We start from the raw sequence: 141,579 nt of genomic DNA, 5'->3' as shown, positions 1-141,579 counted from the left end.
GGTCACACCATGTTTAATTATCAATAAAGTTAACTTAAGACTACAGATGAATTAGAATAAGATGCACCCACAACGTAGTTACAATCATATTACAAAAAAAAGTATCTACCTTAAATACAGTATACAAACGACATATACGCATACATATTACTATTCTGCCACATGAGCTTGGTTTATGAGAACATCAGTGCAACGACAGCAGAGTGACAAAGCAATGCGTGTGTGTGTGTGAGAGAGAGAGAGAGAGAGAAAGGAGGGTATTTATTGAGTGCTCTCCATCACACCCTCTTGCCTCAGTTAGGCGGCATCCAACATTAAAGACTCTCTCCTTTTGGTATGTGCCTTCTTTGTGTTACTACCATCAGGGAGGATGTACAGGACCCTGAAGACCCATACACAGCATTTTAAAAATAGCTTTTCCCCCTCTAAGTGGTCTGTGAACCCTATCTCATCATTCATCTTTTGCTCTATTTATTTTGTAATATGGTAATTTTACCTCTTATATTGACTGTACTACTGCTACAAAACATCAAATTTCATGATATACCAATCATAATAAACCTGATTCTGAATATTTAACAGGGATTGGTATGTGTATTTGAATGAGCAAGACATATTGAATTGAATTGACTTTATTTCTTACATCCTTCACATACATACATGAGCAGTAAAAATCTTTATATTACGTCTCTGTCTAAATGTGCAATCATAGTAATTTATAATAAATAACAGTCAATTAACATAGAATACACTCAAATCGACATGAGTTAATCAGTCCAATGGCCTGGTGGAAGAAGCTGTCCTGGAGCCTGTTGGTTCTGGCTTTTATGCTGTGGTACCGTTTCCCAGATGGTAGCAGCTGGAATAGATTGTGGTTGGGGTGACTCGGGTTGAGTAGGTTCCTCAATAATCCTACGGGATTTTGCATTGGGGTGTGGAATTAAAACAATCAAGTGGGGTTAGTATAAACAGTATGATAGTTGGCATAGATGCTGTGGGCTGAAGGGCCTTTTTCAAAACTGTATAATTCTATGACTATGAGAATATTACAATAACAATCTTTCTAGTGATTCTTTCACCAGCTGGGGCAAACTGTAATATATTATCATTTGGCAAAAGTACATATATGAGCCTGAACATTGAAAATTGATGGTTGAGCTTTGCAATCTAGGCCAATGCTTATATACAATTCCCTGCAATAAACATTAAAAAAACAATTGACCATAAAGGCCCTTGTTAGCTCTTTACTCATCCACAGCTATCAAATTGTCTATCAAGAATAAAACAAACAGCTGGAAATATCCTACAGGCCAGGCAGCATCAATAGAGAGAACAATATCCCTTAGCTGCTAATACTGCAGGGAAAATAATCCAAGTTTGACCAATCTCCCCATAAAGCTAAAACTCTCTAATCCTGATCAACCCCTTCTGAACTCTGTTTAAAGCCTCCATAACCTTCCTATGAAGGGGTGAGCAAGATTTCACGTAATACTCAAATGCAGCTGCAACATGACTTAATACTCAACACTCTTACCAATGAAGTCAAGCATACATTAGCTTTTTTTTAATACCCAATATACTCATGTTCCCATTTTCCGGGATGTATGGACTTGGACCCTAGATCCCATCAGTGCTGCTAAGGATCCTATCATTTCCTGTATACCTTCCCCTTACTTACACTTGACCCCCAAAGGGCAACATCTGGCAATTGCCCAAATTGTCTGAGACCCACTGAGCTGAATGGCAGAAAGGTGTTGTATCTGTCAAAGTGTGGGCAAGTAAATTGATGGTTGCAGAGCTGCATCGGTTCCTGTTCCCGCAACTGTGGAAAATTAGAATGTCAGTATCGGGCTGTCCCTTCCTAACTCCCACCTTTGAAATTTAAAAGCACCTAGCAATTGGCCTTTTTTAAAGCTCACTCCGTCATATGGTCCACTTCTGTTTTCAGATAGGTATAAAGGGTCATGTCCAATACTTAGCAATATCACTTGGACGGCAATCTAATCAGTTTGTTGGGCTAACTACAAACATGGCGTCAAGATTCAAACAAAACTATATGTGCTAACATGACTCTGACAGAAAATGCACATCCTTTAAAGTCCCCAAATACTCTTTCTGTGAGCTGACGGGCGTCGTTGCAGGAAAGCTCGCCGGCGGTTTGCTTCGGTAATGGCGAGTCTGTTCTCTGTGAGGAAACTGAAGGACGGGGACAAGTGAGCGCTCAGGCGGGGAACTCAGCGATTCGCGCCACAGAACTTTCGAGAACGGGGGAAGAAGCCATGTGCCAAACGGCCGGCCAGGTAGGCGTATCCTCCCTCCCTCTGGAAAGTTCTCTTGCCCGCCCCTCACGATCACACGCCCCGGAGTTCCAGCGCTGTTGGTTCAGCAGACGCTCGGCGCAGCCAAACCGCCTCTCGACCGAATCTCCGCCGCTCACCCTGCCCGGACTCCAACATGACTGCGGGAGAAGAGAAGACCGAGCAGCAGATCCCCATCGAGGGCGAGGATATCACCCCCAAGAAAGATGGAGGAGTTCTGAAGGTAGGGGCAGCGCATTGCTCGGAGAGGGCAGGGGCACGAGGGCCTTAGAACCATTAACAACCCTTTGTTTATAAAACAACGTGTGTCAGGATGTGCTTCTAGGCCAACATTTACTGGGGGCATATGTAATTCCGTCTGAACAATGAGCTGTAGTAAAGGGCGATTGCCAGGTGTGTGTGTTTCAAATGCAGGGGCTCGGAGGTGCCTGACACTGACAATCATTGGTTTCGCATTTTCCGCGGCGGGATTTGGTCTGGGGCCTGCTGGGTTAGGTGCCGAGGTGCGGCCAAGCACTGGCCGGTGATGGGTCGCCCGCCGGCCGGCCGGCCGGCCGGGTCTGCCTGCTGCAGCGGCGGACCCGCAGAGCGCACGCTGCGGAGTGAGGCTCGTCCAGAACCTTCCACGCCCTCCCTATCGCTTCCTCCTCTGTCCGAAAGGGCGACCCGTACTCGCCAGACCTGGGACTGAAAAAAGGATTTCTCGGGATAAATAACCAATAAGCCATGGACAGTAAATAAAATTGGTTAACGTTCCGGAATTACATGCGCCACCGAGTTTACGGACGGTTGGAGGAGGAAAGGGATAGCAATAGTCACAGTTTGCTAATTTCGCAACCCTTTTGTAAAGCGTCTCTGTACTGTGTTATCTTAAAAAAGATAATAACCCCTTTTGATTAAGAAGAAAAAAATGTAGGAATACTCAACAGTTTGGGAAGCTTTTGAGAGGAACAGAATTGGCGTTTGAAGTCATTTATTAATAAATTATTTATCTTGATGTTGTAGTTTTGTACTTTAAGCTGTAAGATTGTTTATCCAAGAAAATGTACAAATAAAATGAATGGTTTATTACCCTGGGTACTGGGTATTTCCAATGTTCAGTTTAGATAAAGCATTTTGAGTTATATTCCAGGCTAAACTTCATTGCACCCAAACCATCACTCACAGAGTCATAGAAAAGTACAGCACAGAAACAGGCCCTTTGCCATGTCTAGTCTGTGCTGAACCATTTAAACTGTCTTCCCATCAACCTTGACACAGATCATAGCTGGTCTTACCCCTACTCTCCATGCACCAATCCAAACTTCTTTTAAACATTGAAATTGAGCTCAAATGCAGCACTTGCGCTGACAGCTCGTTCCATACTCTCCACCCTCTTAGTGAAGTTTCCCCTCATGTTTCCTTTAAACTTTTCACCTTTCAACCTTAACCCATAATCTTTGGTTATAGTCCCACCCTACCTCTGGCTAAAAAAAGCCTGCCTGCAGTTATCCTATCTATACCCCTCATAATTTTATATACCTCAATCAAATTTCCCCTCAATCTTCTGTGTTTCAAGGAATAAAGTCCTAACCAATTCAATCTTATAACTCAGGTCCTCCAATCCTGGCAGCATCCTTGTAAATTTTCTCTGTATTCTTTCACCCTTACCTACATCTTTACTGTAGATGGGTGACCAAAACTGCACCCAATACTTCAAGTTAGGCCTTACCAGTGTCTCATACAGCTTCAACATAATATCCCGTCTCATGTACACGTTACTTTGATTTATGAAGGCTGATGTGCCAAGAGCTTTCTTAACACTATTTAATAACGCCACTTTCAATGAATCATGGACCCATTTTCCCAGGTCCCTTGTTTCTATCACACTCCTCAGTGCCCTGTCATTCATTGTGTAAAATCTACCCTGATCATTCTGACTGAAGTGCAACACTTATCTGCATTAAATTCCATGTACCATTTTTCCTGTGGTAAGCTCTGCTTGTCTTCCTCGCTGTTCAATACATTCTTGGTGTCATCTGCAAATTTGCTGATCCATTTTATCCAGATCACTGTTATAGATGACAAACAACAACGAGCCCGGCTCTAATCCCTGCGGCATCCCACTAGTCACAGGCCTCCAGTCAGAGAGGCAACCAGCTACTACCACTCTCTGGCTTATCACACAAAGCTAACGTCTAATCCAATTTATTACCTCATCTTGAATGCCAAGCGATTGTGTCTTGATCAATTTTCCGTGAGGGACCTTGTCAAGTGACTGCTAAAGTCCAGGTAGTCAACATCCACCTGCTTTGCCTTCGTCAACATTCCTGGTAACTTCCTCAAAGAACTATAAGATTAATTAGACATGACCTATATATTGGTTATCCCTCTTTAAATTGGGATATGGGCTCTTAATTCCCTAAATGGTTCCTGAAGTCTGCCATGACAGTCTGGAAAATGCCCTCCAAGGATGCTCTAGCACAGAATTTGCCTTCTCTGACCAAGATTTCCAGATAACTACCTATTTAAATTGCACTCAGGCTCACTGCCGTTAATCCAACATGAAAACAATATTGTCTATGTAATTCTTTTATTGGGGAAAGTAGAATAAGATTTTTTAAATAAAAGTTACTGACTGATTCGATAACTATTTTTCAGTTTCTTATTTTAAATTTAGACATTTTTATTGTATTTATCACTTGTTAACTTAAACACCATTCGTAATCTTGAAGACCTTTATCAGATCATTTCCAGATTTCCCCCCTCACAACCAACAATAATCTAATTCTTCTCAGCAATAGTAAAGGAATAGAAATGAGATAGCTGGTCCACATGTACAGATGTCTGTAAGCCAGGCATTCAGGATCTGGAAGCAGCCTGTATATGCTTGAACTCTGATTCGAGAGCTACTCAAAACATTGCATTTGTGACCTTATGTAGTTCTGGGCAGAACAAAGTTCTGCAATCTTTATATTCTTATCTCCTTGCAATAGAAGCCATTGTACCATTTGAATTGATGTTATTACTTGTATTTTTCATATACGTGGGTAAAAATCTTTACATTACGTCTCCATCTAATTGTGCAATTATGGTCATTTATAATGTTATATACAACAGGAGAGTCAATATAACATTGAAATACAGTTGCATCAGCATGAATTAAGCAGTCTGATGGCTTGGTGGAAGAAGCCATTTCTGGAGACTGTTGGTCCTGGTTTCTATGCTTGTGGTACTGTTTCTCAGATAGTAGCAGCTGGAATAGTTTGTAGTTGGGGTGTCTGGGCTCCCCAATGATCCTTTGGGCCCTTTTTACACACCTGTCTTTGTAAATGTCCTGAATAGTGGGAAGTTCACATCAACAGATAAGCTGGGTTGTCCACACCTCTCTCTGCAGAGTCCTGCAATTGAGGGAAGTACAGTTCCCATACCGGGCAGTGATGCAGCCAGTCAGGATGCTCTCAATTGTGCCCCTATAGAAAGTTCTTAGGATTTAGGGGGCCATACCAAACTTCTTCAACTGTTTGCGGTGAAAGAGGTGCTGTTGTGCTTTTTTCACCACACAGTCAGTATGTACAGACCACATGAGATCCTCGGTGATGTTCACCCTCTCAGCCCCAGATCCACTGATGTCAAGAGGGGTTAGTTAGCCTGTCTCCATTCCTCCTGTAGTCCCCAGCCAGCTCCTTTGTTTTTGTGACATTGAGGGAGAGGTTGTTTTCTTGACACCACTGTGTCAAGGTGATGACTGCTTCTCTGTAGGCTGCCTCATTATTATTTGAGATTAGGCCAATCAGTGTAGTGTTATCAGCAAATTTAATAAGCAGATTGGAACTGTGAGTGGTGACAGTCATGGGTATACAGAGAGTAAAGGAGGGCGCTAAGTACACAGCCCTGAGGGACACCTGTGTAGAGGAGCAGAGATGAGGGAGTCCACTCTTACCACCTGCTGGTGATCTGACAGCTACACAAGGTAGGGTGAAGGCCAACATCTCTGAGCTTCTTGTTGAGCCTGGAGGGAATTACGATGTTGAATACTGTGGTCAAAGAACAGCATTCTCACATATAGCACCCCTCCAGATGTGTAAGAACAGTGTGTAGAGCTGTGGCTTTTGCGTCATCTGTCTATTTGCTTGCTATACCCACGTGTCAACTTATACATTTTGTGATCCACCACATTCAGATTCCTCCATAAATTTGCTACTTTTTGATTTTTTAAAAAAACTGTTTCTACTCTTTCTACAAAATAAATAGCTTGTTGCCACCGTTTTGCTCACTGACTTCACGTATGCAGACTTTTTCTGGAGTCCCCAAATTTCATTTTCCTGAAGTTTTGTATTCAAACCTGGTTTTGTATTCTGTCCTTATTTATAGCTTGTAAATAATTAGTAGATCAGTACTGATTTTTATGATGTTCACTTATAATAGTAATGTCCTAAAAAAATCTGAGTGGCAGGGTAGAGATATGTCTCTATCAAAGGAGTTGTAAGGCACTCCTTCCCTCTGCTAGTCTGCAGGTCACCCTTGGCAAGGTGTAGCACCTTCGGTCACATGAAGCCATTGGAGCAAGTGGTAGATGGTCATATGAGCAGCTGGTGCATATGGCAATTCTTGGTTATACGACCACTGATGCCAGGCAGACAATCTCTGAAGACTATTGATAATGGCTGGGGTCACCCATCTTCTAAAGACACTGTCCAGAGAAGACAATGGCAAACCACTTCAGTTGATAATTTGCCAAGAACAATCATTTGTCATGGGACATGATCATCTACATAATATGGCACAGCACATGATGATGATCCTAAAAAATGTTTTGTTCATTCCTTTGTTCCCCCCACCCCCTTAACCAATCATTTGATGTCCCAAAGGTTGGAGGTGTTGTGGATAGTGTGGAGGGCTGTCAGAGGTTACAACGAGACATTGATAGGATGCAAAACTGGGCTGAGAAGTGGCAGATGGAGTTCAACCCAGATAAGTGTGAAGTGATTCATTTTGGTGGGTCAAATATATTGGCAGAATATAGTATTAATGGTAAGACTCTTGACATTGTGGAGGATCAGAGGGATCTTGGGGTCCGAGTCCATAGGATGCTCAAAGCAGCTGCGCAGGTTGGCTCTATGGTTAAGAATGCATATGGTGTATTAGCCTTTAGGAGCCGAGAGGTAATGTTGCAGCTATATAGGACCCTGGTCAGACCTTGGAGTACCGTGCTCAGTTCTGGTCACCTCACTAAAGGAAGTTTGTGGAAGCCATGGAAAGGGTGCAGAGGAGATTTACAAGGATGTTGCCTGGATTGGGGAGCATGCCTTATGAGAATAGGTTGAGTGAATTTGGCCTTTTTTCCTTGGAGCGAAGGAGGATGAGAGGTGTCCTGATAGAGGTGTACAAGATGATGAGATGCATTGATCATGTGGATGGTCAGAGGCTTTTTCTCAGGGCTGAAATGGTTGCCACAAGGTGCTGGGGAGTAGGTACAGAGGGCATGTCAGGGGTAAGTTTTTACTCAGAGTGGTGGGTGCATGGAATGGGCTGCTAGCAACGGTGGTGGAGGCGGATACGATAAGGTCTTTTAAGGGATTTTTAGATAGGTACATGGAGCTTAGTAAAATAGAGGGCTATAGGTAAGCCTAGTAATTTCTATGGTAGGGACATGTTCGGCAGAACTTTGTGGGCTGAAGGGCCTGTATTGTGCTGTAGGTTTTCTATGTTTCTCCATGCTGGTAGATTAGCTCAACCCAAAAGCTATTTCATATCCAGAATAAATGGGCAAAAATTACGGTTGAAATATTACAATAAGTTCGTTTGTACATGATTGATTCTTTCACTTTTTGACATTGTTTCATGAAATCATTTATCCCCAGGACTGAGGATTTCAATCAACATGAGTTAAGGCAATCTTAACCAAGTCCATCACTCATATCATCTTCTAACTTGTCATTATTTAGTAGTCCTCTAGTGTGGGGAAGTAATACAGTTAAAAGTTTTGATTAGGGCGTATTGTGTAAACTTAGAGAGTCTTGCTGCTTGACCAATCTCACGCTCTCTATGGGGAAACGGGAAGGTCTTCTGAAGTTAGAACTGCAGGTGAATGTATTTCATCATTTATAATTGGGGTGGAGAATTATGGAAATGACAGGAAAATTAAATATCTCCGAAGTGATACAGTTTTTAAAAAGCTGACAAACTCATCTAGGCCATACTTTACAATTTTTTTCAAAATACTATTTTCTGAAGATTTCCATGCTTTGACAATTTCAATCAAGGTGATGTCCTCCAACCACTTTCTGCTACAATTTGTGAAAGTTATTAATTGAGCAGAATTAGAAATTCATAAAATTGTCAGATTTTTTTTTTAAATCATGTCCTAATAAAGTGTACTCTATTAAATTCAAACTTTTAACAATTTAATCTTTTGCTCTAAAAGTTGAAACTATGTTCTACCAATAATCTTTCCCTTCTTCTCACAGCTAGTGAAAAGGGAGGGCAAAGGGGATGGTACCCCAATGACGGGAGATAAGGTATATGTCCACTATACAGGTGTACTCTTGGATGGAACTAAGTTTGATTCCAGTAGAGACCGGGATGAATATTTCACATTTGATCTTGGAAAAGGTAAGAACATTTGATACAAGTATTGCTTGTATTTTCTTAAATTTAAAACAACAACTGAAATGCCTCAGGCCCACTTACTGAAAACTTGTTTGGATAACCATTGAAAGTAAGAATCAGAGTTACCTGATGTTTGGTGAACATCTTTTCAGTTTTTTGTGGAAGATGGGTAACAAACATTTAGCTTCACTGCATGATGGGTTGTGCTTTGGTCTTGAAATAAATTTTAATGTTGTTTGTGTTTAGTTTTAAGCTACAACTTAGTCAGTTCTTGATCCAAATAGAATTTAGTAGCAAAAGATACATACAGGATGCAGCAGCCCCAGCTGGTTACAGAATTAGAAGGTAGAGTTGCAAGAAAAAGTTTTTGAATCCTTTGCAATTACCTGGCTTTCTGCATTAATTACTTATAAAATGTGGTCTGATTTTCATCAAATTCGCAGCAATAGACAAGCACAATCTCCCTAAACTAATATCACACCAACCATTGTATTTATCATCTATACTGAGTACACCATTTAAACAGTGACAGTCTAGGTTCAAAGAAGTATGTGAACCTCTGGGATAAAGCCTTCTACAAAATCTATTTGGAGTCCTGTGTTCTAATCAATGAGATGAGATTGGAGGTGTGGTTTGTAGCGATATTCTGATAGAGCCTGTTATTCTCAAGAAAGATTTGTTTATGTGCACCGTGCCTCTGTCAAAACAATTTTCAGTGGACCTTAGAAGAATTGTAGAGATGCATGAAGCTGGAAAAGGCTACAAAGGCATTTCTAAAGATTTGAGTGTTCAGTCCACAGTAAAAAATTGTTTACAAATGGAGGAAGTACAGTCCTATTGCTACTCTCCCTAGGAATGGGCATCCTGCAAAGATCACTCCGAGCATAACTGGAGGAGGTGAAAAAGAACACAAGGGTGACAGCAAAAGACCTGCAGAAATCTCTAGAACTTGCTCAAGTCTCTGTTCGTGAGTCCATTATAAGAAAAACACTGAAGAAAAATAATAGTGTTCATGGTAGGACAAAATGGAGGAAACCGGTGCTCTCCAAAAAAATTGCTGAAGTTGAACTTTTTGGCAGAAATATATACTATTGTGTTTGAAGGAAAAGGGCACTGTACACAAACATGAAAACCTCATCCCAACTGTGAAGCATGGTGGAAAGAGCATCATGGTTTGGGGTTGCTTTGCTGCCTCAGGGCCTGGAGGGTTTGCAATTGTTGAGGGAACAATGAATTCAAAATTGATTCAAGACATTTTACAGGAAAATGTCCATCACCTGAAGCTTAATAGAAGTTTGATGAATCAACAGTTCAAATGATCTGAAACACAAGAGTAAATCAACAATAGAATGGTTTGAAAAGAAGAAAATCTGTGTTTTGGAATGGCTAAACCAGAGTCCAGACCAAGGGTAGGTAACCTACGGCCTGTGAGCAAGTATTGGGATAATATGCTTCTCTGGCCCGCGAGTGATTTTCTCTCTCTCTCTCTCCCCCCCCCCCCCCCCCACTTAATTCTGAGTGTTTCACACGACCACATTGATGGACATGCATGGCATCTTATTGCACCTGCCCCAGGTTCCGTATTGTTCCAAACCAAATACTGGTATATACAAATGACAGGAAGGCAGACTGCCTTATTAATATGTATCAGGTACTCTCTGTGCACGCACAGGTTTTTGGATGGGATCATTCAAATTTGTAAACAGAAACAGTGTCACTGTGTTTTAACAAGAAATCCACGCTGAATATCCAGATACTTACATGTGCTACGATACTTGTTGAATAACTCGTGTTTTGAAATAAAATCAAAGGAAAAAAAAATGTTTGTTTTGCTGATTTTCACTTGCATGGAAATAATTTGAAGCTGTTTGCTACTCCATTTGATGTGGAAGTGGACACTACATCAGACATTTTTTCAAATGGGATTGATTGAGATGCAGTGTGACGACATATTGAGATCGAATATTGACACCCAATATTGAGAAACTTTCAAGGAACAAACAGCATCAAGTTTCACATTGATCTATCGACTGCATTAAAATTTTTTATTATACTTTTACCACCATTCAATGCATCATGTTCATACGTTTTATGTTTGAAGATTCTTTTGTGTCCTTTTAATAGATGCAAAAAAATGCCTTGATTGAAATAAATTACAACTAAACTGAGTTCTTTGATTACTAATTGGCATCCTTGGTTAAACACAAATGATTGTCTAGCATGCGTTATTCATTAGTTTAAGGCAAAACATAACTAGATGTATTTAAATGGATAATTCCCATATTTCAAGTTTTTTTTATGGCATTTATCTGGCCCACCATCTGCTCATTAGTACACGATCCGGCCCACAGAGGCAAAAAGGTAATTTGGGTTAAGGTCCAGACCTTAAACCTAAATGAGATGCTGTGGCATGACCTGAAGAGGGCTGTTCATCAAGGTATCCCAGATATACTGATGAACTGAAACAGTTTTGTATGGAGGAATGGTCCAAAATTTCTCCTCGCCATTGTGCAAGTCTGATCAAGAGCTACAGGAAACATTTGGTGGAGGTTATTACTGCTAAAGGAGTTCCTGCCAGTAAATAAATACAAGGGTTCCCATACTTCTCCAGCCTGGACTGTGAATGATATAACAATGTGCTCAATAAAGACATGAAAAGTACAATTGTTTATTATTAGTTTAGGCAGATTGTTTTTGTCTATTGTGACAGATGAAGATCAGACCACATTTTATGAGTAATTAATGCAGAAAACAAAGGGTTCACAAGCTTTTTTCTTGCAACTATCAGTCCTTCTGGGTATTCTGCACTGTCTTTTGTGGGCCAGTTTAAAGGGATATATGTTGCTGACAAATTGATCTACTAATAGTACCAGACACAGACAGCTTTGCAGTTCTTGGGCCATAGATGGACTGAGCACTTTCTGAACTTGTCATTCACATTGAATACAAAAAATAACCCAATGCCATTGTTATTCTGCAGTCTGTAGGTATAATTCATGCAGGATAAACTCGGATTGTCCCATTGAGCACCAAAGTGTGGTGTAGCATAGATTATGTGTTGAAATTTACTTGTGCCATATAGTGACCTACCTTGAGTATACTTCAAATCGTAATAGTATTATCAATGATATTTAAAGTAATTATATTTCAATTTTTCTGCAATGTCTTCTCACTCCAGAATTGAGACAGATATTTCCTCTTCTCCAGTTCTCCTTTGTTTTCCATGTGAGTCTGGTATCTACAAGGATATCTGTTGGCAGTCTATCTGAGCCATGTTCACGGCACTAAAAAGTGCCCACTATGCCAGCATTTACAATAGAAATTTAATTGGCCAAAGTTTGTTGGCTTCGGAGCTATAGCTCTTCACCATTCGAACTGTAATAAATCTAATCCTTATATGCATGAACTGTGTGCCCAGGATTCACTGACAAATGATGGAGCCCAAATCTGTTGCAATGCACTGCTGCTGGATTCCCCATGAAGTCCTATAGTACACCTAGTATTTAAAGGTCTCTGAATGTCAGGGACACTTTTAAAAACTGGTAAATTCATTGCCTACTTTAATAGAAGGTAAAGCTGGACATGCCTACCTTCATCAATAATGTGGTGGAGAAACTCACTACATTTGAGTTTCTAGGCCAGCTTGTGAGTGGTATGGTTGTATTAGAATAGGTAAGTGTTTGATGATCAATATGGACATGTTGGACTGATGGATCTGTTTCTATGCTGTATCATTACAGATTGAAGCTAATAATTCAAGTAATTCATGCCTCCACAGATAAGGTAGAATAACAACTTTTGTTCTGTTTGACTAGGTGAAGTTATTAAAGCATGGGATATTGCTGTGGCCACCATGAAGATTGGTGAAGTCTGTCAAATCATCTGCAAACCAGAATATGCCTATGGCTCTGCAGGCAGCCCACCAAAAATTCAACCAAATGCCACTCTTGTATTTGAGGTGCGTTTTCATTTCAACCATTGTTCTCGCCTTTTCATCACAAATGATATCTGAATGTTCGTACCATGAATTTATAAATTTCAGGCATCTTGAACGGCATAATAGCGTAATTGAAATATGATTAGCTGATGAACTGCATCAAATCACCACATGACCTGGCTTGCACTAACAGGATATTATTGTGTGAAGCAGTGATTGTGTAAGATTAAATAACTGCTCTGTTGAAGTCAAAATGCACTTGATTGAGAAAATAAAGGGTGTGTGAAGTAATAATCATTGCATGAATTGTTAAAGCATGAGGTTGGCCAGGAATCATATTTTAAAAATATTTTCTTTATTATTCTTGATTTAAGATTGAACTTTTTGAAATCAAAGCAGAAGATTTAACAGAGGATGAAGATGGCGGAATCACTCGGCAAATCAGAAAGAAGGGAGAAAGTTATTCTAAACCAAATGAAGGAGCCTCGGTTGAGGGTAAAATGCTATATTTTACCCCCATAATATATAACTGACATCTCTTGGTAATTTATCTGAGCACTGCTGTGAAAAGCTAGCATGCAGTAAGGATGGTCCTTGTCGGGTAGTGAAAGAAAAATAATGTTCCATACAAGAAAATGTTGCATCCCTTTTTCCTTCTGAAAAATCACACATTCAAATGATTCTTTTCTGAAAGAGTAAGTTTACTTGGCCAAGAATTTATATTTAATGTGAGGAGTGGTATATAGCAGAAGCACTAGGACCAAGCAAATGAAAATGTTTTATTTTTGTGTGGGGCAAATCAATCTTCATTAGTTTCTGATTTTGTTCCCTTAATGGAACAAAATGGAATGAAATTGGTGTCTTATTAGTTATATTTAGGTTACATTGAAAAGCTTGTTGCTGGGTATTATGCAAAAATGTGGACTGAGGAAATTCAATATATGCCTTTGAAAGGATTGGATTTTGTTTGCAGAAGGTTTTTTAGTTACTGGGGTAGCTTTAAAGAAGATTCATGTTACATAAACATGGCTAAGTTTGGTATCAGAAGGAATAAAAGCAAATTGAGGAAATATTCGACAGTTCAGGCAACTTTCAACAGAGAGGGAAACAGTTAACCAAGTTGACCTTCCATCAGAACTGAAGGACGAGGCTAGGGTTTCATTATTGTCACGTACCCCGTGACAGGTTAAAGAACCAGCAGAAATGGAAAACGCATCGGAGTCTGGTATTGCTATTAACTAATAGTGTTTATTAGTAACTACGCAATACAGTACTATAAATGTAGATATCTTAAACAGATTGGCAATGATATATATATACACACACACACACACACACACACACAAGTGTGGAAATAGGAATAAAACTAGGCTCTTTCAAACCTAGGAGTGAATGGATATAGTCTTACGATGATGAGGAGAGTTCAGTTCAGTTCGAGGTAGTTAGTTGAATAACATTGGAGAGAGAGAGAGGTGAGCTGATGCCGTCGATCTTCCCGTTGTCTTCCAAAGTCCTGTTGTTGTCACTGACTATGACCATAACACGTGTGACTATTATTCAGTGATGGAATTATTACCCAGGCAGGGTGGACACACAAATAATTCCCCACCAGTCACACCATTTTACACTGCGAGAGCCACTGATCCATTTCCCTGAATCGATCCTCCAAAAAAACCCACCTTCCTGTGGGTGCAACAAAACTTGTTCAGTGTCTTCCAGTACATCTTTCTTTTTCTTTAGAACTCCATATTTCTCCATTGTATTTCTAATTCCACTTGGGGATTTCTTGAATTTTATTGTCATCTGTCACAGCACAAATTTACCTTGGCTGATTGCTCTCACTTTATAAATACTGTGACTTCTAGTTAATTGGGCCAACCACTTATTTGGACAATTCTTAAAGAACAAAAACAAATTGAAAACAGCCAGGATCCTTAGTTTATTATGCCTCTTAAGTGGGACAGGAGAATTTTGTGGAACAGTTTCTAACTCGCATAACATACACAAAATACTGGAGTTCTGGTATCATCTATGGAAATAAATGAACAGTTGACATTTTGGGCTGAGAACCTTATTCAGGACTGGAAGGGAAGTAGGAAGACACCAGAATAAAAGGTGAGGGGAGGGGAAGGAGGACTAGCTAGAAGGTGATGAGGTGAAGTCAGATGGGTAGGAAGGATGAAGGACTGGAGAAGAAGGAATCTGATAGGAGAGTGGATCATAGGAGAAAGAGAAGTATCAGGAGGTCATGGGCAGATGAGAAGACTGGGGAATAGAAGAAGAGGGAGGGGAAAATTACCAGAAGAAATTGATGTTCATGCCATCAGGTTGTAGGCCACCAAGACTGAATGTGAAATGTTGCTCCTCCACCCTGAGAGTGGCCTCATCATGGCAAAAGAGGACATGTCAGAACAAGAATGAAGGTAGGAACTTAAGTGATTGGCCAAAAGGATATTCTGCTTTTGGCAGATGAAGCGGAGATATTTGCCAAAGTGATTCCTCCAGTTTACTTTGGGTCTCACCAATGTAGAAGAGACTGCATTGGGAGTACTGGATACAATACACCCCACCATACTGTTGGAACAGTTCTACTCTTGACCTGAGATGTCCAGGCCTAGTAGTATGAGTAGTCGTCACAAACTAGTCTTCCTTCGTTACAGCGGATAACCTTGACTTCTGTGCTTTATCATGCCCATTGCTGTCTATGAAGTGTTGTTGAACCGTCTTGACCATTGATCTTACTGTTGATCTCATCTGCCTGATCTGCTGGAGATGCTTCACATGCTGGGGCAGGCAAATCTCTATTTCTCTGGGACATTATGCCCACTGGCTACCCTCACCTGATTTAGCCAACCCGTTCAAGTGGTGTACCAGGGTGTGGCATGCCAACAGCTACTTGGAGCAATGGGTGAGAGCTGAGTGTTCTTTGGGGACCAGAGGTGAGTGAGTTGCCCCAGAATGAACAAGACAAGCTCCTTAACTAGAGGTATTACCCCCTCCCTTGTCACCCCACACACGACAGCTTTCACTGGATTCCTTAGTCAATAACAAGAACTGATACAGTTTTATAGTAGCATTGATAGTGTTTTAATTTGTTCTGTACTTCATTTAAATTCATAATTTGTTACTTTATTAGTAGTTTGTCCTTTTTGTACGTTTTTAACAATTTCCATGAAACTTTGGCTAATTGGGGCAGCCACTTAATTGGGCCTGGTGTATCCAAATTAACCAGAATCCAATGTACTCTAAATTAATGGACTTATGGAACTTAATCTATGCCTTGGCTATCAATCCTTTTGGTAGGATCAACTTTTCTACATAAAGTATGTCTATCTACATATTTGATGACTCTGAAGTTTATCAAATTGTCCCTCAACATTTCTTGCTCTAAGAAGAGCAGTCCTCTCTTTTATCTATTCTATCTATGTATTTTAGGGACATTGCCTTTAATTTTTGTATGCATCGTCCCTTGGGTCCTTGCACGTTGCCTTAATTAAAATCAATGTTTAGTATTTTCATACATCGAGGCATTTCATTCACTGGTCTCTTCAGTAACTTTAAGATGGAAAGCTCAATTTTAAGTTTTCATTCTTTACAACTGATTTGAGTTCCTTTAATGGCCTTTTCTTTCTCTTTTCATGATTCTGGAGGTTGGTTGCTTGCATTTACCAAATTGCCTATTTAATTTTGCTGACAGTATCACTTGTGTTTTCAGATCATTGTCATTGCACGAGCAACATTTTTTATTATTTTGGCAGTTAATGCTACTAATAGTTCCAATATTAGAAGTACTGAATCTTTATGTTTTTAAAATTCGTTATTCATTTATTTACAACTTGAAGGTAAAAAGTTCAGCTATTCATTTTCTCTGTGATCTCAGGCTACAGCTACGAATGTATGTTTGCTCAGAGTTGAAAATTTTTTTTAAATAAATTTATTTTTGCATATTCTTTCTTTCAGTCCATTTGGAAGGCAAATATCAGGGTACTGTCTTTGACAGTCGTGATGTATCATTTATTATTGGAGAAGGTGAAGAAGTTGATATTCCTGCAGGGATTGAGAAGGCATTGCTGGAAATGGAAAAAGGAGAAGAAGCGATTATATCATTAAAGCCAAAGTAAGATTAAGACCATAAGATACAGGAGCAGAAGCAGGCCATTTAATGGGCGGTTTCAATTCTTTCAGTCATCTCTGCTCCCCTGCCTTCTCCTCATACCCTTTGATGACCTGGCTTATCAAGAACCTATCTCTGCCTTAAATGCATCCAATGACTTGGCCTCCACAGCTACTCGTGGCAACAAATTCACAGATTTACAATCCCCTGGCTAAAGTAATTTCTCCGCATCTCTGTTCTAAATGGACGTCCTTTAATTCCGAAGTCGTGGTCTCTAGTCCTCGATTATCCTGCCGTGGGAAATAACTTAGCCATAATCTAATCTGTTCAGGCTTTTTAACATTTGAAATGTTTCTATGAGATCACACTTCGTTCTCCTCAACTCCAGGGATCATAGCCCAAGAGCTGCCAGACATTCCTTATACAGTAAACCTTTCATTCCTGGAATCATTCTCATGAATCTTCTCTAAACCCTTTTCAATGTCAGTATATCCTTTCAAAAATAAGGAGCCCAAAACTACACACAATACTCCAAGTGTGGTCTCACGAGTGCCTTGTGAGCCTCAACATCACACCCTTGCTCTTACATTCTATACCTCTAGAAATGAATGCCAACATTGCATTCGCCCTCTTCACCACTAACTCAACCTGCAAGTTAACCTTTATGGTATCCTGCACAAGGATTCCCAAGTTCCTTTGCATCTCTGCATTTTGAATTTTCTCCCCATCTAAATAATAGTTTGCCCATTTACTTCTTCCACCAAAGTGCATGACCATATACTTTACAACATTGTATTTCATTTGCCAACTTTTTGCCAATTCCCCTAAATTATCTAAGGCTCTCTGCTTCCTCAACACTACCTGCTCCTCCACTATCTTTGTATCATTGGCAAACTTAGCCACAAACCCATTAATACCATAGTCCAGATCATTGACATACATCGTAAAAAGCAGTGGTCCCAACACTGACCCCTGTGGAATTCCATCAGTAACTGACAGCCAGCTAGAACAGGATCTTGTTATTCCCACTCCCTGTTTTCTGCCAATGCTCTGCCCATGCTAGTAACTCCCCTGTAATTCCATGGACTCTCATCTTGCTAAACAGTCTCATGTGCAGCAGTACCTTGTCAAAGGCCTTCTGAAAACCCAAGTGCACCACACCCACTGCATCTGCTTTGTCTACTCTGCTTGTAATTTCCTCAAAAAATTGCAGTAGATTAGGCAGGATTTTCTTTTCAGGAAACCATGCTGGCTTTGGCCTATCTTGTCATGTGCCTCCGGGTACTCCATAATCTCATCCCTAACAATCGATTCCAACAACTTCCCAGCCACTGATGTCAGGATAATGGGTCTATAATTTCCTTTCTGCTGCCTCCTACCCTTCTTAAATAGTGGAGTAACATTTGTTTAGATTTCATGGTCCTGAAGACCTTTTTATTTAATAGTTCTTCCCAAATTATTGTATCACAAAACCTAGATGAAGGGCCAAGATTATTGGCTTCTCAAGATTTGAAAAGATAGAATGATTATGTAAATTGATAAATAATTAGGTGTTTTTTTCAAGTATAGGTATTAAGTCCCTGATTCACAACAGTGAGAATTCTGAAAAGGTGCCATCTTGACCAGAAATAAGCAACAAATAAAAAGTGGTTCTTGCTAGACCTGGAAGATGCCTTTGAAATAAATTTCTTTTTTTTTTCTGAGAAAGAGTTGCAATCACATAATACAATTATTATATCACACAAAAAATGGAAATTGTGTGCACTGCTAGGACCCAATTGAAAACCTGCTTAATTGAGACTAAAATTATTACCATCATGCCAATAAGTGAATGTAGAGTCCACTGGATTATATCCTCTGAGTATAATTGAAGGAGTTGGTAGTTATATGAAAATTAAGTAATCATTCAAATTGGAAAAAAAAATCTATGTGTATAAATTAACATGTTACAGCATTTGATAATTGTTTTGAGTACTTCCCTGATGTTGTATTGTTCATACAGGTATGGATTTGGAGAAGCAGGGAAACCAAAATTTCACATTCCATCAAATGCATGCTTAGTATATGAAGTTGTGTTGAAGAACTTTGAAAAGGTAAGATTAATGCTTGTACAACAACAAATGTATTGGCAGCTCTAAGTAGAGATCCTGTCACTGTTAATGACATTGATATTTTCTAGATTGTTTTATGAATTATAGTCGAAAGTTTTTATTCTGAAGCAAGGTCAAGTAGATCTTTGAAGCTTTTAACCTGTACTATAGTGACATTGTGTCTCACATTTTGTTTTAATGAGATTTTAAACCTAAAGTGAAACATTCTGGGGTTGGCTGGTAGAATTCAAGATTCTGTCACTTGTAACAAATTAGGGATGCGCTGCCAGTTGTGTTCTTGCCTAAAGTTAAAGTCTGAATACGTATGAGGAGGATGGATAACCAGCAGAGGAAGAGGATAAATTTAAGTACAATTAATTCTGGTTAATTGGGCCATTGGTACCCCTAAAGAACAAAAACTAATCATAAAAATAGCTGGGATTCCCTTCATTTATTTGAGACACTATGCCACTTAATTAGGCTAGGAGACTGGTGCCGAATTTTCTCTAGCATCAGTCATATTCACTTGTGTGGCTGCTAAACACTACACTGTGTTTAGAGCAGTTTTTAAATAGCATCAGTTACGTGTGTTGGAGTTCAAAGAGCAGTGATTTTAGTAACCAGTAGTTGGCGAGAAATAAGCAGTAAAACAATCTGAAATTTTGAAATCACTGCAATTTCAAGCATTAAGGCTTAAGAGTTGCAAGAAATAGCTGAGAGCGAAAATGAAACAATTTCACTACTTCAAGTTAGGAACAATGAAGAATTTGAAGTATCAACAATCAACTTGAATGCTAAAATGAAAATGAAGATTTGGAGAAACAATTATCAAGTGCATTGTATGAAGACAGTCCATTATCTGTGCTGATATGTTCACAGTCAATCAAAAGAACACGACGATTAATTCCTCCTTCAATAACTATTAGGAACTATAGTTTTATAGTACCGTAGTAGTATTGATAGTATTGTAGCAGTGTGCTACACGCAGCGCTAAAATTACGACACGGAGTTGGTAACTGCAGTCGAAGGAAAAAACTTTATTCGAAAACTTCAGCCTCACTTTTAAGCCTCCCTCAACCGGCCCCCCATGGCGCAGAGGCTCCAAAGCTCTGTGCTCGCAAACCCCCGTAGGCTATCTAATTGTGAGTCGGTTCGGATGCGCCAGGAAATGGGTCGCCACATAACCCCCCCCCCCCCCAGAACCGGCGATACACCCCCCAATGTCCAGAGTCTGGGCCAGAACCTGCTTGGGAGGTCGGCCTCTGCGCCGAGGCGCCGGAAACTCGGCCGGTTGCGCCAGGTCCACATGGGCCGGTTTGAGGCGGTCCACCGTGAAAACCTCCTCTTTCCCCCCAACGTCCAGCACAAACGTGGACCCGTTGTTCCGGAGCACCATAAACGGCCCCTCGTATGGCCGCTGCAGCGGCGGCCGATGCCCGCCCCTTCGTACAAACACAAACTTACAGTTCTGTAGGTCTTTGGGTATGCAGGTCGGGTGCCGCCCGTGCTGTGAAGTGGGTATGGGGGCCAGGTTACCGAGCTTCTCGCGTAGTCTGCCCAGGACTGCTGCGGGTTCTTCCTCTTGCCCCCTTGGGGCTGGTAGGAACTCCCCGGGGACGACCGGGGGCGCGCCGTATACCAACTCAGCCGACGAGGCGTGCAGGTCATCCTTGGGCGCTGTGCGGATGCCGAGTAGGACCCAGGGAAGCTCGTCCGCCCAGTTGCCAACCCCTCACCTCGGCTCCATCACGCTGTCCGACAACGACTTCACCAGGGTCCTGGTGGAGTTCCCATCGGTTCTGGCACCGCAGTTCACAGCGAACGTCTGAAAGGTCTCGGCGTGGACCAGTCTCTTCCTGGGCAGGTCGACCAGTAGGCTGTGAGCCCACAAAAAATCCGCACCCAGAAGCGGTTGGGCTACGGCGGCCAGTGTGAAGTCCCACGTGAACAGGCTGGAGCCGAACTGTAGCTGCACCTGACGGGTGCCATAGGTCCTTACAGTGCTGCCATTCACGGCCCTCAGGGGGGGACCCGGTGCCCTGCTGCGGGTGTCGTAACTCGTCGGAGTTAAAACGCTGATCTCAGCCCCAGTATCGACCAAAAACCGGCGTCCCGACCTTCTATCCCACACATACAGGAGGCTATCCCGATGGCCAGCCGCCGTAGCCATCAGCGGCGGCTGGCCCTGGCGTTTCCCGGGAACTTGCAGGGCGGGCGACAACGGCGGGCTTCTGCGCCCCACCGCTGGTGGTAGAAGCACCAGTGTTCATTGGGCCGGGGGTTGGCGGGCTCTGCGGCCGGGCCTGGACTGGTTTGCTGCCGGGAGCGTGGCTGGGAGATCTGTGCGATGGACGCCCCGCTCACCTTTTTGGCGTTCCACAGCAAGTCCGCCCGGGCTGCCACCTTCCGGGGGTCACTGAAATCCGCGACAGATAGCAGCAGGCGTATGTCCTCGGGCAGCTGCTCCAGGAATGCCTGCTCAAACATGAGGCATGTGTGTCCGTCGGCCAGAGACAACATCTCATTCATTAAAGCCGATGGAGGTCTGTCGCCCAAGCCATCCAGGTGCAGTAAACGGGCAGCCGGCTCGCGCCGTGAGAGTCCGAAAGTCCTGAGGAGCAGGGCTTTGAATTCCGTGTACTTGCCGTCTGCCGGGGGCGCCTGTACGAACTCCACGACCTGGGCCGCTGTGTCCTGGTCGAGGGAGCTCACCACGTAGTAGTAGCGGGTGTCTTCTGAGGTGATCTGGCGAACGTGGAATTGGGCTTCGGCTTGCTGGAACCATAGGTCCGGGCGCTGGGTCCAGAAACCCGGCAGTTTCAACGAAACCGCATGAGCAGAGGCGGCGTCGGTCATTTCTGGTCCAAAAATCGTTTGGACCGTCAGGGTCACCAATTGTAGCGGTGTGCTACACGCAGCGCTAAAATTACGACACGGAGTCGGTAACTGCAGTCGAAGGAAAAAACTTTATTCGAAAACTTCAGCCTCACTTTTAAGCCTCCCTCAACCGGCCCCCTATGGCGCAGAGGCTCCAAAGCTCTGTGCTCGCAAACCCCCGTAGGCTATCTAATTGTGAGTCGGTTCGGATGCGCCAGGAAATGGGTCGCCACAGTATACTAATTTGTTCTGTAGTTCATTTTGATGCATAATTTGTTACTTAGTTAAACAGTAGTTTGTGTTTTTATATAACTTTTTAGCTATTTCCAAAAATATTCGCCTAATTGGTACAGCCACTTAATTGGGCCAAAATGTACTGGTCTTGATGTGTCCCAATTAATGAGAGTCCACTGTATGTTTTTCAGTATAGCTGTTCTCTCAAGATTAGTTGTTCTCTAGTCTCACTTTTTGACATTTCTTCAGGCAAAGGAATCTTGGGAAATGAACATAGATGAGAAGCTGGAGCAGGCTGCCATTGTCAAGGAAAAGGGAACTGCAAATTTCAAGGTAACAACATTGGATCTAAAAACTGGATACTGTATCCTGCTTGTGATAAAGTGTCCATGCACCTTGGTTTACAAAATAGAATCGGAAAGTATCATCTAATCAACAATAGGTATTTTTTCTTCGGCCATTAGTGTTTAGGTGTGCATTTTATAATTTCTGAACTCTGTTTATCATACAAAGACCTGAAATTGATGATGAGTGATTTTGAGTGACCTATAATAATCACCCCTCAGACCTTCTATATACTGTTTTTTTTTGTTATTTAAAAGTGGTTTGAGGGGAAAAATGTGAAGAGATTAAATAAAATTGCTTTTCTATTAAATCTATTTTAGAGAGAGACCAGCTGACTGAAATGAATTTAGTTAACAAGCAGTTTTCCCATAAATTGTGGTAAAGATGACCGAAGTAACTAATTTCCAGAGGTGAGGTGAGAATGACTTCCTTTGACATCAAGATAGCAATTAACTCTCCCAAATCTTGAGGCTATGTTCCCTAGTTCTAGTCTCACCCTCCAGTGGAAACAACTTTCCTGCCTCTATCTTATCTGTCCCTTTCATAATTGTATATGCTTCTACAAGATCTCCTCTTATTCTTCTGAATTCCAGCAAGTACAGTCTCAGGCGAGTCAATCTCTCCTGGTAGTCTTAACCCCTTCATTCTGGAATCAACCTGGTGAACCTCCTGCACTGCCTCCAAAGCCAGTATATCCATCCTCAAGTAAGGAGACCAGAACTGCATGCAGTACTCCAGATGCGGTCTCACCAATACCCCATACAATTGCAGCATAGCCTTCCTGCTCTTAAATTCAATCTCTCTAGCGAAGAAGGCCAACATTCCATTTGCCTTCTTGATAGCCTGCTGCACCTGAAAATCAACTTTTTGCAATTAATGCACAAGCACTCCCAAGTCCTTCTGCACTGCAGCATGCTGCAATCTGTTACCATTTGGATAAGTCTGCTCTTCCATTTTTCCTTCAAAAGTGAATGACATTTTCCATCTGCCAGACTTGCCCACTCACTGAACTATCTAAATCTGTCTGTAGACTCGCCATATCCTCTGCACATCTTCAAAAGGAAGTGTCTAACCATCCATCCTTAACACTTAATAGTAAAACTACTTCACTCCCTACCTTCAATGTCACTGAATTCATCACTGTTGCCCAAATACTGTGTTTGCAAGAACAAGTTAGAGAATAGGTATCTGGTGGGAAAGTCACCTTCTGAATCTCCCAAGTCTTTTCCATCATTACAAGATGCACGTCTGATGTGCGTTGAAACATTTTCTAATTGACTGGATGAGCATTCAAGAAGCTTGGCGTCATCCACAACAAAGCAGCCAGCTGGTACCTCTTACATAGCTCAAACACTTGTATCCTCTGACAATGTATATTATCACCTAAATGCAATGCACTTGCACATCTATACTACCCAGTGACTTTCAAACCTGCAGCCTCTAACACCAAAGACAACAGTTGCAGTCACATGGAAACAATACCAAATAAAAATGTTCAAGTATTTATTTGTGTTAAAAGCACTTGGAAGAAAATAGCAATGATGTGCACTAAGCAGTATAAAATCATTCTGGAAAATAGGACACAAAACAAATTACGCTGTTTGGACTAAACATTCAAATTATTTATCAAAGTGTAAAAAGTATTTAGTACCAATCCAACCCTCTGCCTCTGAGTCTTGCCAGAGTTATTTTGAATTAAACCATTAAAAATCAATTCATTGAATAAATTTATTCCCTTTTGTTAAGAAAAAGTGATAGTTAAATGTAACTTAGATATTCTATTGTAAAGTAGAAAGCAAAATTGAGGGGAAATATTGGCATTCGTAAAACATATTTAAATAACTTGCTTCTCCAAACAAAACAATGGTTACACTGGAATTTTTTAAATTAATATTTTACATAAGGAATTCCATTGTGAAATTTAGATGTAATGAAGTATTGTTACTGCAGGAAGCAACATTGCAGATCAGAATGGGTAGAGTATACATATACAAAGTTTTTTGTAGGCTTGCTCCTGGCAGTGGACAAAGGGTCATGTAACAGGAAATTGAGCCCTTCAGCCTGACACATCATGCCTGTCTTTTGTCCATGTTCTCTAATCCTATTTGTCTACTTTAGAGCCATATCCAGTCATGTCTGTTTATTTAAGTGTATGTCTAAACATCTCAGGTGTTTAAATGTATCTGATTCCACTGCCATGACCACTTTGCTAGAGTATTCCAGATATCAACCACTCCCTTTGTAAAAAGAAAACAAATTTACCCCTCGTATCAAGTCAAGTCACTTTTTTTGTCATTTCGACCATAACTGCTGGTACAGTGCATAGTAAAAATGAGACAACGTTTTTCAGGACCATGGTGTTACATGACACAAATCAAAAACTAGACTGAACTACGTTAAAAAAAAACAACACAGGGAGAGCTACATTAGACTACAGACCTACACAGGACCTCATAAAGTGCACAAAAACAGTGCTAGCATTACAATAAATAGTAAACAAAGACAAAGTATTCCCTTTGGGACAAGTTCCTCATATCTTAAACCTATGCCCTTTTGATTTTCATCCACCAACCATGGGGGGAAAGATTTAGATGGTGTATATATATATCTCTCTGATAATTTTAAGTGCACCAGGTAACCTCTCAACCTGCTTTACTGCAGGAAAACAAGCCCAGTCTTTTCCAATAAAGTCCTCCTTTCCAGACAGGATTTTGGTGAATCTCCTTTGCACTGTCTCCAGTGCAATCACATCCATCCTATAATGTGACTGGAATGGCACAGCAGTCCAAATGTGATCTAGCTGGTGTTTGTAAAGTTGAAAAGAATGTTTTTACTCTTGTATTCTATGCCTCTACCTCTGAAAGTAATCATACCATATGCCTTTTTCAGCAACCTCAACCTCTGTGGCTTGGACCCAAAAAAGTCTCTTGTTTATTAACATCCGTTACTGCCCTACCATTTGACTTTCTCACTTGCTGAGATTACATTGCATCTGCCAATGTTCTACCCAATTTTTAATTTGATTTATATCTTGCCGTAGCCTTAGAAAATCATCTTTGATATCTACAACACCAATCAAGTTCATGTATTCCACAAATTTACTAATCAGATCTCCTACATTCATATCCAATATAAATTGTACTTTGGATATGTGTACCAGAGTCATATGTGATTTCATAATAGCAAGGGTGACTGTAACTGTAGGGAACCAAGTATTTGTTGACTGGGTCAAGTTTGTTTTCAGTCATTTGATACTTTCCCATTGAGTTGATTGACTCACATTGAATTGTCTTATGTATAGTGATAGAAAAGTTTTAGGCAGATGTAAAACAATTCTGTAAAGCAAAGGTGCTTTCAGAATAATGAAATGTAAAGTTTCTAAATATCAAAATAATTACTATAAAAAGCAGTAAACAGCAATAAAACTAAATCAAATTGATATTTATTGCAATCACCCTTTTCCTTTAAAATTGCATTAATACTCTTAGGTACAGTGTTGTGCAGTTTTTATAAGAAAATTGGTTGGTAGGTTGTTCCAAGTATCTTGGAGAACTTGCCTGCCACAGTTCTGCGGACTTTGGCTGTCTCGCTTGCATCTGCTTCTCCAGGTAATCCCAGACAGCCTCGATGATGAGATCAGGGCTTTGTGGAGGCTATACCATCTGAAACCATATATAAAAGAAAAGTCCTAGGGTGCCTAAGACTTCTGCACAGTACTGTACATGGATCTCTCAAATGCAATGGATATTTCCTTCATGTAGACACACTACTGTTTCCCTAGCTGTTTAAAATAGTTATTCAAAGACCACCACTGTTTTTAATGTGATGATTTGAAAGAACTGAAGAACGTGGGTATGGATGTGGAGTCAAACATGAGTGAAAGTAGATAAGGTTCAGAGAGGAGATAGTACATTGGATTTTTCAAAGAAAGTCGGACTGATTCATGACATTCATTACTGATAACTATCTTTTTATTCCAAATTATTATTCCATATTGAATCAGTTGCTGTGGTGGATTTGTTGCTGGTGATAGTTTATTGCTAATGATTGGGTGATCTTCAATTCAGTTTGCAACAGTCGCAATAGAGAGTGGTGGTGGAGAATTCCATGTCAGGAGAAATAAAGCAAACTGAGCATTACTGTGAGACTGGAAGAATCAGAGGTGATCTGAGGGTGGGTGAGAGTTTGATACTTCCTGTGGCTGGGATGCGTAGTAATAGCAAACAAAAAGTACATCTACCATTTAGAATGCACATGAGAAATAATTTATTTGGGGATTTCTATTTGAATTCTCTATTCAAAAGACAGAAGGCTCAGCTTCTAAACGTATTCCATACAAAAAAACTGGTAGAACTTTAAGATATTAAGGGAATCAAAAAGACTGAACCTGATGCACGAAACTGGTACTGAATTTCTTTTTTAAATCAGTTTTTATCTAATTAAATTAATTTTCTTAATTGAGACTGTGACTTCTGGTCTTGGGTTCCCCACTTTAGAAAATATCCTCTCTATGGTCACATGAGAGGTCTGCTGCTATTGTGTTGTTTTATATTATTAAGTATTGGACGTTGGTACACCCATCCTACCAATTTTAAGTGTATTATGCTATCTGTTACAGAGTGAATAGTATTGTTTCTGATGTGCAAAGGACCTTGGGAGTCCTAGCACAGGATACCCTAAACGTTAACTCAGGGGTCACCAACCTTTTTTGCACTGCAGACTGGTTTAATATTGACAATATTCTTGCAGACCGGCCGACGGTTTGGTGGGGGTGGTGTTAATCACAACCGGAATATAGGTGATAAGTCAATTGTAAGTGGCTAATAGACTCAATTTTATTTCTAAAAGATTTTATCTAATGAATTTAATATTGAAACACACAGCGCATAATTTCCTCGCGTGAATATAGTGATAAGTCAGTTATGTCATTTATATGTCAATAGCATCATAACATTTTAAGTAATGTTTGGATATTAAACACACAGCATGCATTTTCCTCGTATGAACGTATAATAGCCTTGGCCAGGTGCAGCTGGTCGTGGGTAGGGTGAGAGGACAAGGGCCTGAGGTCCCTGTGCCGGGGCCGCGATGGTCACAGTCCGGAGAGAGCGACTGACTGAGTGAGGAGTGTGACAGGGCACGTGCCCACCTTCCTTGTAGGTAGGTAGGATCTATTGCCCAACAAAAGTTTGGCTCAAGGGATGACTTTCAGTAGATCGCAGCGAGGTAGCTGCTCTGCTGCTTACAAAACCCTGAGCCCGAATTAGGTCGTCTGCAAATATTTTAGCACCGGGTTCCCCACGAACATTCGGTGCGGTAAACAGGTTTAGAGGTGGTGCCCATCTGTCCACGCTCCAGACCAGTAGCAACAGCATTTCAGGCCAGCCGCACAAAGCAGCCAGTTACCCAAGACCAACCAGTGATCCCTGGCGTGAGAGTATCACTACCTTTAGGCGACTGATTACCTTGCATGCGTTCAAGTTCGACAGTGGGCATGACAGGGAATGAGGAAAGGTGCAGCTGGCTCACATTGTTTCATATCACCAAATCATATTGTTTCCTCGCAGCCTATTAACACATGTTTTGCAGCCCAGTGGTTGGGGACCAGTGGGTTAACTTGTAGGTTGAGTCAGTAGTAAGGAAGACAAATGCAATACTTATACTTTATTGTCACCAAACAATTGATACTAGAGCATACAATCATCACAGTGATATTTGTTTCTGTGCTTCGCGCTCCCTGAAGTACAAATCAAAAGTAAATATAATAAAAATTTAAATTATAAATCATAATTAGAAAAGGGAAAGTAAGGTAGTGCAAGTCGGGTCCAGATATTTGGAAGGTACGGCCCAGATCCTGGTCAGGATCTGTTCAGCAGTCTTATCACAGTTGGAAAGAAGCTGTTCCCAAATCTGGCCGTACAAATCTTCATGCTCCTGAACCTTCTCCCAGAGGGAAGTGGGACAAAAAGTGTGTTGGCTGGGTGGGTCTTGTCCTTGATTATCCTGGCAGCACTGCTCCAACAGCGTGTGGGGTAAAGTGAGTCCAAGGATGGAAGATTGGTTTGTGTGATGTGCTGGGCTAGGTTCACGATCTTCTGCAGCTTCTTCCGATCTTGGACAGGACAACTTCCATACCAGGTTGTGATGCACCCTGGAAGAATGCTTTCTACTGTGCGCCTATAAAAATGAGTGAGGGTTTTAGAGGACAGGCCAAATTTCTTAAGCTTTCTCAGGAAGTAAAGGCGCTGGTGGGCTTTCTTGGCAGTGGACTCTGCTTGGTTAGACCAAGTCAGGTCATTTGTGATATTCACTCTGAGGAACTTAAAACTTTTGACCTGTTCCACCTGTGCACCACCGATGTAGATGGGGTTGTGCGGTCCGCTAACCCTTCTGAAGTCAACAACCAATTCCTTCATCTTGCTGACATTGATGGATAGGTTGTTGTCTTCACACCATGCCATCAGGTTTTTAATTTCCTCTCTGTACTCAGACTCATCGTTACCCAAGATACGGCCTACAATTGTGGTGTCATCAGCAAACTTATATATTGAGTTTGATGGAAACTTGGCTACACAATCATGGGTGTACAGTGAGTACAGCAGGAGGCTGAGTACACAGCCTTGTGTGGCACCGGTGTGCAGAGTGATTGTAGAAGAGAGCTTGTCCCCTATTTTTACAGCCTGGGTCCTGTCTGTGAGGAAGTTGAAGATCCAGCTGCAGATCTGAGTGCTAAGACCCAGGTTCCGGAGCTTAGGAATCAGTTTATTTGGAATGATGGTATTAAAGGCAGAGCTGTAGTCAATGAAAAGGAGCCTTACATAGCATTCATTTCAAGAGGGCGAAAGAATAAAGGCAATGCTGAGCTAATAATGCTGAGGTTTTATAAGGCATTGATCAGCACTTGGAATATGATGAGCAGTTTTGGGCTCCTTATCTGAGAAAGAATATGCTAGCGTTGGAGAGGAGGTTCGCAAGAATTATCCTGGGAATTCAAGGGTTAATGTATGAGGAGCATTTCATGGTTCTGGGCCTGTATTTATTGAAGGTTAGAAGAATGGAGTAGGGGGAATCTTATTGAAAACTATTGAATATTGAGAGGCCTAGGTAGAGTGAACATGGAGAGGATGTGTCCTATAATGGGGAGAGTAGGACCAGAGGGCACAGCCTCAGAATAGAAGGACATTCCCATTCCTTATTCCCAATAGAAAGAAATGTCCAGAGGAATTTCTTTAGCCAGAATGTGGTGAATCTGTGGAAATTCATTGCCATAGACAGCTTGGAAGCCAGATCATTGGGCATATTTAAAGTAGAAGTTGATAGGTTCTTGAAGGGTGTCAAAGATTACATGGAGATGGAAGGGAAATGGAGTTGAGGGGGATAACAAATCAGCCACGAGGAAACGGCGGAATAGAATCGATGGTCTCAGTGGCCTAATTCTGCTCCCATGCCTTATGGTCTTCTAAACCATGCATTTGCAAGCATCAAAATTTGTAAAATGAGTGCAAGTAAAAGCTTGGAAAATGTGATTTCATTGTGATGGCATACATTCAAGGATGCAAGATATTGACATGAGTGTTGCCAACCTCCTTTGTTGTTAGAACATACAAAATGATTCTTCTGACGTACTATGGTATCAGTAGAGTTGGGAATCTCCATGGTCTGAGTATTTTTTTCAATATAACGTTTGCCATCTAAGTAATAAATACTGTGAATTCTGAAGTTGGCATTTTGCAAGAGTTGTCTTTTGGAAGAAAGATCTTAAAGCTGAGTATCTAGGAGACAGTTGAAACCTTCACAGTCACAATTGTATAGGAAAATGTTTATAAGAAACATTCATTAGTGAAATCAGTGTGTGATTCTAAATCTATAAAATGCAAATGAAGTAAATAAAATAGACTGGTTTCTTTTTGGTGTTAATATGTACCTTGAACGTTAGTCGTTAATTTTCCACTTTTAATGTTACATGTTCTTTCTGTTACCAGTGTGGCAAGTACAAGCAGGCTACCATACATTACAAGAAAATTGTATCTTGGTTGGAACACGAAACTGGACTGTCTGAGGAATTATTAAAGCAATCCAATGCACTGAGGCTAGCAGCACATCTTAACCTTGCTATGTGCTACATCAAAATGGATGAGAGTTTACAAGCTGTAGAGAATTGTGAAAAGGTGTGTAATACTCCTAATGGAAACTAGCAACCCTTCAAAATAAATCAAAGATGTAATTGGTAGATTAACTGGCCTTTGCAAATTGCCCCTGGCGTTGATGGGCAGAAGGTAATTGGGGGCTGTGGGAGTTAATGGAGTATATAGTATTAATATAAATGCTTCATGTTTGGTGTGAATATTGGCCCTACTTCCATGCTGTATGACTTTAAAATGGTGGGATAGAGAGCCATGTATCCAGAATGCAGAATGAGTAGGAACATTAAATTTCAAAGATATTGACTGGGCAAAATCGGCTTCAATGAGACAAATTTGAATACTTAATTATTCAGTGAAGTTCACAAAGAAAAGTGGATCTATAATACAAAGGACATTAGAATGTCAGAAAAGTAAGCAGAAGTACTAATGGCATCCTGGACTTGATATATAGAAACCTTTGTTAGAAGGATTGACAGGCATGCAGCAGTTTAACAGGGCTTCAGTAATTGTGAGTTACTTCGGCACCATTACTCAGAATATGCAGTTGCAGGAAAAAAGTTGAACCTTTTGCAATTGCCAGGTTTTCTGCATTAATTACTCAAAGTGTGGTCTGATCGTCATCCAAGTCAGAATAATACACCAACACAATCTGCCTAAACTAATAACACACAACTGATTGTACTACTTCTCATCGACACGGAGTATACCATGTAAACAACCACAGTCTGGGTTTCAAAAAGTATGTGAACCTCTGAGGTAATGCCTTCTACAAAAGCTGTTCGGAGCTAGGTGTTCCAATCAATGAAATGAGATTGGAGGTGTGGGTTGTAGGTGTGCCATACCCTTTAGAAAAGACACATAGTCAGTTTACTGACAGAGCTGCTCTTAAGAAAGATTTGTTTTTATGCATCATGCCTCAATCAAAACAACTGTCAGAGGACCTTAGAAGAATTATAGAAATGCATGAAGCTGAAAAAGGCTACAAAAGCACTTTTAAAGACCCGAGTGTTCATCAGTCCACAGTAAGAGAAATTGTCTACAAATGGAAGAAATTCAGTACTGTTGCTACTCTCCCTAGGAGTGGGCAACCTACAAAGATCACACCAAGAGCATGAGGTGCCGTGCTGAAGGAAGAGAAAAAAAGAACCCATGGGTAACAGAAAAGGACCTGCAGAAATATCTAGAACCTGATAAAGTTTTTGATAATTTGTCCACTATAAGAAAAACACAAGAATGGTGTTATGGAAGGGCACCACTGAGGAAACCGCTGCTCTCCAAAAGAAACATTGCTGCATGTCTTGAGTGCAAAAGACCACATGGCTGTTCCACAACACTTCTGGAATAATGTTCTATGGAGTAAATCAACAACAGAATTGTTTAAAAAGAAGAAAATTTATGGTTTGGAATGGCCAAGTCAGAGTCCAAACCTTAACCCAATTGAGAAGCTGCGGCATGACCTGAAGAGGGCTGTTCTTGCAAGGTATCCCAGAAATATTGATGAATCAAAGCAGTTTTATGTTCAAACAGTTTCCTCAATGGTCCACAATTCCTCCTCACTGTTGTGCAAGTCTGATCAGTGGCTACAGGAAATGTTTGGTGGAGGTTATTACTGCTAAAGAAGTTTCTACAATACAAAGGTGCACATACTACTTCTAGCCTGGACTGTGAATGATTAAACAATGTGTTCAATAAAGACATAAGTACAATTGTTAGTGTGTTATTAGTTCAGGCAGATTGTATTTGTATTATTGTGACTTAGATGAAGATCAGACCACATTTTACGAGTAATAATCGCAGAAAACTATGTAATTGCAAATGGTTCACCAATTTTTTCTTGCAACTGTATGCAATACTCTTGGAAACATGCAGCACAATTTTTTACCAGAATAATACTTGAATTGTTAAGGGTAAACCCCAAAGAGGTACAAAAATTGAATTTCATTGAAATAAAGAAGGTTATGAGTGATCGTTACATTTCTGCTCATCAGTGAATCATAGGACAAAAATTAGAGCCAGCTCATCCAAAAGTGAAGTTAAGTAATACTTCTGTAATGCAAGGATGGTGGTAAGAAATTTTGAATTCTCTTCATAAGTGCTAATATTGTTCAATAGTTAATTTTAAAGCTGCTTTGTATGGAATTTTTTTTTGTAAGCAAATGCATTAATTGTTTGGCCGTGTATATTTAGGGCTTGTAGGTTTGCCTTTTTTGTAGATACTAGTTATTTGAATGGCTAACAGGATAGTAAGGCTATTCTTAAAATGCACATATGACTGCTTTTATTTCAGGCATTACAGCTAGATGCAAACAATGAAAAGGCTCTTTTTAGAATGGGCGAGGCAAGACTTGCTATGAATGATTACGAACTGGCAAAAGCAAACTTCCAGAAGATTGTGCAACTCTACCCCAACAAAGCAGCCAAAATGCAAATTGGAATCTGTCAGAAGAAAATAAAAGAACAGTTGGATCGAGAGAAAAAGATCTATGCTAAAATGTTCCCAAAATTTACAAGTACTGATGCTAAGGTAAGTACTGTTAACAGAAGGAAGTCATTTAAAGGGGAAGAGTACAATAAATAAAGCATTGCACATAAATCCTATAAATGTTAACTGCAAAAGGAAAATGTAAAGTCAGCATTCCATCCTTTGAATGAACTTGTAATCCCTTCTCTTACTTGATATGCACTAGATAACATTGAAATGTGCATTTAACTATTTTAAATAATATTTAAACTTTCTAACTTTATTTCTTCCCCTGGCACAAGTTTTCTGAATGGTGTATGTTTATATTTTAATAGCAGGAAGTTCCCAAAACAAAATCTGAAAAGGATGCTGCAGTGGAGGAAGAGAATAAGGAGAACCTAGATGAAGGAGGCAAAGGAGAACCCATGGAGACAGACACCAACCACAAGTCCCAAGAATTGGATGCTTCGGCATGAGTATGATGTGGAGTTTGAAGCTGCATTACTTCTTTGATTGTTTTAAGGCTTGAAATAGTACAGTATCCTGTGTGTATAATATATGCACCAGTAAAGAATTTAGCTTACCTACTTACCTGAGTCACACAAGGTATTTAAAAACAAAATGACAGCACGTGCTGGCATTGAATAAGATTAAATTGGCTCAGTCGTCTTTTCAATGGCCTAACTTTGGCGCACTGTTATATCATAGACGCTGAATGAGAGAAGTCTACTCAGGAGCATTTAAGAAATGGAAATTAGAATAAGTAATTGGTAACTGTGTGTAAATTGTTTAACTTGAAAATAAATTGATTCTTTATTTGCAAGATATCCTGCATTCACCCAATGATGTCTTGTCTACTGCAGTAAGTTTATTCTGCTTATACAGTGAACCCCAAAAAATAACATTGTAACATGTTCTTGCAACTTGAATAATGTTTTTGGTGCTGTTATTGTTGTGTTACTGAGGTGCACTTGATTATTTTAAGGTGACAAATCTTGTTTTTCTGTCTGTAGCTTACACATTTTCTATCATCGGGTAATGCAGCTTTTTTTATACAGTTACTGTATTCCACAGAATGACACCATTATTGTTAAATATTGATAGTTACTCATTGTTCCTCTTAAAAGTAAGTTGTGGAGGAGAAGGCCATCAATTATTACAATTGTTGCAGTCCAGTTGGTCTATGTTCTGTTTTGCACAACTCAAGCCTTTTACTTCTGAATTTCATCTCATCTTATCAGTGTCTCTTCCTGTCCATTTCTTCCTTATAGATCTATTTGGTAAAATGCAGTCACAACTTACATGATGACAGATTCAGCATTCTATTTAACATTAATAAAAAGGTTTTTCTTCAATTTCTTAGTGAGCTTATTCATGGGTATCTTCTGTATTCTAGATTTTCCCATATAGATGCATTTTTTTCCATGTAAACCCTTCTTGAAAAGTCATAATTTTAAAGACTTTATTAGGATACCCATCGATTTACTGATTAAGAATAAAATTATCATTCTATTTCTTTCCTTTAATTCCAGAAGTCCTTTAATTCTGGTATCATTTACACACCTTTGCAGTACTTCTATATCAGTATCCTTTTTGAGGAAGAATAGTGCATGTCTTCTCTTTTCAAATGTTAATATTTAATGAAAAAGATTACCACATGTGTTTCAGAATGATCCAAAAGAATTTCCTTTAGTAGTTTTTCATTTAAACATCATTACCTCTGAAATCTGAACATCCTTCTCATCGTTGATTGCTGAGTGCCCTCACAATTGACTAAACACTTGCTTAATAGGCTCCAACTATGGGTTCTTCAGATAACATCTTGAGTGTCACTGATAAGTCAAGATCTAAATGATTTCTGATTTTTATGATGGATCCTGATTTGTGTTTTTGTCTTCTCTTGGTCCTTGTGAGTTAACAATGTAAACTGTTACCCTACATTTTAAGATGCACTATCTCCACGACAGCCTCAAGATTTTCATTGCTGTACATAGTCTTATTCTGTTAAGGAAATATGGGATTAAATGTTGTGTGATAAGTTGATATGGAAATTCGGTGTTCTCTTGCCTTTTATTTTGCAACAGCTTTCTATCTCAGTTTTTTTTCCCTAAAGTTTTCAACACTCCCAATCTAACCCAAAGACAATGGTTTTAAAACCATTGAGATTTTTCCAGAACCACCCATCCAAAATGAAAGACTTAATTATGTTGTGAATTTAGTTCTTCAACAAAAATTGATGCAAGATTATATATAACAAGTAAAAAAGAATTGGATGTATTTCCTGCTTTACACTATTGTCAAAAATTTGAATTACTTTTTACACATAGAAATATTATTAACTTCACTTTTAAATTTTCAGTTCAAAATAAAACATGAAAAACTTTAAATTTGCTTTAAAAACACGTTCTAGAATTTAAATAGTTACATTCCCACTTTTTATGATTTCAATAACATGTCAAAGCTTTTCTGCCACATTCAGAACTTTGCCGGAGGATTTTATTTGAAGGACCATTTATTCAGAGAACATAATTTGAAAAAGGAGGATACGTTTCATATTCTATGCAATACAGTAATGTATGTCTTGACTGCTTGACTTCTCTGGTGAAAAAACATTGTAAATGATCTGAATCCAATATCATGCTTTTCAGCTTGATGTACAGCCAAAAGGTGACTATGTAAATATTCTTATTGGTTTTAGGATAGCATAGGAGTAAATCCAATAATAAAAATGTAGGAATGTAATGCTCACTGTGCTGTGCTGAAATTGGGTTTTTGATATATGTGTGATTTTGGATTCTTAGTTCAACTTTCCCTTCAAACTCCAATAATACTGGGCAACAAACTTTTTTCAAAAGTGTTGCTTCCTCAGGTTTTTTTTTATTTTTGGTCATGATTGCTTGAAGCTGAATACAAATAAAATTTCAGACTACTTATATCACGTAGGAATTTGAAGAAACAAGATATTAATTTCTATTGATTTTAAATCACTTAATTGCATAATGGTGCTGACGCTTTGCAATAGTTGAACTAAGCTAAAAAGTTTTTGTTTGTACTCAGTGTCTGATGCTTCTTGCTGAAGTGTCCAACAATAATCAGCCAACATTGAAGGATTCCAGTTGCCATGATGATATTTCTCCATGACCTCAATGTCTGGTGAAACCTTTCACCATGCTCGTCACTGACAGCACCAAGATTTGCAGGGAAGTCTAAATGGAAATGCTAAAAATTATTCTTTTATGACATGTTGTATTTCATGGTTTTGTATGCTTGAAGCATGTTGTCCACTAGCTGCACATAGTTTAGTGCTCCGTTGTTGCCAAGAAAATTTTCAACACCCTTGAGCACCTTCTTTCCATACGATCTTCTCTGAACCCACTAGAAGTTCTCCAAACTGTCTGTTATTGATGACCTGTTAGATTTGTGGACCAACAAAAATGCCTTCCTTAATCTTGGCATCAGTTATTCTGGGAAACATCTGTCTCAAATATCAAAATGCTTCAGCCAGATTGAGTTATCTGATGAGGCTCACTTGACATAAGGGGTTCAAAATCTGTGTCTTTTTCCATTTCTGGCTTGTGCATCATGGTATCTTTCTCTAGTCTCCATGTTGTTGGTGGCTTATGTACTGCAGCACAATCACTGAAGAAAGATTGGAGTATTCAATGGATTTTTTGTTTTAGCAGAGAAATCGAGTACACTGGTCAGATAGAAGAGGCAGTCTGTCACATGATCCTTCTCTTGCTATATCATCAGGACAGTGAATGGCATTGCTTTTTGAGTACCTCTCAGCCAAGCTCTAAAATCAACATCACATGTTGTAGGACAAATGTGAGGAGCTCAGGATATGCTTTGGTCACCAATTTTACGCCCAAAGTTCTTGGGCTACTTAATAAGAGAAGTCATGCTCAGTCTTTGAGATTTAAGCATATACTAGCCTCAAAGATAACAGTATTGCAGCTGTTGCAACAATGATGAGGCATTTTGCTATCACAAATACTTTATTATAATGAGTATATGGAACTTAGAAAGTTAGAGGGCAATAGTAACCCTAGGTAATTTATAAAGTATGTTTTTGGCACAGTATTGTGGGCCAAAGGGCCTGTATTGTGCTGTGGGTTTTCTATGTAACGCATGTTGTGCGTGTAGAGAATGTGCATCAATGTGATAACAAACAGATATACTGTACATGTAGGCATAATGCATCGAAGGGTATGTACTTGATGTTTTTATTGCCTTCCTATCACCTGTCCAGCCATGCAGCATCCACCCTGCCTAAGCATAGCTGGACAAGATGAACATTTTTCAGCTTATGTTGTGGACATCTCTGATGTTCTGAAAAGGAAAGCTGCATTCTGGGAACACATGCAGCAGAGACAAAGGAACCGAGAAAAGGGAATAGCATTTTTACAGGTGATGGGTGGGAAGAGGTCAAGATACCTGTGGGAATCAGTTGGCAGATAGCTTGTCTCCAAAGATCAAGGTGCTGGAAATGGATCAAATAAATTTAAGGGCAGGATGGAAGATGCAATTGAGCTCAGCATCGGTGCATGAAGCAGCGCCAATGTAGTGCAGAAAGTTGGGGGACATGACCAGAGAAGGCTTGGGGCATGCTATGTTGTTATTGAAAAGGCACGCATAGCTGAGGCCAATGCAGGTGCCCATGGCTACATCGTCCATTTTGTAGAAAGTGGAAAAAACTGGAAAAAAAATTGTGGAGTGTGAGGACCAGTTCTCACTGGAGAGGTCACTGTTCAGGTCTCTTCGAGAAAGAAGCGGAGAACTTTAAGGCCTTCTTTATGGGGGATCAAAGTGTATAAGGGACAGGACATCCATGGTGGGAATGAGATAATCAGGACCAGGGAATTGAAAGTAGTTGAGATCCACTACCACTCTTCCCCCAAAATCTTTTCACCATCTTCAAGGCATGTGGCAGGAGTATTTGCATGAATGAATAGTGCAAACAGTACTGAAAAGGTTAGTTTATTTCAGGACAAATTATTCTACAGCGATTGCTCATGCATTGTCATTATTACCATTACATCATGATCAGTGAGTATTATTTACAGATTGTACTGTAACAACTTGCCAGTGTAATGTACATGCTACAACAACATGTACTAAATCCACGTCTACCATCTTGGACAGTAGTTGAGGTCTCTGGATCTATACTACCTGCACTTTGGAAGTAGGCCACCAATCTTTTAACTTACTTAAATGCATTATGAAATAACCTATGTTGTCCACAGTAAAAAATAATTCAAACTAAAGGCCTTAGGACTTCCAATTGTCATCAATGACCTATCAAACAGAACATTTCAGCACGATACAGGCTTCCCCTCTGCCATCCAATTCCTAAATGGACATTGAAACCATGAGCACTAAATCACTTTTTAAAATATGTATTATTTCTGTTATTGCACAATTTTTAATCTATTCAATGTACATATACTGTAATTGATTTACTTAGTTTTACTTTTTTCTTGTATGTTATGTATTGCATTGAATCGCTGTTAAGTTAACAAATTTCATGACACACGCCAGTGATAATAAACCCAATTCTGATTCTTCCGTTCATCATGATGTGCTGACCTCTTAACCTACTCTTAGATCAATTTATCCCTCCTTTCATATTGCTCCATTTTTCTGTTACCTGTGCATCAGTCTAAGTGTTTCTTAACTGTTCCTGATGTATCTGCCTCTATCATCACTCTGGCAGTGTGTTCCACAAACCTACCACTCTGTAAAAAAAAAAGCTTCCTTTTGACACAGCTCCTATACTTATATACCTCTATCATGTCTCCTCTCATCATCCTTTGATCCAAAGGGAAAAGCCCTAGTTTGCTCAGACTTTACTATAAGGTATGCTCTCTAATCCAGGCAGCATCCTAGTAAGTCTCCTCAGCACCCTTTCAAAAGCTTCCACGTCCTTCCTATAATGAGGCAGCAGAACTGAACACATATTCAAGTGTGCTCTAACCATGATTCTATAGAGCTGAAACATTACCTCATGGCTCTTGAACTCAATTCCCCAACTAATGAAGGCCAAAACACTATGCTGCCTTAACAACTTCACCAACTTGCATGGTAACAAAGGGATCTCTGGACATAGACACCAATATCTTATGTTCTTTCACATTGCTAAGAATTATACCATTAGCCCTGTGTTCTGCCTTCAATTTCGACCTTCCAAAATGAATCACTTCACACTTTTTGGGCTGAACTTCACCTGCCATTTTCAGTCTAGTCAACATCCTGTCAATGTTGTATAGTAATCCATGACAACCTTTTACACTATCCAAAACTCCACCAACCTTAGTGTCATCTGCAAACTAACCCACCTTTCTACATCCTCATCCAGGTCATTTATAAAATTAACTGAGATCTCGTTGAACACCACTGGTCATTGACACCCCCCCACCGCCGGACAGAATAAGCTCCATCTGCAACTAACCTCAGCATTCTAAGCCAATTCTGAATCCATACAGCCAAGTTCCCCTGCATTCCATGCCTTCTATAAAACTCACAGTGCCACGAAAGACACAAGCATAGAATGTAGTTTCTGCCATTTCCCTTCTAGGATTCTGGATTTAGTATGTGCTCTTGCCAAGTTGCTACAGCATAAGTTATATATGACACATGTTCATGGTGTGGCTGCAAAGGAGTGACTGCACAAGTGGATGTGGCAATCAAGTAATCTGCTTGGCCCAGAAGATACTAACCTTCCTTCTAATTCCTATAGTGCATAATTTTGGTTTCCAATTGGAGAATAGCCTTGAATATTCACTTTATTGATTGTTTGCTGCCTGTAGTATCAAGGTTGATTAAGTCTTCTTCCTTGCTGTGTAAACCTTAGGCAACACTCCAGTGCTACACCTGTCCCTACACCTCATCTCTTACCACCATTGAGGGCCCCAAACAGTTCTTCCAGGTGAGGCAACACTTATGAATCTGTTGGGGTAATCTATTGCATCTGGTGCTCCCGGTGCAGCCTCCTCTACATCGGTGAGACCCGACGCAGATTGGGGGACCGCTTCGTCAAGCACCTATGCTCAGTCCGCCACAACAGACAGGATCTCCCGAGTGCCACTCACTTCAACTCTCCTTCACATTCCCATTCGGATATGTCCATACGTGGCCTCCTCTACTGCCATAATGAGGCCAAACTTCGGTTGGAGGAACAACATCTCATATACCGTCTGGGTAGTCTCCAGCCCCTTGGTATGAACATCGAATTCTCCAACTTCTGGTAATTCCCTCTCTCTCCCTTCCCCATCCCACCTCTGCTCTGTCTCTGCTTCTAGCTGCCTATCATCTCTCATGACTCTGCCTTCTTCTACCACCCATAGTGCTTTCCCCTCAGATTCCTTCTTCACCTCTCCTGCCTATCCTCTCCCCCCACCCCTTGATCTTTCCTCTGATTGGTTTTCCACCCTCCCCCCACCTCCTTTATAGGGCCCCTGCCCCCTTCTCCTTTAGTCCCGACGAAGGGTCTCGACCCGAAACGTTGACAGCTCCTTTCAATGGTTGCTGCACGACCTGCTGAGTTCCTCCAGCAGTTTTGTACGTCTTGATTTGACCACAGCATCTGCAGTGTACTTTGTGTTTACTCCAGTTAGAAATATGCACAGGCCCAGTCCTGGTGCTTTACCAGCATCCATTGACTACAATTGTTCAGGGAGAGAGAGAAACAGGATTTCTTACTAAGTCCTTTCCTAAAAAGTTAAATGTTTCAATGAAATGAATTCCCCAGGTCTGTCTCACCGTTTTGAGTAATTATTATGCCATATTAATGAAACGGAGAATGCCAGAAACATGCAGCAAGACAGTATCTGTGGAGAGAGAATGTCAATGACAAGCTTTTCTAAGATTTTCTTGTTATTGTTTCCAATTTCTGGTGTCTGAAGTCCCTTGCTTCCTTCCCATTTCACTGTGATCTTTACAGTTCAATTTCCTTTGCTGAAACCACCCTTCTTCTGGTACAGCTCTCTTAAAAATATATTAAGTGATATTTAGTTCAGAAAAAACTAACATATTTGATGTTGCACTCAGCTGTTTAAGGATGGGATTTGGGTAAGTTGATTGTCCGCTATAATTTCTGCATTGGAGTTTGAGCAAGAATAGAATTTATATAACATCTATTGTTATGGCCTTGTGGGAAGCTGAAAATCAATCCCTTTAACCATTCCAAAGTGAATGGGTTCTGCTTTCATTACTATTGCTGCGAGGAGTTTGAGATACTTGAGTTGGAAAACTTTCTAGAATCACACTTCTGCTTTTATCTCCTTCCTCATGATAAAAATTGCAGGAAAACAAACAGCTGTAAGCTTTTAAATTTGCAGTACAAAGAGAGTATTTGATCCCATTTTCTGCCAAGAGGACATTTGTTTGTCATTTCAGTATGTTAAGTACTCACAAGTAGAAGAAAACCATTAACTTTTATCCTCTCATTTGCATTAATCATTTGTTCTGCATTTCAGTAAATTAAATCATGGTTTTAATCAGAATCAGGTTTATTATCACAGGACGTACAAAAAAGCTGGATGAGCTCAGCAGGTCGGGCAGCATCCATTGAAAGAAACAGTCAACGTTTTGGGTCGAGACCCTTCGTCAGGACGGCAACAGATGCTGCCCGACCTGTTGAGTTCATCCAGCTTTTTTGTACGTCTTTATTTGACCACAGCATCTGCAGTGTACTTTTTATTATCACAGGCATGTGTCATGAAATTTATTAACTTAGCAGCAGCAGTTCAATGCAATATATAATATAGAAGAAGAAGAAAAATAAAACAATAATAATAAATGAATAACTTACAGTTTACATATATTGAATAGATTATAATCATGCAAAAAACAGAAATAATTGTATATTAAAAAAGTGAGGTAGTGTTCATTTAGGAAACGGATGGGAGAGAGGAAGAAGCTGTTCCTGAATCGCTGAATGTGTGCCTTCAGGCTTCTGTTTCTCCTACCTGATGGTAACAGTGAGAAAAGGGCATGACCTGGGTGCTGGAAGTCCTTAATAATGGATGTTGCCTTTCTGAGACACCGCTCTTTGAAGATATCCTGGGTACTTTGTAGGCTATTACCCAAGATGGAGCCAACTAAATTTACAACCCTCTGCAGCTTCTTTCAGCCCCACCTCCCCCCCATACCAGATAGTGATGTGGTGATCCAGACAGTGATAGGGTTTCATTTAAGTGCATCAAACTGCACCTTATAAAGAATAACTCCAAAGGAAGTGCAGGTCTATTCTTAATACAGAACATGTTTATCCATTTACTTGTAGCCTCCCACCTGCCGGCATGAACATTCAACTCACAGACCTCTGCTGATACCCCTGCCCCCCCTTACCCCCATCCCTATCTATAATTTTAGTTTGGTTCTTTTTCTCTCTCTTTCCCCCCTCACTATAATCTCCCCCTAGCCCTTTCTTTCTTTCTCTTTTATTTCCCATAATTCTCCACTTTCCCCCAGCCCATTTCCCTCCAGCCTATCACTTCCCAGCTCTCTACTGCATCCCTCCCCCCACTTCTTATACCCCATCTCGACCATCCCATGTTACTTCACTCCTGATGAAGGGTTTCGGCCCAAAGTGTTGTCACTACCTCCTCCCATAGATGCTGTCTGGCCTGCTGAGTTCTGCCAGCATTTTGTGTTTTTATTTACTTGCTATGTACATTCCCTCTTCCTAGGTGGCAGGCTTGTCCAGTTTGTAACGTTTATTTACTTGTTTGTTTGTTTATTTTGCCATGCAGCAGGGAATAGGCCGCTCCAGCCCTGCAAGCCACAACCCAGCAACCCCTGACATCCCCAGTTTGACCTGTAAATCTCTGCAAATAAAACGAAGTGGGGCATTTTATATAAAACGAAACCCTTAACACATTTTATTGAACTGCAAAGCTACACACAAAAGCACATAATCACGTCATCACATCAGACCAGACTCTTAAGTAAAACACCAACTCAATGTCGATGGTTGTGAATTATGTACATTTCTCCCAATTACGTTACCCAACACAGGCTCCCCCGCTCACCCCCCCCCCCCCCCCCACTGCCCAGAATTCACTAGAACGGGCTTTGCAAGCCTACCTGGAGTTCGGATGATCCACCCGGCTTGGGAATTGTGTTTCATGAGTGGAGGAACCACGAGTGTCGCTGGCTCGTCCAGCGGTGCGTTGACATACTCATGGTCATGTTGTGACACCAGCAGAATACTCCAAGTCTTGGTGGGCCAGTTTAAGGTGATCTACTGAAATATGTTCAGGTTTACCCCTCTTTTCTATGATAAACATCTTTTCTCCCCATTCCAAAATGCAGAACGGGCCATCGTAAGGGGGCCATAGGAGATGTTTGTGTGCATCATGGTGGATGAAAACAAATGAGGTGGAATGTAGGTCAAAAGGACCTCAAGAATATTGTACAATATGATAGTAGATAGGAATAGGTAAAAAGGAATTTAATGTACTGATGAGGGTGGATTGCTGTTGAGAGGCCGACCAGGCCGTCATGTCAGAATTAAATCCCATTGCACTCATAATGGCTACCCGGGTACCAATTCAGCCGCAGGTCCTCTTTTGGAGCAATTCTTAGCTCTAGAAGGACCAAGGGGAGCTGATCATGCCAACACTCATCAATCAGGAAAGCCCTCAGAGCATCCTTTAAGGAGTGGTGAAACTGCTCTCATAGGCCATTGGACCGCAGATGATACATTGTGGTGTGATGTATCCTAATGCCGAGATTGTAGTCTTTCGTAGCCTAGAGGTCTGAAATGAATTGTGGACCATGGTCAGAGGAAATATCAGATGGAGTGCCAAGCCCAGCAACCCAGGTGCAGATGAATGCCCAAGCCAGGTCTGCAGCCATTGGCGATGCTAGAGGGATGACCTCTGGCCACCTGGTGGTACGGTCTACAATGGTAAGAAGGTGTGTGAAACTGCAAGAAGGGGGAAGAGGACCAACAAGGTCCACATTGACATGGTCAAACCATTGCTCAGGCACCTCAGAAGGCCTGAACATGACTGTTAATTTTTGCCCACTGGAAGTCCTCACAAGCTTCAGTCCAATCACACATGTCCTTTCTGAGGCCATACCAAGCAAACATTAGTGCAACCAGTTTCTTTGAGGTCTTCTGGCCTGGGTGTGAGAGGCCATGTATGGAGTCGAAAACAGTCTGTCTCCAGTTTGCAGGCACAATGGGGCGAGGGTGACCGGTTGAGACATCACAGAGGAGCGAATCCACAGTTCCCTCCAAGTTGATGTCAGCCAGTCACAGGCCCATGACTGCTGTTCAGTAAGCCTGGGACTCTGGGTCAGTAACTTGGTTGGCGGCCATGCGAGCATAATCAACCCCTGTGTGTACGGCCTCAACGGCTGACTGTGAGAGGAAATCAACTACAGCATTAAATTTTCCCCTGATATGTTGCATATGCATTGTGAACTCGTTTATGTAGGCCAGGTGGCATTGCTGTAATGCAGACCAAGGATCTGATATTTTGGTCATCATGTGCACAAGGGGTTTGTGGTCAATGAATGCTACAAAAATGGCGGATAGCCAGATAGAGGCCAAGAAGCTTACAGTCAAACATGCAGGGGGTGGAGCTGCCAACTGAAGAAGTTGTGCGGTTACCACACCCCTCCGACCAGCTGTTCATGCACAGCACCCACAACAAAGTCTGAGGCATCAGTCGTAAAGGCTATTGGTGTGTTGGTGAGCAGGTGCACCAGTAAGGTCATGTTAGAGAGAGCTCGTTTGGAATCACCAAATGCATTGGCATGTCCGCTGTGTAAGAATTATACAGGGCAGCGAAAGTTCAGCAGCTGGTGGAATGAAATAGTGATAGAAACTCACCATGCCTAAAAACTCCTGTAGTTTTTTGGTAGTGCAGAGCAGTGAGAAATCCATAACAGCAGCTCCCTTTGATGGGACGATTGTCGTACCTTCTGCGGAGATGCAATGGCCAAAAAAGTCAATGGTTGACGAACTAAACTGGCATTTAGCAGGTTAATCATCAACTCGTGTTGGCTTAAGCACTCAAAGTGTGTGGAAATGAGATACATGTTCAGATTTGGATGCATTGGCAACAGATAAACAAAAAGAAAACCTGAGTCTTTTAATAGGGAATCCATCAGCCGTTGGAAAGTTGGTGCTGCATTTTTCAGTCCAAACGGGATACACAGAAAGTCAAAAAGGCCAAATAGGATAATCACAGCTGTTTTGGAATGACCTCTGAGCACACAGGTACTGATGGTAGCCCCTAACTAGATTGATTTTAGAAAAAAATTAACTTTTCAGCTGAATGTGCCAAAAAGTCTTGAATGTGTGAGACTAGATAATGATCGGGGGTGGTGGCCTTAAGGTGTCGGTGCTCACTACATGGGCAGCAACCACTATCACACTCAGGGACCATCTGGAGGGATGAAGCCCAGGGGCTATTCAACTGGTGTACAATTCCAAGTCTCTCTATGTTGGCAAACTCAGTCTTTGTGGTTGCCAGCTTTTCTGGGTCCAGTCTTTGTGCACGGGCATGGACTGGTGGGCAGTTGTGGGAATGTGGTGCTTGAACCTGTGTTTTATGACTATAGTAGAGAATGTGGGCTTGGTGACGTCTGGGAATTTGAGCAGCAATCGAGTAATCTCACATGTGCTTGACATAGTCGTCGTGGGGAACTTACTGGGGGAGGAGAGAAATGACCCAAAGTTCTTGACATCAACAAGCTGGCAGTTCTTAAGATCAATTAAAGGTCCTTGGTCACACAGGAAATCTGCACCGAGCAGAGGTCTAGCCACTTTGGCCAGGACAAAGCCCTGTGTGTAATGTTGCCCACTGAAGCAGAGTGTCATGCGTCATGTCCCAGAAGTCTGGATCTTGCTGCCAGCCAGGTTTCATTGCTCTTTGCCTTCTCATTAATTGGTGATGCTGGCAGCACACTTACTTGAAGATCTGAGTCACACTGAAATGTTGCCCCAGGAGGGCATTTGTAATCAACAGTAGATGCTCCAGCAGCTAGAACCCACGGTGTTCACAGACCTTGATGCACCAGCACTGGTAAAGCTGCAAGATGATTGATACTTCCTAGCATTCATACCAAAGCAAGCATGGTAAAAATACAGGCCCAGCGTCATGTGTTTTGCAGCCACAAAAGTCTTTATGTTGGGGGCCTTGCTGACCAGGCTTATTGAGGTAGAGAAAGGAGGAGGAATGATGTACCCCTGCCCAGCTGAGTGTAGACTATCAGCCATTTTAGCAAGCTCCCCGTAGTCCTTCAGGGGTGCATTAGTGAGGGCTATGCAAGCTTCATCAGGCATTTGCTGCATGAAGAGTTCTTTAAAAATAAAGTAAGGAAGGTGATTCCCCAGGAGAGACAGCATGTGGTCCATTAACTCTGAAGGCTTCCCATCACCAGGACTGGGTAAGAACAGCAACTGATCGGCACATGCAGACTCCGATAGTCCAAAAGTCTGTAAAAGGTGAGTTTTTCAGCAATCGATATTTATCATCTTCAGTCGGGTGTTCAAGCAGATCCACCACTCTCGCTGTCGTGGTATTGTTGGGCAACACTACCACATCGAAATATTCGGTGTTGTTGGTAGCAATTTCTCACAGGGAGAACTGGGCCACTGCTAGTACAAACCAAGTTCCCCAAACTCTGGCAGGTTCAAAGCAACTGCGTTGGCCAATATATTTAGGAACTCCGGACTCATCCTAGAGGAACGGGATCACCAATGCAGGTCTCCACAAATAAAACAAAGTGAGACATTTTATGTTTAACAAAATCCATAACACATTTTATTGAACTTCAAAACCTATACACAAAAGTGTGCTAAAAACCTTTTACGTAGTTACATCATCACATCAGACCAACTCAACTCAACGTTAATGGTTGTGAGTTACATACATTTCTCCCAATTACATTACCCTACAAACCTAATTATGGGACAATTTACAATGACCAATTAACCTATCTGGTACGTCTTCGAACTGAGGGAGTAAACCCAATGAAAACCCATGCATTCCACAGGGAAGGCAGACAATAGACAATAGGTGCAGAAGTAGACCATTCGGCCCCTCGAGTCTGCACCGCCATTCTGAGATCATGGCTGATCATTCTCTATCAATACCCAGTCCCTGCCTTGTCCCCATATCCCTTGATTCCCCTATCCATCAGATATCTATCCAGCTCCTTCTTGAAAGCATCCAGAGAATTGGCCTCCACCGTCTTCCGAGGCAGTGCATTCCACACCTCCACAACTCTCTGGGAGAAGAAGCTCTTCCTCAACTCTGTTTTAAATAACTGACCTCTTATTCTCAATCCATGCCCTCTGGTACTGGACTCTCCCAACATCTGGAACATATTTCCTGCCTCAATCCTATCAAATCCTTTAATTATCTTAAACGTTTCAATCAGATCCCCTCTCAGTCTCCTCAATTCCAGCGTGTACAAGCCCAATCTCTCCAATCTCTCTGCGTAAGACAGCCCTGCCATCCCAGGAATCAACCTAGTGAATCTACGCTGCACTTCCTCAATTGCCAGAATGTCCTTCCTTAAACCTGGAGACCAAAACTGTACACAATATTCCAGGTGTGGTCTCACCAGGGCCCTGTACAAATGCAAAAGAACATCTTTGCTCTTGTATTCAATTCCCCTTGTAACAAAGGCCAACATTCCATTTGCCCTCTTCACTGCCTGTTGCACTTGCTCATTCACCTTCATTGACTGGTGAACTAGGACTCCTAGGTCTCTTTGCATTTCTCCCTTACTTAACTCGACACCGTTCAGACAATACTCTGCCCTCTTGTTCCAGCTTCCAAAGTGGATAACTTCACATTTATTCACATTGAATGACATCTGCCAAGTATCTGCCCACTCACTCAGCCTATCCAAGTCTCCCTGTATTCTCCTAACGTCCTCTTCGCATCTCACACTGCCACCCAGTTTAGTATCGTCAGCAAACTTGCTGATATAGTTTTCAATGCCCTCATCTAAATCATTGACATAAATCGTAAAGAGCTGTGGTCCCAATACAGAGCCCTGTGGAACCCCACTAGTCACCTCCAGCCAGACTCCTTACAGATGGCTCTGGAACTTAACTTCAAACTCAATGCTCTAAGCTCTTGCAAGGCATCCTACATTATCTGCCTCATATCAAAAATTGTGTAATGCTTTACATTTTCTACTGTGCAGATAATATTTAAAGTGGAAAAGAGCAGATGCCGAAAATTTGAAATAAAATAAAAAATACTGCATCCACATCATGACACCAGATTCAGTTATTTCCCCCAAGCCATGAGGCTGATCAACACTTCCACCCATTAATTCAACCCACCACCACTACTTTATCATTTTCTGGCAGAGTCATCTTAGGTGCAGGTGCCCCATACCTAGCATCACTTTATGTACATACAATCTGTTTGTGTATATAAGTTAATCCAGGGATGGGCAAACTTTTTGACTTGTGGGCCACAAAGGGTTCTAAAATTTGACAGGGGGGCCGGACCAGGAGCAGATGGACGGAGTGTTTTGGTAGTACACCTCATAAGAGAAAATAAAATATCATGGGATGTGTAGAAAACATGTGCTTTAATTTCAATTGAAAATGAACAAATGCATTACAACAAAATATCTGTCTTTGAAGTCCCATGGTATTTAGCTATTTAATGAAATGACTTTTAAGACACTGAAAATTAAATGAATAAAATACAGCTTTTTTTAATAGTAACAGTTATTATTTTAAAGCACTGAAAATTCTGTTATCCTTCAAGATATTATCATCATCACTCTCCTCCTGCCTGTCGTTATTTCAAAAACGGTAGGAGATGCAGGTCTACTTGTCCTGCTCCTTCTTATTCAATTGTCCCCTGTGGCAAAATTCAACAACGACCAGCACAAGGACAGAACAGTGACAACGCGCCATTATGCGGAGCGCATTATTTGATCTGGAGCGCATTTTTTATTTTGAGAACGTACGTGCACCTGCGCACTACTCATGTCCATCACTTAACAGAAATGACATGTAACATGTAAGGCTTATTGAAAAAAATATTTTCAAATGCATTTTTTACATAACACAACGAAGAAACTTATTTTTAATTTCAGTGGGAACAGTGTTGTTGGTCTCCCTTTTTAGCCAGTGCATCAAAGTCTGGATTTAGTTTTGTTGTGGCGATTCTCAGGATGGATCTGAGGTGTTGGTCAGTTAACTTGGATCTGTGGCTGGCTTTGTTGATGTTCATGACGCTGAACGCCTGTTCACACAAATAGGTCGAGCCGAACAAAGAGTAAAGCGCAAATGTGGAGTAATACGCTGCACCTCAAATGTGTAGCGGTGTGCTACATGCAGCGCTAAAATTATGACACGGAGTTGGTAACTGCAGTCGAAGAAAAAAACTTTATTCGGAATCCCCAGCCTCACTTTTAAGCCTCCCTCAACCTGCCCCCCATGGTGCAGAGGCTCCAAAGCTCTGTGCTCGCAAATCCCCGCAGGCTATCTCCCTTAGCCGGAAAGCTGGCTAATTGTGAGCCGGTTCGGATGTGCCAGGAAATGGGTCGCCACAAATGTATATAGAGTGCATCATCTATTGGGAAAACGCCAGAATTGCGGAGAAAAAACGTTAACAAGGTTTATTAATGTAATTTCATCAAGTTCTGCGGGCCGGATTAAAAAGCTTAACGGGCCGCATATGGCCCCCGGGCCGTAGCTTGCCCATGCCTGAGCTAATCTTATGTATTAATAGGTATGTTTTTATTGTGTTCTTTACGCTTCTTGTGTTTTTACATGTTGCATCGCATTCAGAGTAACAATCATTTCATTCTCCTTTACAATTGCCTACTGTAGAATGACAATAAACAATCTTGAATCTTGAAATACTCAGCTAGTCAGACAGCATTAGTGGAGAGGTAAATACAGGCCAGTAAGTTTAACGGCAGTAATAGGAAAATTATTTTCTAAGATTCTGAGGGGGCAGAATTAATCTACCCTTTGAAAAGACAGAGATTGATCAGAAATAGTCATCATGGATTCCTTGGGTGATTCACAGCGTCTGACTAATCACATTTTTGACGAGGTACCTGAATATATTAACACGAGATGTATTGTTGAGACATGGTATTTATAAAGATTTTGACAAAGCACTACATGGAGGCTAATCCATAGTATTGAAGGAAAGTTAGCAAACTGGATCCAAAATTGACTTGACCAATCGAAAAAGAAGATGATACTAGAGGGTTGTATTTGTGACTGAAAGCCAGTGATCAGCTGGACCCTTGCTGTTTGTAATATACATTAATGACTTAGATATAACTGCAGAAGGTATGAATAGAATGTTTGCAGGTGACTTAAAAATTAGTAACATGTAGCTGGCCAAAGAAAGCCATAGGCTTTTGGTGGATGCTGTTTGGTAACTATTCTCCTGAAATAGAAATGGAGAAATCATGAAAGAGAACGAAAGAGTTGAAGGTGGAGCATATGGAAGTACGACAACAGAGACAAAATGATGGAGGAACTGAGCAAGTCAGGCAGCAGCAATGGAGGGGAGTCATGATGAAGAGTCTAGGTCCAAAACACTGATGTTTATTCCCTTCTATAGATGCTGCCTGACTTGTTGAGTTCCTCCACCATTTTGTCTGTGTTGCTCAAGATTACCAGCATCTGCAGGATCTTTTGGGTATATGGAAGCAAGAGCTGTCTGCCACATGGAAAAACTTAACCAGGTCTTTGTCAGCCAGCTCTTCCCAGCGGCCAAAGAGCTGGTCCCTGAATCACAGTGTAATTCTGAACACCTAATGAATATCTTCACCGCATGCCAACTAAAATAGAAAGATTGAGGAGTTAAAAGACCCACCTTCTTGCCACTCCCCTAGAGAACAATGTACTCAAATTCAAAGGGGAAATTCAAGGGAAACTCCTCAGGTCATTTTCCTGTCATTCAAAATTTTAAGATTTAGACTCTTGTTAAGTACTCAAGGAATTGAAGAAGTGCTGTGTAAATGGAATTGAGTACACCCTATCCTCGTTATATGCATCTTCAGACAATGTGGATCCACAGTTATGCAAGGAACCTATTTCTACCAACTCCTCCTTATGTGCGTCCAAAACTCACAGGAGGAGCACTGCTTTCCCGCCAATACAAGTCAAGTGTGTGCAGCTCACTATCTCACTTCCGCCAGTCTCACATTGGTTTTGGCAAGGTGTGGATGTGCGATATTGCGCTCTTAAACTTTTGTTGGTTTTACCTACGGTGCAGTGACTTTGTGCTTGAAATACTTAACTGTTCCTCCTAAGCATCTGATGTCATGTCCTGGGTAATCTGCTGTGGGGCAGAGAACTGCTTTAACACTTGAAAAAAAGTTGGAAATTATAAACAGTGCAGCATCAGGTGAAGGTAACACAGCTCTGGGACGCTACTGCCGAGAACAGAATCTTGCCTTTAAAGTTCTTTTGTTGCTTGACAATGCGTCAGCCCATCTTAAACATTTGGACGCCATTCATCCTAACATAACAGTGTGTTTCCTGCCGCCTAACACAATATTGCTGATTCAACCACTCGACCAAGGTGTGATCCACATTCAAGGCATTTTTTTTTGCAGTGAACTATCTCTCAGATGCTGCAAGCAACAGACAATTTTGAAAATCCCGGGAGTTTACCAATGGTGGAAGTCAGAACACTTGGCACAAATGGTGATGGACATGGACCCAAGTTTAGAACGGAGTCAGCATCTCAGTAATTCCCTGCTGTCAAACCTTCTTCCCTACAAGCAGATTTATGCTGAAAAACAAAATGCTGCCAAGCAAACAACCCTCACCACTTTCTTCAAACCGGTGTCATCTCCTGCTGCCGGCAGTCCTAAGAGTCCTGAGTCTTCCTTCATCCCTTGCTGTGCTTGATATGATCCTGATGACCACAACCATCCACCTTATTCATGTAAAGCTGCCCGACACCACAACAACCACTCATTTCCCGGAGCGAACACACCTGCCACTGTTGGTGAGTACTGTACACCCCCTAGTATGTTAACCTTCTATGATTTATTAAATTGAATATTACCTTAAATTGATTAAATATAATATGAATGTTGCCTTGTGGTACTGCTTTCCTGTCGTATTGGTTTGAAAATGTGAATAAATTACAGATAAAAGATATTTAGGAAGCCCTCTGGAATGCATCCCTGTTTTCTCCATTTAAATAATTATTCACATTATGCGTCGACTGCATGGAATGTATTCCCCGCGTATAACGAAGATAGGGTGTACCTAACATTCCTGAATTAATAAATGGCAGACAATGTTCAAATACCATCTCCCTACATTCCTATTAAGTTTCATTTTAGACTAACTTACATTGAAATAGTACTTTAAACACTTTTTCTTTTCACCAGGCTTTTTTTTTCAGGTTTCTGCCTCTGCACTGGCTTTCCTGCAGCAATGATCTGGAGATCACTAGATGGAAAGCTGAAAGAATTCAAGGAGCAAAACATGCGTATTTGATTTACAGATTTTGTTCTGGGTTTGAGGAGATGACTAGTTTCTTTGTGCTATGATGGTTGATAGAAAACGTTTAAAAGGCAGTTCCATTATTTCTCTGCAATCATTTTGAAAGTTTTGTTCAGCTTAAGATAAGTATCAGATAGAAATTCCTGATCTGCACCTTCCTCCTTAATATTTTAGGCTTCATGACAAACTTGATACTCTTTTACAAAAACAGAAAATATTGCAAACGCTCACAGGTCTGAAATAGTTAATGTTTCTGTTGGTTCCCTTTTCATTGTTGTTCATATTGCACTAAGAGATTTAATGAAAACATTTGTGGGATTTTAATAAAATTGTGGGCAATATTGATAAAACCTAGGGGCTCATTGATAAAAAGAATGAGATCATATTTCCTTTTTTTGGTGTTTTCACTGTAGTGTATCTTCTTGAGAGGTTTAGGATGGGATCATGCTCACTGGTATCTCTTCAGTCAGCTGCTGTGATGGCAAAACCAACCTTGATCTTTGCAAAACTCACTGGCAGAGTGAGTGCACTGGCACAGTGTGCTTATGGAACTCAGTCACAGAGTGCACTGGAATAGTGTGCTAATAGAGCTCTCAAGCACAGAGTGCACTGGAAATGTGCAAATAGAGTTCAATTGCAGAGTGCACTGGTAAAATGCACTGGAAAGCATTCAGGTGGAGCCCACTGGTGGAGCACTCTTTGCAGCAAAGTACCTGATACTTTGGATTTTAATTATGCTCAGTGGACAGGCTGAGGGGATCCAAACAGTGTTTGCCAGAGTGAAGGCTCACGATGAGAGCACAGCATTTCCCAGCGTGTAAGTTGTGGGTGATTCGGAACCACAATTCTGGATATTGCAAAAGAAAATGGCATTGTATTTCCATTTGAAAAAAAAAATTCTGCTACTGCTGGCTGCTGGATAGCAGGGTGACAATCAGAGGGTTTGGAGAAGTTGAAGAAGGATTTGGCCGTCTAGACCCGGGTTTCATCAGCCTGTATGTCAAACGTAGTAGTGTTTCCAGATGAGTAGTACTTTATAGAAACAGTAGGCATCAAGCATTGAGGATACTGTGGAGGTAATAGTGTAGAAGTGGGAAGAGAAAACATGAGGGGCAATTCTGTGGCTAATAATAGCACCAGGCAAGTGCAGTCCCTTCTTGTTTGACCATGTAAGAGACATTGATCTACCTGTCAATAGCTGCTGACAAACTGAGCATTAGGTAACACTGATCACAGCAGCTGTGCTGATGCCTTGATGCTGTGGCTCAGTGAGAAACTGGTTGAAAGAATTCAGATCTAGAATTCCTGAAAAAATGAGCACAGATCTGAATAGGGGTGAAAGATTAGAAGTAAATGATTAATTTGAAAATACAAGTGGTGTCTGGGTGGATTATTAGTGGAAGGGTGTGATGATAACAGCACAGAACAGGAAGGGACTGCGTCTGAGGACCACTATCAGCCATTGCCAAAACCAGAATGAGAAGGTGGGTCATCAGCAGTCCTGATGAAGGGTCTCAGCTTGATATGTTGACTGTTTATTTCCCCTCCATAGATGCTGCCTGACTTTCTGTGTTTATCTAGCACTTGGTGTGTATTCCTCAAGATTTCCAGCATCTGTAGCATCTCTTGTGATTATAATCTGCAGTTTGGCTGAATCAAAGAAACACCATGCAGAGAAAATAGGAAAGAAATTAGAGAATGGTACAAGTCCAGATACACATTTATTTTTTTCTTATTTTTCCTTTATAGCAGCCATTTCCAACTGACCTTATTGCATGGGTAAGTACCTTACATAGTAAGATTTTACACGTGGTCTCTCTACTGGTTTTCAGGATGGTAACAAGTGCAGATTGCAGTGGCAAACTTCACTCTCTGCTTGCAAGTTCTGTTCAGGGAAAGGCTGTTCTACCATATTACTTCAGTGTTTAACATCCCACATGTAGGGCAAAAGTAGAGATGGGGAAAGCAAGATATGCAGCCATTATGCTTCACTTCTGTGGCCCATGAGCTACCCCTGATACTTCATCAGTCAGTTATTCTCCTTTTTGAAAGAAAATATCAGGTTGTATTGGATGACAAAACTGATCTATATGATTGTGAAAGCAGCATAGATATCTCCAATGATAACTTTGACTTACCTCATGTTTATGTGATCCAAAGATACGCTCTTGAAAACCAAAAGGAAAGCATCCAAAGTCACTCTGATTAATTGAATTCTTCCTCCTGAAAGGATGGCATGCACCTACACGCAGTCAAAAGGATTATTTTGTCAGACTGCACTGAAGTAGTGCTTCAAGGGAGCTGTTAAGTGTGTTTATGTCCCAGGCAGAACAAAGCCTTAGATCATCTTTGCTTGAGCTGGCAGGATGTCAGCCATGCAGATAGCTTATCGAGCAAGTACATCAATGCAGGACCACCAGCACAGGTCTGTATGCATGTAGGAGCAGGATAGAGGGTGGGGAACATGGACTGCTCCTCAGTGTGACAATGAGATATTTACTTCCAGAAAATGGGGAAAAAATGAATAAGGTTAAATACTTTAATATGGAAAGGAGCCCAAACAGCACTGATGTAATTCACGATTGCACACTAGGAGCATCTGAAATCTGGGAAGGCTTCAATGCATTTAAAACAAATCTTGATTTCTGGGTAATTAATGCTAGATTAAAGAAGTAGGTTAAAAAAGTAGGAAGTCCTGGAAACATTTGTTACATTTAGATGACATTGATATGTTATTATTGAAAGTTTAGACATTTAAAAGTAAGGTATATCTTTATATTGGCTTGTTTCAAAGTCTCAGTTCATCTCAATGCACTTCAAAGCCAATGAAAATATTTTGTCGAATAATTATTATTATATTTCAGGAAATATTACAGCCAGTCTACCCACAACCATCAGAGTTAATGACTAGACAATCTGTCTTAATGAGGTAGATTGTAAGATAATTTTAATATTTTAGTTACCGAATATTGTCATGTCAAATTTTTAATAGAAAATACTCTTTAACACAAACTGGCCAATTAATTGTTTAATATTATTTCCTCCAAATAATCCAAGCCAAATCTTAAGGATTGTAACATGTGACAGATAATGCTGTTGGTGTAGTTAGTTCTTTCTCTCTTCATTAGTTTGATAAAGCATTCAGATTATCATCTCAGAAACACTGATATAGGGATTGAAGTTCAGAGAAGAAAAATAATATACGGAAGATAGGACATCATAGAAATGAAAAAGGAAATACAAAGGAACGGTGCAATAATAGTCATTGAGTGTATGTGTCTGATGCGGAGGTTCATTGTACAAGATGGCTACAACATGTATGTAACCAAAGACCTAAAAGGAAGATATCTTGTGTACTGTTGTGCCACTGAAATGGAAAATATTGCAATTCATGGCTACTCAATGATATATAGATATATATCTGGAAACATACTATGACTAAAGCTTGCAATTGCTTTGTGGACATGCAGTGAATGATAAGTGCAGACCTGTTAATATATGAATGAATATAACGATCACTATGAGTTTCATGTTGGGTAATCACTATTATACCTTTTTTAAAGAAATTACAGATTTGGATGAAGTGATAATTGAATCACAATTAGGTTTATTATCATTGACCCATTGTGATATGTATTGTTTTGTGGCAGCAGTACAGTGAAATACATTAAAAATCACTATTAGTTGCAATAAGAAATATTTTTTAAAATCAATAAATAGTGCAAAAAGAACAAAATAGTGAGGTTGTGTTCATGGGCTGTTCAGATATCTGATGGTGGAAGAGAAGTTGTTCCTAAAATGTTGAGTGTGCATCTTTAGGTTCCTGTATCTCCTCCCTGATGAAAAGAGTGCATGCTTTGATATAAATAGGTAACTTGACCCATAACCTTTTCCAAAGATTACCACAAGGTTCTATGATATCTCAACCTCTCTTTTCATTGGACTCAGTCTTTGCCCTTTGGCCTGTTTTGAAGGTCTTTGTAACTTGCTCACTGATATTCAAAGGTCTGTGGCTCTAACCTAGTTGTCACATCTTATAAGAAGCCATGGCCTGAACATTTACAGCCCTGACACACAGAGAAGTGAAACTAGATCAGCTCCTCTGAGGAAAGAAACTCTGAAGGATTAATGGGGATGTCTGATGCTGGAATCCTCAAAGACAAGTTAGAATAAGTGATAATATGTCAGAAAACTTGCAACAGAAGCCCCAAAGAAGCGGACTTGCCACACATCCCAGAAAGCTGATCCTAAAATCCAATTAACTGTACAAAAGGAATATTATGGTGATCAATCAAATGGTACTTATGAACAGCCAAGGTATCTGATGGGTATCAGAACTTTGCTGTTCCATTTATGGAGAATGTGAGGCTAGTCTTGAGGACAATTGGTTTATTGATCATTACAGAATGTTTCTCTGGTGCTTCCCGCTCGCTTCACCTTTTCCTAACCATGATACCCCTCTCCTTGCCCCCTTCCCACTCTCAGCCCACAACAGAGACCCACATCAGAATCAGGTTTATCAAATGTCATGAAATTCTTTTTTTTGTGGCAGCAGTAGAGTGCAATACATAAAATTACTATAGTACTATTGAAAAGTCTTAGGCACCCTAGCCATATAAATGTGCCTGAGACTTTTGCATGGTACTATATTACAGTTTTAACAGATTTTCTTATTACTTTTGGTAGGTCAACACTATTTGTTTGGAGCCACCCAGGATGACATCTTTCAAAGAAAAATCACTTCTGCCTCTATTATTACTTAATTTTAATTGAACAGTTGTTGTTGTTACTTGGAAGCCATTGCTTTCTATTCCCTGCACTCATTCAAGCCTACACTCACTCATTTTCCCTTTCAATGGCAGACATACATAGAATTTATTTAAAATTTGCTTCATAAGTGTGTGTCATAACTTTGACTGGAACATGCAGCCAAGAGTTCAACACAGTCAGAAAGAGTTTGCGTACCCTGCAACAAATTTTCTTCCATACATCCCTTTTATAATATCTACAGTAAAGTAATAGGTCTACGTTTATTTTGGATAGTTATCTCAAATATTTCTACTATTTACAGTGAGAACTTACTGGCCTCAAGTAAATATTTGTACTGATGCCACATCTGTTCAGTGAATAAAGCAATCACCCGTATGCTATTACCGCACGCATAAGATTAGAGATAGACTAGAAGGAGATCATATCTCTGGTTTTCAGCACACAGTCTGATAACTCAGAGAATATCCATTAGCTAGATGCTTCTACTACACAGACCCTATCCTAATGATCACATATATGTCTGTGCACTGGCTTGAGTGATTGCACATATTTGTATGAGCTTAATGCAAAAAAACAGAAACTGAAATGATGAATATATATTTTTCTATTAATAATTTCATGTGGCAAAGTGAACAAAGGAATAGTGATCACCTCTTGAGGAGGAGTATCAATAGCCCTTTCCAAGTAATAACCAGACCCAGACAATATACCTCCTGAAATACTTTTGGGGTAAAAGCTTTCATCTCATGCAATGATTGCAAATTATTAAAAATCCCATCATGGTATATCACAAGAGCTATAAGGATCACATAAACTGACCCAAATCAGTTAGATCAAATCTTCTATCAGAAATTCTATAGGTGCAGGTCAGTGGGACCAGGCAGAAAAATGGTTCGGCACAGCCAAAGAAGGGCCAAAGGCCTGTGTCTGTGCTGTAATGTTCTATGGTTCTATGGTAAATGTTTTAAAATTGTTCCTGACAAGAAAGTCACTATTAAGTTAATTACAAAGTTTTTGTTAAAGAATTTTATTCCATACTATTATGATCAAAATAATAAGAAAGATCCCAAACACATTTGAACACACAGTGCTGAAGTTTTCAATTGAAATCATATATGTCAAATAAGCCAAGTATAAAGTCACACTTTAGAGTTTTGAGCTGACATCAGTGTTTCAGAGAGAGCATTCAGCATGTAAATGACAAAAGAAATCTCCCTTTAATCCTGTTCCTCTTTTGTTGCTTGCAAGCTCTGTGTATGTAGAAGAGAGCTATTACAAAGGCAAGAGTTCCTTATTAACAGTTTTCAGATGTCATTTTCCTGGTTATTAATATTGGAAGTGCCATTGAGAGAAAACATCAACCAAAAGTCAGAAGCTCTAAGGGTGAACAGCAGTGAAGGGATGGAGAGTTGAGCAACAGATTGGAAATGAATGCTGGAGATTGAGGAGCAGGGAAACTGTAATGAGAAAATCTAGCTGTGGAAAAGTGATGAAATCACATCATTGTAAGATGGGAAAGGAGGATAGAACAAAGGGCATTAAATAGAAAAGGGGGTTTTGAACCAGAGAATGATAATGGATAGAATGGCTGCCAGTGCAAATGGACAGGAATGAGTGGCATTGTATGAGAAAGAACTTTAAGTTGCAAATCAATTTTCACACTCTTTTTTCATTTCAAATCAATGACCACAAAGAATAAAGTGCTAAAATGAACAAGGATGTATATTTAAGGGTTGTTTTCTAGTCTCCAAAACCATTCACTGATTTATTTCCAGGATATTTTTCTTTCCTCCTTTAGGGTGTGCATTGTACAGCTCAAGTCAAGTCACCCACCTCTTTCAGGCACAATTTTCTCCAGATTGCCTTCTACAACCTTGTCCAGGAAATTCACTTCAGTTCCCCTTTATCCATTACTATATGAACATAAAATGCTGAGATACAGAAATAGGAAAGGGCCATTTGACCCCTTATGCCTGTTCCCCCATTCAAGATCATTGCTATTCATTTATCCCATTGCCACTTAGCTACACTAATGTTGTACTCCTTAATTCCTTTAATATCTAAAAATGTAAATATCTATCTTCAATAGATCAAGGTTTGAACCTCCAAAAACTCACAGCCCTATGGGTGAAAAACTTATTATTCTCTATGAACTTTGTTTTGCAGAAGTGACCCCTGATTCCAGACAGCACAGCCAGAGCAAACATTGTTTTTGCAGGCACCCTGTTAAGCACTCTAAGAACGTGTACATTTCAATGAACAAGAACATAGATTATAGAACACTACAGCACAGTTAGGGCCTTTGGGACCATGATGTTTTGCTGATCTTCTAATCTACACTTAAGATCAATTTAACTCTCCTACATAGCCAAGCAATTAACCTCCTACATAACCTTACATTTTTCTATCACATATATGCCCAACTAAGGCAATCTTAAATGTCCCTAATGTATCAGGCTCAACCACCACCCCAGCCCGGCATTCCATGCACCCACCACTTTCTGTATAAAGAACTTATCTCTGACAATCCCCTTATACTTTCGTCCAATCGCTTTAAAATTATGCCTCTCTGTATTAGCCATTATCCTCCCTGCAAAAAAGTCTCTGGCTATCCACTCGATCTATGCCTTTAGTCAGTGTGAACATGTTGGGCATAATGCCTTGTTTCTATGCTGTATGCATCTATGATTCTACAATCTTTGGCTCATGTTAGGTCAAAATGGATAAAGGTAGTACTGAGAACATAAAGGCTGTGCATTGGGACCAGTGGTGGAAGAAGTGCAAAATCTCACAAGGTAGGGACATGTCTGGCACAACTTTGTGGGCTGAAGGGCCTGTATTATGCTGTAGATTTTCTATGTTCTAGGTACCCACCTACCCACCCTGTCTACAAGAATATTTGGTTCCCACATTAGTTTCAATCACTATCTCAGAATACACAAAACCAGAATGGAAACAATTCTTGATCCTGATGCACTGTCCTAGAGAAAGAGGGGATGTTTATAGACAGGTTCCACTTGCACAGTTAGCTGTCTAGAAAATGGAAAGAGTTTGCCAGTTCACCGTGAGGTACTAGCAAGTATTAGTTTCAGCCTTACCCAAACCTTTCTCTTGTGCTAATCCTGATCCCAATTTTTTCACCTTGTGTAATTGTTAGTTAAACAGTAACAAATTGTAATTGTTTTATACATTCTGTACAACCCAAAGCTTGAAGGACTGTTCAGTCCTGAAGAAGGGTTTTGGCCTGAAATGCCAACTGTTTATTCAATTCCATTAATGCTGCTGAGTTCCTTCTGCCTTTTGTGCGTGCATTACAAAGTTTGTGTTGATTCTCACATTATTTATTTTCTCACTATAAAACAGACAATTTTCTCCTGATACTGGCTTCATGAAAAAGCCTAGTTAGTGTTAATTACACAAATTATTCTTCAATTTACACAAAGCAAAGTTCTGTTAGGGCTTCTCTCTCCTCTTCCAGTTTCATTTGTACAGATTTTGCCCTGAGGGAAGAGAAGAAAAAAAATCGATGCTTCAGTTCACAAAGTCACTGTGCGTAGTCTGCATTAGAGTCCCCAAGGAAGTTTTGTTTAAGTGACTTTTCCATTTGATGAAGATGAAGGAACTTTCAGCATTCTGGCCATTCTATTTCCATCTTTTGATCTACAATCCTCAGACATGCTCTGGTGTGATGAGAATAACTAAAGCTGTGCAAAAACAACTTGGCACATTTTATTGCAGTGGAAAGAATCTTCCAAATTGAAGTCTGGCAGGTAATTTTGCCCAGCCGATGAAACCTTTTGGATAGAGTGGTTATATCATATCAAATAGCTGTTAGTTGCTTAGCTCACCAAATTCACTGAAGGGTGAAGGAGATTTGGACTCTCCGTCACTATTGCCTTCTCTCCTTGGCATAGAGCATGGAAGCTTATGGAACTCTGCAGCCCTTGAAGGCAAGGCTTTCTCCTTAACCTTTGATGGATTTAGTAACTCTTGAAGGTGCTTGATATAGCTGATAGCAGCCCTTAAGGTCTCTACTTTGCTGAGTCTTTTGTCTGCAAAATCCTCAGGGAGGTGCTCTCTGAGGCGTGCATACCCTTCATTGACGTAGCGGACCCTCTGCCTTTCCCTTTCATTGCGTTTCCTGATAAAGGCTGGTTCGAAAGAATAATCAGTGATCCCCAAATGGCTGTGTACAGGTAGGTAAGGCAGTCTGCTGGCATAGGCTTCACGGAGTGTGCCTTCAAAGTACGCAGTGTCAACAGGAAAGGCTAGTGGTAACCCCTCTGAAAAAGGCACCCCAAAGTAGTCATGTACCCTGGCCAAGGACATCCCGATTGGTCTTGGGTAAGGGATTCTTTCAAATGCTGCTCTTTGCTGATCACTATCCATTTTAAATTCTGATGTTTAAACACAGCAGTATACTTTCCCTTGTATTTTCTAAAAAAGATTCTATGAAGGTGGTAGTACGAAATCTTCAATTTCAGTTTTTGTAAACTACTTCAGGTCACATTAGATAAATGCTGAGTTGCAGAGAGAATACTAATTGTTCTGTGAGTCCTTGGTGGAATACCCTGTTCCAAATTGGAAATAAAAGAGTATATATTACAATGAAACATTCAAACTGACTTTCACTGAATTATGTTAGTACCTCACATAGTCAGAGAACTGATTACTATCATGTGCATATTATGACGTTTTTGTACAAGTAGTTTTTTTTTTACACATATTGTATAGAATGGCACTGTAGAAGTAGGAAGGACAAGGACAAATAACTATTAAAATGGTTACCAAGAATGCAGAAGAAACTGGAGGATTTAGAGTGTGATGTGAATAATAACTTAAAATATGCCCTAAAATCTAAAGTTTTAACCATATTCTGTCAAGTAGGAACTCTTTAGGTTGGAGAAAGGTCAGTTAAAATGAACAAGAAAATTAGCTGTTGACCATACAACCCTAAACCAGACAAATTGGATCCTTCTTAATATATGTCATTTGAATCTCAGTGATAAAACTCTTTGCAAACTTAACCCCAAGTACACAATTCTTTGTCTGGACAATCCTATGGGAAATAGGAACTGAGGGTGAAAAAGACTCACAAGACTACTCTTTAAAAAAAGATGTTTCTCAGTGACACAGAAATGGGCCCCCGCAAAGAACCACTTAATTAACCCTTTCATCATAATGACTCTGATCACAGTCACCTTGGATCACCCACATGCTAGCAATCATTCCTGAGACCCTGTATGTGGTCTTTTACTCTCCAAATTAACAGTTGTTGCTTGCTATCCTCCTCAATGTTCCTGGCAAGTTTCACCAAAAATTCATGCTTTGAAATTTCACTAGATCTCATCTTTGAAAGCAACTAGACTACCTTGCCTCCACAATCCCACTGGAGAGTTATAAATTATCCCACTGCCACTGCAGGATATTCCTTGATAACGCTGCTGTAAATCACCATTTTGTTCACTTAACGAAGTGATAATCTCTATCATCCTTACCTGTCAATCTTCAAGAATGATATACAGTATATGAAAATGATATCAGAGTCGTGGCTTTTGACTCCTCAGTAACTCACTCAGAAGTGTCTGAAACTGAGCTTGTATCAAGAAAACAATTATTCACGAGTTCAAAGCAAAATCTGATGTTGATTTTGAGCAGATTTTTGTTGTCTTGAAATGTCATAAGATCAATATAATAGGTTAAATGATTTATCTAGTTACATTTACTGAAACAGGTATTCAGGAACTGAAAGGATTGAGATTACTCTGTGCCAGCATGGGAGACAAATAAAGATAAAAGTGGGAGATGTAAGTCAACATAATATATTAATGGGAATTAACTATGTGGCCCTCCGTTGGTCGAGATCGACCATGGATGTTCAAGCTATCTGTGTTGTTGGTGCAGCGCCATCTGTGGCTGACAAGATCAATGCAAGAGGAACAGTCTCTGATACAAAGGTTGCATCTATAAATGGTCTCTGCTCTGCTGGAGATGCAGCATACCTTTCTATGGGCCCCAGTTGTCTTCTGGCACTTACTGGAATTTTTCCTCACCTTACTTGTTTCTGGTGCGGTCGGTTTTAAGTTCCTTCCAGGACTCAATGTTGATGTCCAGAGCCTTCATGCTCAGTTGTGAAGTTGGCCAGCTTTCTCTTGCCTGAAGCCAGCTCACTATAGAGAACACAAGGAAATCTGCAGATGCTGGAAATTCAAGCAACACACACAAAATGCTGGTGGAACACAGCAGGCCAGGCAGCATCTATAGGAGGAGGCACTGTCGACGTTTCGGGCTGAGTCCTGATGAAGGGTCTTGGCCTGAAATGTCAACAGTGCTTCTTCCTATAGATGCTGCCTGGCCTGCTGTGTTCCACCAGCACTTTGTGTGTGTCACTGTAGAGAATGTCTTTTGGGATGTGGCCATCCTGCATGTGGCAAACCTGGCCCAGCCTCCACTGCCTGAGCAGGGTGTACACAGTAGGGAGGCCTGTACGAGGGAGAACCTCAGTACTGGGTACTCTGTATTTCCAGAAGATGCCCAAGATGTGACAAAGGCACCTTAAGTGGAAACTGCAGAGATTTCTCTCCTACTTAGAGTATGTTGCCCAGGTCTCACTGCTGACCAGCAGTGTGATGGTGACACATGTACTGTGCACTGTCATCTTTGTCTTGACTGAGAGCTTGGAGTTCTCCCCAGCTTGGCAGGTTGTTGGTTTTTGCGTCCAAGGAGAGGTTGTCACTGATGATGGACCCCTGGTATGTGAACTGATGAACAACATCTAGTTTGTAGTTACTAACAGTAATGACTGGTAGTTCCTCCATTGGCCTGAAGTGACTGGTTTTAAGGCAACAATAATCTACCTTTGCCCCTTCTCCTGTTAGTAGAAATGATTACTCCAGGCTCAGTAGCTAAACCACTTGTGAAGACCAGGAGCTGGATTTGATTGTCAGAGGCTATTTGACATGCATGCAAATAGGAGCATTTAATAGTGGAAGCTTATCCCTTCTATCCATCCCCCCATGACAACCTTGGGAATTAAATAATAGAGATAAAGATGATTATAATAATTACTTCAGTTCTGAAGATGAAAGGATTGAAATAAATTGTTGAAAAGTGGAACAAAACAAGAATGGAACCAAAATTAAGAGTTGTTCTTTATTCATAAATTAGTAAAGATATATTAACCATTATCGATTTAGTACAATATTATGCTTTTATGCAAGTTTTCAAAAGTAAGTATAGGTTTGAAAAAGTAAATAACATCAAAGATTACTGGGGAAATTGTGGACAATAAAGGAAAAGTCCTGAGAAAAATAAAAGGGGAACAATTCAAAGGTGTATGACAGAATCAGAAGAATTAAGAAAAGAGTAAGGAGAGAGAATGAGTAAGCAAGCAAACAATAAGAATCTACATTAAAAAAGCAAGAGGCAAATTTTAAAAGTTGGTAGAAGGATGAAAAACATTTTAAAATGGTTGCACAATAAATTAGTATATAAGCAAAGGAAGTTTCTTTAAGAAAAGGCACAACATTTACGGCTTTTAAAGATGGAAGTGAATTTTTGCGAACAATCTTGCTTACCTCTCTGGCTGTAAGATTTTATCATCATTTTTACAATTTGCCACAGTCTCTCCAGTTGCACGCTCTTGAATGAAGCAGTGAGCTCAAGCTTCTCTGCTGTCTTAGGACTTACAATGTCTTTTAATGATTCCCTGGAGTTTAAGCATCTACTCAAGTCCTTTCCTCCTGGCTTCTGTTAAGAAAAGCTTTGCCAAGGAAAAGCGAGCAGTTGGATTTTTCTGAATATACTGAGGGTTGTTTTGGATTTCTGCCTTTTGGGATTGGATAACTCTGCTTGGATCAAAGACTGCACAGATTCTGTAGAGTACTGCCTCTTTTCATGCAGACACTTGGATTGTTTGAATAGCGATGATTGAAATAACTCAATACAACATAGATCAGAGATCAAATTTCATTCAGAGATTGGGCGCACAGTAGCGTAGCCAGTCGTGCTGTTGGCTCATAGCTCCTTGGTTCAGTCCTGTCCTCTGGTGCTGTCTGTGTGTTATTTGCACATTCTCCCTGTGACTGGGTTTCCCTTGTATGCTCTGATTTCCACCCATATCTGAAAAATGTGCTGATTGATAGCTTAAGTAACTCCTGAAAATTATCCCAAGTGTAGGTGCATGGCAGGTGTTGATGGACATACAAAAGAGAATTCGCCACACAGAAATATGTGGGGAAAGAGGATTGACGTTAAGGAGCTTGTTCTAAGAGCCAACATGTACTCAGCGGGCTGAATGGAGTCCTTCTATATTGTTGGGAAATGTGAAGTGAATAGGAAGGCAGAGAACTTGAAAATTAGTTACAGTTAGAAATACAGCAATATCATATCACACAAGTAAACATATTCAGCTAAACACAATGGATCAGAGAGGAGATGTGGTTAGAGCAATGTTGCACAGATAAAAATATTAAAATAGAAAGTGATAGCCAAGTAATTAACGATAGACTAGGTGGGTGGCTGGTAGAAAAAGATTAGTAGATAATGATTCCATGGGAGATTGTTTATAAATTTTATCTGATTATGTTCACCTTGTTGAATGATGTTTGATGTGTCATAAGACTCACAGAATTACAAAGCTATCTCAGGACAATTCAGTATTAACAACTATACACATCTCTGAAGCAATTAATGATCTAAAATTCCACAATTTACAACACAAAAGCACTGCTGATATGTAATGGTCATTATATACAAAAAAAATCTCTTGCCTGATGTGGTGAACTACATATACCTGTCTGGACATGCCCTTCTGCTGACTGCTCCTGTGGCTCCTCCCACTGACCCCTGTATAAAGCCGGTTGGAGGCACTGCTCCTCCCTCAGTCTCCAGGATGTTGTGTGGTGGTCTCTTGCAGCTAATAAAAGCCTATCATTTGCCTCCTGTCTCTGAGAGTTATTGATGGTGCATCACCTGTGCTGTGGATCTTTTCTATTTTTTTCCATTAACTGTACTAGGATAACGTATATTTCAGACTCAGGAACCCAGAGGACCATGAGCCAGTCCTCATTGGGGGGGATCAGAGAAGAAAAGAGTCAGCAACTTTAAATTCCTTGTGTTATCACTTCAGAGCATTTGTCCTGGGCCCAGTATTCAAGTGCATTTATGAAGAAAGCATGGCAGTGCCTCTACTTCCTCAGGAGTTTGCAAAGATTCAGCATGACATCTAAAACTTCTTCAACTTCTATAGATGCGCGGTATAGGGTATATTAACTGGATGCATCACAGCCTGATATGGAAACACCAATGCCCTTGAATGGAAAAGCCTACAAAATGTAGTGGATATGGCCCAGTCCATCGCAGGTAAAGCCCTCCACACCTACATGGAGCGTTGTTGCAGGAAAGCAGCTTCCATTGTCAGGAACCCCACCAGAAAGGTCATTCTCTCTTCTTGCTGCAGTCATAAGGAAGAAGGTAAAGGAGCCTTAGGATCCACACCACCTGTTCTAGGAACAATTATTACCACTCAACCATCAGGCTCTTGAATCAAAGGGGATAACCTCACCTGATGATAGTCCTGTCATTGAACTGTTCCCTTAACCTATGGACTCACTTTCAATGACCTTTCATCTCATGTTCTTGATATTTGTTGCTTATGTATTATTAACTCATTTTAAAAAGTTTGTCCATCCAGGAGAAACCTAAGTGTGATGGCCGATGATCTTTTGATGCCCTTTTCTGCTGGGACCCAGCTGGCATTGAGATGAGGGTGGATGTTCCCAGATATATGCTGCTGCCTGTGGTTTGCATGGTAAGGCATCTGTTGTACACCTCTGCCACGGTCTTGGGCACTATAATGATATAATGCATGAGACATAGAGGAGGAAGTGGAATAAAAAAGGCCGCTGTGTCTTAGTCCATGAGCCTCAGTTCAGTCCACTGAACACTGTTACGTGTCCCGTAACTGGATAACTTACCAGCAAAGATAGAGAGGTCCGTTGGAGATATAAAAGTCACTCAGAAGTCTGCAGGCTTCAGTCTTTTTGGGGAATCACTGGGTTACACGTGTTTTAGAGAGATTGAGGAGAAACGGAAAAACTTGCCCGGGTCTTTGATGAAGCAACTCCGTTGAATCAGGGGAGCGTTGTTTTCCTGTTATTAGTTCGAAGTCCTTCTCGGTATCATCAGCCACCCGCTCCCCAGGCAAAGGAGTTACGGAGCGCACGTGGCTTTTGACTGGCTTCCAGCTATCACGGGAGCGTTAAGCGAGGGTGTCCTTCTGGTGCGTCTCTCTGGGGTACCGCCTTCTGCAGTCCCCTTTTATCTTGACTTGCGGAGTTGTAGATGTCCATCAAAGTAGGGTGATGCAATCCCCACCCAGTTGTTACATAGCAGGGTCATGCCCTCAGCACAGGTGTCTCGAAGAGCCATGGCCAAAACCGTTACACTGTCTCTCATTTGCCTGGGTCTGAGACCCGAATTAATAGTGCTCTTGCGATTCTCCGGAAGGAGGGAGCTGCTCCTGCCCCTTCGGCCCCTCAGAGCTGTGGTACATTCATAACAACACATCAACTATACTAGCAATAATACCTCTGGGTGTGAAGTGAACTGGATTTGTAGAATGTTATTTTTTCATTTGCCTGGTATCAAAACTGTGTGTTCTTATATTTAGCATTTATGCCTTCTTTGATCAGATGCTTTGTGACAAAGTTTGCAGATGATACAAAGGTGGAGGAGTAGATAGTGCTGAGCTGAGGAAGCAATGCGATTGCAGAAGGACTGAGACAAATTGGAAGAATGGGCAAAAAAGTGGCAGATGGAATACAATGTTGGGAAATGTATGATAATGCATTTTGGTAAAAGGAACATTAGTATGGACTAGTATCTAAATGAGGAGAAAATTCAAACATCAGAGGTGTGAAGGGATTTAGGATTCCTCATGCAAGACTCCCAGAAGGTTAAATAACAGGTTGAGTCTTTGATAAAGGTGGTAAATGAAATGTTGGCATTTATTTCAAGGGGCATAACATATAAAAGCAAAGAGATAATGCTGAGGATTTATAAGACACTAGTCAAGCCATGCTTGGACTATTGTCAAGAGTTTTGGGCCCCATATCTCAGAAAGGATGTTTCCTGTGGTGGGGGTGTCCAGAACTAGAGGGCACAGCCATAAAATTGATGGACATCCCTTTAGAACAGAGGTAAGGAGGAATTTTTTTTAGCCAGAGTGTTGTGAATCTGCAGAATGCTCTGCAACAGGCAGCTGTGGAGGCCAAGTCAGTGAGTATATTTAAAGCAAAAATTGATAGTTTCCTGATCAGTCAGGGTATCAAAGGTTATAGTGAGAAGGCAGGAGTATGGGGTTGAGTGGGATCTGTGATCCACCATGTTGGAATGGTGGAGCAGGCTCGATGGGCTGAATGCCTAATTCTGCTCCTATGCCTTATTATATCTTTATTTTTTATTTGCATAGTTTGTTGCAGTTTGCACACTAGTTGTATGCCCAGTTGATGTGTTTTTTTATTGATTCTATTACGCTTATTATATTTATTGAGTATGTCTGCAAGAAAATGAATCTTAGGGTTGTATATGGCAACATATATGTACTTTGATAATAAATTTACTTTTGAACTTTTCCTTTATTATTTTTTTCAAATCGAGGTACTGACATATTCTTCTTTTCCCTTCTTAGTGTCATAGAGTCAGAGAACCATGGAAACAGGCCCTTTTCAACCCTTCAGCTCAACTGGTCCATGCTGATCAAAATGCACCATCCAAGCTAGTTCCATTCATTAAAATCTTTCCAGTCATGTACCTGTGTATTTGAAAAGTTAATATTATACCTATCTTAATTACTTCCTCTGGCAGCTCATTGCACATAGATATCACACTTCATGTAAAAAAAAGTTGCTCCATATTTCCCTGTTAAATCTTCCACTCAAATCCTAAACCTATGCCTTCGAGTTCTTGATTCCTTGACCTTGGGAATAAGACTGAGTGCATTTGCCTCTCATGATTTTATAAACCTCCGTAAGACCACCTCCCAGTCTCCAATACTTCAAGGAATAAACTCCAACCTCCCCTTATAAGTTAGAACCTGATCTCATGGCAACATCCTTGTAAGTATTTTCTGCACTCTTTCCAGTTTATAACCTCTTTCCTAGAGCAGGGTGACCAAAACTGAACTCAATACTCCAAGGGGTCTCACCAATAAACTGTACAACTACAGATGATTTGTCAACTTTTATATTCAGTGGCCTGGTTTATGAAGACCAGCATGCCAAAAACCTTCAACACCCTGTCTACCTGTGACTCAACTATCAGTGAACCCTGTACTTGTATTCCAAGGTTCCTCTGCAACACTTCCCCAAGGCCATGTCATTCACTGTGAAACTCCTATCTAGATTTGACTTTTCAAAATGAAATACCTCACAATTATCCGAATTAAACTCCCATTTGCCATACCTTGGCCCACTTGTTCAACTGATCAAGACCTGTGATTTTTGAGAACCTTCTTCGTTGTCCACTCTACCACTTACTTCAGTGTCACCTGCCAACTTAATAACCATGCATTGTGCATTCTTATCCAAATTGTTGATATACTGTATGCTCAGTGGCTACAGGAGAAAGCCCAAGTGTGGTCCTCTCTTGCTGCAGCCCATCCACTTCAAGGTTCAATATGTTGTGCGTTCAGAGATGTTCTTGTGCACACCACTTGTAACGTGTAGTTATTTGATTTACTGTTACCTTTGTGTTAGCCCTTCCCACCATTGAGCACATCTACACAGTGCACCATCACAGGGAAGCAGCATCCATTATGAAGGGCCCCCACCATTCAGGCCATGCTCTCCTCTCACTGCTGCCATCAAAAAGTTACAGGTGCCTCAGGACCTGCACCATCAAGTTCAGGAACAGCTATTGCCCCTCATCCATAAGACTCTTGAACTAGAATCGATAATTTCATTCACCCTAACACTGAACTGTTCCCACAACCTATGGACTCACTCTCAGTGACTCTTCATCTCATTTTCTCGATATTTGTTGCTTTATTGAGATAAAGCTTCCAAACATCCCATCTCCCCATCACCCTCAACCAAAAGCATCTTGACTGGTTTCCAATTTGCCTCAAGATACGTTGTCCAGGAGCCTGGAACCATACTGCTGAAACCACGGTGCAGAAAAATAAGTATATAGAAATGGATTGCTGATAACACCAAACATAGGAAGCTACACAAGAAAAAGTGAAAATGTTTTATCTGTTTACAAAGGCAAAAGAATACGGATGCTGGAAATCCAAAGTAACAATAAATGGTGGAAGAACTTAGGTTAGGTGTTATGTCTATAATATTTCATTAATATTGTAAATATGTTGCTTGATTAAATAGTCTTTGATTATTATTATTTTCTTTTTGTATTTGTACAGTTTCCTGTCTTTGCACATTGGTGGTCCATCTTGTTATGTGAAATCTTTCATTGAATCTAATGTGTTTCTTTGTATTTACTGTGAATGCCCACAAGAAAGTAAATCTCAGATTGTATATGATGACATATACATTATGTGTTTTGATAATAAATTTACTTTGAACCAGTCTGGCCATTCTCCTTTGACCTCTCTCATTAACAAGGTGTTTTCACCCACAAAACAGCCACTGACTGGGCTTTTTTGTTGTTTTTTGCACCAGTCTTTGTAAACTCTAGATACTGTTGTGTGTGAATATCCCAAATCAGTAGTTTCTGAGATACTCAAACCACCCTGTCTGGCACCAACAATTATTTCACGGCCAAAGTTATTTGGATCATATTTCTTACCCATTCTGATGTTTGGTCTATTTATTTATTTATTTATTTATTTAGAAATACAGTGCAGAATAGGCTCTTCCAGCTCAATGAGTCATGCTACCCAACAACCCATTGATTTAACCCTAGCCTAATCAGGGGACAATTTACAATGACCAATTAACCCACTAGCTGGTATGTCTTTGGACTGTGGGAGGAAACCCACACGCACTTGGAAACAACGTACACACTTGCTTACAGAGGATGCCGGAATTGAACTCCAAACTCTATTTGTACTATCTTGCACAGTACTGCTGCCACTTAACAACAAATTTCAGCAATAAAAGCCTGATTTTGATTCTAAGTCAGGCGTGGTACTATTGATAGAATCCTACTGTGGTAGAAAATGACTTGTCTGATGCCCTTGCCTGACCACAATCCAAAGCTACTTCAAAGCAGGGCACTTTGCAAGTATCTGGGATGTGAATAAAACAAGCTCTCCAATAAAAAGCAAAAAAAAAAGCCTCAGATGTTAAAAGTGTGAAATAAAAAACAGGGAATGCTGCAATTAGTCAGCAAGTTAGACAGCAACTGTGATAAGAGAAATCAAACCAATCAGAACCAAAAAAGAGGACAGCTACCCGAGACTCCGTTCTTCTCTTTCTGCAGATGCTGCCTGACTTGCTGAGTGTTTATATGGTTTCGGGCAATTCTAACAATTCAACAACCTCTTCTTTTTATTGCAGCTTACTGTGCAGTAATACGTTTCCCTTCCTTTCACTGTCTCCAGCCGTGGGGTAGGGTATCTCACGGGCGTTGCCCCAGTCCCTCCACCGTGAAAGGACCGCAGCCTCTGCCGTGGCCAGAAGGGAGCAGTGGGGGGCGCCGGTTGCTGGCGGTAATGGCGCATGCGCAGCCGGGCGCCGTTGGCCGGCGGTGGACACGAGCCGCGCGCGCTGACAGGTCAGTGACAAACGTTCGCTGGGAACAACAAAGGGCGGCGAGCGGCGGAGCGCGAGCGGCACTCGGAGGCCGGCCGCGCGGCCCGAGCGGCACCGCCGACCCGCCCGCCCGCCACCCTACCCCGTTGCAACCGGCCGCTCCCACGGCATTCCCCCTCAGATGTTGCAGTGTAACAGGCCGGGGACTGGGATTCACGGCACCGCGTACACTGACCACAAACTCGGCACCACACCAGTCCCGAGCAACGGCTCCACACTCACGGGCTGCTAGAGCGCGGGTGTCTCTTACGGCAGCGCAAATGCACCGATTCTGCACTGGCTGTGCCTGCAGCAACTCTTTCAGGCCTATGTTGACATCGACTCCTAGCATGGGCTGTGTTGCACTGATACGCTGCACGATCGATGCTGCAGCAACTCACTCTGCAAGGCCAAGTTTACACTGACTGCAAGTTGTGTCCACGTTGACTTTGCACGAACTCTTTGCAAGGCCTTTATGTGCACGAGTCAGGAAGGGCTGTGCTTTCACTTTATTTACAGCTCTGCAAGGACTATGTTTCTTCCGACCCTGCGCAGCTTGTGCCAACTCTAACAGCATAGTCTGTGGTAGTTCGGTTGACTCTGCGAGGGATGTATTTCTATCAACTGTATAGCCTAGGCCTACGTTCTCTCCGCGAACTTTATTTACATCAAGTCCGCACGGGCTGTACTTGCACAATCTGTGTGAGCCGTGTGGTACTGTCTGTAGGGGCTGTTTCTACACAAACTGCTCGGCCAATGTCTACTGACCTTTGATGCTCTTCACAGTGATTCGGTATGGACTACAACAACTCTGCACTGGCTGTATCTGCATAATTCCGTATGGACAGTTCACAAATACGGCACCAATTGTAACTACTGATAGCATCAGATGTGTTTTCATCAAATTTGTATAAATGATGTCCACACTGATGCTATACAGCTTATACCGACTCTACAGTGTCTCTACACTGGCTCTGAGCGTATTATAAACTGATTCTATGGCTATACCTGTAATGCCTCTGCGTGGACTATTTTTACACTGTCTGCATTGACTCAGTACATTGTGACTATATGGACTTTGTGAATATTGACTTGGCATGAACTCAGCTCATACTGTATCTATGCCAAAACTGCATGGCCTGTGTCCACACCAGCTAAACATAGGCTGTATTCAAACTCTGCATAAACAATAGGAACACTGAATCTGTACTGACTGGAGCCTACACCAACACTGCATGGATTGTACCCAAATGGACCTCAACGACAATGAACCTGCATGGACGGTTCAGATCTTGAACAGGCTCTGTTCGTGTTGGCACTGATTCTCCACGAGCTTGTGACTATACTGACTTTCTACGATGTACATATGTGGCCACCAAACTCAAACCGTGTTTGCTCTGTGTATGTTCTGTGCCATCTCTGCAGAGTCTGAATGGACTGAGCACCTTCTGAACCTCTTTTAGTAAGATTATCATTGGCTGAGTTTGATTTTTTTTGTGCGGGTATACATTTGTTGATTGCTGTGATCTGCAGTCTGAAAAGCCACAATATAGCCCTAATATAATGTGGATTGCCAGACTGAATGAATTTCTTGGTTTAATCTGCTCAGTATGTGCTAAGTAGTGGTTATTTTGTATAATATTATTTGTATACTTGCTGAGCTTCAACAGGCTAAATTTTTGCAAGCTTTGGAATGGGTACATCTAGTTGGTACTGGATCCACCAAGTCCCATTCTTCTCTCTCCTGCCAAGATCAGGTGGGAAAGTCTAGGGCTAAGGAATAAAGTGATACTGTAAGCCTTCAAGAGTGAAGTTGGAAAAGATTTCTGCACTCCATTTGTGATGAGAATTCAGAAACATCTTCTGAAAATGAGCTATCTTCTACTTGATCATCTGTTAATTTTATACATATGAGTGAAATATTATAGACAAAACAATCATTTAAAGAAATGGAAGTATCTGGTGTTAGGTCACAGATCAGTTATTAACTCTTGAATGTTGTTACTGGCCAGAGGTAAATGCTGTATTCCTGTTCTCTTCAGTGCAGAAGGCAGTCTTCATGCACTGTTATCTCTGCTGTTATCCAAGGACTCATTCTTAGCTCTCCTATGTGTCAAAATCATTCAAAAACCCAGGTTCCCATATGTGTGCTGACAGCACCCTGCTCTATACCTTGTTGTCACCTCTCATGACCCCACCACAGTCTCTAAATTGTCATGCTGCTTATCTGACATCTAGTAGTGGAAGAGCATTTTCTCTAAGAATTGGGAAGAATGGAGCCATTGCGTTTCATCCCTGTCACGAGCTCTGTTCTTACGGACTGGTAATTGTAATGAACAGCATCTGACTATTTTCCAAGTTTAACTTAGATGTGAATTTAATCTATTGCATCAGTGAAGACTGACTACTTACACTTGTGTGACATTATGTGACTCATCTCATTTCAGCTGATTTTGAAATCTCCATCCATGCCCTTGCCAGACATGACTATTGCTGTGCACTTCTGAGCAGCCTCCTTCATTCTACCCTCCATGCACTTGAGATTAACTAAAGCTTAGCCACCCATATTTCAACCCATAATAAGGCCCTTTCACCCACTATCTCTAGTGATCACTGATCCACATTGCAATCTTCATTTTAAAATTCTCATCCGTGTTTTCAAGCCTTCCCTAGCTTTGTAAGCTTCAGATTTTAGATACCTGCATTTTCACCTCTTGATCTCCATTGAATTTAATCACTCCTTGGTCAGTGGTTTTGCCTTCATCTGGCAAAGCAATAAAGTCTAGTATTTCCTTTTACACCTCTCTTCTCTTTTCCTCTCACTTCTTAAAATATAGCTCTTTGACCAAGTAGAGTGCCTTTACAAAGTATTCACCCCCCCCCCCATTGAAAGTTTTCATGTTTTGTTGTTTTACAACATTGATTCACAGTGGATTTAATTTGGCTTTTTTTGACACTGATCGACAGAAAAAGACTTTGTGTCAAAGTGAACACAGGTCTCTACAAAGTGATCTAAATTAATTACAAATATATAACCACAAAATGATTGATTGCATAAGTCACTGTATAGTAGATGCACCATCAGCAGTAAGCTTTGCACATCTGGACACTGCAATTTCCCCCCCCCCCCCCCTTCTTTATGAAACTGCTCAAGCTCTGTCAGGTTGCATGAGGATTGTGAGTGAACAGCCCTTTTCAATTCCAGCCACAAATTCTCAATTGGATTGAGGTCTGGACTCTTGACTTGGCCACTCCAGAACATTAATTTTGTTGTTTTTAAGACATTGCTATGTAGCTTTGGCTTTATGCTTGAGGTCATTATCTTGCTGGGAAACAAATATCCAAGTTGCAGTTGTCTTACAGTCTGCATCAGAATTTCCTTGTATTTTGCTGCATTCATTTCACCCTCTATCTTCACATGCCTTCCAGGGAAACTTCCCAGCATGATGCAGCCATCACCATACTTCACAGAAGGGATCGTGTGTTTTTGATGATGTGCAGTGTTTGGCTTATGCCAAACATGGTGTTTAGTCTGATGGCCAAAATGCTCAAGTTTGGTTTTATCAGACCTGAGAACATTCTTCCAGCTGACTTCAGAGTCTTCCACATGCCTTCTGGCAAACTCTGACCAAGATTTCATGTGAGATTTTTTTCAACAGTGGCTTTCTCTTTGCCACTCTCCCATAAAGCTGTGACTGGTGAAGCACCCAGACAACTGTTGTTGTATGCGCAGTCTCTCCCATCTCAGCCACTAAAGCTTGTAACTCCTCCCTAGTTGTCATAGGTCTCTTGGTGGCCTCCCTCACTGGTCCCCTTCTTGCTCAGTCACTGTTTTTGAGGATGGCCTGCTCTAGGCAGATTTATAGCTGTAGCATATTCTTTCCATTTATTGGTGATTGACTTAAATGTACTCCATTTAAGTTACCTGGAAATGTTCCTGTATCCATCTCTTGACTTGTGCTTTTCAATGATCTTTTTACAGAGTTACTTGGAGTGTTCTCTTGTCTTCATGGTATAGTTTTTGCTAGGATACTGACTCACCAGCAATTGGACCTTCCAGATACAGGTGTATTTTTACTGCAATCAATTGAAACACCTTGACTGCACACTGGTCTCTGAAAACGTATCTTTGTTTAACTAATTAGCTGGGTTCTAAAACTAATTGGCTGCACTAGTGATGATTTGGTGTGTCATATTAAAGGTTGAGTACTTATGCAATCAATTATTTTGTGTTTTATATTAACTTTGTACTAACTAACTTGATCACTTTGTAGAGTTCTGTTTTCATTTTGACACGAAAGAATCTTTTTCTGTTGATCAGTGTCAAAAAAGTCAAATCCACTGTGATTCAATGTTGTAAAACATGAAAACTTCTGGGGGGAGGGAGGTTGAATACTTTCTATAGGCACTTTATATGGTTATCTGTCCTAGTCATATTCACAATCAATTTTTGCTTAAAACTGCTTTGTAAAGTGCATTGCTACATTTTGCAGAAGAGTACCCTTGTTGGATCTGTGTTTGACTTGTATTTGCCATGGGTGTGATTATGTGGGGATAGTGTGGGCAGAAATAGAGGGGATGTATTTGCATTGCACTGGACTGGGTTATGCGCATTGATATCCACACAGTTATAACTATGATTTCTGCTTATTTGTTATAATAGCTGATATTTTTCTGCTTTCTGCATTGGGAACAGATGGATGATTCAACTGTGAAAACCTTTTGGGACAGAGTAAGAAAGATTTATTCAGGTATATCCCTGTTTTTATTTTGGCATCAGAGAAAACTTATTTTTTACCTTCTCAAAGTGTGTACTCTGCTGAATTTTCTATTTGATATTTTTATTGATAATTCATTGAGTGAATATGCTAAATCACAAAGCTAAATCACAGGGGTTGAAAGGGATATTATTTAAAGCTATGGGAAATGGACATGGAACAATTTTTGTGCATTTAGCTCATTTGACCCTGTTTTTGGACAAAGGAGTATTAAAAGCACTGAATTAGAATCAATACAATTCAAAAAGAGGATGCATTTTCTGGAATTTAATACTCAGCAAATGGATGCAGAAATACACTGTAGAAGTAGAAAACTGGTTTCATCCTGATCTATGATGTGGATGCAGTTGTTGTGCAAAAATTATAGTTGGCAAAACATCTCGTTACAAATGTAGGTTAATCTAATTTACTTAGAAGAATCAGAATCAAAATCCAATTCAATATCACCAGCATATGTCGTGAAATTTGATAACTTTGTGGCAGCAATACTAGACATGGTAAATACAGAAAAAAAATTGAATTACAGCAATTGTGTGTGTATATGTAAGTGTGTGTGTGTGTATGTGTGTGTGTGTGTGTATATATATATATAAAAGCTAAATAAGAAATGCAAAAATAGAAAAAAAATGAGGTAATGTTCATGGGTTCAATGTCCATTTAGAAATTGAACTGCAAAAAGGAAAAAGCTGTTCCTTATCGCTGAGTGTGTGCCATCAGGCTTCTATACCTCCTTCCTGATTATAACAATGAGAAGAGGGCACGAGCTGGGTGGTGGGGATCCTTAATGATGGACGCTGCCTTTCTGAGGCACCACTCCTTGAAGCTTGAAGGCTAGTACCCATGATGGAGCTGGCTAATTTTACAGCTCTGCAGCTTACTTCCATCCCCTGCACTCCCTGTCCCCCCCCCATGCTGTCAATTATTATACTCTCCACAGTACATCTGGAAATTTGCGAGTGGTTTTGGTGACATACTAAATCTCTTCAAACTCCTAATGAAATATAGCTGCTGTCTTGCCTTCTTTATGGCTGAATGGAGAAGTTGGGACCAAGTTAGTAGGAAAAGATACTGTAAGTGCCTTGTTTTCTTCATCAGGTGTATCTAAGTACTGCTTCCTGGGTAATTTGATGGAGAGGAAGTGTCAGAGAAGGAATGTGGTTCATTTTAGACTGTGGTCACCAGTCACATGTTCATTCTGAATTTTTCAGCATGAATGACATCAACCTGAGTCCTGTGGGCATGGATCAACTGAGTGCTTCTTCTGTTAGCAGCAACTTGCCCGTAACCACAAGTCACCTGGGCATGAGTTCACCCACTCACAACTCTCTCCCAACTCCAGGTAAGAAATGCTGGTCTAAACTTGGGATAATTCAGAGTAATGGCAAATATTTTCTCCCATCTGTTGGACAGCAGTCAGTCTGTCCCCCGTGATGTTCAGTGAACTAATGAATACCAGGCGTCGTTTCTTCCCTTGCATTGCCACTTATTTTTTTTGTATGATAATCTTACTAATTAAAGCCATTAAGTAAACAAGTTTGGCTCCTCTCAGCCTCTTTCCTTCCATTTCAATTCTGGAATTGGGATTTTGTGGGTAGTTTGCATCATTGTAGGATCGTAATGCTATTTCCTTAACTTAGTTTATGTCTTTTTGAGCCAACATGATTAACTAGTCTTAAGCCAGTTTGCAGAATTGCAACTGTGCAGTCAATTATCTGTCCTTAATTTGTGTCAGGCCTTATTTGAGTGTCCAGTGTAAATTCCAGAGGTCCAGTGTAGATTTGATCCTCAGGCTCTTTGAACATGAGAAGCTAGTAGAGCCAAAAGAACTACATTAATCCATTTAGTTATTTAATTTGATACTAAAACACAAAGTGCCCCTCTGCTGACCAATTCATTTACAGTCAGACTCTGGAATGTGTATCTCTATTACAAATTTGATAATCACCGGGTTTATGAAAAGTCTCTGATCCAGTTGTTAAAATCCTGTGTCATGATTCATAACAGTTCCAAGTAAGTTTCATGGTGGTGCTGAGAGAACAAAGACAAGGCCACTGTTTTCATAATGCATTGAGAAACTGAGAACCGCAAGCACTGTCAAAGCTGAATTAGCAAATCACCCACTAGAGCGTCTTTGCCTCTTACCCAAGACTGGATTGGATTGAAGATTATTAACTCGGTACAGGAATTTCACCTGTCCTTGAGTGTAGGTTAAGGGATTTAAGGAGGTCTCAGGTTCTCTCAAATTTTTAAGCTTTGAATGCTCCCCATTTAACCCCGTGACCAATAGGTGTGGATTGAGATATAAGAGTTAAACCATGTTAAAGGAAACAGAAGGAAGGATCTAGAAACTGAACAGAAAATGCTGTAATTACTTAGCAGATCACTGAATCATAGAATTGTACAGCACAGAAACAGATACTTCAGCCTACCATGTTCTACCTTACAGTCTCATTTACACATGTTATGTTTGGTGATTCAGTTGCTTGCTTAGATGCTTCTTAGGTCAGGCATATGTGAAGAGAATATATTCTAACTAGGATCTATGGCTTCTGAATAATTTCAGTGTCATCATGTCCTCCAGAATTATGATCTGGATCATTAATTTGAAACTGAACATCCCAAATGCGTTTTATAAGATTCAGTGATTTCCCCCGGTACTTTGGAACTATTTCTGGGGTTCCATTCTCATTTGAATCAATGGCATGATGTCATCTCCTTTATTGTGGGGTATCACAGCAGTCAGAGAAAAATTATTACAGATTGTGATAGCCATTTGTGGTAGGAAAGGAATTGTCGATGATTTTGATCAGAACTCTGCATCAGGTCCTTTGAAGGCAGTGCATGCTGCCCTGTATTTATAATTAGCTTACTCTTGCTCAGGCGTGACATTTAGTTATGTTACGCACCACATTAAGTGTTTAAATCACATTTGCTTGTTTTAATTAATTTCTTGGTCTTTCAATTATAGGAATGCCAGTGGCAATACCAAACCTTAGTCCTTCCTTGGGCACTCTCCCATCCGCCTTGTCGTTAATGCTTCCGATGAGCATTGGAGAACGTGGAGTAATGTGCAGCATTCCAGACCGGAATTATACTTTACCACCACCTCCTTATCCACACTTGGAGAACAGCTACTTCCGGCATATTTTACCGGGTAAGTGAAGACCTAACTGCAAAAGGGAAGCATTTAGCTTAAGATTACTTCTCATTTTGACAAGCTGTCAAGGTTAGACTGTGTTCCAGTGACTGATATGCTCAATACAGTTCTCCATGCCTGTTGTCCGTTAGCCCTGTCCTTTCAGGTGCACTGCTAACTCTCAACATCTGCCACACTTCCGTATATTATTGTTTATCACTGGTGTGTGCTCTTCATATATATTTACAACTGCTTTGTTATCCATCCATATTTCAGTGTTGTGTTTCACATTTTCATTTCACTTTTACAATTACTTTCACATCTCTTTCCCCTTTCCATGCTGCCACTTTCACATTCCTTTCATTTCATTGTGCTGTTTCTCGCTGTGTTGAAGTCCCCCTTTTGTAAGTTTTCTGTAGAGTACTTAAAAATCAAATATATTGGAGAAAGTAATATCTCAATAAAACCCAGTAACTCATCTTGCTGGAGCCTTCAATGTTCTCATGGGTCTGAAACAGGTCATACCTGCCAGAGCTATTACAATGAATAACTGTACAAGAATGTTCATGAGACACAGGAGTAGCTGGACTGCTTGTTCCAGAGCTCTTAGACGAGGAGTCAAAGGAAATAGTAATAAATAGTTTCAACATTAAGAAATGTCTCCATCTCTCCATCTCCTTGTGCTACCTTCTATGCATTTTGTGTTGCTCTGTTTTGAAGTTTCTTCCCTTTTAGCAGATGGCAACAAATTTGATAATTGCAAAATGGTCTTAACTAGTTATTTCATATGATTTTGTAATAGCACCACCCTGTCTGTTAATGTTGAAATTATTTATTACTATTTCCTTTGACTCCTCGTCTAAGAGCTCTGGAACAAGCAGTCCAGCTACTCCTGTATCTCATGAACATTCTTGTACAGTTATTCATTGTAATAGCTCTGGCAGGTATGACCTGTTTCAGGCCCATGAGAACATTGAAGGCTCCAGCAAGATGAGTTACTGGGTTTTATTGAGATATTACTTTCTCCAATATATTTGATCTTTAAGTACTCTACAGAAAAACTCACAAAAAGGGGACTTCATTATGCAGGTGGATAGGGAAAATCAGGTTGGTGCTGGATTACAGGAGGGGGAGTATCTAGAGTGCCTATGAGGTGGCTTTTTGGAGTAACTCGTCATGGAGCCCAGCAGAGGATCAGATATTCTGGATTGGGATGAACCAGGATTAGAGAGTTTAAGGTAAAAGGGGCAAATGATCATAATATGATTTAATTCACTCTGAATTTTGAGAAGAAAAAGCAAAATTCAGATATATCAGTGTTACGGTGGAGTAAAGGGAATTACAGAGGCATGACAGCTAGGTTGGCCAGAATTGATTGGAAAAGAACACTGGCAGGGAAGGCAGCAGAGCAGCAATGGCTGGAATTTCTGGAAACAACCTGGAAGGCACAGGTTATATACATCCTAAAGAGGAAAAAATATTCTAAAGGAAAGATGACACCACCATGGCTAACATAATACCAAAGAGAGGGTATTTAATGGAGCAAAAATTAGTGGGAAGTTAGAGGATTGGGAAGCTTTTAAAAACCAACAGAAAGCAACTAAAAATGGTATTAAGAAGGTAAAGATGGAAGTTATTAAGAAGGTAAGCTAGCCAGTAATATTAAAGATACCAGAAGTGTCTTCAGATACATAAAATGTAAACGAGAGGCGAGAGTGGATACCAGACCACTGGAAACAATGCTGGAGAGGTAGTAATGAGGGACAATGAAATGGCGGACGACCTGAATAACTATTTTGCATCAGTCTTCATGGTGGAAGACACTAGCAGTGTGGGGAAAGTTCCAAGTGTCAGGGGGCATGAAGTATGTGAAGTTACCATAACTAGAGGGAAGGTTCTTGGGAAACTGAAAGGTCTGAAGGGAGATAAGTCACCTGGACCAGATGGTGTGTATACTAGAATTCTGAAAGAGGGCAGCTGAAGAGATTGGCGGCATTAGTAAAGATCTTTCAAGAATCAATAGATACTGGAATGATTCGGAAGACTGGAAATTTGCAAATATTACTCCACTCTTCAAGAGGGAGAAAGGCAGAGGAAAGAGAACTATAGGCCAGTTAGTTTGAGCTCAGTGGTTTGGAAGTGTTGGAGTTAATTACTAAGGATGAAGTCTCTGGAAACTTAGAGGCACATTATAAAATAGGCTGTAGTCAGCATGATTTCCTCAAGAGAAAATCTTGCCTGACAAATCTGTTGGAATTCTTTGAAGAAATGATGAGCAGGATAGACAAAGGAGAACTGGTTGATGTTGGGTACTTGGATTTTCAGAAGGCCTTTGATGAGGTGCCACATATGAGGCTGCTTAGCAAGCTACGAGCCCATGGTATTACAGAAAAGATTCTAGCATGGATAAAGTAGTGGCTTATTGGCAGGAGACAAAGTGTGGGAATAAAGGGAGCCTTTTCTGACTGGCTGCCGATGACTAGTGGTGTTCCACAGGGGTCTGTATTGAGACCGATTCTTTTTACATTATATGTCAGTGATATGGATGATGAAATTGATGGTTTTGTTGCAAAATTTTCAGATGAAATGAAGATAGGCGGAGGGACTGGTAGTTTTGAGGAAGTAGAGAAGCTACAGAAGGACTTGGACAGTTTGGAGAATGGGTAGATGGAATACAATATAGGGATGTGTATGGTCATGTACTTTGGGAGAAGAAATGAAAAGGGTGACTATTTTCTAAATGTAGAGAAAATACAAAATGCAGAGGCACAAAGGGACTTGTGCAGGATTCCCTAAAGGTTCATTTTCAGGTTGAGTTTGCGGTGAGGAAGGCAAATATAAAAGCAATGGTGTAATGTTGAAACTTTATAAAGCACTGGTGAGGCTTCACTTGGAGTATTGTGAGCAGGTGTGGGCCACTTATCTTAGAAAGGATTTACTGAAACTGGAGAGGGTTTAAAGGAGGTTCATGAAAATAATTCCAGAATAGACTGGCTTGTCATTTAAAGAGGAACTGATGGCTCTGGGCCTGTATTCGCAAGAAGAATGAGGGGTGACCTCATTGAGACCTATCAAATGGTGAAAGGCCTTGATAGAGTGGATGTGGAGACTATGTTTACTCTGGTGGGAGTGTCTAAGACCAGAGGTCACAGCCTCAGAATATAGGGGCATCCTTTTAGAATGGAGGTGCGGAGGAATTTCTTTAACCGGAGAGTAGTGAATCTGTGGAATTCTTTGCTACAGGCTGCTGTGGAGGCCAAGTCTTTATGTATATTTAAGGCAGAGGTTGATAGATTTTTGATTTGTCAGGGTGTGAAAGGATATGAATTGGGTCAGCCATGATGAAATGGTGGAACAGACTCAATGGGTCAAATGGCCTAATTCTGCTCCTGTACGTTATGGTCTTATCTTAGGCACATGAATAACAAGCATTTCAAATTACTTTCCACTTTTCTGTTTTCACGCAGAAATTCTGTTCCTATCAATTCCACTTTGTTTTCTTAAATGTTTAGTGGGGAAGACATAGATTGATCTGAAATGAATGTTTTTCGCTTTCCCACTAGTTTAAATTTGTATCCTTCTTGCAGGTATTTTGTCCTACTTGGCTGACCGACCACCTCCCCAATACATTCACCCCACAGCGATCAGTGTAGATGGCAGCCCTGGACTGTCTGTCTCCAGCAACCCACCTAGCCTAGATCATTATGAATCCAGTGGTGGAGTGAGTTTGGAGTCTGGCATCGTCTCAATTGACTCAAGACAAGTAGGAACTCATAGTTCCCAAAATCTGCACCAGAACAGCAACCCAGAGGTCCCATTGGATGCCAGTATCTCTATGGAAACAGTTTCCAGAGTAAACAGCCCCATCTCAGCGGAAGGAATGAGTGAAGAGATGACAATAAGTGGGGTCACAGGAGAGCCACAGACATTGCCCTCTGGGTCTAGAAGCCATGAAACAATAACTGTGGAATCAGTGCAGAATAACTTGGAGCCAGAGGCAGTAGTAGGACAGAATACAGTGATTCCAATTCATGCAAACTCTCTGGAGTTGCCAGTTGTCATGGAACCGGAGCCAATGACTGGCCGGGTAAGCAACATGTCTGAGAATTCTTTGACTGACTCCATCCATCCTGCCACACTGAACCCAAACCCTGGAGGAGTGGCTCTTCCTTCCTCTCACTCCTTATCTTCACTCGAGCCGGTACCTCTACACGGATCCAGCCTTGGACTGGACACAGTCTCTGTTTCCACCATTACAACCGATGTCTCCATGAGTTCCAACCAGGTTGATGTGTCTGCAGAAAACCTTACATTTGTGTCAGGATCTCTGCAGATAGAGGACTCCAGTTCCAATAAAGAAAACCTCACGGATTCTTTCACAATCTGTAAGTTTTTTTGTCAGCATCATTGTTTGTGAAATTAAATGGATATGGAAATTGTAATGTGCTTCAAATGGTACACTGACATGCCGCTCCGGAGGTTCTCATTCCACCTTAGTGTGAGATTTCCTGACAGCTATGCTCTGTGAACTATTGAAGTGTGATAGAATGAACCTGTGAGTATAAAAACATTTTGCTCACACGATTGCTAATGCAGAGAGCAAAGTACCTACTTAAAGAAGGAGCTGCTTGGAAGGAAATAATGGCCAGGCTCCTGCCGTGTGTTGCTCATTTGTGCAGAACGATTGTGTGCAAGCAGGAACAAAATGTGCATTGTTTACCACTTAACATCACTGAACACCCAGTACCCTCTGTGCTTTTTGCACACCATATGCACAGAAGAACAAGAGCAAAAACCTAGACAGAAGTACATGAATGTAAGCCTGAAGTTATTGAAAACTCTGCTGTCGATTACCTATGTCCCGTTCATTCATTGCCACAGTGCTTGCAAGACCAATGCTGGCTCCTGAAGAAGCAACACCTAATTTTGGTATTAGGTCTCTTGTTTACAAATCCCATCATCATTTTGTCCCTTGCTGTGTTATTTTCTGCAGCCACCTAACCTCAAAGATCTTTCTTCTCCATTGATTTGGGGTCACTTACTTATTTCAGAATTAATTGTTGCATCATTGACATCCAGTTGCCAAGATGCCAGTTCTGTAATAACTCTACTTCTTTTAAGATATAACTTCTATGGTTGTGTTTTTGATTATCTGCTGTAATATTCCCCATCTGGTATGGTATTGATGATACATTCATGGATAGCCATCGTTTCAGTATTATTTTCAATTTGTTTATTTTTATTTAGAGATACAGCACAGTAACAGGCCCTTCTGGCTCAGTAAGCCCATGCTGCCCAATTACACTCATGTGACCAATTAACCTACTAAGCAGTCTGCCTGCTGGCTGGTGGTGTATTGGCGTCCCACCAGAGCAAGGCGAGTTGTCCTGGGTTCAAATCTGGCTAGCTCCTTGCACACTTTACATATGTAGTTGATTGTGTGCCGAGCCAGCAGCTCAGCCTTGTTAAAAAAAATACAATAAATGCTAAAGAAATGGCAAGGTTGCCACCCGATGCGCCAGAAGGCGTGGAAAGGGACACAACAATAGTATGTTTTTGGGATGTGGGAGGAAACCCATGCAATCACAAGGAGAACATACAAATCCTTTACAAGCAGTGGCAGGAATTGAACCAGGGTTGCTGGCAGTGTTAAATGTTACATGAACTACTGCATTATGATATTAAAGGTGGTAAAAGTTGATTTTGTTATTGGTTTGTCTTGCTAGGTCACAGGTTGGTTGTGACTATGGCTTTGGGAGCTGGCTGCATTATCCAAAAACTTTTAATAGGGTCGCTTGAATGTGTGGTTTTGGTGTAACTCTCCTTCTTCCTGTTCTTCAGGGTGTACTCTGTGTGATCGGGCTTACCCCGCAGACTGTCCCGAACATGGAGCCATGACTTTCATTCCAGACACTCCAGTTAACAGCCGAGCCAGACTCTCGATTCCAAGGCAGCTGACCCTCAGGCAGTCCATTACTGGGGAAGATGTTGGTGTGTGGGAGGTTTTGTTTCATTATCTGTAAAATAAGATTCTTCTGGGATTTTGTGGTAAAAATTATTTTTTTGGCTGGTATAGGATATAGTAATGGTCTTGCAAGTAGATATGTTAATAACATGGCATTCATACACTATTAGGAACTCAGTGGGCCAGGCAGCATCTAGGAAAAGAGCACAGTCGATGTTTTGGGCCGACACCCTTTGGCCCAAAATGTCAACTGTACTCTTTTCCTAGATGCTGCCTGACCTGCTGAGTTCCTCCAGCATTTTGTGGGTGTTGCTTGGATTTCCAGCATCTACAGATTTTCTCTTACTCATACACTGTTGTTTATTTTAGTTTGAGAGTTTTGCACTTTTTCATGAAAATTAAACTCTGGTCCTTTTAACAGCATCATTTAAAAATGTATCCACTTAACCTACCTCTAGTATATGTTAAATCTATTGGTTAATTTATAAAACATCCTCTAAATCAGCCATTATTCCACACCAATACCAGCTGGTTTATATATTCTCCTGCTTTCCATCCTTCTCAGTCCTGGCTAATCTTCAGTTATTTCATTGTTCTATAAATCTACATCCTATATTTTTATCTATCCTAGAATTATAAATTATAATGTGCTTCAGTTGTTTAATTGGCTTGCTGATTCCAGCTTAGTCCAAGCCCCTTTGGCAGTGATGTTCTATCATAGACCAAAGTGTCATGTGTCATAGAAGGGCCTTGCACTCCAAACCTGTTATAAAAGTGTTTTGTTCAAAACATCCATCAGGACCAGCAGAAAACTTTATTGTTAATACTGTTCAATCATGCTGATTGTCTTAATTAAAATCATTTGTTGTCTTAAAGGACAGATTGATTGAATTAATGAGATTGGCCCATCACACTGACTGAATCTCGCTGAAATTGACCCTGTACACAGACTTTTTCATTAAGATGGCTCTAGAATTTGCGTAACTCACAGAAATATTTTAAGTTAAAACTTTGTTTTAATTATTGTTGCAAGGTTGTTCAGTCAGAAATATATACCTTAAAATACAAAATGTAAACATTGAGGTACAAAAAAACCAAAATGTGCATTAAAAAGTAATTGTGCAAAATACAGATGTGAAATGAAACCATATACTTAGGAGGAGGAATTGTAGAGTCTTATAGTCATCGGGAGAAAGGATCTCCTGTGGCATTCAGTTGTGCACTTTGGTAGAATCAAACTGTTAATAAAGGTTTTCCTCTGTTTGTCCAGTATGCCATGGAGGGGGTGAGAGGGATTGTCCATAATGCTCCGTAGCTTCTGCAGCATCCTCCTCTCAGACACGACCACCAGGGAATCCAGTTCCAAACTGTTAATTTGAGAAATTGATTTCCCTGGCACATTGACAGTGTATCACTGAGATTTCCCAAGGGTACTGACTGTGTCTGTTCACAGAACTTGACCTGGAGATTAGACTGTGACTCACTGATTTGCAACTTGCCCATTCACTGCACTTGCTCTAATACTCAGACAATTCACTAAAATAATCACCATTTGATTGATTATTCCAACAGTCTCTGACTAAATTACTGAGACTGTATCAGCAAACTGTTTAGGTTAGTTTGTTGCGGAGTGCTGAATGTGTTTTATATTGTTTGTCCCAGCTGACTCATTGTACCTGATCTTTGGTAGGTGTGTGGAGTCAAGAAGCAATCCCTGTACGCACCTGTTTTGGACCTTTGATTGGACAGCAGATTAACCTAATGGAAATCACTGACTGGTCAAGTAAAAGCAGCACCAATATCTGGAAAGTTAGTATGACTGAAATATACCACGAAAACAAATCTTTGTTCTTGATTGCATTTTAAAAGCTTGGTGCTGAAAGATTAGAGCAATATACCCTTTCGTCTGAAATAAGCTACTGATCAATTGGGAATCAATGTGACTAATCAAATTTCAGATTAATAATTAAAATAGTATTAACAAATGGTGTCATTGGATGTGCCCTTGATTTGTACAATATATATGTGTGTGTAATTTTTCTTGTCCATTAGGTAACTTACCTAGGAAAAAGAGTTCAAGAAGACAGGGAGAGCTAGTCAAGTCAAAAGCAATCATTCTGAACAACAGCATAACATTAATGAACAAAGTAAATAAAATGCTTAGTTCTTAGGTCAGAGATAAAATAGGAAATGTAGGAAACTTATAGGAGGTCAAGCAGCTTCTATAGCGAAACACAAAGAGGCATCTTTCAGGCTGGTGACAGGTAACTCTTCTCTATCCTTGTCCAACTTGCAAAGTGTGTCCAGAATTTTCAAAGGTACATATAATGTCAGAGAAATGTGTACAATATACGTCCTGAAATGCTTTTCCTTCACAACCTTACACAAAACTTAATTTCAAATTTCCAATATCTGTTTTCTTTTCAGCTATCTAACAACCTTAATATATTATATTTTTTAGCCTTGAATGAAGCCCAGATGGGCTCCTTTCAGACCGGCATTTTGAGTACTGCATGTACGAAGGCAAAAGAGAAACAGAAAATAGCTAAAAGGCTAATCCTAGTCTCAGAGGATATGGATACATGTACTATAAAGGTCAAGGGAACAAACCTGCATAAAGCAAGATTGTAACTGAAGTCAGAAGCATTGACATATAAGTGCTATCTCAAATGGTCACACAGGGACTGTGATTGGGTGGACAGATCAGTGATTTTAATGCGATTTTGACTTGTCAACAATGATTAAATAGATGAGCTGAATGAATGTGCACAAAGTTCTGAGTTTTTATATGGTGCTGTATCCTCTGATAAATGTAGTAATATAGTTAAGTTTATGTATTATACTTGATTGTTCTGAATCTGAATCTCATTTTTTTGCTACACTTGGGTAAGATTTTGTTAAAGTCTAATTTGTCCTTGCACAGTCTAATTTGTCACTGCACAGTCCATTGAAAAGGTCCTGCATGCTCTGCCATTTATTTGTTTTTTAATCCAGATATTTCGCAATTATGTTCTGGAATTCCAAATAGTCACAGCAGATGAGAGCATCTGTAACTGGATGATGTTTGTGCACAGAGCCAGGTGAGTTAATTTGAGCCAGGCATACGGATTGTAAGGATGTGAGCTGCGTCACGCTCAAAGGATAATACACTGGCTAGGCTATGGCAGCCTTGAGTTAAACTCCAGTGCTTGAATATTCTTGTTTTTCTATTAAAATTGTTTCTGATATCAGAAAATGATATGGAAAAATTACCCATTTGTATGTTCAGAATAACGGTTTACAAAAATGGGAAGACTATCAAAAAAATTAAAACTATTCAGTGATATAATGTATAAATGTATTGTGGGTGTAAACATTGAAACATTATCATTAGTTACTGCATGTCTTTTAGGACTCGTGAGGAGCAAAATTTGGTGGCTTATCCTCATAATGGGAAGATTTATTTCTGTACATCCAGGGAGATTCCCCCTGACCATGAGCTACTCTTTTACTACAGTAGGGATTACTCAAGGCAACTGGGTGAGACTTCCTTTTCCTTTGAGTTAGATTTATATTTGTCAATTATTTTGGGTATTTTGACAAAACGATTTTAACATTTTTATGGCTGTTTAACCTCTGTTCACTCCCGTCACAAATTTAAGTTTCATGATACAGTTAAATAACGACAATGATAATTCACATTCTTAAACAAAGCTGGAACATCTCTGGGAGCTGCCCTATCTACCTGGCTATCCTGTGTTCAAGTGGTCTGGGAGTTAGGTGTTTGTTTTAGAACATCTGAAATGAAAACTTACTGGCACTGCATTCACCCTGTTGATCACAGTAAACGTAAAGAAAATCAAAACATTCAGTATATAATAACAATTGCTAATGCTCATTGTTTTATGGGTAACAGGTCAACTACCTGAATACACTGAAATTTAAGAATCCAATTTTAAGTTATTAAACTAGAGATTAAAATTAGGAAGAATGTGATATGTCCTGCAAGTTTTTTAAATACTTTAATGTATTTTTAAAATTTTTCTTCAATTTGCATATTTTTTCTTGTTTGTCTATCATAAATTATTCTCTGATTTAATACATACAAAAGCTGGGAAACTTATCTGAAGTAGGATAATTTTTAATGTTATATATATCTACTGTGCAAATAAAGTTTCCCATTTCACAAATATTTCCCTGTAAATGCAGAATACACATGCCTTTGAAAATGAACAGGTAGTCTGTCTAATGAGGACTGAAATTAGGCACCAGAAAATGGGCCAGCCAGTACTGCTGCTGCCTTGCAGCTCCAGCAGCCCCGGTTCAGTCCTTACTTTTAGTGATCTCAGTGGAGCTTGCATTCTTGTGTGTCTATGTGAGTTTCCCCTTAATGTTCGAGCTTCCTCCCAGATGTAATGGTTAATATGGTGAGGGAGGGGGAAAAAGAAATATTGCAGGGAAATAAATTGGGGAATGGGTTTGATGCAGCTGCTCTGAGAGCTGACCATAGACCTGAGGGGGCCAAATGACCACCTTTAGTAAGAAAATTAATTACTGGTCAAAATTACATCATATAGCACCACATTGTATTATGGAGGAAACTTTGAGCTACTGGTCCACGATACATTGGTACCTTTAATTAAGATTACTATAACAACAAATCCTTTGCTTTCCCTGTTTCCTACATAAGATGACAAAAGGCACTTATGGTTCTACTCTGAAATATATTCACTGACTTTAAGGAATGGAATGTGTACATTTATTTTGTTGAAGGGGTTCCTGAGCATCCGGATGTGCATATGTGTCATTGTGGGAAGGCTTATGGGACGTATAGTGAACTGAAGTTGCATCTAAGCAGCCATGGACAGAATCGGGAGAGGAAGTGGAAATGCTCCATCTGCCCAAGAGCTTTTACCTCCTCTACCAAACTGAATGTTCATATGATGGGGCACATGGGGATGAAGCCACACAAATGTGAATTCTGCAGCAAGGCTTTCAGTGATCCCAGCAACCTGCGAACCCATCTCAAAATCCACACGGGTATGTTACCTATTTGCAACTGAGCTATTTACTAAATTTTTCTTTGGGCTCTACAGCTTGTTAGGGATTTTTTTTTCTTAGCATTTTCTGTGTGCTTAGTAAAATCTGGGAAGATGTCATTGAGCATTTTTTAAAGACAATATTCATTTCTGTCCAGCATTTTCAGCTGGGAACTAAATTACTTTTTTGTGTCTAGATGTAAAATTCTGCTCCATATTGGGAATAGAAATCAGCTGTCAGATGTTGGAAATGAATACTAGCTATCGAAACCATTTGCACAGTTACAAGTTTGACATAACTGCATCTTTCTGGAGTTCTCCGTAATGTGATATTGCAACACGGATAGTTGATATATGTGATTTCACTTTCAATTTTTTTATTGATTTAAAAGAATGATACAAGTCAGGAGAAGTTATCTTAAGTACATATTTCAATTAAAGTACAAACAAAAAAACTACACTGTCAAAATCATGTATAGTATAATATTGAGCTAATATTAAAAAAAGAACCACAACTCCTCTTAACAATTCATAGAAAAAAAGACTCAAAATATGTGATTGATTTGAGCACACAATCTGTGCTGACACTACAAAAATGCATTGTTGGTGTTGCTGTGCAGTTACCTATTTTGATGGCTCAAATGGAATTTAAAAGGTTCTTTACTATTAATAAAGGATGAGACATGGTTCTAATGCTTTGACCACCATTTCCCTCTGAACTAACATCATAATCACCAAATATGCTTACCACAGTTATATAGATAGCTACAGAACTACTGTGCAATTTATTGTTGATATTCTAGGTTCTGAAAAATATAAGGCACAATAACTTGGTTTAACATTGTGCATTTTAACACTGAAAATATTCTAAGACATAAATTTTACAAATGCAATAATGTCGAGTGCAACATGGAGATATTAAAAATGGTAACTAAAATTCATCTGATAAAACAAGTATTTTTGATGAGGGTCACAAAGGAGATGAGACAGTTATAGGGAGGACATTGCAGAAACCAGGACTCAGCAGTGGAAGAAATGTACAAGAAATAAAATGTCAAAAGAATAGATGAATTATAGTGGTGAGTGGGGTTAGAAAGGCTGGAAGTTTCACTAACCGGGATGGTAAAGGGTATTCAGGTGCTTAAGCACTAAAGAAAATTATATTTAAGGTCCTGGTAAAGTAGGTCTCACTATAATTCAGCAAGGTTGGTGTCAATGTACAAACTGAACCAGACCAATACTAGGTGGTAGATCAGGTTGAGTTTAAGCTTGGAAGCAAAGACCAGCCAGATGAATGGATTAGTTAAGTCTTAATCAACCACACAATGGAAAAATGTTTCAGCATCCAAATAAGAATACTTCCCTTAAAACTGAATATAAATGGATAACAATGAAAATACATGTACTGCAATGAAGTGTCTGAACAAATTTAAATAATTTACCTTTTTACCAGGTCAGAAAAACTATCGCTGTGAAATGTGTGACAAGTCCTTTACGCAGAAGGCTCACCTGGCCTCGCACATGATTATCCACACAGGAGAGAAGAACCTGAAGTGTGATTACTGTGAAAAAATGTTCATGCGGAGGCAAGATCTCCGTCAACACGTGGTGACCCATACACAGTAGGTTATCATTTGTGGAAGACCTATCTTATTTTTCTTTAAAGAACGCCTTAGGATCTTCCTTGTCAATTAAGTATACAGATGCAGTTTAATATCTTATCAAAAGGCAGCAGCTATTAAAATTCAATATTCCTTTAACATGCACTTGAAGGTCAGCTTATATGCTCATCTCCAGAATGAGGCTTGGATACAGAGCCTCTGACTCTGAGCCAAGATAGGTCGTTACCCTAGGATCATCTTGCATGGTTGAATCAAAAGGCAACAGATTGCAAAGGTTTGAAATATTAGCTTTATTTGTCACATGTACATCGAAACATACAGTGAAATGCCACACTTGCATCATCATTTGTGATGTGTTGGGGCAGCCCTCCTGTGTTGCCTTGCTTCCAGTGCCTACATAGCATGCCTACAACTTCCAAACCTTAATGCATACTTCTTTGATTTGGGATGTGGGAGGAAACCGGAGCACCTGGAGGATGGTCATGGGAAGAAGATACAAACTACAGACTACGGCAGGAATTGAACACCGATTTTCCGATTGCTGCACTGTAAAGCAATACACTAACCACGCTACTTGGGGGACATATAGGAATACTATTCAAATATAAGTTACCCATGCAAGTTGATATTAGCTTCCAGCAATTCAGATGGCTCTGGATGATAGTAGGCTTCTTTGACTTTTGTTGCAGGTTAGAACTGAGATGTATTTCTTTGGAATTACATTTGTGCATGACATTCATTCAAAAGCACTGAATTTTATTGAAAAATTTTAACCTAGTCTTCACATTTCCATGTAGAGAGCGACAGATCAAGTGTCCAAATTGTGACAAACTCTTCTGGAGGACAACCCACTTAAAGAAACATCTGAATTCTCATGAAGGAAGAAGGGATTTCATTTGTGAAAAGTGTTCAAAAGCATTCTTAACAAAGTATCATTTGACTAGACACCTTAAAATTTGCAAAGGCTCCAAGACATGCCTGCCCATACAAGATCTAGAGGAAGAGGATGATGACGAAGTAGATAGTGAAGAAGAATTGTTACAGGCTGGCAGTGGGACTTGCCATTTAACCAATGAAGATTACACCACAGAAGACAGTTCTCAATAATACAAGTACTGCAAATTACTTTAGTGATTGTCCCAACAAGATGCATGAAGCATAGCTGGGGATAGAACTTTGAAAATACGTGTGCTCTTCTAAGCAGAAACCTGTTCTTGAACTTATTGCCGTTTTCATTGCTGCAAGAGGTTAATGGCTGCTCAGATTTCAGTGTTGTAAATGATTGGCATAATGGAATCTAGAATCCAACTTTTTTTTTACTTAATTGGATCAAATGCAAGATTGTCACGCCATATGGAGCAACAGGAAATGTTGCAATAATAATGCAACAATGGTGGGCAGCTTGAAAGTCTGCATCTGAGCATCTGTTTGCTCCATATTCACTAGCATGTTTAGTGAGATTCTAAAATGAGGACTTCCCATTCACAGTTTAAACATCAAAATTTTATAAAATATTTTGCCAATCCTATCCCATATAAATAATATAGTGAATCATACAGCTCATTGACAAATGATTGAAGACAGCTCAGTGACAGTATTTTGCCTTATTGACTGAGGAACTATTTACCAACTTATAACATCTTGTTTCCAATTAATACCAATGTCCAGAAAAAGTGAAGTTTCATCAACATGCAATGTAAATTGCAAACTTTTAACAATGCTTCAAGGTATTAAATGTATTAGCTGAGATTGTTTGTTTCCCTTAGACTGCACAATCCAGTGTAATAAAACTCAGCAGAGGACAGTTATGCCTGTATACACTTACAGCTTTGTCAAGAACTAATATTACAAAAATTGATTTATCTTCAAAACTTTTCCATGTAGACTAGATGCAAACATACACAAAAGTAACTGATAGGACGGAGACACATGTTTTCTGCTGTTCTGTAATTAAAGAGCAAAGCTCAGACTTTTAACTCTGGCTCTCAGCTTTGGGTAGCCACCACATACCTCTTTGTGATACTGGAATGATTTTAAAATGTTTTTTGTACAATAACAGGTAAAGCTATGGATAAACAGATAAAAGGTTGTTAGCCAGAATGTATATTGTTGACATCTGCACCTATGTATATTTGTAAATGTTTGTAACATTATCCTTTACATTCCAATTAAACTGTAATAAATAAAATATAAATTGAAGTGATAGTATTGTTCATGCTACAGGCAAAAGATATAATGTAGAATTTCAACTTTGGGTTCAGAAGCTGATTAATCCAAACAAAATATTCAGTTTATTTAATGAAGTTGTTGCTTTCTATACACTTTAACAGATTTCAGTTTCTCGGGTAATTTGCAAACTGCTGTATCAAGTCTTGATTTTATATATTTTGTGATTGTGTGTAATATTGTTATTGCTCCTAGAGAGTTCAGAGCTAAAAAAAATTGAAGTAGCAATAAGAAAGCTGAGCTCACAACTGATAATGTAATGAAGTAGCATGGGATTTGTCTACTCATCTAATTTCATGCTCTTCAGTAACCAGAAATATTAAAATCTTATACAGATACCTCAGCTGGTACTCAATACTTCATGAGCCTAATCCAAATTGACTAAAATTTAAACACTCCTTTGGTTAGACTCATGAAGCATTGTTAAAGTGCTTTTTCAGAGACTCCTAGCCAAAATTGGAGTTCTTGGAATTGAAATGAAATTTGGTGAAACTGATTTGAGTAGCCTGAAGCAGAACAAACAGGGGAAAGATCCAAAATGGCAGCGTGAATAATTGTGCCATTATGCATCTGTGTTGGGGACCCTACTACTCACAATTCTAAATGAAAGATGAAATATTTAAATCTACTCAGCATTTTTTCTCCAGTCCTGCTGATGGGTTTTGGCCCGAAACGTCGATTGTACTGTTTTCCTAGAAGCTGCATAGCCTGCTGAGTTCCTCCAGCATTTTCTGTGTGTTGCTTGGATTTCCAGCATCCGCAGATTTTCTCTTGTTCGTTTTTTAGGTTGATGACCATTTATTGGAACTGAGTGAAGTTAGCAACCAAGAATATTTTAAATTGCAGAAAAGGGGATGGGAGGGCATAACTATCCTGACTGTGCCCTCTCTCATAACACCTTCTGTAAGGAAACCATTAAGTTTTCTTAATTTGTCTAGCAGTGTTTTTTTTTACACTTGTGCTTCCAGAATGTTGTCTTTTCTTGGTAAACTATTATTGTTGACAACACTTTTCAGCTGTGTTCCATTTTATTTCTCAGAATTCTGCTCTCACTGCTTTTGTCTTATCTTCCATCCATCAGTCTCCACATTTCAATGGTTATGCTCTGTAATTTCTATCACTGGGCAAATCATTCCCTCCCATGTCGTCATTCTGAAAGGAACTTGTACTCATTCTTTCACCTCAACTAACAAACACTCCCTTCTCATGACACCATAGCAGATAGTAAGTCTCTCCTTTTACTTCCCCTTCTGGAAGCATTAAATTACACAATATTTTAATAGATTAAGTAAATAGGCAAAATCTTCAAAGGGATTTGACCATTCAAAAATGAAGAATTCAGTTTACAGCTTAAAAATTGAACTTTGTATATTCTAATATGTTGAAAATCTGAAAGTGAGATTTCAATGATTAAAGTATCTAAAACAGTATAGGTACAGAATATGATAGGATACTGCACAGCAAGTAAACCACATTAAGGAGGTAATGCCATGGGCATGTTACTTAAAAATCTAATTAGCTTAAGTATGATGAGCATTTAACATGACATCTGGAGGGCTTTGGAAGGAGTGTAATGTAGACTAGAACTGCTGTGATCTGGCCAGGTTCCAATATACTTACAATACTGGCATCCATCTGTCCCAGACACGTCCTGTACACAAACAGTAGAGCAGGTCCAATCCTAATTACCTATTTACACTAATGGTAGTCATCAAAGTTGCTCTACCATTTATTCACCAAAATATGTTCACTGAAGCTCAATTTGAATACTTCCAGGTGCATTATTCAAGTTCTTACTACAACTTTGGACCAAATAGCAGAATTCCAGAGGCAAGGGCAATTGTATTTATTTTTCACTTATTCATTTTGCAGGATCTGAGCATCACCAACAAGACCAGATTAACTGCCCATCTGTGAGATATCTCACAAAGGAGATGATGGGCATTCTTGAACTGCACAATCCTGATGAGTAGGGAGTTCCAGGATTTAGAGCCAGTGAAGAAAGAGTGGATTGTGTACAAATTGGAAGGGATTGTGCAGGTAAGTGAAGCCCTTGTTCACGGTGGTAGATGCTACAAACGTGGGTAATTCTGGCAGAATAGCTGAGGTGAGCTATTGCATTGCATTTTGTAAACGGAACTAATTCCAGACACTGTATACTGATGGAGGAAGTAATGTACATTGAGAAAATCTGAAGGTTGCCATTTAAATTAACGACTAGGGCTCAAGAATTACTTTGAATTAAGTTAAAAGAGGGATTAGACAAATTAGCATCTTATTCATTAGTGTTTAAAAAAAGTCAAGATGTGACTGATAGAAGTTTTGATAGTTTGATATAGAAACTGAGCAGGACTTATGTGCTGAAGACCTGGATTATCAGTTTTATTGTATTGTAGTATACACTCAGTAGCTACTTCCTTAGGTACACCAGCTCATTAATGCAAATATCTAAAGAGCTAATCATATGGCAGCAACTCCATGCATGAAAGCATGCAAATAATGGTAGAGGTTGATTTGTTGAAAAAGGATCTGGTGCTTTCCCAGTGTATATGACAAAAACTCTTCTTGGGTTTACCTGTACACAGCTTAAAGCCCAAGAAGAGTTTATTCAGGTTCATTTGTTGTTCAGACCAAAAATCAGAATGGGGAAGAAATGTGATCAGGTGACTTTGACTGTGAAATCATTGTCCATGCCAGGTGGGCTGGTATGAGGATCTTAGAAACTGCTGGGATTTTCTCCACATGTAACAGTCTTGTGAGTTTACAAACAATGGTGCAAAAAAAAATCCATTAAGCAGCAGTTCTGTGGGAGAAACTGCCTTGATAATGTCAGAGGAGAATGGCCAGACTGGTTGAAGCTGACAGGAAGTCACAAATAACCCCAGAGCATCTCTGAACACACAACAGGTCAAACCTTGAAGTGAATGTGCTTCAGCAACAGAAAACTATGAACATACTCAGTAGCCACTTTATTAGGTACAGGAGGTATCCAATAATGTAGCCACCAAGTGTGGATAAGGTTTAAAATAAAGCTGTTGATGAAAGCATGACAGCCTTTTAAAGGTTATGTAAGGAATGGTAGGGATAGAGCTCCTGTGCACTTCACTGCTAATGGAGCATCCAATCAAAAGGCACAAACTGCTGTGTTCTGGGAGAATCAAGAGTAATTGGTCAACCATTGGCTCTTCAAACCTATATTCCAAGTCTCCGACAGCTTTGGTTGCTAAGCACAGAGAATTATTTGCAACGCTGCTGTTCTTCTAGACTCTTGCCTCACCTGGACAATTTTCTTTCTCTGGAATCAGTAAATGTGTTAATAAGTCTATATGCCTCCAAGATTTTACCCATAACATACAATGTGCCATGACTAGCTCTTGCTGGGTCATTTGAAATCGGCTTTTAAAAAAGAGACTTCTAAATGTAGGTATTTTAAATACTTAGGACTGTGTACATGTAATAAGTTCTTTTACAGTTTAAAAAATTCAGTTCACTGTATTTTATTCAATACACATCCCTACTGAAGAGATGGTTTCTGATTTTCATATTTAGTCATTCCTGAAATTTGGAAGTGGACGTGGTTAAATTTGTCCTATTACATTTCATTTCACAATTAATGAGATTGATGATTAATGATTATGGTTCAAAGGTTGTAAAACAAGAGCACAGCTCTGGTGGTTTACAAGATGGAAGAGTTCCTAGTTAACTTACAAGAGCAGTTTTTTTTATTGTGAAATCAATACTTGCACTGAAGCAAATGATTTCATTCTTACTCATAATATGTACAAAAAATAACAATTTTCCATTTCATCAATGAAATAAAGGGATCTTGTAATCTTAAAAAAGTAGAGAATACCAAGTTTTAGTACTGTGCAGGTAATACATTTATTCCAATTTAATTTACAATAAGGGTGATTTCTTCAAGTGTCAGGTGAATTCCTCCAGAAATTCAGTGAAGAAAACACTGAAAGAAAAACAAAAACATAATTTCCAAGCTTTTAAAGTGCAAATGTTTACAAGTAAAAGCCACCTATAGCCTCTCCATTTAATGGGAAATAGTAACATTGAGGAAGCATACAACATAGAAAGTCTTGGGATTTGTTCCCAGAACCTTGCAGCTATACATTCTTAAATCAAGGCAGAGTTAGAAACGCTACACATTTTACAGGTGATGGTCTATGAATGAAAATAATTTAGACTGCTGTATATTTACATCTTGTTGGAATGAGTGTTAATTTGTTTGTTATGAAAATTAAATCAAATTTTATGGTGATGCTTGCCAATCAAATTTTCCCAGCAGTCAGCATCTTGGTCCATACATGAAAAATATTCATAAGGGAGGTGGTACTGATGACCTGCTTGCTCTCTTGAAATCAATCTGTGTATTATTTCAATGTTTATTTTTTTAAAAAATAACTTAAAACTGTATGCAGATAATAGCTGTGTATGTAAATAGAAAATTAGGCACAAGACCAATCTCTAAGATAATTTACCTAGATTTTTGTGATTTGGCCAAAGGAGGAAGCAAGTACAATTTAGATTCAAGATACTTTTACTGAGAGCGAAAAGTAGGCACTATTAACAATTCTATGTGGATGGTTTATTTAAAGTCTGGAAATATTACTGTGCCACAGGGAAGGATGTAGATTTAAGTAAAATCAACTTGTTTACTCATAATGAAAGCCATTAATAATTCTTCAGCTCTACAAGCACAAACTATCAATGTATTGAACTTACCTTTTTTTAAAAAGACATTCAAGTCATTCCTCATCAATTGGAGGAATGCCCAACTCCTCATCAGTCCACTCAGAGGGATCAGGATAAGGAAAGTGACCCTATAAACAACAAAATACCAGCTTTTAATTGTGGATAGTGGAGATGATTTCTTGAAGCAACTTCTAGTTAAATCAACATATAATAAATCAAGGAAGTACAGAAGCTTATTTTTTGAAATCTTGTTTAACTCTGCTGAAATTTAGCCATTATCAGCAAATCACACTTTAATAAACTGCCTTTATGTACTGTGGTTCCAAATTAAACTATTTACTATAATAGGTTTTTACAACAAATGTCTCTTGCAGTAACATTAGTCAGCACATTGTTTTAAACTTTGGGTAACAATTTATGTCATTAGTCAAAGTCAAGTTTTACCTTGACTTTATATATTTGTGTGCTTGTTTAATAGCCTGCACTATACTGATAACACTTCGTTGTTCCCCTAAAAGGTAGACTGGAGCAATGTTTGTGTACAATTACAATTAGATTCACAGCTGCTCCAATATAAAAACTTATTCTTTGTCTAAAGTAATACGTAGTCATGGGCCACCTTAGCAAATGTAACATTAATAATAATGTTACCTTTATGATTAAAGGTAATAATAAGTCAACTGAAGGAAGCAAATAAAGTTAATGGAGAAGTATGTGGGTAGGAAGGGTTGGATTGATCTTGGAGTAGGTTAAAAGGTTGCAAGCATCATGGGCCAAAGAGCCTGTATTGTGCGGTGTTCTTCTATTGAATGTTTTATTAACTTTTAATGATAACCCAACAATGTAACAAATACTAGCAATAACAGATACTGTTTTGGTTTATTGAATTTAGTCACCCCCAACCATTGCATTTACCCAATGCCATTGATCTTCAGTTAAAAATAAACCAAATTTCTCATCTTTTCAATTTTTTTTTCCCCCTGTCTCTTTAACATCATCCAGTTCCAAAATGCCAAGAACTGTGGATTCCTATTCTGGCCCTTTACAAGAAGCCAATTTAAAAATAACTCTACCAATGGCATTGTTCCTAAACTCCTCACCTAAGACCCTCCTCACCTAAAGGTTACTTTGATGACCAAGCTGCTGGCCACCTGTTCTTGTGGGGCACAATGTAAAATTTTACCCAGTACTGTGCTTTTGTGGGATGGCCTCTGTGCCAAAGGCAGTTAATAAATGCAATGTCTTGTGCTTTTCTCAATACAGAAAACAGCTAGAAAGAAATGCAAAAGCATTTTGCCCCTGAAATGCAAAAGCAATGTTACTGAATTTTGCAAATTTTTTCTTATTTTACAACCCTAAAAAAAATACATTGAATAAATGTTATGTTTTAATGATTTTTGTTTATATTTCTCCAAGTAGCTAATTCTTCCATTTATCTGAATGGAAATACTGTGCTTTGGGCAGCTTCCTAGTCTGATAGCTCAATGTTCTCAAATATCTGTGCTGTCACATTTGACTCTGTGGAAAGTTCAATTCTGCAGCACAGGGGTACTGGGTTACCCAGGTTCAGACCCACACTGGCTCTGGAAGACCAGACTTCCACCAGAAAAAGTCTGGAAGATTTGAAGCTTAAGCTATCTGCAATTTATTCTATATTTCAACAAATTGATAGAAACTACACCACTAAATTAGAAGCACAGTATATGAAATAAACTGAGTTTAAAGACTGCTTGGATACCTTAAACAATGGTTTTCTGAAAAAAAACCTGCAAATGGTCAGAGAAGATAAAGAATTCATTAAGGCACACAATTCTGCACTCTCCCTCCAATATGTGAAGTGAAAATGATTAATTACTACATTAACAAGGAGGAATAATAAGGTTCATGAAGCACTCACAATGACTGCATCAGCATCGTGCCACAGATGCCATAATATCCAAAACCACATAAAACCACTGAGCAACTCAGACTGGAACACTTGCTTTTTGGTCAACTCTGGATATTGTCGATATTGGGGCTCAATGTGGACCCCACCACCAGCTCTGGAAAAGGCAACAAGGTTGGGAGAGTAATTTATGCTAGAATATACAAACATGCATATACAGCAATGCAAAAAATTGGAGCAGAACACATCATCACTCCATTATTCAATAAAAATATAGAAGAATATCTTCATCATTAACCCTGCAACTTCATTGGTGCCCAACAATCTATCAAACCCACCCTTTTACTATACTTGAAAGAAAAAGATTTTCAACCTATGAAAGCAAAGGAAAACAGTTTAGGCTGTGTTTCACAACTTAGCTAATTTCTGATATTATCATTTATAATATGCAATGTAACATGATCATAAAAGATCTATTATTATGGTTTCAGTGTTCCAGCTCAGATTTAATCTCATGAAAAACTTAATTCTAGGCTTAATCATACTATTTGCACTATGATGGGATGTATTATGGGAGGGGTACCTCTGGTGAAGGGGCCTGTTGTGTCCACCCTGGGACAGCTCACTTTCCTTTGGTCTCCACCAGACATTCAGCTGTCACCGGCGGCTCCAAGTAACTGTTTGCATGTGACAGTGGCCACATCCTGGTACACAGCTTCGACAGATGGGCTAAACAGAGAGAGGGTAGCCAGCAAGCCTAATACCCTGGTGAGTCAGGGACCTGCCTGTTCCAACATTGTAAAAGTAGTCAGTCTTTGTTCATAAAAATGAGTATCAGAAGCAGAGATTTTGATCAATTTAAATGAAAATTTTTATTTTTGATGCATATGCTTTTTTCACAACAGAACCCATAAAACAAGGAAAATTGTAAAGCATGAGAAAGTAAAATTTCAAAAACTGAAATATTAGTTTAAAAAAAGTATTCATCCCGCTTTGCTCAGCACTTAGTTGAACCACCTCTCGTGGCTATTACAGCCAGTATTCTTTTTGGTCAAGTCTCTATTAGCTTTGACAAAGGACTGGGAGATGACTGGTGTTCCACCAATAGTAGACGCCACACTTCGACCAGACATTCTACTATTGTCAGAGAGTGCAAAGAAGCTTGTGGTGATAGAGCTAACAGTACCATGGGAGACCCGATGCCAAGCGGCCCACGAGAGGAAGCTTGCGAGGCATGAAGACCTGGTGGCGGACTGCAGACGGCAATACTGGCAGACGTGGAACTTCCCTGTCGAAGTGGGGGAAAGAGGATTTCCGCCATGTCATGCTGGAAGATGCTTGCAGCTTTAGGGATACAAGAGAGAACCAGGAAGAGAGCCGTTAACAGCATGCCTCAAGCAGCTGAGAGAGCGTCCAGTTGGCTTTGGCTGCCAAGGGATGATAGTAGCTGGATGTCTGACCGTCGGGGGTAGAGGACTGATCACATTCTGCTGTCCCACCATCCTGAGGATGTTCCGGGTTAGTGGATGAAATGTCTGGAGACAAATGGACCCGGCTGATGACTTGACAGTCCAGCTGCAGAAACATCGCAGCTGTTTAAGGTAATGAACAATGTGAAGAAGCAAGATTTGCCCATCCTCCTTGCAAAACTGCTGTGCCAAGATAGTAGGGGAAAGGCAGCATACAGCAATATTGAGGTCTTGCCAAAGATAGTTGAATGGGTTAAGATCAGGGCACTAATTGGGTCACTCAAGGACATCTATTTTCTTCATTTGAACCCACGCTATGGTTGCTCTGGCAGAGGCTAGCAGGTTTTTAATCCAGGATCTCTGTATTTAACAGCATTTATCTACCCATCGATTTCCAGTCCCTGCTGTCTCCATCATACTTTACAGAAGGAATGGTGTTACCTGGCTGATGCACAGTTTTAGATTTACGCCACATGTACTGCTCAGTGTTGAGGCCAAAAAGTTCCACTTTAGTCTCATCCAACCATAATGACCTTGTTCCATATCTTTACAGTATCCTCTAAGTGATGCTTTGCAAAGTCCTTATGGGCAAGGATGCAAACTTTTTTTTTAAAAAGCCAGGGATTCTTCCTTGCCACTCTTACATTAATACTCTTTTTGTGCCAGGCCTTAAAGAGATTGCAGTGACAAAAACGTCATCTCCAGTTGCAGCCACTAACTTCTGTAGCTCACTCAGAGTCTGTTAGCATCACTCTATCATTACAAGTGCAATTCCTTCTCAGTGACTAAGTTTAGAGCAGTGGCCTTATCTAGGCAGTGTGGCTGTCGTTTCATATTTTTCCACATTTTCACGATGGACTACACTGAGCTCAGAGGTATGTTCAAATGGTCTTGCATTCTTCCCTAGATTTGTGCTTCTCTATTTGCATTTTTCTGACTGTCTTGAATGCACTTATCTTTATGTTGGTTTGGTCTGTTGAAAATCTACCATACTGTTGGACTCTACAGGGAGAAGGGGTATTTATTCTTAAGAATTCATTGAAAACAGGTGATCCTCAAATTTTCTACATCAACAAATTGGGTGAGTTGGTAAGATGTGCAGTATTGCACCCATGCAAAGTTAGCATAGTAATTACAAAGGGGATAAATACTTTTTCAGCCTCACAATTTTGGATTCTTTCTTTTGATTTGGCATGATGCACAATGTTTTGTAGATTAGCTCAAAAATACTACTACGATTTTAAATATAGAAAATGGGATTAGTAAAATGTGAAGCAACACACATAATGCTGGAGGAACTCAGCAGATCAGGCTACATCTATGGAAAAGAGTAAACAGTTGATGTTTCAGGACCCCGCCAGTAGTTTGAGTGTTATGCTTTGGACTTCCAGCATCTGCAGACATTCACATGTTTGTAAAATGTGAACATAATTGTGGGGTCTGACAATTTTTTCAAGGCACTATAGCTCCAGCAGACTGGTGGATGAGATCTACAGTGAGATCCAAAGGCCAGGAAGGCTGTTCTGCAATGCTCCATGGAGAGCAAAAAGCATGACAAGGTACAAAAGTTATGATCATCCACTGCAACCAAGGAAGACCCCAGTTGTGAAGACTACTCGTATCTCTGTACGTAGACTTCCAAGGTCGAGAGAGTGGAACAGCCCCAGTGCAATGACTTTTCCACTTTAAAAATCTCTCCAGCAGGTTTCCTGTCATCGTCAGATACAATGGATAACCATTACATTATGACCTTTTTAAAATTAAAAAGACAAATTAACCGTCTTTGTAAAACAGTTTCTTTGACCTTCTGCTTCAGAAAACAATGTATACGTTGATTTTTTCCCCCCTTCTTTACCTTTGACCATTAGATACAGGTTTCAGGTGCCTCAGGGTTTTGTTCTAATTTCTTTATTAATACACTACCAGCACTATTTGATGTTAGAAAGCACACATTTTTTTCCTCCAGTTTATTTCTTGCCTTTACATATACTGATTATTCATCCTGATTTTCTGTTTAAAAAGGCATTTGGACAAGTTCATAGATGGGACCATAAGACACAGCAGCAGTATCAGCCATTCGGCCCATTATGTCTGTTCTGCTATTCAATCATTGCCTATTTATTTTCCTTCTCAACCCTATCCTCCTGATAAGAAAGGTTTAGAAAGATATGGGCCAAATAGGACTAGTTCAAGAAGACACCTTGGTCAGGATGGACGAGTTGAACCAAAGGTCCCATTTGCTATGATCCCCCCAGATCACACCCATTTATATACAGTTGCACTTGAAAAAAAATTAGAAATCGTGGCAATCAGGGATAGACTCTTGTTTCACTTTTTCCCCGATGTGACCTTGATCAATAATGCCGCCTTGATTATTAAACTGTTTCTTACAGCTTTTGATTTTACCCTATTCCTTTCTCTACAGACAGAAAGTCCACCCTGACATAACACATTTTCACCCATTAATATAAAATTCCTTCGCACATCACGGCTATGTTATCTGCTAGTACACTACTCACCATCGTAACAAAGAGTATTCCATCCCAAATTTCACTAGCGCCTGGTTGAAACATCGTCTTACCATTTCATTTTTCAGCTAACCATTGGGATCTGCAGCTTCTACATCTTCGAGACAATTGCAAACCTTTCAAGGTGTAGTTGAGAGGTGAAATCTGGATCTCACACAGAACGCAATGCAACTCCATGTCCCTCTCCTTTTTCCGACCTTCAGCCATCTCCCACCTCTCCGTCCGCTGCCGCCTGCACACAACATCAAAGCTGTTGTGATCTCTCCCACACTCACCTTCTGACGGGAAGAATCCCTCTGCTCCCGCCACCTTGCAGGAGCCGGACTCCCCGCCGCAGCGCTGCCCCGACTCCGCACCAGGACATAATGTCCGCCGTCTCCGGCCCGCTGCCGCACCTCCCAGCAAGCCGCAGCCTTATTGGACAGCACGCAAGTAAAGCCTATTTCCATTGGATAAACTCAAGATGCCGCAATTGTGCCTGAAGCTTAGTTTTGGCAGAGAGAGAACCTGCACCTTCTGAATAAACGTTTTCCGGCAAGTGTACTTTTTTCCGCAAACACCAGGAAAAAAAGTGATTTAATGTAGATTGGGAAAGAAGAAATACATTTCCCCTGTTGGTGCTGTTGCTTTGAACTAATGCACATGGTATCGCCCGTAGATACCGCTCAGTTCTTTGGTCTTTACTGACGTTGAGTGCGAGTTTGTGGCTGTGACACCACCAGATCCAATGCAAGATCAGGACTGAGATCAAAGAGCAAACACGAGGAAACCTGCAGATGCTGGAAATTCAAACACACACACACACACGAAATGCTGGTGGAACACAGCAGGCCAGGCAGCATCTATAGGGCGAAACGTCGACAGCGCTTCTCCCTATAGATGCTGCCTGGCCTGCTGTGTTCCACCAGCACTTTGTGTGTGCTGTTGTCAGGACTGAGATCAGTGAGTTCTCATGGAAAAGAATGCTCAGTTCAGGGTCAAGTTTGTGCTGGGCTTCTACATTACCAGAACAAAGTAAAAACTGGCCTTGGAGAAAGCCCATATCCAATGTAAGATTCATTGCTAACAATCTACAATACAGACTACCCCTGGATTATGAACTTCTGATTTATGGACACCAATTATTAACATATGTTCATTCCTATGAACGGAATTAGTCCGCACCACTCTAGTTTTTTTGTACTGTTCTTACGATGATGATGCCATTCATTGAAATATTGAGAGATTAGCTTTATTTGTCACATGTACATCAGAATATACAGTGAAATATGTCATGTAAACAACTAACAGTCTGAGGATGTGCTATAGGGCAGCCTGCAAGTGTTGCCATGCTTCTGATGCCATTGCAGCATGTCCACAACTTACTAACCCATACGTCTTTGGAATGTGGGAGGAAACCTATTCAGTAATGCAGAGAATGTGCAAACTCCTTACAGACAGTGGCGGGAATTCAGCCTGGATTGCCGACACTGTAAAGCATGGCACTAACTGCTATGCTACTGTGCTGCTGCATGGTATATTGTTAACATATTAAGTGAGTTTTTTTTATTTATAGTCAAAATTGGGTGTATGTAAAGATAGAATCCATTTTCTTTTGCAGATAGCCTATGGACCTTTAACAGTCTAAAGCAAACTAAAATAGGGTGGAAGTCTTAACAAGAACACCATTCAATGTGAAAAAAATATGAAGAGGCACAAAATTCCTAAATGCATCTTGAAAAACTCCTTGAACCAGTATTTACTAGCCCAACAACAGTAAGGGAAATCCTAGATTTAGTTCTGAATCAGAATCAAATTTATTATCACTGACATATCACATGAAATTTGCTATGCACCAGCAGTACAGTGCAATACATAAAGAAAATTACTTTAAATAAATAAATAGTGCAAATAGGGAGCAAACTAGTTGATGGATTCATGGACTGTTAAGAAATTTGATGGCAGAAGGGAAAAACTTTTTAAAAACGTTGAGTGTACATCTTCAGGCTCCTGTACCTCCTCCCTGATGGTAGTAATGAGAAGCGGGTATGTCGTGGGTGGGGAGGGTCCTTCATGATAGATGCTGCCATCTTGAGTCATCACCTTTTCAGATGTCCTCAGTGTTGGGGAATTTGATGCCCATGATGATACAGGCTGAGTTTACAGCACTAGGAAACTATTTACGATCCTGTGCATGGGTGCCAGTCATTGGTAATACTACCAGGCAGTGTGCTCTCTGTGGTACATCTGTAGAAACCTGCTAGAGTCCTTGGTGACATAACAAATCTCCTCAAAGTCCTTGTGTCCTTGATTTTTTTTTGGCTTATTTATTCCTTTTTTTGCATTTGCAGTTTGTCTTTTCACATTGTTTGTTTGCCAGTGTCTGTTGTGTGAGGTTTTTCATTGATTCCATTGTTTCTTCGTATTTGCCGTGAAGCCTGCAGGAAAATGAATCTCAGAGTTGTATATAGTGACATATATGTACTTCCATAGTAAATTTAGTTTGAACTTTCAACTTTGAGGTGTATCTTCTTTGTAATTGCATCAACATGTCTGAGATGCTGATTCCTAGGAACGTGAAATTACTCACCCTTTCCACTATTAACTCCTCGATGAAGCTGGCTAGTTGGAAGGAATATGTAAAGACAATACTTCAACAAGGTGATAACTGTTCATTTGAATTTGGCAGTGATGCACCATCAATAACTCTCTGAGACGTGAGGCGAGATATCGGCTTTTATTGACTGGAAGAAAGAACAAGCAGCAATTGACCACCACGCTACATCCTGGAGACTGAGGGCAGGGCTCAGGCCTCAATCGCCTTTATACCGGGGTATATGGGAGGAGCCACGGTCAGTGGGAGGGGCCACAGGAGCAGTCAGCTGGGGGGGCGGGCGTGTCCAGACAGGTATATGTAGTTTACCACAGGCAGAAAAAGGGGTATCACCCTGTGGCCACCCATATGAATTCTACTTCCCATTCCTATTCTGGCATGACAGTCCATGGCTTCCTCCACTCTTGAGAAGAGGCCACATTCAGGTTGGAGGAGCAACACCTTATATTCCATCTGGGTAGCCTCCAATCTGATGACATGAAAATCATTTTCTCAAATTTCTGGTAATTGCTCCCCCCTTTCCCATTTTTTTCCCTCTTTTCACCTGCCCATCACTTCCCTCTGGTGCTCCTCCCCCTTCCCTTTCTTCCATGGCCTTCTGTCCTCTCCTGTCAGATTCCCCCTTCTCTAGCCCTGTATCTCTTTCAACAATTGACTTCCCAGCTCTTTACTTCACCGCTCCTGGTGTCACCTATCACCTTGTACTTCTTCCTCCTCTCTTCCCACCTTCTTACCCTGGCCTCAGTTTTTTTTCTCCAGTCCTGATGAAACGTCTTGGCTCGAACCAGTGACAATTTACTCTTTTCCATAGATGCTGCCTGGCCTGCTGGGTCCCCCCAGCATTTTGTGTGTTTTGCTAATACTGTAAAGGATCTGGACTATTAAGTGCATGGAATCTAATGTAACTTCTTTTTCAAATAGGAAACCGTGGATGTACAAAAGAGGATTAAGTCTGAGGTTGCAGTTCTTTTCTCCAATTGCTGTACACAACCTTGGCTGTGGGCACTCCGAGCAGATAAGCACACGCATCTATTTAGTAACCAGCTTCTGTCCCTGCCTGTGCACCACCTTGCCCTGAAAGTTAGAAGATAATATGTCTCTCATTAATATATTTTGGCTGATGTGAATGCGTGTGTCAGCTGTGAAATAAACGTCTAAAGCATTCAGATTTGCTAACTGAGTGATGGTGAGGTCAATCACCAAAAGTTATGGATAAATGTTGATTGATAGAGATTATCTTGTGTGAATGCTGTGCCTGCATAACACTCAATGAAGTAAGATCCTAACGTCATACTGTTGAAATCAAGAGATATGTTCACAGTTTCATTCATTTTTTGGTTCAGTCACTGAAAACAGTTCATTTTGATTTAAATAAAACTTCCCACCTCTGTTGGTGTTGCCAGTACAGATAGCAGGCTGAATATCTAGGTGCAGAATCATAAAATATGGATAGAAAAAAAAAACTTGAATCTGCTTCTGTAATGAGAGACTGGCAGAACCTTTGTCTGTGTTTGTGGTCTCCCAGGTAACAAGAGAAACACAGACTCACTAGACGAGGCTTGAACATAGAAACCACGAGAAACAGAAGGGCACAGATACACAGAGATTCGGAGATTAATATCTAGAAATCAAATTGGAGGTAAAAAGAGAAATACGGAATTACAAACAACAGTAGACAACCTCAAAATAAGTTGGGAAATTATTGACAGACAAATACTCAAGGTATTTTGAAATAGCTGCAGTATATGCAATAATTGTAAGATGTTCATGATGAGAAATGTATGAATAATACAAGGATAAATAAATAATACATATGTAAAGTTTTAGATGCTGTTAGAAACAAATGTGCTACAGAAATGAACAATGAAGACAGCAAAGAGGAGATACAGTATATCTGCAGAGTGGTGGATTGAGAGAAATTCCAACATAACAGGAGATAAGGCCTAGTATAAGCAGCGATATTGATGAGCAAAGTATTTGTACAAGCTGATACTTCTAATGGAGTTTGAGTTGGAGTTTAATGGAGTTGGAGCTTGATATATAGCTACAAGCAGAAAAGTGGATTGAGAAGGTAAGAAGCAATCAGATATTTATAGGTAAAAAGATTATTTTAACCTGTTGTGTATCCTTCTTTGATGTAGAATTTTATTCTATATCTCTATTGGGCAGGTTTTATATATATTAATGAAGGAAGAATTTATATTCTTTATTTTATAATGTATATGAAATATTCCTTGCATAATTTACTTGAAGCTTGCTTCTGCTCAACAGATGCAGGCGATAAATGCTGGTTATTCTTTACACAAGTCAACAAGTCACAGCAGTATTTGAAATAAAGCTGCCTCAAAACAACCTTTACTAAATGCTTTTATCTATTGCAGATGCGGGCTCATTCTCTGGAGTATAAATACCGGCAACTTCAAAATAAATTTGTGTAGCAACTTTAATTCTTGCTGGATGTCTCTTTTTCTGAGATCTCTACAGTGATATACTGTATATGCCTTTACCATCAGTAACATCAATCTTTCTTATTTCAGAAGATGTGAATCTTACTGAGCAGTGAGAGGTTCTGGCGACATGGTCATTCTTAATATTGGGGTGTGGATTGTATGTGTCAGTTAGCTAAAAGACCATAGTGGTGATGTGCAGCTGAATCCAGTCTTCTCCAAATCTTATGATTATACAGCAGCAGTCTTTGGAAATGGATCAGGTTTGTGAATGCGAGCTAACATTTCTCTTTCTCAGCCTAGATCGTTAATGTCTTTTGCTGTACCTTAAACAGGGTCAATGAATCCAATCTAATGTTGGATTTGGCTAGATTGCTTTACGTAACACCACACTAAATAGTGCCTGGCGAAGTGACTCATGAATGTAGATGTGTATCCATGTCCTTTACAACTCTCCTTTTCAGTCAGCCTCATGGGTTTGAGGATGACTCATGCATTTTGATGTGGGTTGCTTTTTGAATAGCAGCTGCCAGTTGGGCTTGACAGAATGGGGCTTTGGTCCGATGGCAGGAGGTCCAAAATGACTGAAGACCAAGCTCTCCTACACAGACTTGGCACACAAGCGTAAATACCTATTGTGTAGGCAAGGAACACCTTTATCATCATTCATTAATGTAAAACTCATTATCATGTTGTTCATTTTCTTGAAGTTCAGCTGGAGAAAAAGAAATGTAAACAAGATTGTAGAATGTGATATCATGTAAAATTATTGTTTGCTGAGTCAGTTTGGATATACCAGATATGTATTGATCTGGTACCTCCAATTATTCTGGAGAACATAAATTAGTGTTACAATACCTTGGAAGCTTAATTTTCCCATTGGACAGATTATACTAGAGATGCAATATTCCTTCAGAAGTCAAACGAAGGCTATGTTGATTTCTGGGATCTAGGTATGTAAGAGGATGCTGGACTGGTGGTATAAATTTCATTGTATGTTTTCATTTCAGAGAATTGTTATGCCAGTCCGATCATCTTTATTCTGTACAGGGAGTTCTATGATTCTGCTCAGAGATATCAAAGAAAAGAATATAACCTTTATTCTGGACACATCTATGAATATGCAAACTATGCTGGACGCAGCCAAGTATCACCTGATTGAGATTTTGTTTGCGCGGGCCTATACAATGACCGACTGCAAATTCAACATCATTGCATTTTCTGGCAAGGTCAGTTCTTCACTGCCACTTTTGTACTCAAGCTCAATTCTAAATTGCCCCAATGTTGTTTGAAATTTACATTCTAAGTACTTGTCATTAAGGTCCAGAGGCTTTTCTACTTGGATAGTTGCCAGATTTATAAGTAGTCATATCCTTTCCACTTCCACTCTCACTAGCTTTTTTTGCCACTTCATCTTCCATAGCATTTAGTTCCTCATCTTTAAATGAAAACATTTTTCTGAATGAATGCTCAAATGATCAAAATTCTTGTGAGACAAATACTTCAGCTTTTAGAAGAAGCATTAGTGGAGAGATGCTGCCCACCCACTCATGCTCAATGGCTTAGAGATATTATGTCCCGCTTAGACCTTTTAAAGATTTGTTATTCACTTCTTAATTTGGACATAAAGTTCCAAAATGTGTGGGGACCTTCTCTTCATTTCCATAATTCCCATTCAGATTAAGGGTGCATCCCTCCCTTTTCTCTTTTGCATTTAAATCCCTTACCTCCAGCTTCTTATGGCTAAGATTTATGGGGTTTTTTTTGATGTGTTAAAAATATTATAGATTAGGTAATAGGCAATATACCTTCTTTTTATAAATACAGCTCTGTGGTGATATAGTTCTGATTAACTTTTTTATATATCGTAAGGTTGGTTTGGAGTTGGGTAGTGGGAGTGTGGCATGGTAAGTAACTTTATACGATTCTACTATGGGTGCTTTTCTTAATTGTTATGAACTGTACTTTGATATGTTTGTTTTGCACTGTATAAACCTCTTGTTTTGTTGCATTGTAAAAACTCATAAAAATTAATTTAAAAAAAAGCATCACCACTGTCCTACTCCGGAACTGGTCCCAATTTCCTAAGAGTTTTAGCTGTCTCATACAGCATTGTTTCGCTGGCCAAGCATTTAATTACTTAGCCATTGCTACAGAGTATAATCATGACATCACCATTGTTAATTTATTTCCTAATAGATTAAACTTTCTTAAAAGTCTCCAGTTTTATTTCATTTTTTGTCATAGGTTTTGATCTTTAGCATAGCTTGAGGTTACCCAATGTCTAGGATATCATTTATGTTGCTCTTGGAAGACATACAGTACTGTGCAATAGTCTTAGGCACATATATATAGCTAGGGTGCCTAAGACTTTTGCACAGTTCTGTATTTGTCAACATGGAGCAGAGAGTGAAGTTGTAAATCTGGCGGGAGCAAATATATTGGGAATAGTGAGGGTGGCGTACCATTGTGGGACAAGTGGGAGAGAAGGATTTGCAGGGATGGATGTAGACACACCCAACTCTGAGACACTAGGCAAGGTTATTTGATTCCAAACAATTTGTTTATTGATCATTACAGAATATCTCTCTGGTGCATCCCACTCCTTCCCCTTTTCCCAACACAATTACCCTCTCCCTGCTGCCTTTCCACTAAGTCCACAATAGAAATCCATATCAGAATCAGGTTTATCATCACTCGCATATGTCAAGAAATTTGTTTTATGTGCGGCAGCAGGACAGTGAAATACGTAAAATTACTACAGTACTATGCAAAAGTTGTAGGCACCCCGACAATATATATGTGCCTAAGATTTTTGTACAATATTGTACATATCTGTGACTCTTGAATTCCCTGGAAAAATACTGACCTTGCCTTCTGATTGTGGAATTCTGCTGCTTAGCACTTCATCAATACAATAACCATTTGATCACGTGTGATGAAAATGCCATGTGTGCCTTGGCCAGCATTCTCAGGTGCTCGGTAGCCAAGCCAACACTCACTAAAAGAACCACAGGAGTTTTTTTTAAAGTAAGACGTAACATTTTTGCTCCACACTCAGGTTAAACTTGTGGCTACTAATGGGCATCATTCTTGATCCTTGAGTAACAATTATTTCTTTGTGCTGACAAATTTGACTAATACGGTGGCACAGATGATGAACTGCTGCTTCACAGCTCCAGCAACCTAGCTTTGATCGTGACCTCCAGTGTTCTCCATGTGAACTTATTCTCCTGTGACCATGTGCATTCCCTCTGGTTTGCTCCCACATCCCAAAACTGTAAGGACTGAGAGGTTAGTTGGCCCCTGTAAAATGCCCCTAGTATGTAGTGAGTAGCAGAATCTCGGGGTAAGGAAATGGGAGTTTGAGAGGATGAAATAGATATGACAAAATTAGAGTAAAAGTAGGTGCTCCATATGGACTCAGTAGACTAAAGAAACTGTTTCCGTGCTCTAAAACTCAATCACTTTATGGCCCTTGTCCCTGAACTTCATGCTTCCTGTTGCACTATTAATATGGTTTCAGGCTTGATGGTAACAAACAATTTTATTTAAGAACAATTTCCTGTGACCTTCTTGGAAATGGTTTGAGGACAGAGATTGAGTTTGGGGTTTAAATTGGGATGTATCTAGTTTTGTAGGTCAAGGGTGCTCACAACTCAACAGAGAATAATTTTCTGAGAAAGCATTAGATTATCGGGGTAGTAAAGAAAGAGACGTTAATTGAGCAGGGGGTATTTTTCTGCAGTTGTTATTAATGTACAGTATGTTAATTAGGAGAGGGACCTAACCATCCATCATTACCTTGCCCAGAAGTGCCAGTCCACCTTCACTCCCTCTCCAAACTAGGGTAACCCTGTGAAATCACACAAACTAGTTTGTGGAGTTAAGTGCTTATTTCACTTATTCCACAGCAGTTAGCTGCATTCTCATATAATCCCACACAATAGGTTGTGCCCATCAGATACAAAACATCGAGCTCAACATTTATGGTTTCCTGCGATTCTGATGAGTCACTAATTGCAAATTCATCTGTTTCCTTTTTCCCTAGGTTAAAAAATATTGTGACGATTTGATTGATTGTACACTTCAAAAGGTAGAGAAAACTATCCCATGGATCAGATCTCTGGAATGTAGAGCTGGTAGAAACATGCAGCATGCGTTAGCTGTTGCCTTAGATGATCCCAGCACTGATGCTATTTACCTGATGACTGATGGAAAATTCGACATCAACCCTCATAAAATCTACACTGTATTGACGTGTGCAGCAAAAGGACGACCGGTACACACCCTCTGCACAATGGAAAAGTGCAGCAAGATAGAGGCTAACGAACTCTTGGAACAGATAGCATGGCTGACAGGTGCTTCATTTCAAACTGCAATGGTCTGCAGACGCGGAGCAGTAGAACAAGTGGGTTTCAATAAATTGCCATTACGACATCAGCTATTTGTACTTACAGATTCTTCTGGGTTTGTGATTTCAAGGCTCATTTTTCATAGCAGATCAGCCTGATAGTAATTGCTTTATGATAGGGAGTATGGTTGAAAAAGTGTATAATGAGCATAAATTTAGAAATTAGATTGAATGGAGCTCTATAACACACGATTGAAATTACTAATTGTGAGGTGAAATTCTATGATCTGTCATTAAGGTCATCTCACATCACTCTGGGAAGTTTGCCAGAAACTCTCTTGCAGAAGTTTTACTTTGCATTGTTAACAAGCAGTTTTTAGATTAAAACCCAGGAAATTATACTATGTTATTTCAGGATCACCAATCTTTGGACAGTTACCAGAGCTAGATTTTCATTATGCTGCGGCTGTCTGGGACTTTTCCTTTACACCCCATCCTCCACCACAGTATCAAACCCTCCTCCTATTCATGCCAGCTTCCCAACTCCGGCTGTCTCTTGAGGCTTGACAACTGGAAATGGAAATTGGTTTATTATTGTTGCATGAACGGAGATGCTTTGTATTGTTCATACAAACCAAATCAATTACACGGTGCTTTGAGGTAGAATGAGGTAAAACAATAACAGAATGCTGACTAAAATATACGAGCCATTGAGAAAGCGCAGTGCAGGTAAATACTAAGGTGCAAGATCATAATGAGGTAAATTGTGATGCAAAAGTCCATCTTATTATACGGGGGAAACATTCAAGTATTATAATAGCTGCATCCTCTTTCCCCGCACCCCTCCCTGCCAAAGCTACATAAAATCCACTGATATCACATCCTCCTCTTCCTTCCTAGCCAATTAAGCCACTTTATAAGCTTGACCATCCCGGGATACTCTGACCTCTATCTTAAACACTGACCCAACTGCAGTTCATTGAAGCTGACCTCTCCTTCACCCACACCATCAGCCCCAACTACACTCTGGTTCCGGCAGCACATTTCCTTCAACCTTCTGAAGTCTTCAGTAGAAAGCCCACATCGACCATGCAGCACAACCATTTAGGAGCACTGAATTTATAAGTCATTAGAATTGCTTGCCATTGTCCTTCTTTTCAAATTATCAAATGTCCTACTTGAATAAATATCTTTATTCAATACTTCAAACTGTAATTAAGTTCTAGAAATTGTCACTCTTCTGACAACTGCTTTTGAAAAATAGTTTTCTCATTTGCAACATATAAAAAATACTTTCCCCTTGATTCTCCTACCACCCTCCTATATTCGGGATAATGTGTAAAAGAGGACACCTGCAGGAAATTCAGTCACAGAGAGAACTTGGAGATTTAACACTGATAGCACCAGAAGTCAAGATTGAAAACAAATATATTCATGTAATTTATTAAACTGCATTGTTACCATTGTCTCATCAAAGTCTACTATTCAGAGAAATACACTTAGTGGAGACTACAGCATCTTTGCAGAATCTGTAGATTATATTCCCACTTATTGGAAGTACTCAGTCACTTGGTTGAATCTGAGCTGGCAGGTAACAAAGCAAAACTAAATTAAGCCAATATATCTTTATAATGAAATCATCCCCACACTCAACAAAGTCCACACTGCTTAGACATGGCTTTCAGCAGGCACTGCATGCTGTCCTAAACCACATTGTGTTTTAATACTGTTTTATGATTGATGGGTTGGGGTTCTGGGTGGGTGATATGTTATTTTTGTGTGAGGATGGATTGGGGATTTGGGTTCTGATGTTCTTGGTTTTTCTCTGTGGATGATCCATTAGATTTTGTGCTAGTGAGGGGGTTGGGGGCTTGGGGTCTGGGGTTCGATGTTCTCACTGCTGTTTTCCAGGTGGGCGATCTGTTAGCCTTTGTGCGAGGGATGGGGTGGGGGTTTGGGATTTGTTGAGTTTTGTTTCTTTTTCCTTTTCATGTGGGGAGGGTGGGGTCTTCCAACAACTCCCATGGCTATCTGGAGAAGATGAATATCAAAGTTGTATTGTACATGCATACTTTTGACAATAAAATGAACCTTTAAACCTTTTCTACATACTAAAATAATTTTTAGCAAATATTTTCACTATGCATACAAAGTAATTACATATTTGCTTTGGATGTGCTGTACTATCTTCTTTTGCAGCTTATCCCAGTCTCTGAACTTCACTCCTTTGATCTCTTGGGACTACATTGTTCAGAGACACCAGTACTGAAAAGAGACACCTATGATCTAACTGGACTACCCCATTTTGTTGTGCCTTTCAGGTATGGCATAAGGACATCAATATAATATTTATATACTATGTATTTAATGTGCAATATTTCAGCTTTGAGTTCAATCAGTGCCAACAGCAGAATAATGCGGATTTCTATTGACATTGATGGAACTCTTTGTGGCATGCTAAATATCCTGAGGAGTTATTAGGACAGGTGACAAGAAGTTTGGCCAAAGCGATACATTTTAAAAAGTATCTTAAGGAAAGAGGGGGAAGTAGAAAGGGGAGAGATCCAGGGAGGAAATTTCAGAGCATATGCCTAGGTAGCTGTAACTATAACCATTGTCAATGAAAAGAACAAATCAAAAATACGTAAGAGTTAAGGAGCTGAAGGAAAGCAAAATTTTCTCAGAGCGATCTAAAACTGGAGGAGGGTTGAGGTCATGGAGCAATTTGACAATAAAGGTGGTAATTTTAGAACAGGGTGCAGCATACTTTTGACAAAAAAATGAACCTTTGAATCTTTTCCACATATTAAAATAAATTTTAGCAAATATTTTTACTATGTATACAAACTAATTACATATATACTTTGGAAATGCTGTAATTCTTTCTTTTGCAGTTTATCCCAATCTCACCTGGAAAACGGCAGCTGGAATATCAAATCCCAGACCCCAAGCCCCCATCTCCCTCACTCGCACAAAAACTAACAGATCACCCACACAGAAAATGGCAGCTGGAACATCAAAAACCCCAAAACCCCCAACCCCCTTCATTTTACATCTTGCATCAGTTATATAATTTTGTGATATCTGAAAAGTCAAGATGTTGGTGTTGATCATGAATGTATATCCGTCCATTAAAAGTAAAATATCCAGTTAATGCAAATGAATGGGGACGAAGACTAAGTTGCCAAGAGGATTACCTTTCTTTCTGCCTTTGTTCTCATTGCTTGTGATGATGTTATATGGAAAGGTAGCTATTTATATGAAAAATGCCATAGTAAATGGCATTGATGTTTCTTCTCTCTCTCTATGAGTCCCATCTACATAGTTGTTTAAGGCCCCAAGTTAAGGTAAAGCCTTCCAGGAACAGTAGAATTCTGTCATTTGATTTCAAAAAATCCATCCTTGTAGCAGAAAGTATATATACAGTCAACATGTTATGCTTAATAAGCCCTGGCTGAGAAAAATGCACCTGTGCTGGAGAGCATCCTGAGGGCAAACTAAATTACAACCTACCCCCCCCACCAAAATTGACCCTGAACTAGAAATAGTAATACAGAACAAGTTGCACCACACCAGTGAATAAAATCAATCATATTCAATTACATTTCAATTACAAGTTCTCATAAATGCTATTACTGATAGCTTAAATTTGGTTTTCAGATTTGTATCCTGAAACTGTGTGAATAAAATGACTCTGTTTTATGTAGCTGGTGTACAATACATCCTGATAGCAATAAGGTTAAGTCAAAAGGAGATTTAATTAATTCCTATGCTGGAGAGCTGATAAGGGGAGTTCGTGTTCTGGCTCGAAGAGAGAATGATGGATATTACTATCTGGGAAGACTTGGCAATGAAATAGAGGTACAGTGGATTTATGTTTGGGAATGTCTGTCACATGTAGATGATTTTCCACAATTCTGAAACTGCACCATGTTCCAGAGATCTGTATTTATATGCAATACAGTGATCCAGTTGTGTTCAATTGTGAATTACTGCTCCTCCTCCTCCTCTGCTTTCCCTAACCTTATTAGAAGCATCTTGGAGTATTTAATTCCCAGTATTGGTTACTTTTTTTTAACTATGTTTCTAGCTATTAGTTATTTCTGCTTGTGCCAGTAATTGTTAGGAAGTATGTGAACATTCAATAAAGTGTTCTTTCAGTGATGACTCTTAACCATTTTTCCTTTCTCTGCCTCTAACTGGATGTATATTCATGTTGCATGCTCTGTCGTTTCTCAGCAGTCTCTGCTCATCTTAATCCATTTCACTAGACCACAATGTTACCTAGTCCTTGTTTTTATCTTTCTAAATTTGTCTTTGACAATTCTTCCCCAATACTCTTAGCCCACCCCATTCTGATTATTTAGTTTAATGCCTCATCTTTAACCCCATTTATTCTACAGGTCCCTGATTCAAATGAGGCTGGCTGCAATGGGACACTTTGCTTTTCTTTCAGTACTGATGCCATAAATTGAAACTAATTTTGGGACATGAATTCAATTCTTTGAATGCATTGATCTCCTGCATATTTGTATGTGATGAGGAAATGATTTCCTATAATAGCTACTAATAAAGCTTAACCGTTTTAAGTGCAGAATGAGGCACATAAAAATGTTTAATGATGTATGATCTGTTGTTTTGTTTAGAGATGCCCAGGTCGATTTTTGGTAGAATTTGATAAAAGTAAGAAGAAAAAACTAAAGGCCCAAAGTAGGCTGAAGGAAATTGCACATTGTGATATAATGCATTATGAGGATGCGAAAAGGCATGGTATTGGACCTAAATGCACAGTATTGGCACCATGGGAGCCTGGGATGGAACGGTATGGCCCAGGAACAGTATTAGAAGGCAGAGAAGAACGGGGATTAAATTTAGGTATAAAACCTAATCAAAATTGAGCAATACGTATGAAACATGTTTCCGATGTGTGATCTATTGATACTAGCATTATTTCAAAGCAAGTTGCACTAGTGCAAAGTAAGGAGCTTCCAAGTTATCACTATACAGGCATTGAAAATTCCACCAGAATGAAAGCGAGAACCCACCACATTAGTGTTGGTTCTGGGTAAGTCCTTCAGCGGTCTTCTTCTCACTATTTGATTGCCTCCCATTTCACAATTCCAGTTAAGGCCTATAAATGTGCAGCCCCTCGTGCCTTGAGGCGATTTCTTGCACTCGATAGAGAAAACTTGTTAGAATTGATAGAGAAGACTTGTTGCCATCCCAGTATATATCCCAGCCATATTTTGCAAACTTTTATAAATGCATTGTGTGCCTTGCTTTAGCAATGTGCTTATTACTGGGGTGTCACATTTGATGGCACACCAGTGTGCATTATAAATTGCTTTAGAAGGAGGATATTGATTTGTCTAGAAAATCAATGAGTAGTTCATATACAGTACTGTGCAAAAGTTTTAGGCACCCTAGATTTTTTTAATACGGTATTAGATGGTACGGCCTCCACAGAGCCCCAATCTCAACATCACCGAGGCTGTCTGGGATTACCTGGAGAGACAGAAGCAAGCAAGACAGCCAAAGTCTGCAGAAGAACTGTGGCAAGTTCTCCTGCTGAAGGGTCTTGGCCCAAAATGCTGACTGTACTCTTTTCCATTGATGCTGTCTGACCTGCTGAGTTCCTCCAGCAATTTGTGTGTGTTGCAAGTTCTCCAAAATGCTTGGAACAAACTACCTGCTGATTTTCTTATAAAATTGCACAACAGTTACCGAAGAGAATTGATGCAGCTTTAAAGGGTGGTCATAACAAATATTGATTTGATTTAGTTTTTTACTGTTTTACTACTCTTTATAGTAACTATTTTGATATTAGGAACTTCTCATTTTGTTATTTTGAAAGCATCTTCTCTTTACAGATTTTTTTTTTACATGTACCAAAGCTGAATAAACCCTGCTCAGGCTTCCAGCTGGGTACAGGTATTGATTTTAACTGACATTTTGATGACAAACTCTCCCACCTTCATCAGGAATGATGCCTAGGCACATCTAGTCTGGTGCTACATATATACCCCCGTTGTCAGCCACTCTTGATTGGTTAGCCCTCATCCTTTCATGTTTCCGCTGTTCCACCTTGTTTACAATCGAATTCCAATTCTTACTTTAAGCGAGATCTTAGTCTTTGTTAAAATTAGTTTCCTCTAGTTTTATTTCAATGGCTTCCTTCACCAGGCAGTCCCAAAACCATTGGCATGGCACAGCAGTTTCGTGCCTTCAAAGTAAATCCTATGGCCATTGTGAATGGAATGCAATATTTTGCTTCCACTGATTTCTCCAGGTAACCCAAATGGATACACCTCCTGTGATCCTTGATGCAGGTTTCCACCATGTGCCCCATCTGGTAGATATATGCTGCTTCACATTTACAGCCTGAGTCCCAGGTCATCTTTGACCCACATAAGCTGTGTTTGATTCCTTTCAGGTTTGTGGAAATATAGGGAAGACAGGCAGTAGCAATGGGTTTCTCCTTGTTGATAGGGTTCCTGGTTTTTCTGTTGGCCTTTTTAAGGGTCCAATTAATTTCTATCACCTTGTAGCCATTCTGTAAGGATGTTGTGCATAATTGTCTTATTTCCATGTGGAGAACTGGGTCCAAAACAGTTTTCACATGGTTAATTAAAATAGAAAGAACCGCTCTGCATTGGGAGGCATGATGCTGGCTGTTATTGTTGCGGTACAAGTCGCTGTGAGTGGAATTCGATTGCAAACAAGGTAGCACAGTGGACTCTTGATTGGCTAGTCCTCATCCAATCAGGAGGGAAGGACGACAGGGGGTTAAATACCACCAGACTAGACATGCTCAGGCATCATCCCTGATGAAGATGGCAGTTTATCATTGAAACATTGGTTAAAATTGATACCTGTACCAGCTGCAAGCCCCAGATGTTTATTCATCATATATGCTGGGAAGGCAAGTACCCATACAGTCACATGGAAAATGTACAAACTCTTCACCAACCTGGGTCGCTGACGCTGTTATCGCATTACGCTAACTGCAATGCTACCATACTACCTGTACTATGTATTACAGAACACTATGTATTGTGAACTTCAGGAAAATTTGTGTGCACTCACTTGGATGACACATAGAGGTCTTTATGAAGATGGCATGCTTCTTTGATGGACTGTATTGTAGCTATGTCTACATTTCTGGACCTACCAGTGATATTTCTTTGTCACTGTCATCAATCAGTCAATTTCCATTTTTTCCTAGTACTTCTAGTCTTGATATCTTATGTTCAGTACACATATTAGACAAAATATTATAAGTTTCAGCAAGTAAACAGCAGATAAAATTCGCACTAGAACTAAGCTTTGAAATGATGTACATGCCATATTTCAGCTACAGAAACAGTGTATTGCATATTTAATCACCTATTATACACAAAGTTGTACACACCATTCTAACTTTGAGAACAGCCAGTTATTCTCAAAGCCACTTTGCACTGCCTCTTATTTTCTGTCATTTTCTATCAAAATTATACAGCATAAAACAAACAACATTAAGACTAAGATTAAAGGCAGGAAAAATAAACACGTTCATTTATCAGGTTTGAAGAGAAGTTTGCTGTAGAAAAAAAAGGAAAAATAATACAGTATTTGAAATTTTTCAGATCATGATGATGGCAGTGAAGGGTTGGTTGTAAGTTTCTGGAACGGCAAAACAGAGAAGGTGCCTCCTGGAACAGCGGTACGGATCCCTCAGCATCTGGCTGAGCGCATCATTTTGGAACTCCAGATGACCACCTCAGCTAAACAAAAGCTTCTGGAAACTTACCCTGATTATCCTCTGATTGTGCCACCAGGATACAGAAGTTCTCAGAGTAGTGGTGATAAATTGGAGCTTGCATACCACTCCAGGGTTCCTTGTGTATGCCGAGGCCTATATTCAAATTGCAGTCATTAATTGTGCAGGATTCCTGATAATCTAGTAAGTCACTTGAACCCATGGGCAAAGTTTCTTGCTGGGAGTGGTGATGGAGATGCATTGATCTCTGGGGCAATGGTGACAAGCGAAGAAGTGAGTCAGGAGATAACAAAAAAAAACTCTCAGCCTTTTCGGTCCAGTTCATCAATGAACAAACAGAGAGTCAAATCTACTGAATTTATGAGAGGAAACACAACTTCCTTTCAGAAAAATATTGATAAACAAGATTGCATGAAAACTTCAGAGTATCAATCTGCCAGCCTGTGAGATTTGAACAGGAATAAGCATACAAACACAGGTAGTACTTCAAACATAAGTCTGGTGGATGGCTTTCATTATATAAAGGATGTGAAAGAGGAGAAAACTTGGAAAAAAAGTTCTTCAATTTTTCTTCAGAAGAAAACTGGGTAAGAAACTATTTCAGTTGCAAGATCAGGACACTTCATCCATATTTACTACTCCTTCCACTAAATAAGATGCTCAGATACTGCTTATGTTTAATGATGGTTGTTCATCAGCACCTCTGAATTAAATTTCTCTCTGAAGTTCCAACAGTTAGCATTAACAGAGCAACCTGCTTGAAAAGAAGGCCAATTTTCATTTGCGTGGCATTCTGTATTCAAATGTGAAAGGAGAAATTGTGAAAATTGTTTACAGGAATCCATGAGTACTTTTGTCTGTGGCTCGTCTAATAAATTTCAAGATGATCTCGATTCAAACAACCAGTACCCCCACTTTTAAATGGTAGAAGGTCAATACACAAAGGGTAAATGAAGGGTGCTAAAGTAATCTAGTTTTAACATCAGATGGCATCCACATCTATTTCAACCCACAATCCAGTTCCTAAAATAGGTTAAGATTTAATATATGTGAATTTTTGAGTTCCCAGCTCAGTCTGATAATGTTATACCCCACCCCGCCGAATCTCCATGCAATCCACAAGATTTCTCAACTTGCAAGGAGCATGATAAACATTGGCCTTGAATATTATAATCAGACCTGACTAGAAAAGTGATTCAAGCCTTCTGCCATTGTTGAGTGGAAGGAGCTCATTGCCCACCGACCAGGTGACATTGGTCTTAAAATCCAATAATGAACGTTTAAGAAAAATTGAATGCAATTTGGCCTTCTCAGCAATTGCTGGCTCAGTTCAATGAAATAAACACCACAGAAGTTTAGAGATTTTGAAACATGTTCCTGATACTAGAAACTTGCTGGACATTTATGGGCAAGCTAGCTTATTTTGGTTTGAATATCTCTTGGACGTTGAGACACAATAGAAGAACTGATGCTGCTATTTGGTCAGAAACTCAGAATAGCACACCCAACTCCAAAATGAGTGCAGTACAGAATGTAAATGTTTCACCATTGTTTCATCAGAGCCTTCTACGTCGACAACAGTGATAACCTATTATTTTCCCAACACTTGCTCCTCTAAGTCACTGAGACTTGTGGATGACCCATCATAAAAGTTTGACAACTGTACCACAGGAACATGTAAACCAAACAAAATCTAAAAATACTGATTCTAGTCAGGTACTGTTCAGCTCAGTTTTATTTGTGGATTTTCTTTCACTTAATTTCATCTTTCTAGAAGAGCTCCAATTAGTACATTTATATCTTATTTTGGTGCAATTAATCAAGTGTAAACTGCCTGGATAAATCATAAAGCAAAGGGAAAACCAGCAGAAGCAAAGATGTGTGGAAGAAGGAGCATGAATACACCAAAAACTTTTTCTTATGAACTAAGCAGTTTAAAGGTGAAGTCTGCATCCCTATCTTAATGGATGTGCTGTATGTTTCTGATACCTTCACATAATCTACTGTATATTGCTACAGCGACTGAGTCTACAGGAATATCGGGGACTGACGATCACTCTAGTTGCTCAGTGTCTGTTGAAAATCATTTATTAGCTATATGCAGTATGTATTTGTCATTTTTCTAATTCCAGCCAGGAAATTATCCAACAAATCCAAGCTTATTGAAATGCACCGCTTCGCTACTAACAATGACAAAAAATTAGGAATGGTTTCATTTAGAGTTTGGCATGGATAATAATGCGTGCTTGAATTCTGTGATGGAATTGGATACCCAAATGTACTTTACCCATACATCTGGAGTGTTCTCCTACCCAATACTCATCACATTATTGAAAGTTAAGTTTAGCTGGGGTCACTAGAAGAGGCTCCAGTCCCAACCTACAGCAGTGGAAACTCTTGGTCTGTATCTAGTTATTTTGAGTCTTGATAGGATAGATAATATTGTTAAATTTATTGCAAACATTCAAAAATCACTAAATTTGAAGAGAAAATCCTTCTTGTGACAGAAGGATAATTAATCAGTGGGAATAGATTTAAAATAATTGGGTAAAGAAACATTGATGGCATTGGAATACCAGAATATTTGCAGGGCTATAATGACAGGGCAAGGAAGTGAGGCTAACTGGGTAGGCCAAAGAGCCAGCGTAAACATGGATGAAAGTGGAAACAATGTAAAGAGAAATCATTGGGATGTCACATTTTATTAGATGAAGGGTTTTGAACTGATAACTTCTAACCCTCCTCATTTTTGTTAACGACTGTTACTAACATCCCTGAATATTATGGTTTTTCAAATAGTCAGTTCAGAAGGGCAGAATCAACAGATCCAATACAAAAACTCTGCACAAGTGTACAATCTTCAGTGGTTTCCATTTACTCACATTATCACAGGAGAATAAAACACAGGGGTACATCATGCATTATTCTAATGGGCTTTTACATGTTGCCCGTAGTTTAAAAAAGTGCCTAGTACAAGATGATTAAATAGATAATGAGCTATAGATTTCTGGGGATGTGTTCTCCCTTTCCCCAAGTAAGCTGGGTGAAAATACAGCACTGCAGTCCATTGTGCCTTACAAACCTGCAGCATCTTTCAGTAGCATGGGTCTGACTATTTCCAGCAAGTCTAGCTCAGGGTCCAGAGAACGACCAAGACCGTCCAAGGCTATAATGGCAAAGATCATGGAGGCAAAGCTACTTTCCATCTTAACCTAGTATTGATGGAAAAAAGAAATAAAGTCAGATTATGATCAATAATTTTAAAAATAGAGTGCTTAGCTTGGATTTATTCTTTACCTTGTGCATGATAAGTGTTTCCAAGACTTTAGAAAGAAAGCCTGCAACATGGAGCTGAGAAAAGGGAAAACAAATTAAAACTAAATTAAACATTAAAAAATTAAAATGTAAGTGCAAGAAGATGCACTTACATTTCATCTTTCTAGAAGAGCTCCAATTAGTACATTTATATCTTATTTTGGTGCAATTAATCAAGTGTAAACTGCCTGGATAAATCATAAAGCAAAGGGAAAACCAGCAGAAAACCCTCACTAAACATTGTAGCAGCTTTTATCTGGTATACTAAATCAAATATTACAATTTGTGGTGTCCAAGCCAAACCACATACCCAAATGAGTCACTTTGCTTTGCAAAATCGTTTATAAATCAGTTTAATTACAAATTAAGAAAACTATTTAACATCTGGAAAAAACTATACATTTTACAATTGGAATAGCTTACTCAAAAAGGGTGCATTAATTAGAGGATTATACAGCCGACTCAATTAAAAAATCTTCCTATCCACTCTTTAGTCTGCTATTACCTTTCCCAAGGACCCATTGTTCATCCCAGATTCCTGAACAAGTTTTTCTATTTCAGATTTAAATGGTTGCAGGTCTTGGCATTCACTAGCTCTTGCCTGGGTCAGTAGCAAGTCTACAATTTGCTTACCCTGAAAAGAAAACACAATTTGAAAGAGAAAACCAAATAATCAAACCAGCTTGATATACACTTAAAACCAAAAATATGAGGCAAAGCATGCATTTAGTGGCTTCTTTGCATCATAAATTGAGAACGCTGAATGCTGCTTTGACACCTTTCCCCAAAGTACTCCTTCTATAAAACATTGAACATGTGGAGAACAAAAGATGGCTGAAAGATTGAAATTAGTTTCCTACTTCATTAAGAGCTTTTAAAGATTATAGCACACATATCATAAACCACACCCACTATAACAGATCTTTCAGCAATTTTTGACTTGAAGTGTTAATCCTGTTTCTCTTTCCACAGGTGCATGTCAGGCCTGAGTTTCTCCAGCATTTTGCATTTTCTAACATCTGATTTTTCTCATTTTAGATTTATAAACTCAAAGTGATTAAATATTTAGTAGCAAAATGTAATAAGTGACTCATATCATTAAGTTGTTGAATGAGTGAGACTGAACCCATACAAGTGGAAATCTTTACTAATTCTGACAAAATTTAATATATATATGCAACAAGAAGCTTTGAGTGAAAAGAAAAATCAATGTGATATTCAAGTCTCAACAAACAAAGAGCAAGTATTGCTATTTTCTATTAATTCTTGGGGCAGTAAAAATGTGATCTTTCAGCCTGATGAAAGTGAATGAATTTTATCTACGTGAAAGTAAATTATGTGATAATTGAGATTTGCATTTAAAAAGCAAGTTCGAAAATGGATATACAATCCTCTTAAGCCAAGTGATGTACATTGTCAGATCTCTTGTGTGCTCCTTTCATTTGAGGAAAAATATTTTCATGCACATACCTGTCCTTGAATTAAGGCAGTGAATACGGCTTTGAAATTGTGGAAGTCAGATGGCTGAAGTTCATTTACAATACCAGTATCCATCAAAATAAGCTTTATTGGACACTGGGAAGGATGAACGTTAACAATTAGAGTATCACACAAGTCTACAATGGTGGTCTTGTCGTCACTGTGCAGACTAAACTGATCTGCTCCCTGGATGAGAATATTTTTAGGATGAAGTTCTCCATGAACAAAGTTGTCCACAAATACCTGTAGAAAGAAAGATTAACAGTCAGTCTTGTTACAGTATCAGGAAAGCTAGGACAAAAGGATTACTTTCTCATAAATCACAATCTCGGTGAATTCATGAGAGGAAAATCTGTTGCAATTTGAGTTGCAAACTGTATGTACAAAATTATTCCTATCAGAGGGCATTATAAACCCCTCACATCCTTTAACCAAGTCTTCCATGTTGTTACTGATCTTACCTGTCAGGTTCAGTTATTTACTTTCTCTCTTTCTTCGGCTGTCCATCGATTTTGATGTTGACTGATTGACTGCAAGGAAGACCAGCAGTTGACCATGCTGCACGTCTCCCCTCTCCACGCCACCCATGCTGTCTAAGGAACAATTTCACTAAAGGTCTGAAATCTTTCATCCCTCCTAATTACAGGGGGAAAAGAAATCCTAACTGACTTTCAGACAATATCAGATAAGAAAAATTTCATCTGCCCTTATCATTCTACGGGCTAGGGTAAGAGGGGTAATTAGTCGAGGTGAAAAAGGTGGAGAATGATTGAATATCTGACAGCAGCATAACCAAATGTTGGCGCTGATTCTCAGCTCCAGTGACCTAGGCTCAGCCCTGACCTTGGGCTGCCTGTGTGGAAATCCACAGAGTCACTTTCACCCTATGACTCTGTAGGTTTCCCTGGGAGCAAGGTGCTGGTAGATTATTTAATCACAGTACATTCCCCTAATGTAGGTGGGGGAAACAGGAGAATTGGGAAAGTGAATGAGTTACAGGGAAATAAAAGGTAGTGATGAGAGCTGGCATAGATTTGATGGAGTGAAATCCCAATATATGATTAAGTAGTCCAGCAGGACTTATCCATTAGGCTTCCTGGACAACATGGACCTGTCCTTAGAATGAATAAGCATTTTACATTACATTAAAATTTTGTGTTCAGAAAATATATTACTGGCTACTTTTAATAAATCCAAGTAAGTTTCTACAACATCTTTTCAACATCTGCTTTCTTGTACTATATGTAATGCAAAATAAAGTGTATTGTCATTATCTTTTGGCTCATGAACCAGCATTTTTCTGACTCTCCCATGCATATGGATTAATTTACAAATGGCAGACCATTATCTTCATAACACAATAGATTCTGCAGATGCTGGAAATCTTGAGCACCACATACAAAATGCAGTAAGTCAGGCAGCATCTCAGGAAGGGAATAAACAGTTGATGATTCATGCCAAGACCCTGAAATGTCAACATTTATCTATCTCCATATATGCTATCTGACTTGCAGAGTTCCTCCAGTGTTGTGTGCGGGTTGACCATCTTCTTCATCTTTTACGTACCACCTCTGTCACTGTTTCTTGCTTTTTTTCCCACATTTCACCATCATTTGCCCAAGGACACCAGCATCATTTTGAATTGTTAGAATTATATAGAATTTACCATCTTCAGCAACATCTCCAATCCTATTCTTGCCAACTTCTGCTTCAGTAAGTTAGGTACATCCTTTGTCAAATACATCGAAATGGGTTTACTCTCCTGAACACAAAGAGCACAGAAGAATTAGTGTCACCTTCCACAACACCATCCACTGGTATTCAAAATTATTTTCTTACAATGCTCATCCCCATTCTCTGGAATATTATTTTTACAATCATCCAATTTTGCTTTACAGCTGGGTAATGAACCAAAGCTATTATTACATAAAGTTCAATTATTCCAAGTGTAAGTATGGAAATTAGGATGAGACTCTGGCAACCATGTTTTCTGCTGGAAAAAGAATACTGCGAGCCGCCTGTTGCACGCTGCATCCAAGGTTTCTGCTTCCTGGATTTCAAAGCATTTTGTCCTGACCTTCCAATTCCACCTTTTGCTATAATTTCTCTATTCATACCTTTAGAATTCTCATTTTGCTGGGGCTCTATCCTTTGGCCACCTACCTTATCTACAAACCCCATTTCCAGGAAAGTTGGGATATTTTCCAAAATGCAATAAAAACAAAAATCTGTGACATGTTAATTCACCTGAACCTTTATTTAACTGACAAAAGTACAAAGAAAAGATTTTCAATAGTTTTACTGACCAACTTAATTGTATTTTGTAAGTATACACAAATTTAGAATTTGATGGCTGCAACACACTCAACAAAAGTTGGGACAGAGGCATGTTTACCATTGTGTTACATCACCTTTCCCTTTAATAACATTTTTTAATCGTTTTGGAACTGAGGATACTAATTGTAGATTTGCAATTGGAAATTTTGTCCATTCTTGCTTGATATAAGACTTCAGCTGCTCAACAGTCCGTGGTCTCTGTTGTCTGATTCTCTTCTTCATGATGCGCCATACATTTTCAATAGGAGATAGATCTGGACTGGCAGCAGGCCACTCAAGCAAACACAATCTGTCTCTACAAAGCCACGCTGTTGTAGCCCGTGCAGAATGTGGTCTGGCATTGTCCTGCTGAAATAAGTATGGACGCCCCGGGAAGAGACATCGCCTTGATGACAACATATGTCTCTCTAAAATCCTAATATACGCCTCAGAGTCAATGGTACCTTCACATACATGCAACTCACCCATGCCGTGGGCACTGATGCACCCCCATACCATCACAGATGCTGACTTTTGCATCTTTCGCTGATAACAATCAGGAAGGTAGTTTTCATCTTTGGCACGGAGAACTCGACGCCCGTTTTTTCTGAAAACTAGCTGAAATGTGGACTCATCTGACCACAGCACACGGTTCCACAGTCTTTTGGTCCATCTGAGATGAGCTTGGGCCCAGAGAATTCGCCAGCATTTCTGCATAGAGTCAATGTATGGCTTCCTCCTTGCGTAATAGTTTCAAGTTACACTTCTGGATGCAGTGATGGACTGTGACAATGGTTTTCCGAAGTACTCCCGAGCCCAGGTGGCTATAATTGTCACAGTAGCATGATGGTTTTTTAGGCAGTGCCGCCTGAGGGCTCGAAGATCACGCGCATTCAACAGTGGTTTGTGACCTTGCCCTTTATGCACTGAGATGTCTCTGAATTCTCTGAATCTTTTCACAATATTATGTACTGTAGATGTTGAAAGACCTAAATTCTCTGCAATCTTGGGTTGGGAAATGTTCCTTTTGAATTGACTAACAATTCCCTCATGAATTTTGGCACAAAGGGGTGAGCCACGACCCATCCTTGCTTGCAAAGACTGAGCCTTTGATGGATGCTACTTTTATACCCAGTCATGATACCTCACCCTCTACCAATTAGCCTGCTTAATGTGGAGTCTTCCAAATTGGTGTTACTTGAATATTCTGTGCACTTTTCATTCTTATTTTAACTCTGTCCCAACTTTTGTTGACTGTGTTACAGCCATCAAATTCTAAATTTGTGTATATTGTTATGAAGGATGAACAGCTCTGATGGGCAGAAGGGTACAGAGTTGCCTATGTCTCCCCCCCCCCCCCGGGAGAATCATAAACTGTTACTACGCTGCTAATGACAGAGAAAGAGAGACAAAGGGAAACCATACTGGGACTGGAACATTTGCTTCAGATAAGGGAGAGATAACACTGGGAGAGAGGGACTTGTTGACGCACCATACTATGACTCCTGAAAGACTTATGGCTCCGGAGAGGGCTGTTTACTTGGTACCATTCTGTTCATTAAAAGTCCTCAGTGGACAGCCGGACTGGGCTGGTTTGATGGGCTAAGCCATTCAAAACTGATTGACACCTGAGACCCCGTGAGTAGGGATAAAAGTGAGGTCTGGGGAGACACCCCTCAGACACACCGGGAGATGCACTAGTGAGCACTGCTTGAGTGTTGGAACCCATGAGAAGGTGTGGGGCATCGGAGACCGAACAAAGGATCGGTCAGTTTAACTCACAGTGTTATTAGCAGGGCCGGTGGGGGCTGTGTGTGTGTCCGTCCTTGCCTGGGTGACGAGTCCACCACAGAAGAACGGTCTAGCTAAAGGACAGAAGGGTCATATCTGAATGGCCACAACAACACATCGACGGATCAAGATCGTAAAGGAAGGTTTGCCTGACAATAGCTGTCACTGTTTGCTCGCTCTCGCTCTCTCTCTCCAACGATTAAAACACAAGAACCAACAACTACCTCAGCATGTATGAACTGAACTGAACTTTGACATATGACAATTCATTATCCCCTAGACATTGATAGAGCTTATTTATTATTGATTACTATTATACTCACACTTTTAGGTTTAGTATTGTTGATATTGATTTGTATATTTTACTAATAAACACTGTTTGAAAATGGTACCACCAGACTCCAACAGATACTTCTTTCTCTGCTGGTTCGACACCCAGTTATGGGGTACGTAACAATACTTACAAAATACAATTAAGTTGGTCAGTAAATCTATTGAAAATCTTTTTTTTGTACTTTTGTCAGTTAAATAAAGGTTCAGGTGAATTAACATATCACAGATTTTTGTTTTTATTGCATTTTGGAAAATATCCCAACTTTTCTGGAAATGGGGTTTGTAGATCTTTCTATCACTTCAATGAACATTTCAATTTTCTATTCACTTCACTTATCCTGACCCAAATGCTTCTGAACTAGTAGTACGCTCTTCACTAATATTATCATCAAGTTAGCTAACAGTGACAATGTTTCTTGGCAAACCAACTTCTACTTTGCAGAGGTTGAACAGCAACATTCTCCTAAATCCCCTGAAACAAGAAGCCATGATGAACATCAAGCTATTATTTCCACTAATCTAATTTTTTCTCTCCATAACAAGGTCCCCTAACCCTGCAGAAACTTATTCTACCATTTTGTGCCCTTGGTACACCCACCAATTCACATTTTTTAATGTCCACAGAACAGATTTTATCTATTAATTCTACACTTACTGAATGATTCCCTCCTGTTACATGTTTCTTGTAACACATATTTCAATGTTTTCCATTTTCCTGGCACTAATAATCTTCCTTTTTACGTCAGATATCCATTCTACTTACATTTCCAGCTCCATCGATCCTGCCACATCTTTTATGAATAAAGTCAAAATGTATCTAGCACCACCTTTCTCTAGATGGCTGAACTAGTCCCCATGTACAGCAACACTTTTTTTCTGGTTGTTGCGACTTCTAAAAAAGTTTTGCTACCGGAACCCATATGATGCCTAAGCAATGACAGACTTATAAAACACGTGGAATATATTCCAGTCCTATAGGTTCCTTATTCCATACCTGGAATTTCCCATGTATCTGGAACACTATTATAACTGGGAAAGGTCTATTCCCAATTCACTGGCTTTGCGCAATATAAGTAATCTACATTGACTCATGCTTTTCCTTCTTTCGTTCATCTCCACCTCCTAACACATTGCCAGCCAGGCACTACTTGCTCAGACTCCATCCTGCATTAAACATTTCAGCAATAAATTATGTTATGAATTTACCTCAAAGGTTTCGACCAGAACCATTCTGGTGACAAATGGCCTGAGAGGTATGGGAAACCTGACAGATTCCATACCCAGAAAATTCTCTCGGAACCTCTCCATGACCTTGGCTTCATGTCGCAGATCAATCTGTAGAACAATGCCAGGACGTGGTTTTAGTGTAAAGAAACTATCCTTTGTAACTATGCAGACATCCTTTACTGTTAAGAATATAAATAGATTATGAAAAATAACCTGATAAAGAAGATTAGACAAAAATTTTAAATTGACTAAAGGGAAATAATATGGAGGAATTTACCCAAGAGATCAGACCAGAAATTTTATTTGTGCTAGTAAACCTTCCACAGTCTTCCTCAAATTATCATCTCCATTTTTCATCATCCTCATTCAAATGAAACAAGCCATTTGGTTAAAAAAAATACTAACTGGACAATTGAATTTTCCACTAGTTGCTTAAGAATATGGAGTGTAACTACAAAAGAAAACAATGATGCAGTTTCTTGTATAAGGAAAATAGCTGTTTCATTCTCAATTAGCTTGATTGTTAATAGGTTTTTGATGCTACTCATTACTTTATTAAAATGGGTGGAAAAAAAATCAAGGTGGCAGTTCAAACCAAGTTCATTAAATGTAGTGATGTGACTGGTCTCTTTGAAATAGATATTTATTGATTTTGCCAATTTGAGCTTGCTAACTTGTCAAACAATTTTTTTTAAAATTGAGACTTCTGCTATGTTTGTTGTTTGATGATTTGGCACATTCATTACTAGGCAATGATCTAGAAGCCTTGGTTGGTATTGCTATCAATATGGTTACTTTTTGCCTATCCACGTTGATATACAATATTTTTAGTTCAATGTACTTTTTAAAAAATGTGATGTATCATTTGTTCATTCCATCCTAAAAGGCACTTGAAATGTAATGGTGGAAAAAATGTACCCTCGTTACAGATAACCCACGTGTTGGGTTAACGGAATCTTGTCCTTACAGAATACACAAAGAACTTTGGAAAAATAAAGTTCACTCTGACTAAATTTATGTGAAAAAAGCAAATAAATATATTTTTCAATTTTCTCTTCTTGCATACATGGATGACAAAGCTTTGTATTATGCAAAGTAGTTATATCGATCATATTCTATGAACACACACCCTCGTAATGCAGGGGTCACCTGTACTGGCTCTCCTCCCTCTCACCGCAGGATGAAAAATGGCAACCTTTAAAAAAATTCACGGTTAGACTATGTTCACTTGCATCCTCACTTGTTTCAACATGATCTCCTCAAATTCCTCCACCACCTCCATCAGCCTCAACCACTTCAAGCCTGGCAGGAGATTGAGAATGCAGCTTGCGGCTTTCATAAGTTTCAGATCCATACTGATTTGATGTGCTATCCCCGGATGCATCACCTACAGACAGAAAAACAAATTGATGTGAACCACTGGGTTGGTTAGTGGGTCAGCACAATGTTTCACTTTACAACCAGTTGTTTATAATCAGGACTAAAATAATTTATTTCCGATAACTGTACCTGACATCAAGTAAAATTGGTCTGATGTTAATTAAATTCTTGATTCACAACTCATTGAAAAGAGAATTGTCTGTACCAGACAAAGGTTGCTATTGTGGGTATTATCTACTGGTTATTACATATTATCTAATGGTTATTACTGAGGGTTAGTATTATCTACTGGTTGCTCTGCTGGGATTGGCATTTGATCTGAAATCAACCAGTGAATTAGTGTAGCATCCACAGAAAAAGCAGATCAGACAACATCTGTTGAAAGGAAAATAAAGATGATTCATTGGAATATCTGATGAAGAATCTAATATGTCACCTGTTTCTTTATTAATATAGCACTCTCTATTCATATTTCAAATCTCCCACATCTGAGTGTTTAAATTAATTTTATACCCATTCAGTTTCCTGCAAACAAATGTGGCAAGAAGCCATCAAATACGTGCCTGTTTTCATCTATTCAAACACAGTATACATACTGAGTTTCCATTATGTAACTCTTGGGAATAAAAAAAATAAACACATAAGAGAAATCCTAAACCTCAGAGGTTATTTGCACCTACTTACATTGCATACTGTAGACATTGCAATACCTTGATAGCCACTGGAATGAGATGCTGCTGCTCAGATGTTGAGTCAGGATGAAGCACTGCCCTTCTATCTTCCAGCTCTGTAATTCCAATCACCCCCTCGGGCTCATTTCTGGTATCTGGAAAATCATCCTGCTTTTTAGCAAACATGAAACGAAATATTCCTCGAAGGCCAAAGACTTCCCATGCTTCAAACTGATCCTCTCTCTCAAAGCTTTCAACGAGCTTTTGAAATTCAGAGTTATTAATGTTCTTTGGGTCAGTATAAGCTCTATAAACCTGAGTGAAACAGCCTGATCCAATGGGTTCCTTATTTGTAATGTGAAATATGCTCCTCCAATCTTCCCCAAATGCTCGTTTCAAGCTATACTTGGTGTAGTTCCAGGGGTGTGGTGTGACATGCGGATGAAGCCTGGAGAACCTTTCACAGAACTCTACCGAGAAGAGATCCCTCCTGGTGCTGAACCACTGCCCAAGTTTGACGAAAGTTGGACCAGCAGCCTCCATGCATCGCAACAACACGACATACCAGACTGAAGCAAAACTGGATGACACAAAACAAATCGGATAGAGCAGAAACAAAGGTCCAAATCTCAGCAGCAGGATCACAGCTCTCACGCAAATATGGGCAGTGAAGCGAAGCTTCCAGAATAAGCCTTTTAAAAGTAAGTGGGAAGACCCTCGCTTAGGATAGTGCGTCACCTTTGCTTCTAGTACTACTGCTTTCTGGGAGTTTGCAACTGATGAGACGCCAAGGCCTAGACAAGCAAGAGTAAGTCCAGGTATACTCTTCAACTTCAAAGAGACTTTGGATGCTGAGTTACTTGACATTAAGACTGGGGTTCGAAAAATCACAGATCTCCAAATCACAGGGCTGGCTTTGCAAGTCAGGAGAAAGGCAGCCATCCTGGCCAAGTTGTTGCTGTAGCCTGACCAAAATCACAAAGTCTGGACATCCAATAAGCAGGTTTTCATGTACTGCACCGGGTTTCCGAAAGGTCACCTGAAGCTTTGCCGACTATCATTTCACCTTGCAACCCCGAAATATGCGTCCGAAGACTGAATTTTTCCAGCGGCCAATCCCTTCATTCCCTGGAGACACAAAAGAAAATTCGCGCAACCGTGAAAGCCCGGTGATGGGTCCTGGTAATAATTCACCTGCATGAATTAAGCTCCAAAACTGCCGTGGGTAGAGGCTGAACGATGCCACCGTGAGACCTCCATCATTGTTCAGTGCCACGGCCAGGCCGGCTGCCTCGGCTCCTCGACATAGATGCACCGCCTCTCCCCCGTTACCTACCAAATAATAATTTGATGATCCTCATTCACAACCGACGCAAGTCTTGCCTCCTTGTCGCTCTTCAATACAAACCTCACCAGTGATGCAGAACCCGGAGATGCCGACAGAAAACACCCAGCACTCCCAGCGACTCTGCCCCTGCCCCGTCCTCCCCTCCCTTCCTTGTTATCCCTTCCTTGCCCCCCAATTGGTGCTGGGTTCAGCGCTCCGCCTCATTCTATTGGCCCCAGTGTTCCTGCTTCCTCCAATTGGCGACAAGCCCCGTCTCCGCCTCGTCCTATTGGTGCTGTGCAGAGGTTTAAGGCATTCCGCGGGAAATAGACTGGCTCAATTGCGAAGAGTGATCAAAGTTTACCGGCCCTGCAGTACGGGGCAGATTTGGCCACCGTCCCTCGACCCTGGGGTCTGTTAAGGTACAAGTTGCGATATCTTTTGTTTCGAACAGATTATCGACGGCTGTATTATTAAAGTGCATCATCGGTTTGTGAATACTTCGGAGTTTACTAATGCGAAACTTTATGGTAGCGTCATCTGAGGCTCCGTGTATTAGAGTACAATTTCTGGAATTTTAGTACAAATTACTTATCATATTTATGTAAAAAATATCAAGCATTTTGAAAATAAAAGCGGGAAAGAAGCAGCTGTTGTACTAGAAAGATGAAGAGCTGTTTGTTAAATTGGCCGCATTTGCTGCATCGGCTGAGGAACAGGTGGTGAGCGAGATTCTCGGCGACATCTGGATCAAACATCGGACGTGATCAGCACAGAGATTTGCAACCACTGATTTTCTAAAGGCATGCTTAGCAAGTCTGAATTTTATAAAGTTCAGTTGGCTACTGTTTGAGGAATTTTTTGAGACTAGTATAGGATCCAGTTAGTCATTTGACGAAGAAATGGCATCGGATAATATTTTTACTGCAAAAAGCTGAATTAGACTACGTACACATCTCCCGTGTTCATTTCAGTCAAAGGATAAGATTGGACAAAGTTGGGGAGACAATAGGAAAACGAAAGCTGGATGGGGGAAGGGAGGTGATTGGTGTAGTAGGCCGTGAATTTATAATTTTATCTGATTTTCCCCCTCCCAGGAAAGCCACCAAAAACGCCCCTCTCGCAAACAATGCACTATCGTACCCCCTCAGCTTCAACTGCCGGTGCCTATCCCGTGTACGATATCATCACCTACTCTTCACTATTGTAACCAATAGCAACCAAACAAAATACTGCAAATATCCAGAACCTCAGACACCATTTGGAGAAAAACAACAATATGTTCATGTAAAATTAAACATGTTCTGGACTAATAACACCGAGGTCAATAAACTAGATTGAAATAAATGCAAGTAAATTGTTACCACACTGGGACGGAATGTTTGGTTGCCTGGGTTGGCGGGAAGGGTAGAAGTTAAAGGCCTTCTGGATTTTTGGAAACATGGAACAGCCTTTCAGAACACTGAAAGGGAAGGGGAAGATGTGCTTGTTTGTGAAGTTTTATTGAGTGGATCATCGTTTACAATTCTGTGGTGGGGTGGAAGGTGAGGACCACTGTGATTCTCTCCTTGCTCTGCCCAGGAAGAAGTTGGTTGAGAGTAGAGTAATGGGAAATAGTTTAGATGGAGTCAAGGGCTCTACCCACTACAATAGAGAGAATGGTATGTTTCAGAGAGAAGAAAGGTACATATTAGAGACTCCTCCCGTGAAATGTCTCATCATTAGAGAAACTGGAAGGGGATCCGATAATTATTTTGCAGAACCAGCCCATTGATGAGCAAACACTATCTTTAATTCTCTGTCCTTCTGCCACTGACCTTCCTATAGTGACCAAATAAAAAGCCCAGCCAACAAAAGCTTAATATGCAGTACCGTTACTCCTGAATAGGTTTGTTGCAGCCTTTTGAACCCCATTATCAAATTCAATAACCAGAAAATTAGCACTTGTATCTTGCACATCCTGATTTGAGGATTTAAAACTTTTTCCCTGGTAACTCAAGATTTTTTTCCCCTATTTGCACTTATTCCAAGCTTACTTTCATGTTTATCTCAGGGTTGTATGTGCTGACTTGTATGTACTCTGATAATAAATTTTATTTTAAACCTTTTGAACTTCATCAATATTTTTGCTGGAATCTCTCAGCCAGCTCCGACAGTTGATCACGCATCTCTGCTGTCCTCCGTCCTATCACAGACAAAGGATCTGTAACTTGAACATTTAATCCTGCTTCTTCTAGACACAGTACTTTATATGAGCTGCTGAATGTTTATAGCATTTTCTTTTATTTTTTTCACTTTCCAGTATCTGCAGGTTTTTAAATTCTAATTCAATTTATTATCTCAGCACTACATTATTTCTGCCCTTTCACAGCTTTGATTCTGAATTATTGACTTAGAACAATAAATTCAGAGCATTTTCTGTTTATTTCAGGATTTCCCTATCTGCAGTATTGTGCTTTGGGCTCAGAAACAACATTAAAAACGAACAAGAGCAGGCTGGTTACTTCTCTTCATGAAAGGAGAAACTGTCGAAGTAGGAATGAGGTTGGCCAGCCAATTGACAGAATATTGGAGGTGAGGGAGGATGTGAGCTTCTGAAGATCTGATTAAGTCTCAGTTTTAACTATAAACTTTTTAAAGCTATCATTGCAGATAATTTTTCCAGTGTTATTAACACATTGCATATTTTGGCAGTGGCTTTGAGAATGGGTAATATTGCAGGGCCATGCCATTGCTTAAGATGTGAATACATGAAGACTAAATCAGCACAATGTATTGGTTCCCAACTTGCATTTAATAGTGGTAGGTTAGTACCATCTATGTGGGGAGAGGGGGCAGGGGAGATATGTATGCCTGAAGAAACAAGAGAAAATTTGCAGATGCTGGAAATCCAAGCAACACACACTAAATGCTGGAGGAACTCATCAGGTTGGGCAGCATCTAGGAAAAGAGTATAGTCAACGTTTTGAGCCAAAACCTTTCAGCAGGATCGGAGGAAGAAAAGCTGAGGGGTAGATTTAAAGGGAGGGGAGAGGGAAACACAAGGTGATAGGTGAAACCTGAAGAAGGAGGGATGAAGTAAAGAGCTAGGAAGTAAACTGGTGAAAGAGACAAAAGGCCATGGGAGAAAGGAGGTGCACTAGAGATGGTCAGGTAAGGAGTTAAGGTGAGAGAGGGAAAAGGGGATGGGAGTTGGTGGAGGTGGAGGTGGTGGGGGCATTACCGGAATTCAAGAAATCTAAGTTCATGCCATCAGTTTGGAGGCTACCCAAACTGAATAAAAGGTGTTGTTCCTCCAACCTAAGTGTGGCCTCATCATGACAGTGGAGACAGCCATGGATAGATATATTGGAACGGGAATGGCAAGTGGAGGTCAGGAGAGGGAAGGGGAAGAGTCAGGTAAGGAAGAGTACCCCTGTGGCTGTGCCTCTTCACAATATGTACTCCCTTTTGAGAATTGTTGGGGGTGGGGAACAGCCTATCTGGGGGAAGCAACAGTAGGTGTGCCTCTGGCACAGAGTCTGGCCCTGTGGCTCAGAAGGGTAGGGAAAGGAAGAGGAAGGCAGTAGTGAAAGGGGACTCTATAGTCAGGGGGTCAGACAGGCGATTCTGTGGATGCAGGAAAGAAACTCGGATGGTAGTTTGCCTCCCAGGTGCCAGGGTCCGGGATGTTTCAGATCAAGTCCATGATATCCTGTGGTGGGAGGGTGAACAGCCAGAGGTCGTGGTACATATTGGTACCAATGACATAGGTAGGAAAAGGGAAGAGGTCCTGAAAAATGACTACAGAGAAGCAGGACCACAAATGTAGTAATCTTGGGATTACTGCCTGTGCCATGTGACAGTGAGTACAGGAATAGAATGAGGTGGAGGATAAGTGTGTAGCTGAGGGATTGGAGCAGGGGGCAGGGATTCAGATTTCTGGACCATTGGGACCTCTTTTGGGACAGGTGTGACCTGTACAAAAAGGACAGGTTGCACTTGAATCCCAGGGGGACCAATATCCTGGTGGGGAGGTTTGCTAAGCCTACTGGGGAGAGTTTAAACTAGAATTGTTGGGGGGTGGGAACTGAACTGAAGAGACTGGGGAAGAGGCGGTTGGCTCACAAATAGAGAAAGCTAGGAGACAGTTTGTGGGGGAGGATAGGCAGGTGATAGAGAAGGGACGCACTCAGACTGATGGTTTGAGATGTGTCTATTTTAACGCAAGGAATGTTGTGCACAAAGTGGATGAGCTTAGAGCATGGATTAGGACTTGGAGATATGATGTGGTGGCCATTACAGAGACTTGGATGGCTCAGGGACAGGAATGGTTACTTCAAGTGCCAGGTTTTAGATGTTTCAGAAAGGACAGGGAGGGAGGCAGAAGAGGTGAGGGCATGGCACTGTTGATCAGAGATAGTGTCATGGCTGCAGAAAAGGTGGACGCCAAGGAAGGATTGTCTACTGAGTCTCTGTGGGTGGAGGTTAGGAACAGGAAGGGGTCAATAACTTTATTGGGTGTTTTTTTTATAGGCTGCCCAATTGTAACAGAGATATTGAGGAGCAGATAGGGAAACAGATGTTGGAAAGGTGTAATAACAACAGAGTTGTCGTGATGGGAGATTTTAATTTCCCAAATATCGATTGGTATTTCCCTGGAGCGAGGGGTTTAGATGGGATGGAGTTTGTTAGGTGTGTTCAGGAAGGTTTCTTGACACTATATGTAGATAAACCTACAAGAGGAGAGACTGTACTTGATTTGGTATTGGGAAATGAACCTGGTCAGGTGTCAGATCTCTTATTGGGAGAGCATTTTGGAGAAGGTGATCATAATTCTATCTCCTTTACAATAGCATTGGAGAGAGATAGGAACAGACAAATTAGGTAAGTGTTTAATTAGAGTAAGGGGAATTACGAGGCTATCAGGCAGGAAATTGGAGGCTTGAATTGGAAACAGATGTTCTCAGGGAAAAGTATGGAAGAAATGTGGCAAATGTTCAGTCGATATTTGTGTGGGGTTCTGCATAGGTACATTCCAATGAAACAGGGAAGCTCTGGTAGGGTACAGGAACTGTGGTGTACAAAGGCTGTAATAAATCTAGTCAAGAAGAAAAGAAAAGCGTACAAAAGGTTTAGAGAGCTAGGTAA

General features: G+C 40.0%; 6 protein-coding genes and 1 long non-coding RNA gene across 21 annotated transcripts; 3 read left to right on the top strand and 4 right to left on the bottom strand.

Annotated features, from left to right (window-relative positions):
* The first annotated feature begins 2,282 nt into the window (after window positions 1–2,282).
* Window positions 2,283–35,162, top strand: fkbp4 (FKBP prolyl isomerase 4). Of its 2 annotated transcripts, none has more exons than XM_059978135.1 (10): window positions 2,283–2,541; window positions 8,768–8,912; window positions 12,725–12,867; window positions 13,221–13,341; window positions 16,807–16,963; window positions 18,963–19,053; window positions 22,411–22,494; window positions 30,489–30,674; window positions 32,938–33,174; window positions 33,450–35,162. In XM_059978135.1, exons 1-10 carry the CDS (start codon window positions 2,455–2,457, stop codon window positions 33,585–33,587), a joined length of 1,389 nt encoding a protein of 462 aa, XP_059834118.1. In that variant the 5' UTR covers window positions 2,283–2,454; the 3' UTR covers window positions 33,588–35,162. The 2 variants fall into 2 exon arrangements, with proteins under 2 accessions (XP_059834118.1, XP_059834117.1); XM_059978134.1 differs by having other exon boundaries at window positions 2,297–2,541; window positions 33,447–35,162.
* On the bottom strand, window positions 22,511–45,045 carry LOC132398529 (uncharacterized). The gene is made up of 3 exons (XR_009513682.1): window positions 44,960–45,045; window positions 43,201–43,360; window positions 22,511–26,168 (listed from the first exon to the last, which is right to left on the bottom strand). It is a non-coding gene; the product is annotated as an uncharacterized LOC132398529 (long non-coding RNA).
* Window positions 45,046–61,201: 16,156 nt separating this feature from the next.
* LOC132397682 (achaete-scute homolog 4-like) lies at window positions 61,202–61,699 on the bottom strand. The gene has a single exon (XM_059976451.1). It carries the CDS (start codon window positions 61,697–61,699, stop codon window positions 61,202–61,204), a length of 498 nt encoding a protein of 165 aa, XP_059832434.1.
* A 10,333-nt stretch (window positions 61,700–72,032) lies between these two features.
* On the top strand, window positions 72,033–98,530 carry prdm4 (PR domain containing 4). Of its 7 annotated transcripts, none has more exons than XM_059978122.1 (13): window positions 72,181–73,588; window positions 76,109–76,192; window positions 76,823–76,877; window positions 78,113–78,243; window positions 79,873–80,058; window positions 83,628–84,425; window positions 85,882–86,031; window positions 87,696–87,814; window positions 89,000–89,085; window positions 89,397–89,524; window positions 90,758–91,024; window positions 92,477–92,645; window positions 93,443–94,149. In XM_059978122.1, exons 4-13 carry the CDS (start codon window positions 78,114–78,116, stop codon window positions 93,750–93,752), a joined length of 2,343 nt encoding a protein of 780 aa, XP_059834105.1. In that variant the 5' UTR covers window positions 72,181–73,588; window positions 76,109–76,192; window positions 76,823–76,877; window position 78,113; the 3' UTR covers window positions 93,753–94,149. The 7 variants fall into 7 exon arrangements, with proteins under 7 accessions (XP_059834106.1, XP_059834100.1, XP_059834101.1 ...); XM_059978121.1 differs by having other exon boundaries at window positions 76,790–76,877; XM_059978123.1 differs by lacking the exons at window positions 72,181–73,588; window positions 76,109–76,192; window positions 93,443–94,149 and adding exons at window positions 72,033–72,109; window positions 96,744–98,530.
* Window positions 98,531–98,698: 168 nt separating this feature from the next.
* On the bottom strand, window positions 98,699–105,890 carry ndufb2 (NADH:ubiquinone oxidoreductase subunit B2). The gene is made up of 4 exons (XM_059978133.1): window positions 105,733–105,890; window positions 101,473–101,617; window positions 99,606–99,703; window positions 98,699–98,832 (listed from the first exon to the last, which is right to left on the bottom strand). Exons 1-3 carry the CDS (start codon window positions 105,819–105,821, stop codon window positions 99,629–99,631), a joined length of 309 nt encoding a protein of 102 aa, XP_059834116.1. The 5' UTR covers window positions 105,822–105,890; the 3' UTR covers window positions 98,699–98,832; window positions 99,606–99,628.
* A 3,642-nt stretch (window positions 105,891–109,532) lies between these two features.
* On the top strand, window positions 109,533–122,769 carry LOC132398525 (uncharacterized). Of its 8 annotated transcripts, XM_059978127.1 has the most exons (9): window positions 109,533–109,772; window positions 109,872–110,121; window positions 110,588–110,760; window positions 111,508–111,726; window positions 114,549–114,908; window positions 117,051–117,172; window positions 118,559–118,712; window positions 119,498–119,726; window positions 122,477–122,769. In XM_059978127.1, the coding sequence occupies exons 3-9, from the start codon at window positions 110,725–110,727 to the stop codon at window positions 122,767–122,769; spliced, it is 1,413 nt and encodes a 470-aa protein (XP_059834110.1). In that variant the 5' UTR covers window positions 109,533–109,772; window positions 109,872–110,121; window positions 110,588–110,724. The 8 variants fall into 8 exon arrangements, with proteins under 8 accessions (XP_059834110.1, XP_059834112.1, XP_059834111.1 ...); XM_059978129.1 differs by lacking the exon at window positions 109,872–110,121 and having other exon boundaries at window positions 110,591–110,760; XM_059978128.1 differs by lacking the exon at window positions 109,872–110,121.
* A 2,907-nt stretch (window positions 122,770–125,676) lies between these two features.
* adck2 (aarF domain containing kinase 2) lies at window positions 125,677–136,595 on the bottom strand. The gene is made up of 8 exons (XM_059978124.1): window positions 135,162–136,595; window positions 134,312–134,458; window positions 133,051–133,179; window positions 129,071–129,166; window positions 127,396–127,647; window positions 126,431–126,559; window positions 125,908–125,961; window positions 125,677–125,822 (listed from the first exon to the last, which is right to left on the bottom strand). Exons 1-8 carry the CDS (start codon window positions 136,062–136,064, stop codon window positions 125,685–125,687), a joined length of 1,848 nt encoding a protein of 615 aa, XP_059834107.1. The 5' UTR covers window positions 136,065–136,595; the 3' UTR covers window positions 125,677–125,684.
* Between the last annotated feature and the right edge of the window lie 4,984 nt (window positions 136,596–141,579).

The sequence above is a fragment of the Hypanus sabinus genome, chromosome 8 (assembly GCF_030144855.1).
Source record: "Hypanus sabinus isolate sHypSab1 chromosome 8, sHypSab1.hap1, whole genome shotgun sequence".
Classification (NCBI taxonomy): domain Eukaryota; kingdom Metazoa; phylum Chordata; class Chondrichthyes; order Myliobatiformes; family Dasyatidae; genus Hypanus; species Hypanus sabinus.
The sequence above is the reverse complement of the archived record's forward strand: the minus strand, read 5'-3'. Positions and strand labels throughout refer to the sequence as shown.

Bases quoted from the DNA above. Each gene is read 5' to 3' on its own strand.
- fkbp4 (XM_059978134.1), top strand. From the start codon at position 2,455: ATGACTGCGGGAGAAGAGAAGACCGAGCAGCAGATCCCCATCGAGGGC. The intron at 13,342-16,806 runs GTAAAATGCTAT...TCTTTCTTTCAG, and splicing joins TGAAGGAGCCTCGGTTGAGG to TCCATTTGGAAGGCAAATAT. The intron at 19,054-22,410 runs GTAAGATTAATG...ACATTTCTTCAG, and splicing joins TGTTGAAGAACTTTGAAAAG to GCAAAGGAATCTTGGGAAAT.
- LOC132397682 (XM_059976451.1), bottom strand. From the start codon at position 61,699: ATGTCCTTGGCCAGGGTACATGACTACTTTGGGGTGCCTTTTTCAGAG.
- prdm4 (XM_059978117.1), top strand. From the start codon at position 78,114: ATGAATGACATCAACCTGAGTCCTGTGGGCATGGATCAACTGAGTGCT. The intron at 80,059-83,627 runs GTAAGTGAAGAC...TCCTTCTTGCAG, and splicing joins CTTCCGGCATATTTTACCGG to GTATTTTGTCCTACTTGGCT. The intron at 87,815-88,999 runs GTTAGTATGACT...TTTTTAATCCAG, and splicing joins GCAGCACCAATATCTGGAAA to ATATTTCGCAATTATGTTCT.
- ndufb2 (XM_059978133.1), bottom strand. From the start codon at position 105,821: ATGTCCTGGTGCGGAGTCGGGGCAGCGCTGCGGCGGGGAGTCCGGCTC. The intron at 101,618-105,732 runs GTGAGTGTGGGA...TGCCTTTTCCAG, and splicing joins GGGATTCTTCCCGTCAGAAG to AGCTGGTGGTGGGGTCCACA. The intron at 99,704-101,472 runs GTGAGTGCTTCA...TGTTGTTTATAG, and splicing joins ACGATGCTGATGCAGTCATT to GGTCACTTTCCTTATCCTGA.
- LOC132398525 (XM_059978129.1), top strand. From the start codon at position 110,725: ATGATTATACAGCAGCAGTCTTTGGAAATGGATCAG. The intron at 117,173-118,558 runs GTATGGCATAAG...TGTTTTATGTAG, and splicing joins CATTTTGTTGTGCCTTTCAG to CTGGTGTACAATACATCCTG. The intron at 119,727-122,476 runs GTATAAAACCTA...GAAATTTTTCAG, and splicing joins AGAACGGGGATTAAATTTAG to ATCATGATGATGGCAGTGAA.
- adck2 (XM_059978124.1), bottom strand. From the start codon at position 136,064: ATGGCTGCCTTTCTCCTGACTTGCAAAGCCAGCCCTGTGATTTGGAGA. The intron at 129,167-133,050 runs GTAAATTCATAA...CTTTGTGTTCAG, and splicing joins TTCTGGTCGAAACCTTTGAG to GAGAGTAAACCCATTTCGAT. The intron at 127,648-129,070 runs GTAAATTCTATA...TTCTTTCTACAG, and splicing joins TGGAGATGTTGCTGAAGATG to GTATTTGTGGACAACTTTGT.